The sequence below is a fragment of the Neoarius graeffei genome, chromosome 8, assembly GCF_027579695.1.
Source record: "Neoarius graeffei isolate fNeoGra1 chromosome 8, fNeoGra1.pri, whole genome shotgun sequence".
In the NCBI taxonomy this organism is placed as follows: Eukaryota; Metazoa; Chordata; class Actinopteri; order Siluriformes; family Ariidae; genus Neoarius; species Neoarius graeffei.
This window is the reverse complement of record NC_083576.1, coordinates 73,417,625-73,561,803: the sequence shown is the minus strand read 5'-3', so window position 1 is coordinate 73,561,803 and position 144,179 is coordinate 73,417,625. Positions and strand designations below refer to the sequence as shown.

General features: G+C 41.1%; 4 protein-coding genes across 5 annotated transcripts; 2 read left to right on the top strand and 2 right to left on the bottom strand.

Annotated features, from left to right (window-relative positions):
* Positions 1-2,102: 2,102 nt before the first annotated feature.
* Positions 2,103-34,246, top strand: tdg.1 (thymine DNA glycosylase, tandem duplicate 1). 2 transcript variants are annotated; one of them, XM_060928210.1, is made up of 11 exons: positions 2,103-2,423; positions 8,499-8,568; positions 10,460-10,629; positions 12,252-12,493; positions 12,613-12,682; positions 17,021-17,156; positions 24,912-24,994; positions 25,084-25,178; positions 25,819-25,990; positions 29,431-29,562; positions 33,073-34,246. In XM_060928210.1, exons 2-11 carry the CDS (start codon positions 8,510-8,512, stop codon positions 33,204-33,206), a joined length of 1,293 nt encoding a protein of 430 aa, XP_060784193.1. In that variant the 5' UTR covers positions 2,103-2,423; positions 8,499-8,509; the 3' UTR covers positions 33,207-34,246. The 2 variants fall into 2 exon arrangements, with proteins under 2 accessions (XP_060784193.1, XP_060784194.1); XM_060928211.1 differs by lacking the exon at positions 8,499-8,568 and having other exon boundaries at positions 2,104-2,423.
* Positions 34,247-36,201: 1,955 nt separating this feature from the next.
* On the bottom strand, positions 36,202-57,997 carry LOC132889933 (patatin-like phospholipase domain-containing protein 2). Its single transcript, XM_060926742.1, has 8 exons — positions 57,811-57,997; positions 49,769-50,001; positions 49,592-49,657; positions 49,220-49,429; positions 47,192-47,252; positions 41,362-41,514; positions 41,149-41,269; positions 36,202-36,250 (listed from the first exon to the last, which is right to left on the bottom strand). The coding sequence occupies exons 1-8, from the start codon at positions 57,995-57,997 to the stop codon at positions 36,202-36,204; spliced, it is 1,080 nt and encodes a 359-aa protein (XP_060782725.1).
* Positions 57,998-61,659: 3,662 nt separating this feature from the next.
* efcab6 (EF-hand calcium binding domain 6) lies at positions 61,660-89,095 on the bottom strand. The gene is made up of 30 exons (XM_060926741.1): positions 88,948-89,095; positions 88,488-88,708; positions 85,145-85,224; positions 84,979-85,066; positions 84,737-84,873; positions 81,012-81,130; positions 78,229-78,350; positions 77,983-78,131; positions 77,808-77,891; positions 76,961-77,081; positions 75,272-75,448; positions 73,991-74,083; positions 73,085-73,245; positions 72,866-72,988; positions 72,540-72,714; positions 72,276-72,390; positions 72,080-72,204; positions 71,679-71,908; positions 71,497-71,584; positions 69,117-69,235; positions 67,383-67,538; positions 67,082-67,237; positions 66,664-66,874; positions 66,349-66,543; positions 64,730-64,957; positions 64,431-64,628; positions 63,871-64,063; positions 63,338-63,519; positions 63,035-63,184; positions 61,660-61,782 (listed from the first exon to the last, which is right to left on the bottom strand). The coding sequence occupies exons 1-30, from the start codon at positions 89,093-89,095 to the stop codon at positions 61,660-61,662; spliced, it is 4,467 nt and encodes a 1,488-aa protein (XP_060782724.1).
* An 11,110-nt stretch (positions 89,096-100,205) lies between these two features.
* Positions 100,206-143,932, top strand: samm50 (SAMM50 sorting and assembly machinery component). Its single transcript, XM_060927032.1, has 15 exons — positions 100,206-100,375; positions 107,036-107,146; positions 107,233-107,334; positions 111,717-111,804; positions 111,888-111,994; positions 114,473-114,603; positions 124,432-124,519; positions 124,626-124,754; positions 124,867-124,938; positions 125,025-125,111; positions 125,205-125,275; positions 131,136-131,203; positions 136,686-136,832; positions 141,154-141,295; positions 143,570-143,932. Exons 1-15 carry the CDS (start codon positions 100,355-100,357, stop codon positions 143,613-143,615), a joined length of 1,410 nt encoding a protein of 469 aa, XP_060783015.1. The 5' UTR covers positions 100,206-100,354; the 3' UTR covers positions 143,616-143,932.
* The last annotated feature ends 247 nt before the right edge of the window (positions 143,933-144,179 follow it).

Sequence of the window (144,179 nt, the reverse complement as noted above, 5' to 3'; positions counted from 1 at the left end):
ATTTCCGTGTCAGATTCTTGCCTAAGGTCACCTGGCATTGGCTCCAGCTTCCTCTATGACCCAAATTCCACACAGAAGGGCCCCAGTCAGCAGTAAGGTTTGAACCCAGAACCTTCTTGCTGTGAGGCGACAGTGCTAACCACTGCACCACTCTCAACCTTAACTCGTATTCGAATGTCTTTTTCCCTCTTATTCCTTGGCTTCAACTGAACTCAGCTACACCCACTAGTTTTCACCATGATTTTTTTTTTTTTATTTGCACAATATGCAGTACCTACTTTTGCGATCTAGTCCCAGGATTGTTGGCCAGTCTTCACAAAATTGGTGTACTCAATAATTATCAAAAACATGTTGAGATTTGTAAACAGTATGGCTGCCATACACCCATGAAATTTAAGGACAGGGAACCTAATTTACTCCAATAGATGTAACTCATGACTGTTTTCATGAATTTACACAAAACTTTCTCTGAAACCATAAATCTGATGGAGCTGAAATTCTGTAAGCTGCACCTCTGTGCTAATCTATAAGTTGACATTTGATGATGAGCTAATTACTAAAAAAAAGAGAAAAAAAACAAGGCCACCATCAACATGGCAATCATCTTTCAGCAGACATTTGACGGGGTGAACATCGCACTCTCACAAAACTTGATAACTTGTTTTTAATTGGCAAGAACTGGATACAGCAAGAAGGTCCGGGTTCGAGCCCTATGGCCGGCGAGGGCCTTTCTGTGTAGAGTTTGCATGTTCTCCCCGTGTCCGTGTGGGTTTCCTCCGGGTGCTCCGGTTTCCCCCATAGTCCAAAGACATGCAGGTTAGGTTAACTGGTGACTCTAAATTGACCGTAGGTGTGAATGTGAGTGTGAATGGTTGTCTGTGTCTATGTGTCAGCCCTGTGATGACCTGGCGACTTGTCCAGGGTGTACCCCGCCTTTTGCCTGTATTCAGCTGGGATAGGCTCCAGCTTGCCTGCGACCCTGTAGAACAGGATAAAGCGGCTAGAGATAATGAGAATGAGATGAGAATAAGATCTTTCAGCAGACATTTGACAGGGTGAACATTGCACTCTCACAAAACTTGATAACTTCTTTGTTTGATTGTTTTTTTGTTTTTAGTTGGGAAGAACTGGATACTTTGAGGAGCGAATTGTGAAGTTTGTTGGTGCCCCAGAGATCACTGCTTGCAGCTATCTCATCTCATCTCATTATCTCTAGCCGCTTTATCCTTCTACAGGGTCGCAGGCAAGCTGGAGCCTATCCCAGCTGACTACGGGCAAAAGGCGGGGTACACCCTGGACAAGTCGCCAGGTCATCACAGGGCTGACACATAGACACAGACAACCATTCACACTCACGGTCAATTTAGAGTCACCAGTTAACCTAACCTGCATATGTTTGGACTGTGGGGGAAACCGGAGCACCCGGAGGAAACCCACACAGACACAGGGAGAACATGCAAACTCCGCACAGAAAGGCCCTCGCCGGCCCCGGGGCTCAAACCCAGGATCTTCTTGCTGTGAGGCGACAGCGCTAACCACTACACCACCGTGCCGCCCTGCTTGCAGCTATATTATTTTTTATTCATTATTATTATTATTATTATTAAAAAGAAAAAAAAACATGGCAATCATCTTTCAGCAGACATTTGACAGGGTTAACATTGCACTCTCACAAAACTTGATAACTTGTTTGTTTGCTTGTTTGTTTTTAATGGGCAAGAACTGGATATTTTGAGGAGTGAATTATGAAGTTTGTTGGTACCCCAGAAATCACTGCTTGCAGCTATATTCTTCTTTTTTATTCATTATTATTATTATTATTATTATTATTATTATTATTCAGGCTTGCAATTCTATATACATGGTATTTAACAGCAAACCAAAACAATATCTTGAACATCAAATATCTGGAAAAATACAAAGCAATACTGGGATATACATAAGACAAAATTAATAATTATAAAGCGTTTTTAATTATATCCATGTTTGTGATCGCCATTGTTTATTACACAGACCTTTATTATGGTGTGTGTAAAACAGGAAACGGCTTTTTTTTTTTTTTTTTTACAACCAATAGAGATCGAGCTCTGAAACATTTAAACAGGATAAAGGAAAAGGGGGAGTTAAGTAAAATCGGCCTAAAGAAAAAAAAGCGTATCAGTAAAAAAAATAAGGAAATACATTTATGAAATTACTAATATTAATATCATGTATATTATATAAGTAGTTTTAAATGAAGACGTATTGAAATCGACAGAAGGAAATCCCTCCCCTTTTATTCTTGAGTTGGTATATTCCAGTGCCTGACGAACTCATTACTGTAGGACGGCTGTGTTGGTCTTTGTTGCTTTTAGCTGGATTTGTTTTTCACAGTAATAAATAAATAAACGGATTATTATCATTCTCTGTCCATATTAATAACGGTATGTATGTTTTAATTTACGAATGGGTCGCATATTTTGATATTTAAGTGTATTGTTATACTTGAAGCGAGATAGCTCGCTAACCAGTGACATCCATTCATAAAGCTAGCATGCTAGCAGGCTAAGTGTCTGTCAGCAGAATTATCTAAAAATAAGGAATATGAATAGAATATCTCTAATATGTTTTTTGTTAGTTTGATATAGATATAAAAATATTGTATTTGTGACATTTGGTAAAGACTAGTTAGTTATCCTGAGTCAGTAGTGAGATATTTGGTTAAATGAAATTTACACGACAGAATGGAAGCCAAGCTGAACAGCAGGTTGGTCTGTTTGTTGTATTGTTTGTTTATTTGCTTAAATCTTAAATTTCTTTCTTTCTGGATGTTGGCTGGCTCTCTCACTTGTCGTGTACGAAACAAATGTAAATATCTTGTTGTAAATATGGAACTGTAAATATCTGAACATCAATTAATCTGTGCAATATACATGTCTAGGACAATTCTCTCTCTCTCATTCATATATATATATATATATATATATAATATACTTTCCACATGCACTGGATATGAGCAATCGTGTGCTCTGATTGGCTAGTCTACTACTAGGATATCAGCTCATAGATAGTTTTCACTGACGTCACGGCATTCCGGGGAACGCCCCCCAGCTGCCATCTTGGGGGGGCAAACAAAACGGACCATCGCCATTACCGGCTACGTTATCTCGGACGAATTTATGAAGTTGTATAGTCAGTTTTCTAAAATAAAGATCAATGTCGGCAAAATCAAGCAAACAGAAGTATATAGATACACATCTCACGGTATGCAGCCAAACTGGCCTTGATTGGGGGAATTGACCCCTACGAAGTGGACAAAGATGCATTTTCAAGTGACTATGCAGGGCTGCCAAAGCCTGAAACTGCCAAAGCCTGCTCCAAAGCCTGAAACTGACTTCATCAAACTTTAAAGGCTGTCTGATGTATACAACTTTATATATTCACAGCGCGCCTTTTGGCGGATGCCGCCTGAATCGCACAGATCCTTTTTTTTGGGGGGGCGTTGGAGTGTCTGATTATAATTTCAAAGTAAATTCTGTATTAAAATTACTAAATAAGCAAATCTGTTACAGTTCATGAAACAGGAAGTATAAGGATGAGAAAAAAACAGTTTAAATCGGAAAGCTGCGCACATGTGCGCAGCCCGAGCCGTGTGCAGGACTGCGCAAATGTGCGCAGCTTTCCGATTTAAACTGTCTTTTTCTCATCCTTATACTTCCTGTTTCATGGACTGTAACGGATTTCCTTACTTAGTAATTTTAATACAGAATTTACTTTGAAAATATAATCAGACAATCCAATGCCCCCCCTAAAAAAAAAAAACCCGGATCTGCGCGATTCAGGCGGCATCCGCCAAAAGGCGCGCTGTTTGCATCCCAAACACAAATCAAATCATACAGAATAGACCTAAAATGTTTTTCAAAAATGACCCTTGCGTGAGTGAAGTGACAAGTTTCAAATAGAAACGTGACAAACGAGTGATATTAAGTGTACATTACAATGTAAACGTACACTCAGCGGTTCCAGTTAGGCATCCTCCAGAGATTGTTCACATGATGTTTTGGTTTCCAAAAACAAACTTAAACGCAATTGATTGTTTATTTAAACAACTTACCATTTATAAAATGATCGGAGTAGACTTTGCTGTGTTTGGAAGGCTGATAATCCTTGCGGTTGATTTCTCGCAAGCCATAGATTTCTCCTTTGTATGCTGAGTTTCTTTGTTTGCTCGCCTTCGTGCTCCCGTACAGTGGGAATTCCATAAAAGCTCCGCTTGACTTCATCATCTGACCTATTACGACAGCCATGAATACAACAGGTGTGCACCATTGCTAGCTTTAAATAGCCTGCTTGGGTTCTTTTGAAGACTTTGTACTCGCGCGTTACAATGTGTGCTAAGTCACCCGTACGGTAAGCTTGACCCCCAAGATGGCCGCCACTAGGGAATCCCCGACTCTGTGACGTCATGTGAAAACTGTCTATACCGTGAGTAGAGAAAAACAAAATGGCAGAGCGTGTTGCAGTAAATAAAAACTCTACTCAAAAACAACCCCCCCCCCCCCCCCCCCCCAAGAGCAACAAAATATGGAATAAAAGTATTTGATGGTAAGAACGTATCTTTTTTTTATTTTCAAGAATTATTATAGCATTTTTCACAAATTACTCCTGTCATTTCACCGGTTTGTTTAGATTCTAAGCGGAAATGATTTTGTTGGACGTTTTGTTTTAAGATTTTTACTGAATTTACAAAAAATAGAAACGCTCTGTTTCTCAAAATCCAGTGAGTGTGGATAGAATAAAACAGTTATTCCGCTCAATTATGTCATTTCGCCAGTTTGTTTACATGATTGGCTACTCTTCTACTAGGATATCAGTTCATATACTGTGAGTAGAGAGAAATAAAATGGCGGAGCGTGTTGCAGAACCAACCGATGACGAAATAAAAACTTTATTTGAAAACAGACCCCCCCCCCCCCCCCCCAAAAAAAAAAAAAAAAAACCAACAAAATATGGAATAAAATTATTTGATGGTAAGAACGTATCTCTCTTAATTTTCAAGAATTATTTTTATAGCATTTTTCACAAATTGCTACTGTCATTTCGGCGGTTTGTTTACATTCTAAGCGGAAATTATTTTGTTGGATGCTTTAAGTTTTTTATTGAATTTGCAAAAAATAAAAATGCTCTGTTTCTCAAAATCCAGTGAATGTGGATAGAATAAAACAGTTATTCCACTCAATTTTGTCGTACATGGCTTCTAGCCGATTCGGTGCTACGCGCCTTGTCGCCTGTCAGCTCATGTACGACTTGATGTCGTGGAATAACTGTTTTTATATTATATAATATAATATTTGCTGGGTCATTCCGTGCCAACTCACCTAAATTTCAGGAACTCCCCCACATCACCGTCTCAGATTTTACTCAAAAAATTCTCTAATCAAGAATCATATGTTTGTACCACACATGCAAAATATTAGCCCCCAATTATGTTGTAGTTTTGGAACTACAGGCCTTTGAAATATTGATGTCAAAACACCACATGTCGAAATTGGCTCTTTCCCCAACTTCAGAGACCCATAACTTTTTATTGCAGCTATCTAGAAAGTTGTGTGTGCAGATTCTTACTGAATGATACCCACTCTTTTCAAATCTGTTGCCAGAAAGCCTCTGAAGGACATACTTTTTGCATAATAGGAAGCCAAAAATGGCATTTTGGCCAAAATTGCTTAAAATTCATTAAAACTCTAAGGGGCCTAGTAGAAATATGAAACTAGTTAGATTTTTTTCCTCATTACATAGTAATTGTAGGGTTGTTATCTGTTCACAGAAACATATTTTGCGATGAAAATTATATTCCTGAATTTTTAAATTTTTTTTTAACATCTTACGTCCTTTCCGAGGGGGCTAAAATAGGGCATTTTTGCCATCTTATTTGGTCATGTGGCTAGGGGTTTAGGATCTTCTAATTTTTTGTGAAGATGCTCTCATATAAGATGTAACTACTCCCTGATTTTTTTTAACAAACGCCCCTTGCTTCATATTTTAATAATTTGTTTTGTACATGGACAGTTTCATCATTTTTCACTTTTTTCCACATTCAGAACTCTGTAACTCTACATTGGAAAATTCCTACTAGCAGCTATTTCAGATTTACATACACTGACATACAAATTTTCATATTTTAGTAGTAGTATGCCCAAGAAATTCATATTTTTCTTTCTATTGGGACCTAAAAACAGCTATTTGGCCAAAAATGACAAAAATGTTGACTTGATATTTTTCAAGTTCTGGAGGGAATGGGCTATTTTCCTCATAAATTAAAGATGTGGTGACTTTTTCTATCCATATATATATATATATATATATATATATATATATATATATATATATATATATATATATAAGCAATGATATCCTTAGCCCAATTGCACCCACTCAGCTGGAGATGAGAAGGGTTTCTTCTGATGTGGTACCATCATCGGTAGTGGATGTAGGACCTGAAACCACACCAGTTTTACAGTCCCAGTTACAGGCCCCAAGCCAAATGTCCCAATCTGCACCAAATATGTACCAGCCGGGCAAATATATTGCCTGTGTTTATGACAGAAAATGGTACATTGGAAATATTGTCACCAGAAATGAAGAAGAAAATGATGTGTATGTCAATTTCATGAGACAAGGACGAGGCAACACATTCTCATGGCCACCACAAAGCAGGAAAGATGAATGTTGGGTGCCTTTGCTTCATGTCCTTTGTGTGGTAGAGGCCCCAAACATAAAAAGTGGGGGACGCCAATACCAACTAACAGAGGATGACTTCAAACTTGTGAAAGACTTAAGTTTTAACTTATGTACTACTAGATGACAGTTTGAGTGTCTTAGCACATCACATGAAACTGTACTGCCTGTGAATGAATTACCCATTATCACGGATGCCCATATTTGACTTTAAATTATGTACAAATCTTGTGATGTTTTTCAACATCATGATCATGGATCATTGAATGTGTTAATATGTAAATAAAACCTCATTGCTAAATGTTTTGTGCTTACACAACCTTGAAGTATATTAAAAATACTACTCCAGAATTTTGTTGTTATTTTTCTATATTTTCCAAGGATATTCAACAAAAATTGCAATTATACCTAAAATTTTCTAATTGCAAAAAATACTATACAATACAGTAAAAGTTGTTCAGGAAATGTGTATGCCTAGATTAGGTTCTTATAAGCCTTAATTTGTGTGCAAAACACCCCTTCATTATTCCCTTGTTTATTAAAAGCTGCCCAGCGTTTTTGTCATTTTTGGCCAAATAGCTGTTTTTAGGTCCCAATAGAAAGAAAAATATGAATTTCTTGGGCATACTACTACTAAAATATGAAAATTTGTGTGTCAGTGTATGTAAATCTGAAATAGCTGCTAGTAGGAATCTTCCAATTTAGAGTTACAGAGTTCTGAATGTGGAAGAAAGTGAAAAATGATGAAACTGTCCATGTACAAAACAAATTATTAAAATATGAAGCAAGGGGCGTTTGTTAAAAAAAATCAGGGAGTAGTTACATCTTATATGAGAGCATCTTCACAAAAAATTAGAAGATCCTAAACCCCTAGCCACATGACCAAATAAGATGGCAAAAATGCCCTATTTTAGCCCCCTCGGAAAGGACGTAAAATGTTAAAAAAAAATTTTTAAATTCAGGAATTGAAATTTCATGGCAAAATATGTTTCTGTGAACAGATAACAACCCTACAATTACTATGTAGTGAGGAAAAAAATCTAACTAGCTTCATATTTCTACTATGCCCCCTAGAGTTTTAATGAATTTTAAGTGATTTTGGCCAAAATGTCATTTTTGGCTTCCCATTATGCAAAACGTATGTCCTTCAGAGGCTTTGTGGCAACAGATTTGAAAAGAGTGGGTATCATTCAGTAAGAATCTGCAAACACAACTGTCTAGATAGCTGCAATAAAAAGTTATGGGTCTCTGAAGTTGGGGAAAGAGCCATTTCGTCATGTGGTATTTTGACATCAAAATTTCAAAGGCCTGTAGTTCCAAAACTACAATGAATTGGGAGCTAATATTTTGCATGTGTGGTACAAACATATGATTCTTGATTATAGAATTTTTTGAGCAAAATCTGAGACGGTGATGTGGGGACCCTTAGGTGAGTTGGCACGGAATGACCCTGCTGCTATTTTACTATTTGTTTTTAAACTTATTTTATTTATTATTACTTGTAATAAAAATCATTTTATATATTTATATAATTGCGTATAATTTCACAATAATCATTTATGTATTATTGATTATTATTATTTATAATGGGTGATTGTCTTTTAAATGTGTGTTGTTTTTTGCTAATCAGTAAGAGCACCTACAGTTTCGTTGTACATCTTATCATGTTGATAATTAAGAGACTAATAGACTGGTTAGAAACATTCTCCATGAACTAACTAACTACCACAAGTAATAACATTTTAAAGAGAAATAAATATGAATCTTGGTTTATCACTAAGTCCCCATAAAGATGGATGAAAGAAGTTACGGATCTTTGCCTCATGTGCCCTCGGATTATGTTCAGCACTGGTGAGTTTCCTCACTTTGTCATCAAATGGCACCAGGATTAAATTTTCATTTGTTGCCGTCTGCATGTCACAAGCATGCTGATGGAGCATTGTGCAGACCTGAATGTTACTAACCAGCCTATGAAAATGGCAAATATTAATTCACTTATCTGTAAAATTACTCATCTGAAACTAAACGGTTTTGCTGTTTAGTTTTCTTGACTAAAAAGTTCTGTCTTTGATCAAGCACTTGTATAATATAAACATTTAGTGTTGCCAACTTTTTTTTTTTTCTGAGGACAGTAGCTCAAAATTAGATGACGTCATAGACTGATTTACTCATTTGCATATTAATTTATTCATCATGCTCATTGGCATATCAGATGGCAGATAAGCATACACCAGGAGAATTTTCACTGAGTATCTTAAAGTGCCATTCCACCATTGGATGTATTCTTTGGCATAAAATACAGTATATTTTGACAACATATATAAATGGTATCACTAGATAGAGAAATCTTTTAGCTTCAAAATGATATATCAAGCATAATTTTTTGACAATGACAAGTATATTAATTTTGTGACCAAAGTCACCTACCCTTTTAATTTCCGCGCGTGATGTCATCGGCAGGTTCCCCTTCTTGTGTACCGTGTGACGTGGCACATATCAGCAATGGCGGATAGAACGCGATAAAAATAATACCAATAAATCTAGCTAATACCAGTAAATCTAGCTAACTGAAAGATTAACTCAAAATTTTTCGCAATTTTTTTGGCCCCCATATACGAGGAGAAATGACTCTCTCACTTTGGGGGTTTCCTGGTCTAAAAATAGACCGACATGTGGTACACAAGAAGGGGAACCTGCCGATGACATCACGTTTCACTACCGCGCGGAAATTAAAAGGGTAGGTGACTTTGGTCGCAAAATTAATATACTTGTCGTTGTCAAAAAATTATGTTTGATATATCATTTTGAAGCTAAAAGATTTCTCTGTCTAGTCATGTTGTCATAAAATATATTGTATTTTATGCCAAAGAATACATCCAATGGTGGAATGGCACTTTAAAACTAGAATAGAGTTGTTTTTTTTAAAGAATAGAAATAGAATTTGCTTTTTTTTTTTAAATAGAAAGATCATCTTTGGTCATGCATGTACATACAAATTGCTATACTTTCACAGACAAGAGTGAGTAGTCAGGAAGGGAACAGGTACTCACTTTTATTAGCTACCGTCTCTGTGAAGAGTGTTTTAAAACATTAGGAACAATGGTGGTCAGTGATTGGATTAAGTACTTCTTGAAGAGGTAGGTCTTTAGTCGTCATTCTGACATCTTGGGGAAATTTATTTCACCACCAAGGTGCCGGAACAGAGAAGAGCCTCGATGCATGCCTTACACACTAATGGTGAGATGAGTGAATCTGCTGTCTTGACTCGTTTATCAGCAGCTGTGGTGTGAGTTGGGGAGCTGTATTGAATTCAGGGCAATTACTAATGTGTTCTCAAAAAGTCGCTTGATTTGTTGCTTTTTTTTTTTTTTAATTAAAGTGGTCTTAAATGTCACCAGATCTAGTGTCAAGGTGACATTACATTAATGGAATTTAGCAAACACACTTCTCTAGAGCGATGTATAACGTACCCAGAGCAGCAGTTGGGGGTTAGGTGTCTTGCTCAAGAGCACTTCAGCCATTCATGCTGGTCCAGGGAATTGAACCGGCAACCTTTTGGTCCCAAAGCTACTTCTCTGACCATTAGGCCATGGTTTCCCCAAAGTCTTCAAGTTGGCAATACTGAACAGCAACTTGTGTTCTTACAATGCTCTAAATAAAGTTTAAGGATAACGGTGACATAAACTTTTATATGTTCAGTGCTGTATATAAACAACTTTTGATTTAATTTGCATTTGTCTAGGGTTCAGTCAGCACAGCAGCATCTCCAAGCCCTCCACGCTCAGTACTCTCATATGGCTAACGGTAATGTTGCCAGCTTCATGGAAGGACACGGAGAAGACCCTGGAATGACAGAAACGCATGTCCAGGAGCCACTTGCTGCACCGCTTGAACCCGGGGCTCCCAAGCAAGGTACGCTCTAAACGATTTCACCAATACACTGAGTGTTATATAAAATAATCTTAACTGCATTTACACCAGTGTGCTGTTGAATTCTTGATTCTGATTGGTCCGAACAAAAAGTGTTGATTAATTTTCTGTAACAGCAGTTCTGAGTTCTTCCTGAAATCCCAAACACAGGCTTATATTAATCCAGTTATTCAAATGAATTCTATAGGAACCAATTACACAGGGACTTATATGGTGGGCACTTAAATAATAAACATATTAACAAACGGTTATTTAACAAATAAAACAGGTTTTTTTTTCGCGGTCCGGTTTCCATCAAATCCTGCGCTCTGATTGGCTGGCGAGCGGATCCGTATCCTACGGTATGGGCCCCAGTTATGGACCTCTGGCGACTCGCTCGTTCACAACAGCAACAAACATGGTAGCAATTTTTGTCAACATTTATCTTTTTTATAAGATTTATTTATAAGATTTTTATCAAAAATCTTATAAATTTTTGCCAGCATTTCTCAGGAGAATAGGATTAATTTTACAGCATGGATAGCGATAACGACAGTGTCCACAGCGAAAGCGAGTTTTACTACCCTGAGGAAGAAGAAATAAAAGAAAACATTTCAGGAGAAAGCTAAAAACCTCTAAATGTTGCTAACGCCGAGCAAAAACATGGCTGAATCCTGAATGACTCAGTTTTGTATAAATAGGGGACTACATAGGTGGCAAAATGTATTTTTTCCTGCCATGGAAGTGCACTTGTATATCGAGGAGGAAGCCATTTGCATTACAGTCATGAATGAGGATTCAAAATGGCGGCTCGGCTCGGTTTTCCCTTTCGGGCGCTCTCGTTTTCTGTTAGAATTTGGTAAAGAAAAAAATAAATATATTATTTACCAGCTTAAGGTCGGTCCGTATGGTGAAATACCGTGACCTCGGCCTTGAATACGGGCCTCGGCCCAGAGGGCCTCGCTCAGTACTTTCAAGACCTCAGTCACGGCATTTCACGATATATAAAATAATTCTCGATATGGTGAAATGTTCTGTAAGGAGACGTATATTTAAGTTATTGAAGGAGTGTCCATTATCAGAACTTTGTAATAGGCAGAGGTAAAGCCATTTCTTTTAATTTTCCTTCACGGGAAATTATTGAGGACGAACGGTTTTGCGGTTTCTCAGCAACGTTGATAAGCCGCAATTTTTATTTATTTATTTTGTCTTCTTATCATGAAGTGAGACTGATGAGAGAACTATTGTTTATAGCTGCTGTAGTTAAATATAAAACGGGAACTTGTTTCATAGCATTACATCCAGCTCTGGAAAGAATGGCATGGTCTGTAATGAATAAATTGTCGTTATTTTGAAATTTTTGTGGTATAAGAGGAATAAAGCAGTGCAAAGAATGCTGTTATTTGGGAAAATAATGTCTGGGTGATGGTAGGACAATTGTGCTGACATGCAAAGGCAAACTGCATATTGTGTCAGTGGCAAAATAGCGAATAGGTCACACTGTTGGACCGTCTTTTGCCACTGAGACGATATGCAGATGCTGCAGTTTGCCTTTGCACGTCAGTGTATACATGGAGTTTTTTTTTTTTTTTTTTAAGTAAAACTTTCCTTGTTTGAACCCAAAGCTCCCACTAAAGGAAAGAGGGGCAGACCTGCAAGCAAAGAGCCTAAAGCTAAACCAGGCCCCAAGCCTAAGAAGGCCAAAGCAAACAAAGAGGGCCAACCAGCTGAAGGAACACAGGAGAAGATTGACGAGTCCTTCAAGAAAGTTAAAAGGAAAATCGATCGCTTCAAGGGCATGTCCGAGGAGGAGGTCATGAAAAAGACTCTTCCAGACATCCTTACATACAACCTGGACTATGTAATTGTAAGTGTGTGTGAGTGAAGGACATAAATGTCATGAAATCGTTTAAAGTAAACCAAGCTTTAACAGCACATTCAGCGTATTCTGATAGGTTTTGTCTGATTCTCTCTCTCTCTCTAAAGATTGGAATAAATCCAGGCTTGATGGCTGCCTACATTGGAAGATGGTTCCCTGGACCTGGGAACCATTTTTGTAAGTTTCATACATTTTTGTTTAAAAGTTCTGAGTGCAAAGCTGAATTCTGGGCAAAATCTTTTATTTCTGTTGCTGTTGGAGTTTCGAGATGTTTCGCTGCTGCGCACACACACACACTGTGTATCCTGTGTGTAAATGTTTTACCGAGATAAAACGCCCCATGTTTTATGATTCCGGAGATTGCCAAAGGAAGTGAGCACCGTGACCATCGTTTACTTTTAACCAGAACAAGTCGGCGTGGGCAAACATGGCAGACTCTGCTCTCCTGCCAGTTAAAAGCCAGTGGAAAAGAAAAGGAAAGCCTGCCTAGTGAGTGCAACCGCAAGATAGAGCAAGGCTAGATGACTGACATGCACGGCTCGACATTAAAGGGATAGTTCGGGATTTTTGACATGAATCTGTATGGCATCCCCATCAATAGTGTCGTGCAAACACACTGACTTACCCCTGACAGCATCCTGTGAGTCCAGTTCTTGTCCAGTTTTGGTCCAGACGAAAGTAGTCCGGCAAGTTTGTTGGGGTCACGAAAGTAAAACGTTTTTCGTCTCAAAACAGTGTGTGTTCAAAAGAGTGATACATTTGCATCACAAAACCGTTGTCAAATAAAAAGTCAGACCTCGAAATCGCTTGGCACTATTTTCTCTCCCTTCTTATCACTGCGCGCTGCCGCCAGGTGACAGCGAAACGCAGACCCACTAAGCTGGTGGGAGACCAAGGCTGCACTCTATCCACGGCTTACACACGTGATGGCACGGAGGATGTGTATAGTGGCAGCATCTGTCCCCCCAGAGAGGATCTTTTCAAAAGCAGGACAGATTATAACTGAGAGGAGAAATAGAATCAGAATTAACTAGTTAATTGCAGCAATTAAAGGAAGAGGTAGGAAAAGGAAGGCGCAAAGACACCGCGCAGCGCCTGAAAACGGGTTTTCAGGCGCTGCGCACCCGTTTTCAGGCGCTGCGCGGTGTCTTTGTGCCTGCAGCGGTGCTTTGCCTGTGCTGTGGCTGAAAATAGTTCCAGATATAAATTGGTCTAGTAAATCCCTTCGTGTTAATTTGCATTGATATGTGTACTCGATGTGAATGTACAAGTCATGAGAAATAATTATAAAAAATCTTCCGAAAGAGCCGGCTCCTTATAGTAAGAAGAGCCAAAAGAGCCGAAATTCCCATCACTAAAACAATGAATGAAACAGCCGTGGCTGTCACCTGGCGGCAGCGCGCAGTGATAAGAAGGGAGAGAAAATAGTGCCAAGCGATTTCGAGGTCTGACTTTTTATTTGACAACGGTTTTGTGATGCAAATGTATCACTCTTTTGAACATGTACTGTTTTGAGACGAAAAACGTTTTACTTTCGTGACCCCAACAAACTTGCCGGACTACTTTCGTCTGGACCAAAACTGGACAAGAACTGGACTCACAGGATGCTGTCAGGGGTAAGTCAGTGTGTTTGCACGACACTATTGATGGGGATGCCATACAGATTCATGTCAAAAATCCCGAACTATCCTTTTAACTTTTAAACCCGCTTGCCCCCCCCCCCCCCCCCATTTTATGAGCACTATTTATTTATTTATTTATTTATTCATTCATTCATTGGAAAACCATAGAATAGTTGTGAATTGCAACATAAAATGAAGATCAGACATTGAGTTGAAGTTTGGTTATTAGTTACTTTTTACTTGTAACGGACAATAACAGTTTTATCCAAAATAGTTTTTCCTGCCTTCGTTGATTTTATTTCCATTTCACATGCATGCAGCTGTTGTAAAGTTCAGTGTGTTTGTGTAGAACTCTCTCAGACTGTAGGTTCATTACTCGATAATGTAGAAATCTATAACGAAGTTTGTATGAAGAAAACAAAAGGGTGCCAAGACTTTTGAACAGTATTGTGTTTGAGAATATTTATATATCTTTTTTTTTTTTTTTGTTATATCATCCACCTCTAGGTTATTTAAAAAAAAAAAAAACAGTGCTGCGTCATGACAGACAGACAGGATAATGTTTGAGTTTTAAAAAAAAAACGATATATAAATATTTTGCACAGGACTGTGTTCCTCTGATAACAGAAACAAAGCTCCAGCTCTCTCTGCTCCTAATCTGTTCTGTTCTTTCAGGATTTATCGCGCATGTCACTCCTTGTTGAGTTTTTTTATGCCCGAGTTGTTTGAAACCAATCTGGGTTTTCTGTGTCGAATAAGGAAGCGGCTTCACCTGTAAGAAAATCAAACACGTTCATGAAGGAGCTGACTCGAATACGAGCAGGAAAGAAATAAAACGAGATTCTTAAGCAAACTCTTCCATCCTCACTTCCGACTTTGTGTTTTTGTAAAATACATTTTAAATACAATCGTGAATTTCTCTGGAGTTTTCAGGCTGAGCTCCTCTCATCGTATTCTTTAAGCACTCATTTCCTCGTTGTTCTTGAAGCATTTGCTTCTATTTGCTAACATTTTTCTTGATAGCGGGCAGACGGTAATGCCTTTTATCTATTTCTCGGTTTGAACAAGCAAAAACAGCACAAAAATTAACCATACTGAAGACAGATGAAGCCTTGCTTGCATGAAAGACGGTGTCTGTCTGACCCCAGCTGTAATTATCACGTGATGCGTAACGTCATGCACAAGGGGTCTATAAACAGTACGTGTACCGTACTACAACAGCGGGGGAATATAAAATAACTTGCAAAGCAGTAAATGAAATGGAGACAAAGAAAACAGCCAAGGCATAATGGCGGATACGTAGTGAGGGACGCTTTTAGGAACTGAAATAAAAGATCAAATAGCCTAATTTTTGTGGTGCTAGTTCGTAATAAACTCAACAAAAATAAAAACTTTACACTCGTTTCAAAGTCAATAATTTGAACATTTTGGAAAATAGGTTTGAAATAACGATTGTATTCAATTATCTTGTCATTAAAGATGCTATAGCATACAGATCATGTTTGTCATGGAATCGGTTCCACCGGAAATGCGACGACAATGTCCATGATCAAAAACTGTGAGTCACAACTTAATGAAATCATGTCAATATCGGGTGTGTCCTCCATGGGCGTTCACAACTGCGATACAACGTCTCCTCATGGATTGGATGATGCGTCTGAACACAGCTTGGGGAATGCGCCGCCATATTTGTACCAACATGGCACCAAGCTCCTGCAAGTTCTGTGGAGGGTTCCAGTGGTTCCTGTGGTGCCAGTTTGATGGAGACGTGTCTGGAGATTATGGATGGTCTGTCGACTGCATCCCATAACCCTCGCAACATCAGTGACGGATGTTCCCGTATTCAGCATGCCAATGGCACGTTCACGCTGAATGTTTGACAGTCGTGGCATTGCAAATTAACGAATAATTAACCATAAAACCTTGTTTTTCTGAGATGACACTCTACTCTGCTACCATGAGATCAATTGCAAGTGTATCAATAGGTCACGTCACTTGTGTCACATGGAAACGTGATTTTAGCGTGCAGTGCTCTCGCACGTGCTACGTAGGCCCGACCAGTAGAATGAATGTGTGACGTAATGCCCTTGACAATGCATTTAACCATAATCACAACAAGAACTCTTTCAAGAAAAGTTTCTAAACACTATTTGAAAAATAATGAGTGTCAAGTTTTTATTTTTGCTGAATATATATGCTCATTCCAACTTGCCCGGTCGGGCATGTCGGGGACATATCCCACTTGCCCGAATGCATGTTTCACTTGCCCCGGGCAATCGGGCAGTCCTTAATGTCGAGCCCTGACATGTAATTTTTCTAAACGAATAACTAAATCATTCTAGCTAGCGCTTAGCTATCTTAGCTTTAGAATGCATGAGCTCGAGTCCACGGTAGCGAGTATGGAGTTACACACCTAATGTTTTGATCTTACAGAGAAAGAAATGATAAAACAAAAGCAGTAACAGATAAAAGATATATTTGTCTTTTGTTTCATGGATCTATTCGTGAATGTCAACCACAAATTACATCCCTGCGATTCAAAACTCTTCGAGTCACGATGTTTTCCACGTCTTGCCATCTTGGAGTGACGCAGTTCCATAGTTATGCTAATTAGTTAAAGCTCCATGCGTTTGGCTGTTTTCGTAGGGCCACACTGTTTACCTCAAGAGGTTGGAAAACGATCCCAAAATGGAGAAAAGCGACCCACAGTACATCAAAATGATCACGTGTCGTCTGCATGATATTGTTCTTGTAAGACATAGGAAAAGGCCATGCACAAGTTAAAAAAAATTAAAAATTCAGATGACTTTGCAGCCAGCACCTTTTAATATTAAAGCTGTTCAGTCTTTTGAGATATATATATATATATATATATATATGATCTCTCCTCAAGGGAAATGCCTGTTCCTGTCTGGATTTACTGAGCAGCTGTTGAACCACATGGATGATCAGTCTCTCCCTGAGAAATACGGCATTGGCTTCACTAACATGGTGCAAAGAGCAACACCAGGAAGCAAAGATCTCACAAGGTAGGACTGCTGCTCGAGTGTCTTCACACGCACACGTGGAAATGTATAGCGAACACATTTTTGTATATAAATAAAAGAACATAATTGTTTCTGATAGATATTGCAAACAACCAAAGCTTATTGGGTTATCAATTATTATTAATAAAATGGTATAAAGGAATGCATTTCAGCATGAAATAATAAATTGTAAAGGACAGGACCCGAAAACAAGTTGCGTCTCAAGTTTTTTCTAGTTAGGTGACGCTATTAAATAGGGCTGAGTGATGTACTGATATAATATCGATATCTTGATAAATTGTCACAATAAGCTATGCTGAGACATTGATAGCTTTTTATTAAAATAATTACTCACTGATTGGACAAAGTTGATGTGATGTTAAAAATTTGTGCTTAAATTTACAGTGCTCAGCATAAATGAGTGCACCCCCTTTGAAAAGTAACATTTTAAACAATATCTTGAACACAAACAATTTCCAAAATGTTGACAAGACAAAGTTTAATATAACATCTGTTTAACTTATAACCACTGTTCGAACTACGGGGGTACTCGGGGGATCCGAGATCCCCTGAAACAGACATGAGATCCCTTGAAAACATGATTTGGGAAATGTTGGGGGGTCTCTAAAATATTGGCAAAATGATGTTTATTGACATAGCAATCGTGTGTAACGGGAAGCATTTGCATATCCGAAGTAGAGCCCTGCACTCCCGCGGGAGTCCCGCGGGACCCGCCGCAAAGCAGTGCGGCGCGGGACAAATTTTGAAAGCTCATTGCGGGCGGGACCGGAAGTGCACATATCAGCGCTCGAAACTAACGGTGTCCCGACGTCCCGGGGACCATAAAAAATGTCATCGGGACACAAAATTATCATATCTGGGACAATCCCGGGACAATGGAAAAAAATAGATCTAGAAAAAAAGTTCTACATTAATATTATTTACAAAGCCGTAACACATACGTAGACATTCACCTAATTTGTCAATTTTAATTTTAAAACGTTAACAGCGAAAAATACATAGTAGCTACACTTTCGATGCACCTGCATCAGTAGGCTACAGAGCAGCGCATTCTGTTCTAGAATCTTCGGCCGGAGTCCGCATTATATGGACTTGGAATGGAATTGCTACCGCACACGCTGCGCCGACTCTTGCCAGAACAAAAATGCTGAAGTGGTTGAAGCGGACCGACCGCGGGGAAGAAACTGAAAGCCCAGACATAACGTCTCCGGGACCTTCAGGATCCAAAGTGTCATCGCCTGGTCTGCAGGCAACGCTAGCAACTGAATGAACTGAATGAACACTGTTAGACACGTTATAAAATACAACAGGAATGATGTGGCTGATATTGACGGAAGATACCGTTCAACAGAATAAGTGAGTTTTCTTGGTGTCTTTCTAGTTCAGAAAGTTTAGTCAGTCAGCAGCACAACTAGGCTCGGACCTGCCACTATGTTGATGTTGCTAACATTTGCACCCGGCAGCGAAAGTTCATAAAATGGATAACGGTAATGGATAACAGAAAGTTCATAAAAATGGATAACGGTAATGGATAACGGAAAGTTCATAAAAATGGATAACGGTAATGGTGAAAATTATAAGTTGGCCTTATAAGTGCCAACAGATATTCAAGGTATAAGTAGATGAAATGAACATAAAAGGGGTCTTATTTTCAACTAAAGTGTACTGCAGATGTAGGGAGTTGAAACATTTTCTGAATGAGCTAGTTGGCCCCTTTAAATAAACGGGTATCTATTCATACAGTGAGATCGCCAAAGTTTAATAAACTGAAAATGCAATAACTGTAATTTTGAAGTAGATGATGTATAGGACATGTGTCGCTTGTGTCTTGTGACTTATTGTAAAAATGATATAAAGGGTTCAAAATCGCATAGTTACAAATATAATAGTAACTTCATATGATAATATTAACCACTGGTTATTTCAGAGAGGAAAAAGATGGGGACACTATTGCTTCCATTTGGGACAATACAACACAGAATTCGGGACCACTGGGGGACACAAAGAAAAAAAAGTTAATTTCGAGCCCTGGCACATATGCAGCGCGGGCGGGAGCGGTGATGAGCTGCAGTCCCGCTAACTAAAAACGTGTTTGAAATAAAATTTATAAATTATTAATTTATGTCTATCATATATAATTTGTGCTGGATATTTTATTTGGCATTAATAAAAACATTTTAAGATGCCTAAATTTGCAGAGAGAGGTGGGGCTTACATTAGACCGTATCAGCGGATCATCAGATTAATGTTTTTAAAACGATTAGCGTGCACACAGCAACGCCAATACACGATTCGCGTGCACACAGCAACACCAATACACGGATACGCTCGGCTCCGCAGGCATCCTGCGCTCCAAATCACTCCGCCCTGAACAGCGAGTGCCCTCTGGAGGGTGCGCACTCCGGCCCTGCGCAGCTCACAGAGCGCGCGAGTGAAGTGCACGAGCAGTGATTCGGGACTGAGCCGCTGTGTGTGTGATCTCGGTGCATATCGGGCATGCGCGTCACTTACCACTTGCAAGTGGAAGGATGGCAAGCCTAAAGACAATCATAACTACACAATGGGCAGTATTTGCATCAGTATTTGCAGTATTTTCATACTTTTATACTCTTTAATGAAAGGTGATACAAGGCGGAAGTCCGCGCCGTTTTTCAGCAGTCGCATCACATGACCAACGCCAGCGAATCAGGAAGGTGGATGTCACAGTGACGTTGTCCAATGACGACGCCAGCTAGAGCTCAGCACAGCGTATCTGCGTATCCACGTATTCTCAATGTTTACACAGCACCGGACCAGACACGATCTGGATTGAATACGTGGACCCTGACGGATTCCCGTTTCCCGGCGTTTCCAGGCGTTTTAATGTAAACGGACAGTGCATCCGTGAAGAAAACGAGACGGATACGGTCTAATGTAAACTTGGCCAGAGTCAGATTGCCAGATTGAGTGAGGAATGGCATCTTAAATTTGCCATTGATCACCCTAACAGGAAATCCTTTGATCACTCTAATGACTCGCAGTTCACACCCAGCTAGCAAAAGAACCATGAGTGAAGTGATTTACTGCTTGCGTTAGTCTACAACTTTAATCAGAGAGACAGGTTACACAGTGACGGTAGGCTTGACTCAATGCTATCCCAGAAATCCTTCCTGTAATATGCAAATTTGGCTGTCCAATCGGAGGCGGCCAAATGTGCATATTGCAGGAAGGATTTCTGGGATAGCATTGAGTCAAGCCTACCGTCACTGTGTAACCTGTCTCTCTGATTAGAGTTGTAGACTAACTCAAGCAGTAAATCAATTCACTTCTCTTACTAGCTCTGCTTTGCAATTAAAAAAAAAAAAACACCATTAGTACAAAGCAAGCCCATTCACTTATTTATGCTGATCAGAGAATTACAATGGTTTCTCATGTGATAAAAATGTGCGATTCGCGATTAAATATTTTAACCGCTTGACAGCACTTATTATTATTATTATTATTATTATTATTATTATTATAGACACTACATGCTGAATTCAGAAACAAGGTAAATAATAACAAACGTGAACGTGAGCTGTAGATATCTATGCTCAAATCCACTCAAAGTAGGGCGCGGGGCACCATCACGCTGTGTCAAGACAAGAACTTTCCTGAGAAATAACGCGAACGTCTACATCATGCGGGATTTGCGGGCGGGAGCGGGACAAAATATGGCAGGCGGGAGCGGGACTGAAAATCATAATTCTTTGCGGGCGCGGGCGGGAGCGTGACTGCACAATGCGGGCGGGAGCTGGACTGAAAAATCCGACCCGCGCAGACCTCTAATCCGAAGTGTTGTGTTTACATCAAAGATAAAATAAACCGATATGACAACGACTGCTGCTGCCAGGTTGGGGACACAAACTAGTAGAAAGGAAGTATGCCAACAGTGCCAACACCCTTCCTTTCTACTAGTTTGTGTCCCCAGAATTTTCCCATGACTTCTATCCATGTTTCTGTAGTTGCCCCTCTTTCCCACGGTTGTTTTGCTACAATGTTTGTAGTGGGTGTGGCAGTAGGTTGAGAAAGTGTTTATCATTCGGTGCACCTTCAGATCATGCGAGTGCTAGTCTTCAGCGTTAGCCATGTCGAAAAGAAAACAAAGTACTCTTTCGAGTTTTGGATTTGTTAAGAAAAGTAAAAATTCCGAGGAGCAGCAAGACGGTTCTTCAGCAGATGACAGTGGACAACCGTCCGCAACCACCATCGCTGCACCTGCTGGGAATCCCGGGCCCGCTGTCAGCATGCAGCAGGATGAGCAAGCAGGCAGCGTGGAGCTATCTGCCGGTGAGTCCACATCCACGGGCCTCTCTCACCCGAGCATCTGGAGCAGCCAGCAGTGGACAGAGTGGAAGTCCCGCAACCCCTGGCTGTTTTTTGAACATGCCAAATTCAATGCGGACACGATTTCCCCTGATGAGTTATGACTTCAGACGCGATGCGTGTGTGGAGGTGTGGAGTCTGCGTGATATGTGCATAAGATAGGCTTCTCATGTGTTTGGAGATCCGCGCTCTGAGACAAGCGCAAGCACGCACCCCCCCCCCCCCCCCCCCCCCCCCCCCCCCCAGGGGAAAAAAGGGACCCCCCGAAAATATCGGCATAGTTCGAACACTGCTTATAACGTGAAAGTAAGGTTAATAATATAACTTAGATTACACATTTTTCAGTTTTACTCAAATTAGGGTGGTGCAAAAATGAGTACACCCCACTGAAAGTCTCTGGAGCAAAGCTAAATTGTAGACTACAAATGTCTAATTTAACAAGAATACAATCATAGGTGAGACTAATTAGTCATTACACAGGTGTCCAGCAGACAGTTGACCTATAAAAGGGTGTTACTTTAAAAAAAAAAAAACCCTTCCCATTTCATGCTGTCAGCAATGGCACCACATGGAAGAGAAATGACACAAGACCTGAGAAAGAAAATAATTTCTTTCCACCACAAAGGTGAAGGCTACAAGAAGATCAGCAAAGCTTTACTTATCAATCAGAATACTGTAGCAAAAGTGGTACAAAAATTTAAGAAAGATGGAACTGCAACCATCTCACAGAGACGTCCAGGTCGTCCACGGAAGTTAACACCTCGACAGGAGCGTCTTCTGATGAGAAGAGTTGAAGAAAATCGGCATGCAAGTTCACTGCAGTTATCTAAAGAAGTAGAAAGCCAAACTGGGGTGACTATTTCCCGTGACACAATACGGCGTACACTGCAGAGGAATGGCACGCATGGATGCCCACCTAGAGTTTGCCAGGGCCCATGCTGACAAAGATGAAGACTACTGGGACTCTATACTCTGGAGTGATGAGACCAAGATAAATGATTTTGGAACTGATGGCTTCAAAACTGCAAAGATGAGGAATACAAAGAAAACTGCATGGTGCCTACAGTGAAACATGGTGGTGGCAGTGTCCTTCTGTGGAGCTGCTGGTGTCGGGGAGCTGCATTTCATTGATGGCATCATGAATTCACAGATGTATTGCTCTATACTGAAAGAGAAGATGCTACCATCACGCCGTGCCCTTGGTCGTCGTGCACTTTTCCAACATGACAATGATCCTAAACACACGTCTAAGGCCACTGTTGGATCTCTGAAGAAGAACAGGGTGAAAGTGATTCAGTGGCCAAGTATGTCTCCTGATCTGAACCCAATCGAACACCTATGGGGAATTCTGAAGAGACAAGTTGAGCATCACTCTCCATCCAGTATCCGGTCACTAAAACAGGTCATTGTTGAAGAATGGAAAAAGATTGATGTTGCAAAATGTCGCCAACTTGTTAATTCCCTGCCTAGAAGACTTGGTGCTGTCATTAAAAATCATGGAGGCCATACAAAGTACTAGATGGAATAGTTTTTGTCGTGGGGTGTACTCATTTTTGCACCACCCTAATTTGAGTAAAACTGAAAAATGTGTAATCCAAGTTTATATTATTAACCTTACTTTCCCGTTATAAGTTAAACAGATGTTATATTAAACTTTGTCTCGTCAACATTTTGGAAATTGTTTGTGTTCATTGAGATATTGTTTAAAATGTTACTTTTCAAACGGGGTGGACTCATTTACGCTGAGCGCTGTATAAATGTGTTATTTTCCAGTGTTTGTTAATTTTTTAAACATGTTTTTTATATTTAAAAATGAGTCTCACCACTAATTTTATTATTATTTATAATTTTTATCGCCCACTGGCTGAAAGGCCCGAAGAGGGATTAGGTCACGGGTTCTCACCTTCTAAAATCAACTCCTCTCACAATTTTTGGAGGAATTTCACGAAACTTGGCAAAAAGCTTTGTTATAGGACAATAATAGGCATATTGCAATTTCGTTTGCAGTATATTGTAGCAGGGGATATTGTGCTCTCTTGTTTCTTTAATGCATCACTACTATACTGCTGGCAATTTGTGAGCAAAAGTATATATCATGATTAGGGCTGTAACGATACACCCAACTCACGATTCGATTCGTATCGCGATTTTTGACCCACGATTCGATACGCCAACGATTTTTTTTTTAAATGTTTTTTTTAAGTAGTAAATTTGACTTATTAACATTTACTTACTTACATTAACTATTTAATAAAATGAACAAATGTATATCCAAAGATTGTTTTATTTCTCAAAATAATACTGTTGAGCCGGAAACTCTGTTTTTTTTTTCGGTTCTGAAAAAGTCATTTTTCCAAATCGTGTAAATCCGTTAAGATTTTTTTTTGGGGGGGTGGCTCTCTCACTGTGTCAGTCTCATAGGGCCAATGATTTTCTGTGATCGCGGAAAACAGATGGAAATTACGGAATTTTTATGGTGAAACATTGCTCGCGTGTCAAAATGTAACTGCCGCAGAAGGCTTCCGCCCAAGCAGACATGCCTTCAGTGTTGCCAGATCTTGCTAACGTTTTCCACCCCAAAATATGTTCAAAACCAGCCAAAAAGCACCTAAACCTGCCCAATCTGGCAACACTGCATGCCTTTCCGGTCAAGTGATTGTGATTGGCTTGTGGCACACCTAGCCAGCCAATGAGCTGCTTGTTTACAGATTCGCTCCCCGCGTCGCAACCAGAATGGCGACCGCTTAAAAGAAATGAATGCTCTGCCAGTGGCGAGTGTGGACGTTGCGTGACTCGCAGAAGATTGTCGCAGGTCGGCAAAAAAACGACTTACTAATAGATGATATAAAAAAAAAAAAAGTAATTTAAGTAAGTTTAAAATGTAATTTAAATAAAAAGTATTCATAAATTGAAGTTTGGAAGCGCCTCTGTTTTTGGGCTGAGGAGAAGTCTGAAAGGGTGTACCGCGATTCTGCCTTGTTGTATCGCGACACGGATCGTGGCTCTGCGTATCGCGATTTCGATTCGCATATTGTTACAGCCCTAATCATGATACATATTGTGTATTGTACAAATGCGTGAGAATAGTGACACGATATTTTTGACATATTGCAATCCCAAGGCGCACAGTTTAAATGTTTGCTTGGTCTTCTGAGGGTCCACTGGCAGACTCCAAGGAACTATAGAGGAGCAAATGTTTGGCAGTTCGAAAGAAATGCGTTTCCTGACTGACTCGTGTAGATGTGGCATTTTTCATGCACTTGAGTGTATGCAAGCGTTAAAAATTACTGCTTGTTATCGGATTACTTTGTACAGAGATTCTTTACTTTAATAATTTTAAAACCTGGTTTATCATGATCCCTCTTCAACTTTTGGCTTTCTTTTCCAATGCAGTAAAGAGCTTCGAGAAGGTGGCAAAATTTTAGTGGAGAAGATTAAAAAGTTCAAACCTCTCATAGCAGTTTTCAACGGGAAATGTAAGTATGTATGGAGTGAATATGTATTGCTTGACAGGTATGTCACATCGAGCAATTTCATTCGAACATCAACTTTCTTTTTCCTGAAGGTATATATGAAATGTTCTGTCGAGAGCTATTTGGGAAAAAGCCCAAAACTCTGGAATTTGGCTTGCAGCCACACAAGATTCCTGACTCGGACACGGTAGGACACCAGCAGCCATCTCTAACCTAGAAATTAATTTTCATTTGCTTAAAGGAACAGTCCACCGTATTTCCATAATGAAATATGCTCTTATCTGAATTGAGACGAGCTGCTCCGTACCTCTCCGAGCTTTGCGCGACCTCCCAGTCAGTCAGACGCGCCGTCACTCCTGTTAGCAATGTAGCTAGGCTCAGTATGGCCAATGGTATTTTTTGGGGCTGTAGTTAGATGCGACCAAACTCTTCCGCGTTTTTCCTGTTTACATAGGTTTATATGACCAGTGACATGAAACAAGTTCAGTTACACAAATTGAAACGTAGCGATTTTCTAACTGAACTTGTTTCATATCACTGGTCATATAAACCTATGTAAACAGGAAAAACGCGGAAGAGTTTGGTTGCATCTAACTACAGCCCCAAAAAATACCGTTGGCCATACTGAGCCTAGCTACATTGCTAACAGGAGTGACAGCGCGTCTGACTGCGTCTGACTGACTGGGAGGTCGCGCAAAGCTCGGAGAGGTACGGAGCAGCTCGTCTCAATTCAGATAAGAGCATATTTCATTATGGAAATACGGTGGACTGTTCCTTTAAGTTCATCAGTGGAAGAGTAACATCTGTACGCCTCTGTGGATCTTTAGGCGTTGTATCTGATGCCCTCATCAAGTGCCCGCTGTGCCCAGTTCCCTCGAGCTCAGGATAAAGTGCACTTCTACATCAAGCTCCGAGAACTCCGAGACCAACTGAAGGGTGTGGCCAGGCTCAAGGAAGTAGAGGAAGTCAATTATACCTTTGATCTTGGCATGGCTAAAGGTAAGGGTGCAGGTTTTGATGGTTCTTTACACTGGAATCTTTGGGCATGTCTTCCAAAATATGTCATATAAAGAGTGATGATGATGTTTAAATAATGTTCACTGGTGTTGAGTGGAATGTCCGATGTATTCCATTCAGCTAGCATGATCTTGAACTCGTCTTCGACTTGTTCAATATCATGCTAGCTGAATGGAATACATCTGACATGCCACTCAACACCAGTGAATATTATTATACATACGGGCCACTTTTCCCATGGAATAAAAACATGTATTCTGTTCCCTTCTAGCGGGTTTATTAACGGCATGCAATATTGTCATCACATCGCTTATCCTCCATGTATTACGCCACTCTCCCCAATGGAGAATGAGCATGCAATATTGTTGTTATATTGCACGTTGTATGGAATATATCTGATATATGATGAAAAAAAGCCATTATTATTATTATTATTATTATCAGGGATGTGATTTTTCCGCGAATTTGCGGAATTCCGCTTTTTTCACCTCAAAACTTGAAAAAAAAAATGCTTCCGATTTTTCCCTCAAATCCACATTTGTATCCTATTCGTTCCGACTTTGTTTGAAAGATGGCAGCCTCGGATTTGCATCTTTACGCCTCGATCACGGAGGCTGCCATCTTTCAATTCTTTGTTTGAAGCAAGCGCATTCATTGGTTGTTACAGAGCGATGGACCAATCATGTACCTCGTTTCATCTCATTGACGTAATTACGTCATTTACGCAATTCCGTCATTGAGATGAAACGAGGTACGTGATTGGCCCATCGCTCTGTAACAACCAATGAACGCGCTTGTTAGATAGCTGTACATAAGCTCGCTTCAAACAGAGTTGAAAAATGGCAGCCTCCGTGATCGAGCGTAAGGATGCAAATCGAGTGAGAGAGAGAGCGAGTGAGAGAGAGAGAGAGAGAGCGCGCGAGTGAGCGAGAGTGTGTGTGTCAGAGTTGCATGTTGACCATTAAATTGGCTTGAATTTGTTAATCATGACAAGTTTTTTCTTGTGCGTTTGCTTGCCATTTTAGTACAATTTTTAAGTCAGAAAACCCCAAAACCCAGGAGCTTCGGGGGGCTTCCCCCCTTGTCCCCCCACCAGGGTGCTGCCCTGGACCAGCTGGGGGCTTGCGGCCCCCAGACCCCCGGCTAAAATTTTCAGATAATTTCACCAGCCCCAAATCACATCCCTGTATTATTATTATTATTATTATTATTATCAAAATCTTCCTTTTTAATGAAGCAACCATGACGGCCATGTTTGTTTACAAATTGTCCCAGTTGCTCACTAGCACGGAAGTTTTACGTCTCCGACGTGACGTTATGTTGTCGTGACAACCATGCAATATCGTAAACCATATTCAACGCTCGTTCTGCAGTGACGTAATACACATACAGTGGTGCTTGAAAGTTTGTGAACCCTTTAGAATTGTGTGTGTGACCTAAAACAACATCAGATTTTCACACAAGTCCTAAAAGTAGATAAAGAGAACCCAGTTAAACAAATGAGACAAAAATATTATACTTGGTCATTTATTTATTGAGGAAAATGATCCAATATTACATATCTGTGAGTGGCAAAAGTATGTGAACCTCTAGGATTAGCAGTTAATTTGAAGGTGAAGTTAGTCAGGTGTTTTCAATCAATGGAATGACAATCAGGTGTGAGTGGGCACCCTGTTTTATTTAAAGAACAGGGATCTATCAAAGTCTGATCTTCACAACACATGTTTGTGGAAGTGTATCATGGCACGAACAAAGGAGGTTTCTGAGGACCTCAGAAAAAGCGTTGTTGATGCTCATCAGGCTGGAAAAGGTTACAAAACCATCTCTAAAGAGTTTGGACTCTACCAATCCACAGTCAGACAGATTGTGTACAAATGGAGGAAATTCAAGACCATTGTTACCCTCTCCAGGAGTGGTCGACCAACAAAGATCACTCCAAGAGCAAGGTGTGTAATAGTTGACGAGGTCACAAAGGACCCCAGGGTAACTTCTCAGCAACTGAAGGCCTCTCTCACACTGGCTAATGTTCATGAGTCCACCATCAGGAGAACACTGAACAACAATGGTGTGCATGGCAGGGTTGCAAGGAGAAAGTCACTGCTCTCCAAAAAGAACATTGCTGCTCGTCTGCAGTTTGCTAAAGATCATGTGGGCAAGCCAGAAGGCTATTGGAAAAATGTTTTGTGGACGGATGAGACCAAAATAGAACTTTTTGGTTTAAATGAGAAGCGTTATGTTTGGAGAAAGGAAAACACTGCATTCCAGCATAAGAACCTTATCCCATCTGTGAAACATGGTGGTGGTAGTATCATGCTTTGGGCCCGTTTTGCTGCATCTGGGCCAGGACGGCTTGCCATCATTGATGGAACAATGAATTCTGAATTATACCAGCAAATTCTAAAGGAAAATATCAGGACATCTGTCCATGAACTGAATCTCAAGAGAAGGTGGGTCATGCAGCAAGACAGCGACCCTAAGCACACAAGTCGTTCTACCAAAGAATGGTTAAAGAAGAATAAAGTTAATGTTTTGGAATGGCCAAGTCAAAGTCCTGACCTTAATCCAATGGAAATGTTGTGGAAGGACCTGAAGCGAGCAGTTCATGTGAGGAAACCCACCAACATCCCAGACTTGAAGCTGTTCTGTACGGAGGAATGGGCTAAAATTCCTCCAAGCCGGTGTGCAGGACTGATCAACAGTTACCGCAAACGTTTAGTTGCAGTTATTGCTGCACAAAGGGGGTCACACCAGATACTGAAAGCAAAGGTTCACATACTGTACTTTTGCCACTCACAGATATGTAATATCGGACCATTTTCCTCAATAAATAAATGACCAAGTATAATATTTTTGTCTCATTTGTTTAACTGGATTCTCTTTATCTACTTTTAGGACTTGTGTGAAAATCTGATGATGTTTTAGGTCATATTTATGCAGAAATATAGAAAATTCTAAAGAGTTCACAAACTTTCAAGCACCACTGTATTATTATTATTATTATTATTATTATTATTATTATTATTATTATACACGCATTCAGGTGTTCGACGCATCTTTCTCTTTCAAAATTCGCTCAAAATCTTCCGTATTTAATGAAGCAAACCTGGTGGCCATGTTTTGTTTACAAATTGTCCCAGTCGCTCACTAGCGCGTAAGTTTTATATCTCCAACGTGTGACGTTATGTTGTCATGACAACCCTGCAATATCATAAACCATATTCAACGCTCATTCTCCATTGGGTAGAGTGACGTAATACACATCGGATAAGCGATATGCTAACAGTATTGCATTCTATCAAACCAAATGAATGAAACCCGCTAGAAGGGAAGAGAACACGTGTTTTTATTCCATCGAAAAAGTGTCCTGTATGTATAATAATCCACAGTATTCTATAAACCCTGTTGTCTGTGTGTTTCTACAGAGGACGCGAAGAGAATGGCCATTAAGGAGGAGCAGTACGATCCTGGCTACGAGGTTGCGTATGGAGGGGCGTATGTGGAACCTGGATTTGAGGCAGGCAATGGCCACTGTGCCTTCACTTCTGGAGAAGCAGGTGAGATGGATGATTTATTCCTAATGAATCTCCTGAACCCGAAACTTCAATAAAGCATTCAATCTCGGTTACTAGAGTGATGTTAAATGACTGCCAGAGGTGCCAACATGTAAGGTTTAAGCACAGCATTTAGCATCATGACCCCTTGTGTTATAGGAGACACCTGAAAACTTTGAGCTTTTTCTGTCTTACTCTTGCTTTCTAATTTTTTTTTTTTTAAAATGTATTTCCTGGAGTTGAATATAAGGTGGCATGGGGGTGCAGCAGGTAGCAATACAACCTCCTGAGCTTTGGTTAGTGTTTGAGTTTCTCTTGTTCTCCCAGTGTTCTTGTGGGTATTTCAGGTATTTCCAGCCTCACACTCATTGTTCAAAATAAGCTCTGGATCCAGTTTCATGCGAAATGGGGTAAAACATATATATATATATATATATATATATATATATATATATATATATATATATATATATATATATATGGGGCGGCACGGTGGTGTAGTGGTTAGCGCTGTCGCCTCACAGCAAGAAGGTCCGGGTTCGAGTCCCATGGCCGGCGAGGGCCTTTCTGTGTGGAGTTTGCATGTTCTCCCCGTGTCCGCGTGGGTTTCCTCCGGGTGCTCCGGTTTCCCCCACAGTCCAAAGACATGCAGGTTAGGTTAACTGGTGACTCTAAATTGACCGTAGGTGTGAGTGTGAATGGTTGTCTGTGTCTATGTGTCAGCCCTGTGATGACCTGGCGACTTGTCCAGGGTGTACCCCGCCTTTCGCCCGTAGTCAGCTGGGATAGGCTCCAGATTGCCTGCGACCCTGTAGAACAGGATAAAGCGGCTACAGATATATATATATATATATATATATATATATATATATATATATATATATATATATATATAAAATGAATAAATATGGCGGAAGCCATGGCCTAATGGTTAGAGAAGCAGCTTTGGGACCAAAGGGTCGCTGGTTTGATTCCCTGGACCAGCAGGAGTAGCTAAAGTGCCCTTGAATAAGGCATCTAACCCCTAACTGCTCTCCAGGCTGCTCTGGGTATGTTGTACATCGCTCTGGACAAGAGCGTCTGCAAAATGCAATATGGGTTCAGCCGGTGTATATTTGGTTTTTGTTTTCTCTGCTTTTCTTGTGAGCAATCTTGGCACCTCTGGAATTCCAAAGACATACCCTGTGTCCGAAATCGCTCACTCGTTCCCTATATAGGGAATTACTATAGACCCTTTTCAGTCACGTGACCTTCGTAAACGCGACCACCATTTTGGACATGTAGCAGACTTCGGCTCGAATTGGTTTGAATGCGAGGAAGGCGACAAACGGAGAACATACAAGAAAAAGGAGCAAGATGCAGAAAACACCTTCGCTGTAAATGTAGGGCATTTACAGGGCGAGCAGAGGGAGAAATAACAACAGTAACGACACATTAGCAACGCCGTACAGAAATAACGGTTTATGGCACAGACCCTTTCGGTTCTCGCTCATCTAGCTGCTACAATGACTGCTTAGACTGCAACAATAATACCTAACACACATTTAAGTATCCGTCGTAAAGACGTGAAACTCGTCGAGTGACGAGTGTGTTCATTGATAAGCTAACACAATCTAAAAGTAGACATACCATCACACTGCCCTGGCGCTGTGTACAGTTTACCTTCTATGGCTTGTGCACTCACTATTTGCCATTACTTTCTCCAACCGTTGTGACAGATTACAGGGAACGGCCTGGATTTAAGAGACAAATACATGCTCCTATTGTTTTGAACACTTATTTGTAGGCAGTGCTTTTAATTTGTAAAGTGGGAGGTCCCGGAGCGCAGAGGATGAGCGGCTCCGGTGCGGAAAAAAAGGGGGCGGGGCGCTGCGCTGCGCTTCTGGGCATGTTTTGTAATAACACTGCAAATTAAGTTCATCTGCAGATATTTTGTGGATGTCGTTTCATGAGAGAAATCACCAACAAGACAGATATCAAAATCAGACATTAACACTAAATAAACTTGCATTTTTTTAATTTAATTATTATTATTTTTTATTTTTTTGTTACATAGTCAAAAGAGGTGTCGGATCACCGGATCCAGTGTAAATAGCTGCCGGAGCCAACGCCCGAGGTTCCGGAGCGCGCTCCGGCTTGCTCCCCCTCAAATTAAGCGCTGTTTGTAGGACACTGCCTCTGATCTGTCCTACAGTCTACCAACAGCAAAGGAACACAACGCTAGCTAATGTCGTTAGCTAATAGCTACTACAGAAGAACAAAGAGGTTACAATGGGTTATTTTAGCCTATTTGGTTACACACTCGCCGCCACAGAATGTTAACAGCAATGTAATGCCTTTTCTGGCTAATTTTATTCATCTTACCTCCAACAAAGTGGTCACTACACAAGCGCTGGTATGCCGAGGGCTGCCAATCTGTTAATTTTTTTTTAATGGCCGCTATCCATCTTCTCCGTCGGGATCCGATAAAATGATAACCCTTGCCTTGTTTGTTGATGGTTACTACATCCAGGTGCACAACAATATAGTGGCATGATGGAAGTCTTGCTGAAAATAAACACTTTTTGCTGCCGTTCCTCAATGCTGGCTGTGGTAAACTACTGGTAGTACATGTCCAAAATGGCGGCTGCGTTTGTCGTGACGTCACGTGAAAAGGGTCCATATAGAGGACTATATAGTGAGCTCGTTGGTAAAATGAAAAAATGCTTTCGGACACTAGTCTATCACGCTGGTATTTACGTCATTACGGTCACACAATTAAAACGTGCCAGATCAGTCGGCTGGTGGGTTTTCAAAATAATAAATACATGGATGTATTTTTGTGATAAATCCATATTATACTGAGCGCATTTCCCATATTAATCAATACAAAGTACCTGCATCTTTCATCCATCCATACATTATCTGTAACTCGCGATCCTGCACAGGATAAGCAGCAAGCTGGAGCCTATCCCAGCTGACTATGGGCGAGAGGGTGGGGACACTCTGGACAAGTCGCCAGGTCATCACAGGGCTGACACATAGACACAGACAACCATTCATACTCACATTCACACCTACGGTCAATTTAGAGTCACCAGTTAACCTAACCTGCATGTCTTTGGACTGTGGGGGAAACCGGAGCACCGGGAGGAAACCCATGCGGAGAATATACAAACTCCACACAGAAAGGCCCTCGCTGGCCGCTGGGCTCGAACCCAGGACCTTCTTGCTGTGAGGTAACAGTGCTAACCACGACACTACCGTGCTGCTCCCTGTATCCTTCAGATTATTTTTTTTAAAATCAAGGCTGAATACTTTTTCTTCTTTGCCGCTGCCTTTTTTTAAATCAAATTTGAGACTTTTAATTTGATTTATTTCAGCGTGACTGCAATTTATTTCGGACAGCACTACAAAATGGCGTCCACACTATATAGTGTCCTATATAATGAGTCGGGAGCGATTTCGGACACGGATAGCAATGTACAGCTTGTCATTGATTGATTTTTTGATTTTATCCATCTGCACTTCTAGAAGCAGTAGAGAAGGAGCCTAGGAATCCAAATGCAGTCGGCCAGCTTCCAGATGGCCAGTGGATGACCAACTCCTTCGCGGATCAGATTCCCGAGATCGGCAGCTCATCACAAGTTCAGGCAGAGGCTGTATGAACAAGACCATCATCTCAGTAAGGGATGTGACTCCTGTGTTCATCCGCAGCTCTCCTCTCGTGCAGTGCCTCTCAATACGTATTGGAGCAATCTCAATACGTGCACTGACTCTCTTCTGCTTGCTGATTTGTTTAAAATCTGTTACATTAGGTAATAAGGCCATTATGGTTGCTGTGTGTAAGTCACTCAGCAGAACAGGATGATGAGTTGATGATGATTCGAAGCAGAAACGGATACTTCAGCAACTCGCGTCACCTGCTGCTCTCAATAGCGATAAACTGTACCTCAGTTCTTCAACTGAAGACTCTTATCACGAAGCACTCAACTAAAAGGGATGCATTTGAATTTTTTTCAATTTTCTTTGCCATGAATTTGAAGTAGGATTTTAGGAAGTAGTATTTCTATAGAATTTTTTTTTTTAATATTCTGTGTCCAAAACATTTTTGTTTTTGCTTAGTATATAAGCACTGATGCATTTGTTTTATTTCATGTGATATCAGGGATTGATACTTGATTTTAAGACAGAACAGTAACAGTATGTAGTTTGAATTGGTTAAATTTTTTTCTTCTCGTGCAAAACGTGCACGATTCTCTGCCTGGAAGCCGTTTACATACAGTAGGTAAGCATGGAAATAGTAAAGATTATGAATCCCCTTTTTATATAAAAGATGGTGTTAGGGCAAGTAGCATAGGTGAAATTATTAAAACATTTGTAATCAAAGCAGACACCATGATTAATCGCTCAAGGTGCATTTTTAAATGATTATACTGATGCAATCATGTGACTGTGTGGTGTTGATTTGGTATTTGTGGAGTAGTTGTCTCCTGTGACATGAAATTATAAACGCGAGTGTCAAAGACAGTCACGCTACCTTCTCAAGTACTGTAAAACGGTGTTTTTATGACACATGGTACTGTGTGAATTTTAAAGCTTTGATTTACTGTGGTTTTACTGTTGATATAAAATGCTCTTGGTGCTAATTTGTTCTTATTGTAAACATGATTACGTTTTCCCTCTATTAAAATTTTATTGCATTCAACTTGCTCAGGCGTAATGTTAATCTTGAGTACAATTATTCCTTTATTTCTGATTACAAGTATCTTAATTATCTTAATATGGGGAAATAAAACTTTTTAGTAACAAGAAGCTGGGTGTATTTGCATTTTACTTAGTCACATATAATCCAAAGGAGTAGAAACATGTGGATGTGAGAGTGGACTGTTGATGTCTGGATCAAACTTACAACCCCGATTCCAAAAAAGTTGGGACAAAGTACAAATTGTAAATAAAAACGGAATGCAATAATTTACAAATCTCAAAAACTGATATTGTATTCACAATAGAACATAGACAACATATCAGATGTCAAAAGTGAGACATTTTGAAATTTCATGCCAAATATTGGCTCATTTGAAATTTCATGACAGCAACACATCTCAAAAAAGTTGGGACAGGGGCAATAAGAGGCTGGAAAAGTTAAAGGTACAAAAAAGGAACAGCTGGAGGACAAAATTGCAACTCATTAGGTCAATTGGCAATAGGTCATTAACATGACTGGGTATAAAAAGAGCATCTTGGAGTGGCAGCGGCTCTCAGAAGTAAAGATGGGAAGAGGATCACCAATCCCCCTAATTCTGCGCCGACAAATAGTGGAGCAATATCGGAAAGGAGTTCGACAGTGTAAAATTGCAAAGAGTTTGAACATATCATCATCTACAGTGCATAATATCATCAAAAGATTCAGAGAATCTGGAAGAATCTCTGTGCGTAAGGGTCAAGGCCGGAAAACCATACTGGGTGCCCGTGATCTTCGGGCCCTTAGACGGGACTGCATCACATACAGGCATGCTTCTGTATTAGAAATCACAAAATGGGCTCAGGAATATTTCCAGAGAACATTATCTGTGAACACAATTCACCGTGCCATCTGCCGTTGCCAGCTAAAACTCTATAGTTCAAAGAAGAAGCCGTATCTAAACATGATCCAGAAGCGCAGACGTCTTCTCTGGGCCAAGGCTCATTTAAAATGGACTGTGGCAAAGTGGAAAACTGTTCTGTGGTCAGACGAATCAAAATTTGAAGTTCTTTATGGAAATCAGGGACGCCGTGTCATTCGGACTAAAGAGGAGAAGGACGACCCAAGTTGTTGTTGGCGCTCAGTTCAGAAGCCTGCATCTCTGATGGTATGGGGTTGCATTAGTGTGTGTGGCATGGGCAGCTTACACATCTGGAAAGACACCATCAATGCTGAAAGGTATATCCAGGTTCTAGAGCAACATATGCTCCCATCCAGATGACGACTCTTTCAGGGAAGACCTTGCATTTTCCAACATGACAATGCCAAACCACATACTGCATCAATTACAGCATCATGGCTGCGTAGAAGAAGGGTCCGGGTACTGAACTGGCCAGCCTGCAGTCCAGATCTTTCACCCATAGAAAACATTTGGTGCATCATAAAACGGAAGATACGACAAAAAAGACCCAAGACAGTTGAGCAACTAGAATCCTACATTAGACAAGAATGGGTTAACATTCCTATCCCTAAACTTGAGCAACTTGTCTCCTCAGTCCCCAGACGTTTACAGACTGTTGTAAAGAGAAAAGGGGATGTCTCACAGTGGTAAACATGGCCTTGTCCCAACTTTTTTGAGATGTGTTGTTGTCATGAAATTTAAAATCACCTAATTTTTCTCTTTAAATGATACATTTTCTCAGTTTAAACATTTGATATGTCATCTATGCTCTATTCTGAATAAAATATGGAATTTTGAAACTTCCACATCATTGCATTCCGTTTTTATTTACAATTTGTACTTTGTCCCAACTTTTTTGGAATCGGGGTTGTAATTCAGAGCAGCCATTTTACAGACATTTGCCAAATAGATGCCCTTTTACTCTTCAGCATTTCTCCATTTGTGCAATTTCTCATTTTCGTCTAGAATGTGCAGTGTGAAAACCTTTTTCAGGACAGTTTCATCTGCGAGGTGACTCCTACAGGCACAGAAGATCAGACACCATCTCCAACATCCAGCCAACAAATCTGAGTTATTGTTGGAGGACAATTAGCATTTTAATAACACATTTATTAAGCATTTCTATAAAGATGATCAGCTCCGCTTGTCTTTATTTAATAGTTGATCATTGTTCTATAAGTTAACAGCAAATCTTACAGTTGTTCTGTTCCTTTTTGCTAGTTATTTTTATGTAGGTATTAAAAACAAAACAGCAACATGCACACTTGATCCATTTAATGTTGCATGAACGTCCATGAAATGAGTTAGTTCTTGTTATCACTTGTGTTATAACAGCACCAGGCTCTTTTTTCCCCCTTCTGAAGTTCATAAGAGAAAAAATGAGCTTGTCATGTCGCTGAGAAACCATGACATTTCATCCTCATGCAACTTCACCTTCATCCCTCCATCTCTTACATCCTCTTCATGTAATTCTATCTAACTATAAATATATACAGTACATTTCTATAGCGATTATACCTCTTTGTGCAACGTAATTACAGTGACATTTCAATATATTTGTTACAATGCAATATATTTCTTGTGTGCAATATATATATACATATTGTGTATATTGCAGAGGTACATACAGTGCCTTGCAAAAGTATTCATCCCCCTTCGTGTTTGTCCTATTTTGTCGCATGACAAGCTGGTATTAAAATGGATTTTTAGAGGGTTAGCACCATTTGATTTACACAACATGCCTACCACTTTAAAGGTGCACATTGTTGTTTCATTGTGACACAAACAGTAATTAAGATGAAAAAACAGAAATCTGGAGTGTGCCTGGGTATTCACCACCTTTCGTATGAAATCCCTAAATAAGAGCTGGTCCAACCAATTCACTTCATAAGTCACATAATTAGTGGATAAAGATCTACCTGTGTTCAATCAAAGTGTCACATGATCTGTCACATGATGTCTGTATAAATCAACCTGTTCTGGAAGGACCCTGACTCTGCAACACTACTAAGCAAGCAACATGAAAACCAAGGAGCCTCCAAACAGGTCAGAGACAAAGTTGTGGAGAAGTATAGATCAGGGTTGGGTTATAAAAAATATCCCAAACTTTGACTATCCCAGGGAGCACCATTAAATCCATTATAGCAAGATGGAAAGAATATGGCATCACTATAAACCTGACAAGAGAAGGCCGCCCACCAAAACTCACAGACCGAGCAAGGAGGGCATTAATCAGAGATGCAACAAAGACACCAAAGATAACACTGAAGGAGCTGCAAAGATCCACAGTGGAGATGGGAGTATCTGTTCATAGGACCACTTTAAGCCGTACACTCCACAGAGTGGGGCTTTATGGAAGAGTGACCAGAAAAAAGCCATTGCTGAAGAAAACACATTTGGAGTTTGCCGAACAGTATGTGGCAGACTCCCCAAACACATGGAAGAAGATTCTCTGGTCAAATGAGACAAAAATTGATCTTTTTGGCCATCATGGGAAATGTCATGTGTGGCCCAAACCCAACACCCTGAGAACACCATTCCTACAGTGAAGCATGGTGGTGGTGGCATCATGCTGTGGGGATATTTTTCATCTGCAGGGACAGGAAAGCTGGTCAGGACTGAAGGAAAGATGGATGGCACTAAATGCAGGGCAGTTTTGGAGGAAAACCTGTTTGAGTCGGCCAGAGGTTTGAGACTCGGATGAAGGTTCACGGTTCAGCAGGACAATGACCCTAAACATACTGCTGAAGCTACACTGGAGTGGTTTAAAGAGAAACATTTAAATGTCTTGGAATGGCCTAATCAAAGCCCAGACCTCAATTCAATTGAGAATCTGTGGCATAACTTCAAGATTGCTGTACACCAACACAACCCATCTAACTTGAAGGAGTTGGAGCAGTTTTGCCTTGAGGAATGGGCAAAAATCCCAGTGGCTAGATGTGCTAAGCTAATAGAGACATACCCCAAGAGACTTGCAGCTGTAATTGTAGCAAAAGGTGGTTCTACAAAGTATTGATTTTGAGGGGGGTGAATACCTATGCACACTCCAGATTTCTGTTTTTTCATCTTAATTATTGTTTGTGTCACAATAACAAACAATGTGCACCTTTAAAGTGGTAGGCATGTTGTGTAAATCAAATGGTGCTAACCCTCTAAAAATCCATTTTAATTCCAGCTTGTAATGCGACAAAACAGGACAAACACCAAGGGGGATGAATGCTCTTGCAAGGTACCGTATATATGTATTCTATACACATTCACTGGATATGAGCAATCATGTGCTCTGATTGGCTACTCTACTACTAGGATATCAGATCCTATACCATGAGTAGAGAAAAACAAAATGGCAGTGCCCGTTGCTGAACCAACCAAGGATGAAATAAAAACTCAAAAAAAGCAGAAAAATATGAAACAAAAGTATTTGATGGTAAGAACATATCTTTTTTTATTTTTCAAGAATTACTATTATAGCATTTTTCACAAATTTCTACTGTCATTTCACCGGTTTGTTTACATTCTAAGCGGAAATTTTGTCGGATATTTTGTATAAAGTTTTTATTTATCGAATTTGCAAAAAAATAAAAATAAAAACGCTCTGTTTCTCAAAATCCAGTGAATGTGGATATAATCCTTCGGTGCTACGCGCCTCGTCAGCTATCGGCTCATGTACGACTCGATTTCGTGGAATAACTCTTAATTATACGTATTCTGTATATTCTGCACAACACTCCATCATCACATTTTTATTTGTATTCTTATTTTTATTCTATTTATCACATTATATTTTACCCCCTTTCCCTTTTCCTACTCCCCCCTGCCCCAAACTGTCTTCATGACGTATAGAGCATTGCAATAAGCATTTCACTGCATGTCATACTCTGTTTGATTGTATATGTAACAAATGAATTTGAATTTAGTGTGAAATCCTCTGTCCTGATGATTTCCCATGGCACCCCCCCCCCCCCCCCCCCCAAAAAAAAACAAACAAACAAACAAAACACCATGTTACTGAGATTATAAGTGCTGACACTGGAGACTCCTTAATAAAATATTATATAGAACAAATACAACCCCGATTCCAAAAAAGTTGGGACAAAGTACAAATTGTAAATAAAAACGGAATGCAATGATGTGGAAGTTTCAAAATTCCATATTTTATTCAGAATAGAACATAGATGACATATCAAATGTTTAAACTGAGAAAATGCATCATTTAAAGAGAAAAATTAGGTGATTTTAAATTTCATGACAACAACACATCTCAAAAAAGTTGGGACAAGGCCATGTTTACCACTGTGAGACATCCCCTTTTCTCTTTACAACAGTCTGTAAACGTCTGGGGACTGAGGAGACAAGTTGCTCAAGTTTAGGGATAGGAATGTTAACCCATTCTTGTCTAATGTAGGATTCTAGTTGCTCAACTGTCTTAGGTCTTTTTTGTCGTATCTTCCGTTTTATGATGCACCAAATGTTTTCTATGGGTGAAAGATCTGGACTGCAGGCTGGCCAGTTCAGTACCCGGACCCTTCTTCTACACACCCATGATGCTGTAATTGATGCAGTATGTGGTTTGGCATTGTCATGTTGGAAAATGCAAGGTCTTCCCTGAAAGAGACGTCGTCTGGATGGGAGCATATGTTGCTCTAGAACCTGGATATACCTTTCAGCATTGATGGTGTCTTTCCAGATGTGTAAGCTGCCCATGCCACACGCACTAATGCAACCCCATACCATCAGAGATGCAGGCTTCTGAACTGAGTGCCGATAACAACTTGGGTCGTCCTTCTCCTCTTTAGTCCGAATGACACGGCGTCCCTGATTTCCATAAAGAACTTCAAATTTTGATTTGTCTGACCACAGAACAGTTTTCCACTTTGCCACAGTCCATTTTAAATGAGCCTTGGCCCAGAGAAGACGTCTGCGCTTCTGGATCATGTTTAGATACAGCTTCTTCTTTGAACTATAGAGTTTTAGCTGGCAACGGCGGATGGCACGGTGAATTGTGTTCACAGATAATGTTCTCTGGAAATATTCCTGAGCCCATTTTGTGATTTCCAATACAGAAGCATGCCTGCATGTGATGCAGTGCCGTCTAAGGGCCCAAAGAATATGGGCACCCAGTATGGTTTTCCGGCCTTGACCCTTACGCACAGAGATTCTTCCAGATTCTCTGAATCTTTTGATGATATTATGCACTGTAGATGATGATATGTTCAAACTCTTTGCAGTTTTACACTGTCGAACTCCTTTCTGATATTGCTCCACTATTTGTCGGTGCAGAATTAGGGGGATTGGTGATCCTCTTCCCATCTTTACTTCTGAGAGCCGCTGCCACTCCAAGATGCTCTTTTTATACCCAGTCATGTTAATGACCTATTGCCAATTGACCTAATGAGTTGCAATTTGGTCCTCCAGCTGTTCCTTTTTTGTACCTTTAACTTTTCCAGCCTCTTATTGCCCCTGTCCCAACTTTTTTGAGATGTGTTGCTGTCATGAAATTTCAAATGAGCCAATATTTGGCATGAAATTTCAAAATGTCTCACTTTCGACATTTGATATGTTGTCTATGTTCTATTGTGAATACAATATCAGTTTTTGAGATTTGTAAATTATTGCATTCCGTTTTTATTTACAATTTGTACTTTGTCCCAACTTTTTTGGAATCGGGGTTGTATAAAATAATTGCTAAATAAACATCTTCAGAAAGCTTAACATCAACAGTGACACTTCATGTTTATGTGGCGCGACTGCCATTTGAGTCTCTGTGTAAGTTGTTGCTATAGAAATGATACTGTATAAGAACGAGTGCATTAATATAAAGACGCGATTTACCTTGCAGTCAGAACTACTGTCAGAGCTGCTGTTAAAGAAAATGAATCAACACCTTCTAATAAATCAGATTTGAGAATTCAGCAGTACTGTGGTTTACAGAGTTATGTGTGTATTGATAGATTAGTCGTTTTACCTGAGAAACAGAAAGTAGACAATCTCTACAGGCAAAACGCACACCATCAGTACGGATGTGACCAACTTCACTGCAAATAGTTCACTCATCCATCTGTGTTTCTTTGTAGCCTCATAAAAGACTGAAGGACAGACACAAGCCATGTTTGTACTAACAGACTCTACAGATTATTTCTCGTTCTTGTCAGTAAACGCCTCTGGGATACTGAAATACCTTTCTGGATGGATGCAGGCAGCAGGTTATTATCCTGTTTATCCAGCACACAGGTCTGTCCACTGTGTGATCCAGATTGTCTGGGTTCACGGTGATCATCTTGCCATGTGTAGTTGTATGAATTGATCATAAAGGAGTCCTGGTTGAAGAGATCTGAAATCGGACAGGTTATTGTGTTCCACTAAGCACAAAACATACACGGAATAAAGCTCTGTTATATACAGTATTTAATAGTCATTCCACGAAATCGAGTCATACATGAGCTGATAGCCGACAAGGCGCGTAGTGCTGAGTTGGCTATAAAGCTAGTATCTCACTGGGCTGCGACAGCTTGCGACAAATTGTGAACGTCATTCGCAAGAGAGTTTCAAAAGTGTCTTGAAACATTTGCGGGGCTTCTCAATTTCCTCGTATGAGTCGCAAAGTGTCGCTCCTTCGTCGCTGAAATTTTGAACATGTTCAAAAAATTAGTGCGACAAAATTTCTCTCAAAATAGCCGCAAATGCGTCGCTGGTGTCACAAAGCTGTCGCGAACCCTTCTCAAGTCAGTTTCCGTGAGGCTTCCTCTACTTCTCTGCCTACCAAGGGAAAGCCGGGCTGCGACAGCCTGCGACTAGTTGGAGACGCAACAATTGCGGTAAAATATGTGAATATCAATTCAGTGTGATTCCAAGTGAAAATTGTCGCTAATTTGCATATTTTATCGCAATTGTTGTGTCTCCAACTAGTTGCGGGCTGTCGCAGCCCAGTGAGATACTACCCTAAGCCATGCACGATGAGATTGAGTGGAATAATTGTTTTATTCTATCCACATTCACTGGATTTTGAGAAACAGCATTTTTGTGGCTCCTACCTCATAGAGGCGAAGTGAGGCAGTAGCCACTGTCATTGTGTTGTAAGAATGAGTGTAACAATCGTGCACTACGCATACGCATAAGCGTTACAATCACCAGAACGGCGAATCGTGATCTCACGATACGAACAGTTGATCTCACGTTATCAAAGGTACACAAGAACGAGTGGAGAAGCCATTACATATGTCATCGTGTTGTAAGAATGAGTGTAACAATAGCAAAACTTCGTAACCAATCAGCACTTATCCTGATCAAGTACGATTACCCGTATTACTTCTTGATAAACTTCAGAACAAATCAGAACCAGAAACGAAATAAGAGAAACCTCGTTATAACTTCATAGTATCGGAAGATAATCAGCAGATAAAAAGATAAATGAAATTCACCTCGTGGTTCGCCGAGGCTACTGATTCGATATCAAGTGAGTGGTGTTAATTTTAAGAAAATTTACATTTTGATTAGGGCGGCACGGTGGTGTAGTGGTTAGTGCTGTCGCCTCACAGCAAGAAGGTCCTGGGTTCGAGCCCTGGGGCCGGCGAGGGCCTTTCTGTGTGGAGTTTGCATGTTCTCCCCGTGTCCGCGTGGGTTTCCTCCGGGTGCTCCGGTTTCCCCCACAGTCCAAAGACATGCAGGTTAGGTTAACTGGTGACTCTAAATTGACCGTAGGTGTGAATGTGAGTGTGAATGGTTGTCTGTGTCTATGTGTCAGCCCTGTGATGACCTGGTGACTTGTCCAGGGTGTACCCCGCCTTTCGCCCGTAGTCAGCTGGGATAGGCTCCAGCTTGCCTGCGACCCTGTAGAAGGATAAAGCGGCTAGAGATAATGAGATGAGATGACATTTTGATTATCACAGCTTTTGTTTGATCCTTCTGAAAGGTCAAATTAAAGGTTTTGTAAGTTTTTTTTTTTAGCTTTTTGGCAGATATATTGAGAAGCCAATACCAAACTTCTGCTATTCACTTTAATTTTTTATTACATTTTTTTTTTAATTTTAGAGTCTTTACACTACACTTGTGAAACAAAATGTGCTCATTAGTATTAAATAATGCTTCTTAGACAATTCATGAACATGTGCTTTCTTACTATTTTGAAAATAGATCTAGTTCACAGCGCTGCTGGGCTGCCAACTCTCATGCAATGAGCGTGAGACACATGCATTTGATTGTCTTCACATGCTCACACGCCATACCTCCGATTTCTCACACTAGATAAAAATCTAGTTTATCTATCTAATCTAGGCTACCCATTGCGTCACGCCAACCACTTGCGATCGATCAATTACGCCTTACGCACGGCTTAACAGGCAGAGAGGTATTCCCTTCTGTACACACTCCCCTATGGTAGGTGGCGCATCTAATGATGCTGCACTCGTCGGAAGTTGGATAATTGCCTACCGTCAATTTAGAGGAAGAGGAGGGAGAAGAAGGTATCCGAGTTGAAGACGGGTGTCTCAGACAGGTTTGTACATATGCACGCCAATGTGTGGTGTTACTGGCGTAATTATGAACTTATATAAAGTTTCTGAATCGTTTTAGCCTATAAGTGTTGTGAGAATATTTAATGCCATATCGACAGCTGTGTACTAGGCATGCCAAATCATTATAGGCCTCCTGCCGTGCCACAGCCTCTATCTTCCCCAACAAGCAGCACGGGAGAGCACCTCCTTAGCACACGTTTATTAAGGCGCATTTTTAGTTTGCTTACTGTATGTTATCATACTTTATGACTTTATTTGAAGCCATACTGGAAATGTTGTAAAATAAAGCAAGTAAGAGATAATATTACAAATGCAAGAACAGCCATTAGCCACCATACCCATTGTTTATTTACAGGGTATTTATTTTTAATTATTTATGATGTATGTAATTGCTCAGTTAAAGTAAATAAAGCATGGTCACCTGTAATATCAAAGAGCTTGAACTTATGAATAATTAAAAAAAAAGACAGAGAACAATATACTGAGGAGACAGAGTTTCAAAGAGGGCAAGACAGGTAGAGAATATTTGTCAGATAACAGGCCCTGACGAATGCTCTATTACTAATAAGAAACATAGATAAGAAATAAATTAATAAGAAATATATTAATATAGCTTATTTAAGTATGACCAAAATTTTGAAGCCCAACTTTGTGTGCACATTCCCACCTATGGCCAAGGTTCAGCTTTTTGTGTTTCAATACTGTTCAAACTTAATCATTTTAATGTTTCTTGTAGCACATGCACATTTTGCTTACTGTTTAAGCATTTTATTTGTTCTTTTGCTGTTGATATTTTTCCCCATGCCAATCTTCTGCTGAACCCAGTGGTGGGGAAAGCCCTTAAATGCATAATGAATAGTCAGTGAGGGACAATCTTATTTTTGCAACAGTTATTAAAAACTTAACATTTAGTTTCAATTCAGAAGGTGTTTAGGCTTAGCTGATGAAATATTTTCAAACATGAACTTGCCTTTAAATCTGAAACACAGGTCTATAGGGCTACAGGAACATTGGCAGTCATCTGTAGTTTTCTAGTGTGGGGGCTTTTAAGCCAAAACTTGGTGCTTTTGCTGGCCACAAGCTGAAGGCCTGGCAAGTCAGGGTGTGTAAGAATGTAGGTATGGCACAGCAGGCCACTCCAAAAATCCACCAGAATGCAGGAACATCTACTAAATCCAAAATCTCAACACCCCCCCCCCATTGTCCATCTCCAGCTGGATGACCCACAAACAAAACATCAGAATGCAGGGGGACAAGTGAATATCAAACTGAATACAAAATTCCCACTTACTGCATGGTGTGCGAAAAAAATTTTGCCGTCAACCCCCCCCCCCCCCCCCCCAAAAAAAAATCTCACTCCAAGGAATTCGAAAAGTTGGCAGCCCTGCGCTGTATTTTGAACAAAACACAGTAAATAAAATTGGTAACCAAAATACTCCGAGCCCTGATGCTGCTCACCAGGGGCGCAGATAGGATTTTTGAACTGGGGGGACTGAGCTGTCAGCAAATGATTCCATTTTGTGTATATATATACTACCGTTCAAAAGTTTGGGGTCACTTTGAAATGTCCTTATTTTTGAAAGAAAAGCACTGTTCTTTTCAATGAAGATCAACTTTAAACTAATCAGAAATCCACTCTATACATTGCTAATGTGGTAAATGACTATTCTAGCTGCAAATGTCTGGTTTTTGGTGCAATATCTCCATAGGTGTATAGAGGCCCATTTCCAGCAACTCTCACTCCAGTGTTCTAATGGTACAATGTGTTTGCTCATTGCCTCAGAAGGCTAATGGATGATTAGAAAACCCTTGTACATTCATGTTAGCACAGCTGAAAACAGTTTAGCTCTTTCGAGAAGCTATAAAACTGACCTTCCTTTTGAGCAGATTGAGTTTCTGGAGCATCACATTTGTGGGGTTGATTAAATGCTCAAAATGGCCAGAAAAATGTCTTGACTATATTTTCTATTCATTTTACAACTTATGGTGGTAAATAAAAGTGTGACTTTCATGGAAAACACAAAATTGTCTGGGTGACCCCAAACTTTTGAACGGTAGTGTGTATACATGTTATTTCACCTCCCTCACTGCCATCACCAGGAACTACCTGCAGGCCAGGACAATGATAACATTTTACATAGCCTATGGAAATCCAAAGTTTACACATTATCATCACGCACAGAAATTGCAAAACTGCAAAACTAGTTTTAAAACCGCTAAGTTCCAACTGTTAAACATAGCGAGAGGCTGGGCTACGTGTGTGTGTGTAAAGTGTAAACCAGTGCATCCTGACTTTCTAACTATGCCTGTGTGTTGCTGTGAGCGGCAGTCAGTCAACAACTCTTTGCAAAGTTTCCTTATGAAACAATATGCTCGCTGAAATTATGGCAGGGAATGCCAGATTAAACATTAAAACTGCCTTCTGAGCACTGTATCTACAGGCTACCACCAAAAGAAGGAGGCTACCAGAAAGGCATCTCTACTCCGTACGATTTTACTTTCACCACGACATTACTTTGAACAGACTATCAAAAAATTGCAAGGTGATATGATAAAGTTCGGCACAGTTTACTTACAGTCGGGTTTTTTTTGAAAAAACGATGCAATCATTTTCTGCCTTTTGGCACCCTTCATCATGCTGTGTTGGGGTCCTGAACTAGGAGGAGCTGTCCCCGATATGCCTGTCAAACTTGTTGTGGGTAACCATAGCAACCAAGCTGGAGCTCGCAACCTGTGCAGTCTGCGCAGTTGCAACTATGTATGTACTGCTGTGCACCTCAATAAACTGAATGGTAATTAGTCTTTTGATTTTTCTGTGAGGTTTGCCTTATGCAAAGAAGACAGCATAGACCTTTTTTCCTCCCTATAAGTGGGGGGGACCGAACGAGGTGAATTTAAATCTGTGTGGGACAAATCCCCCCCGTCCCCCCCTCTATCTGCGCCCGTGCTGCTCACAGCTTGGTGATGCTTGCAAGAGATGAGGCAAGTAGAATTGATAACATGTGTATATGCTATATTTACTGTATGGGCATGGGATCAGAAAACTATTTTATTTATAAGCAGTAGCCACATGTACCCAGAGGGTACCTATTTTTACCTTCATTTTTGCAAATTCCATAAATAAAAACTTTATACAAAAGATCTGACAAAATCATTTCCGCTTAGAATGTAAACAAACCGGCGAAATTACAGCAGCAATTTCTGAAAAATGCAATAATAATAATTCTTGAAAAATAAAAAAAGATTTATTTCATATTTTGTTGTGCTTTTTTTTGGGGGGGGGGGGGGGGGTTGTTTTTGAGTAGTTTTTATTTTGTCCTCGGTTGGTTCAGCAACACGCTCCGCCATTTTGTTTTTCTCTACTCACAGTATACAAATTGATATCCTAGCAGTAGAGTAGCCAATCAGAGTGTGCGACTGCTCCTATCCAGTGAATGTGGATGGAATAAATAAGAATATCTATTGTAGTATTTTGGCTTTGTGTGAAATCTTGCCCACCATTTTCCTTCAGAAACCTGAGCGCGTCCTTGTATCCGTTTTGACAAATCTCTGCCATAACCTGAGAACAGAACAAATCAGTCACTCAGTAAGATCCTGCCGCTAATTTGTTGGTTGATTCTGTGTTTTCTGTTGTTCTTGTGAGAACTTAGTGGTTGTCTGCTGAGCTGATGTCACAGGGTGATATATGCACAGGCTAGTGCAGTTACAACAGTGCTTCTCATCTCATCTCATTATCTCAAGCCGCTTTATCCTTCTACAGGGTTGCAGGCAAGCTGGAGCCTATCCCAGCTGACTACGGGCGAAAGGCGGGGTACACCCTGGACAAGTCGCCAGGTCATCACAGGGCTGACACATAGACACAGACAACCATTCACACTCACATTCACACCTACGGTCAATTTAGAGTCACCAGTTAACCTAACCTGCATGTCTTTGGACTGTGGGGGAAACCGGAGCACCCGGAGGAAACCCACGCGGACACGGGGAGAACATGCAAACTCCACACAGAAAGGCCCTCGCCGGCCCTAGAGCTTGAACCCAGGACCTTCTTGCTGTGAGGCGACAGCGCTAACCACTACATCACCGTGCCGCCCACAACAGTGCTTAACAGGAAGAAAAAAATATCAACCATCTCAACCATAGGAGTTACAGCAGAGACTCTGCTTAACTAGTTAGCCATCTAGGAGATAATAAGCATGATGGTGCTGATGGTGAGACAGCTGGAAATTTTGACGGATTAAAACACTGCTGCATTGCTCTCTTTTGATAGAGATAAAGCAAGAGCTAATTCCCATTAGCATCAGTATCCGCAGGAAGTTTAACAGCCTTGTGAATAGGAAACCATTAACCACTGAGCCCAACTCACCCTTCCCAGAATCCAGTTTGTTGTGTATGTGTTTTTTTTTTAATGAAATCATGTGACTGCTACGCTTTGTGCAGCAAAACCTCTGCAAATTTACTATTTGTGATCCATTTGAAATCCATCCTGAACTTATTTCGGGCGGCACGGTGGTGTAGTGGTTAGCGCTGTCGCCTCACAGCAAGAAGGTCCGGGTTCGAGCCCCATGGCCGGCGAGGGCCTTTCTGTGTGGAGTTTGCATGTTCTCCCCGTGTCCACGAGGGTTTCCTCCGGGTGCTCCGGTTTCCCACACAGTCCAAAGACATGCAGGTTAGGTTAACTGGTGACTCTAAATTGACCGTAGGTGTGAATGTGGGTGTGAATGGTTGTCTGTGTCTATGTGTCAGCCCTGTGATGACCTGGTGACTTGTCCAGGGTGTACCCCGCCTTTCGCCTGTAGTCAGCTGGGATAGGCTCCAGCTTGCCTGCGACCCTGTAGAACAGGATAAAGCGGCTAGAGATAATGAGATGAGATGAGACTTATTTCTTCATCTACGTGCCATATGTGAAAGGTTTGAGTTGAAAACGCCTTATATTTTCTTTCCTTCGTGGCTGCCTGCAAGATGGCCTAGACTGGTTCTGATCCATTACAATGGAATGACTATACCAAAAGGGTCGAAAGAATTTAAATCATAACCATTTCCCCCCCAATTTTCTCACTACTTTACTGTAGATATGGTCGATTCCCACCCACCAAATGGGTCCCCTATACTGTATCGCACGGCTACCAACCAGGGAGGACAAAGGTCATCACGTGATTCCTCCGAGGCATGTGACACGTACTGACCGCATCTTTTCGGACTGCTGCTGCTTATGCAACATTAGTGGGCTGCGTAAGACACTCGGAGGAAAGCGCTATCCGCCGACTACCGTATACATGAGCACACAGATGCCTATGGTTGGTTAACGGCCGTGGCGTCATCAAGATTCAAAATGGCAACTCGCTACTTGGCACAGAAGTTTCTGGGGAGGGTGAGCTGGTTGCTTTAAACAAAGTGAAAATAGAGCAATGGCACTGAAGAGCACGTTGATTATAAAGATTAATCCAGTATGCAAGCTGTTCAGGGAGATTTTTTTCCATCGAAAGGACTTTTTACACCACAAATGCAAATGAACCTGTAGTTTACCTCAGGTTCTGGTGGGAAAAATGCTTGGCTAACACGGTGCACATTAGCCAAGTTGACATTGATGCTCATGTTACAGTGTCTGACTTCTTGGCAGTAGACTGGGTTGTCATATGGACAGATGTCACTTTCACCAGAAAATGGTGACACAATGATGGTATTCTTCAGACTGGAATAAGGAGCACTATCACTCAAAGCACCATCTACATAGCGCTGAAAAGAGACAGCACATATCACTGATTGCAAGGTAGTTCGTAGTCTGGCATGTGAAAATGTTGATTAGAGTTTATTAGAATTATAGTAACAGCAATTATAGTGTATATCGCTATAGAAGTGAATTAGACTGGAATCAATTTTTACTTCTTGGGTACTTACAGTGCCATGATAACTAGGTGGCACTATGCCACAGTACAGGGGGAAAAAACAGCTACAAAATAAAGCCTGGAGAAAACACAGTTAAAAAATGTAAACAGTATTAAAGCTTAACAGTGCACTATGACATTTTGAGTTAATTCTGATTTAATTTCCATATCCCATGACAGTTATTTTCACCTGGATGAGATCATCCTTGCTGGTGAACTCTGACACCAGCACATTCTTCCTATCTGAAAGACGTGTTAGCGACACACACAGTTTCCCACTGGCAAGGAGGTGAGCGTTATCGGGCAGCTCTTGGACCATAAGCTGCCTGGTTAACTTCAACAGGTTAAAGGAGGGATGCATGGAGCTCAGCGTGCCTTTTCGAGCCTCTTTGGCTATTGCCATCAGATTTTCACAGCACCTTGCTTCAAAAAAAGAAAGAAAGAAAGAAAACAAGCCTATTTATAAACACATTTTAACATTCGTATGGTGATTTGGTGGTAATTGTTTAACATGACAGCCATTAAGGGCGGCACGGTGGTGTAGTGGTTAGCGCTGTCGCCTCACAGCAAGAAGTTCCGGGTTCGAGCCCCATGGCCGGCGAGGGTCTTTCTGTGTGGAGTTTGCATGTTCTCCCCGTGTCTGCGTGGGTTTCCTCCGGGTGCTCCGGTTTCCCCCACAGTCCAAAGACATGCAGGTTAGGTTAACTGGTGACTCTAAATTGACCGTAGGTGTGAATGTGAGTGTGAATGGTTGTCTGTGTCTATGTGTCAGCCCTGTGATGACCTGGCGACTTGTCCAGGGTGTACCCCGCCTTTCGCCCGTAGTCAGCTGGGATAGGCTCCAGCTTGCCTGCGACCCTGTAGAACAGGATAAAGTGGCTACAGATAATGAGATGAGATGAGACAGCCATTAAACCATTAAGTAACAGTGTCACCAGTGATGATGAAATGGGAAATACTACACATCAACAGTTACCTAGTGTTTGTCCTGGACTTAGTTGACTATGACATGCCCCCTTTTTTCTACCCTAAAAGACTTGTTCATGGTTCAAAGACCGTCTTATTAAAATAACACATTCTGTAAACAGCCATAGGCTTATCCATCATGGTCACAATCAATTCCAACTGACTTCGGGCAAGAGGTGGGGTACACCCAGGTTGCTAATCTATTACAAGGCTCCATGAGGTTCAAACCCAGAACCTTCTTATTGTGAGGTGACAGTTCTGATCACTGTACCACTAAACACCTGAAATATTATGTTAATCATTAGAAACTGGGTCTTCAAGAGTTCTTTAAAGGCTTATTAAATAATTAATGTTTTTTTTTCTTTAATGGAGCCATTTCTGACAGGGAAACATTCTCTTGTGGAGTTTTACAATGAACCTTAGGGGTTCCTGCAGAAGAACAACCAAAGAACCTTAAGTACTATGTGCAGAAGACATATCAATATATCAAAGCAAAACAGTTGTTTAACACATCCAGATGGAAAAGAAAGCTGAAATTCTGATCGACTGCTTCATATTCATCTTTAGATCTCGAAAGAAAAATTGGCTTTGCTTTTCCAATACTTTCAGAGGGAACTGTATATATGTACTTAAACATTACCTGTTTTTTTTCCAGTCTTTTGTTCCATCACCTAGAGGGTTTCTTTCTTTCTGTTTTTTTTGGGGGGAGGGGTCACCATTCTGTAAACTCTACTGACTATTGTGTTGATTCCAAGGAGATCAGTAGTTTGTGAAATAGTCAAGCCATTATACATCCATCTGGCACCAACAACCACGCCACGGTCAAATTCACTGAGATTTTTTTCTCCATTCTGATGTTGAATGAGAATATTAAGTAAACCAGTACCCGCATGATTTATGCATTGCACCACTGACACATGATTGGCTGATAATGGCATGAATGAGCAGGTGTACAGGTTTTCCTAATAAAGTGGTGTGTTTTGACTGGTATCCATTTGTAATGCCCTCGAATTTATTGTTTTTGCTGGTACATGTGCTCGATAGTTCACAAATAATTATATACTTGACCATGAAAAAGCAATTTAAGTCAAGTCAAGTTTATTTGTATAGAGCGTTTAACAATAAACATTGTCACAAAGCAGCTTTACAGAATTTCAACGACTTAAAACATGAGCTAATTTTATCCCTAATCTATCCCCAATGAGCAAGCCTGTGGCGACAGTGGTAAGGAAAAACTCCCTCAGACGACATGAGGAAGAAACCTCGAGAGGAACCAGACTCAAAAGGGAACCCGTCCTCATTTGGGCAACAACTGACAACATGACTATAACATTAATAGTTTTAACATGAAGTCAGTTTCGTTGATGTTATAACTCTTCATTGATGGAAACTTGAGTGCAAAACTGTTCATGACAACCGCAGTCCTAAAGTTAGCAAGTCAACTGTAGTCCTCAGCCAGAAAAGCATTACTGTAAGTGTCCAGAGCGTCCTCCAAGTGTGACCTTCAACTGTCCATATGGGGCCGTCCTCCACAGGAGCGACGCGACAAGACTCCAACCAGACACAGGGCACCAGGATGGATCAGGCAGGTCTGAGGAGCAGAAGAGGTCAGCATCTCGATCTCAGGATTGACATGTAACTCAGAGGAACAGATTGGGGGGGGAAGAGAGAGAGAACACAGGTTGTTAGGTATGCCCAATGTCACCTGAATAAGTAGGAACAGTATACATATTGCACTGAGTACAAGCAGGGATTCCGGCAAAACTAACTATGACAGCATAACTAAAAGGGGAGAGCCAGAAGGTAACATAGGCATGAGGGAGCCCCGGGACATAAAGCAGCAGCCACTACACCGTCAACAAACTCGAGTGAGCAAGCGAGTGGGGACTGACAGCATCCATACATCCCAGTTTACCAAAACACTCTATGTCTGAGGACCCTCCAGATCTACACCTTTACCTCATAAACACCATTAACAAAAGGCTTGACTAAACAGATATGTTTTCAGCCTAGGCTTAAACGCTGAGACTGTGTCCGATTCCTGAACATTGCTTGGAAGGCTGTTCCATAACTGTGGGGCTTTGTAAGAAAAGGCTCTGCCCCCTGATGTAGCCTTCACTATACGAGGTACCAGCAGATAGCCTGCACCTTTTGATCTAAGTAGGTGTGGCAGGTCATAGAGGACCAGAAGTTCACTCAGGTACTGTGGTGCGAGACCATTCAGTGCTTTAAAGGTCAATAGTAGTATTTTATAATCAATACAATGTTTGATTGGGAGCCAATGCAGTGTGGATAAGACAGGGGTGATGTGGTCATATTTAAGATCACGGATGCCACACTCTCCTATTCATATGTTTGTCATGACTGATATTGGGTGTATTATCTGTTTACAGTTGCATTTCTGACAGAGACTATATCAGTATTTATAATTTTCCATAGATCTTGTATACACCAGTATTTTCAAATACATGTATATAATTTATATCCCTTTTTATTTGATGATATTTCCTTTCTGTTTTCATCTAAATACACAAACAACAAATTCGAGGGCATTAAAAATGGATGATTTGGTATTGAAAAAAAAAGAATGATGCACAAATAACAACAAGATGATGCTTCACATGTTTGTAGTGATTGAATTAATGAAACTATTTACCAAGTTGCAGACCCGTGCTACCTGTTCTTCATTTCTATTCAGGGTCTTAAAGATCTCATCTCATCTCATTATCTCTAGCCGCTTTATCCTTCTACGGGGTCGCAGACAAGCTGGAGCCTATCCCAGCTGACTATGGGCGAAAGGTGGGGTACACCCTGGACAAGTCGCCAGGTCATCACAGGGCTAACACATAGACACAGACAACCATTCACACTCACATTCACACCTACGGTCAATTTAGAGTTACCAGTTAACCTAACCTGCATGTCTTTGGACTGTGGGGGAAACCGGAGCACCCGGAGGAAACCCACGCAGACACGGGGAGAACATGCAAACACCACACAGAAAGGCCCTCGCCGGCCCCGGGGCTCGAACCCAGGACCTTCTTGCTGTGAGGCGACAGCGCTAACCACTACACCACCGTGCCGCCGGTCTTAAAGATACTGTGTGATATTTTTTGTGGGGTATGTAATTGAATCTGCCATATTTCTGTAAATACTCTATCTAGACAGCTCCCATTATATAAGTGACCAGGCAATCTGGTTTATAATAAGACCAGGTCGCAATAGGAGATGAACACATTTGTTTTGTAGTATTTTTAGGACCCTAAACCCCACTCGTGAGTGTGTTTTTCTTAATTTCTAGCATTTTTAGGAAGTACACTTGTGTTCAAAATAATAGCAGTCCAACACGACTAACCAGATCAATCACTGTTTTTGGTGGAAATTATATTACTACATGGCAAATAATTTACCAGTAGGTGTAGTAGAGTCATAGAAAACCAACAGACCCAACATTCATGATAATGCATGCTCCTGAGTCTGTGTAATCGAATAATTAAGTGAAAGGGACGTGTTCAAAATAATAGCAGTGTGGAGTTTAATTAGTGAGATCATTCATTCTGTGAAAAAACAGATGTCAATCAGGTGGCCCTAATTTAAGGATGAAGCCAGCACATGTTGTACATCCATTTCTCTCTGAAAACCTGAGAAACATGGGTCGTTCCAGACATTGTTCAGAAGAACAGCGTGCTTTGATTTAAACGTTGATTGGAGAGGTAAAACGTATACTGTAAAGAAGTGCAGAAAATGATGGGTTGCTCAGCTAAAATGATCTCCAGTGCTTTAAAATGGACAGCAAAGCCAGAGAGACGTGGAAGAAAACAGAAGACTACCATTCGAATGGATCGAAGAATAGCCAGAATGGCAAAGACTCAGCCAATTATCAGCTCCAGGGTGATCAAAGACGGTCTGAAGTTACCTGTGAGTACTGTGACAATTAGAAGATGCCTGTGTGAAGCTAATCTATCGGCAAGAAGCTCCCGCAAAGTTCCACTGTTAAAAAAAAGACGTGCTGAAGAGGATACAATTTGCTAAAGAACACATCGACTGGCCTAAAGAGAAATGGAAAAACATTTTGTGGACTGATGAAAGTAAAATTGTTCTTTTTGGGTCCAAGGGCCGCAGACAGTTTTTCAGACGACCCCCAAACACTGAATTCAAGCCACAGTACACTCTGAAGACAGTGAAGCATGGTGGTGCAAGCATCATGATATGGGAATGTTTCTCTTACTATGATGTTGGGCCCATTTATTGCATACCAGGGATCATGGATCAGTTTGCATATATCAAAATACTTGAAGAGGTCATGTTGCCTTATGCTGAAGAGGAAATGCCCTTGAAATGGGTGTTTCAACAAGACAACGACCCCAAACACACCAGTAAGCGAGCAGCATCAGGGTTCAAGACCAACAAAATGAAAGTTATGGAGTGGCCAGCCCAATCCCCGGACCTTAATCCGATAGAAAACTTGTGGGGTGACATCAAAAATACTGTTTCTGAGGCAAAACCAAGAAATGCAGAGGAATTGTGGAATGTTGTCAAATCATCCTGGGCTGGAATACCTGTTCACCGGTGCCAGAAGTTCTCAGAAACCGTGGTTATACAACTAAATATTAGTTTAGTGATTCATAGGAATACTAAATCCTTAAGATTTTTTCAGTTTATACAGTAAATATTTGGAGTTTGTAATGAAAAATGCAGACACTACTATTTTTTTGAACAGCCCAATGCTCATTTTTCTTCATTTTCTGTAAAGTAATTAAAATATTCATACATTTTTCTTCATGTTTTGATGTAGAATATAATGTGCAGTGTTCCCAATGCATGGAAATAAAAACTATTATAAGGATTTTGAGCTTTACTCACATTTTTAAACACACTGCTATTATTTTGAACACAACTGTACCTGTGGCCAGGATTTTCTAGATAGAAGTCTCTATGTTTTCCTACCAGATTATCAAAATGTAGAGAGTTAATTTACCAAATTTCAAACTTCTGTGTAGCCTAAAAGCTGAGAAAAATGCATTTAAAATACCTGGCGAGGATTTAGGGGGTACATTCTGGTCTAATTTAGTCATTTTTCAAAATGGCATAAATAAAAAAACCTCTGGGTCCAGAAAGCTGAAATTTTGAAAACTAATTTAGATTTACATATATTGGGCGGCACGGTGGTGTAGTGGTTAGCGCTATCGCCTCACAGCAAGAAGGTCCGGGTTCGAGCCCCGTGGCCGGCGAGGGCCTTTCTGTGTGGAGTTTGCATGTTCTCCCCGTGTCCGCGTGGGTTTCCTCCGGGTGCTCCGGTTTCCCCCACAGTCCAAAGACATGCAGGTTAGGTTAACTGGTGACTCTAAATTGACCGTAGGTGTGAATGTGAGTGTGAATGGTTGTCTGTGTCTATGTGTCAGCCCTGTGATGACCTGGCGACTTGTCCAGGGTGTACCCCGCCTTTCGCCCGTAGTCAGCTGGGATAGGCTCCAGCTTGCCTGCGACCCTGTAGAACAGGATAAAGCGGCTAGAGATAATGAGATGAGATGAGAGATTTACATATATTTTCATCAGTAACTTCCACCATTAAAATAAAAATATTGCTGCAACCAATTTTCTATATATTGGGTCTTTTTGGCTTGGACTTACCCACATATGAATATACAGTGGGGCAAAAAAGTATTTAGTCAGCCACCAATTGTGCAAGTTCTCCCACTTAAAAAGATAAGAGAGGCCTGTAATTTTCATCATAGGTACACTTCAACTATGAGAGACAGAATGGGGGGAAAGAATCCAGGAAATCACATTGTAGGATTTTTAATGAATTAATTGGTAAATTCCTCAGTAAAATAAGTATTTGGTCACCTACAAACAAGCAAGATTTCTGGCTCTCACAGACCTGTAACTTCTTCTTTAAGAGGCTCCTCTGTCCTCCACTCGTTACCTGTATTAATGGCACCTGTTTGAACTCGTTATCAGTATAAAAGACACCTGTCCACAACCTCAAACAGTCACACTCCAAACTCCACTATGGCCAAGACCAAAGAGCTGTCAAAGGACACCAGAAACAAAATTGTAGACCTGCACCAGGCTGGGAAGACTGAATCTGCAATAGGTAAGCAGCTTGGTGTGAAGAAATCAACTGTGGGAGCAATTATTAGAAAATGGAAGACATACAAGACCACTGATAATCTCCCTCGATCTGGGGCTCCACGCAAGATCTCACCCCGTGGGGTCAAAATGATCACAAGAACGGTGAGCAAAAATCCCAGAACCACACGGGGGGACCTAGTGAATGACCTGCAGAGAGCGGGGACCAAAGTAACAAAGGCTACCATCAGTAACACACTACGCCGCCAGGGACTCAAATCCTGCAGTGCCAGACGTGTCCCCCTGCTTAAGCCAGTACATGTCCAGGCCCATCTGAAGTTTGCTAGAGAGCATTTGGATGATCCAGAAGAGGATTGGGAGAATGTCATATGGTCAGATGAAACCAAAATAGAACTTTTTGGTAAAAACTCAACTTGTTGTATTTGGAGGAGAAAGAATGCTGAGTTGCATCCAAAGAACACCATACCTACTGTGAAGCATGGGGGTGGAAACATCATGCTTTGGGGCTGTTTTTCTGCAAAGGGACCAGGACGACTGATCCGTGTAAAGGAAAGAATGAATGGGGCCATGTATCGTGAGATTTTGAGTGAAAACCTCCTTCCATCAGCAAGGGCATTGAAGATGAAACATGGCTGGGTCTTTCAGCATGACAATGATCCCAAACACACCGCCTGGGCAACGAAGGAGTGGCTTCGTAAGAAGCATTTCATGGTCCTGGAGTGGCCTAGCCAGTCTCCAGATCTCAACCCCATAGAAAATCTTTGGAGGGAGTTGAAAGTCCGTGTTGCCCAGCGACAGCCCCAAAACATCACTGCTCTAGAGGAGATCTGCATGGAGGAATGGGCCAAAATACCAGCAACAGTGTGTGAAAACCTTGTGAAGACTTACAGAAAACGTTTGACCTCTGTCATTGCCAACAAAGGGTATATAACAAAGTATTGAGATGAACTTTTCTTATTGACCAAATACTTATTTTCCACCATAATTTGCAAATAAATTCTTTAAAAATCAGACAATGTGATTTTCTGGATTTTTTTTTCTCATTTTGTCTCTCATAGTTGAAGTGTACCTATGATGAAAATTACAGGCCTCTCTCATCTTTTTAAGTGGGAGAACTTGCACAATTGGTGACTGACTAAATACTTTTTTGCCCCGCTGTATGTTATCACTTACCTGGTGACATTTGACACACTATCATAGCTGCTATCAGTGCTCCTGATGAAGCACCACAAATTTTACTGGTACTTTTAATTAGGTGGTGAGCCCGTTCCAACAGACAACTGTACACTCCAAAGTAATAAATTCCCAAAAATCCACAACCAACAAACGAAATATTCCACTCATTATCTGAGGTGGACATGTTTCTCCTGCATGTTTCTCTCAGCATGTAGCTCTGAATGAAGTGGAAGTTCACTTCAGTTCACATTACCTACAATAACACTTGTGCAACAGAGTCACAACATGACTGACTTTGAACGTAACGTAATATCGAATGATTGAAGTTTGCTTCTTCTTGTTTATGATGTTGGTATGATCCTTACACACTTCCTCGTGTAAATTGAAACCAGTCCACGGTTCCTTTAAACCGCTTTATGTAATCATTAGTACTGAACTCAGTGACCTGGCATGTTATTTTGTATTCCCCAGTCAGCCTGAGCCAAGCTGTACCTCAGACAGGGTTCCCTGTAAATACAAGCACTGTTTGTTTGTTTTTTAACTCTTTTATTACATGAAAAGTAACGGCACCTCAACAATCCTGAAAGTCAACTGAGCTTAAGAAACTGTGAAATTCATAAGTAGGAAATAAACTAATTTTCAACAAAAAGTTTTGGATGAAGAACAATAATAGTATAATTGCACAGTGATTTTTTTTTTTTTGTATTCATAAAAAAGCTAATAGAACACACCAAGGGTAGACAAATCATAAACCCTTTATCTAGCCCATTGCCTAAGTGTAAACTTCAATATGTTTGCCAAGTCACATGTTTTGATTTCCCAGCAACATAACCGGCCAGGCTAAAAATGGCAGCTAACATAATGGAATAACGTATGCTGACTTAACTCCGTAGTTACAGTATGTATTAATATAAAATATACTCCTATGTAGCGTATATCTTGGCCATTATCTTGGTAATTGTCCTTTCCTAAGGAAGTGTCTGTGGTATCACTGCTGATATTATCACACATAAAAGCTACAGCAGATATTATTCTATCCACATTCACTGGATATAAGCAATTGCACGCTCTGATTGGCTACTCTACTACTAGGATATCAGCTCATGTACCGTGAGTAGAGAAAAACAAAATAGCAGTGCGTTTTGCTGAACAAACCGAGGACGAAATGACAACTGTAGTCAGACCCCCCCCCCCCCCCAAAAAAAAGCAACAAAATATGGAATAAAAGTATTTGATGGTAAGAACGCTTCTTTTTTCTCATCTCATCTCATTATCTCTAGCCGCTTTATCCTTCTACAGGGTCGCAGGCAAGCTGGCGCCTATCCCAGCTGACTACGGGCGAAAGGCGGGGTACACCCTGGACAAGTCGCCAGGTCATCACAGGGCTGACACATAGACACAGACAACCATTCACACCTACGGTCAATTTAGAGTCACCAGTTAACCTAACCTGCATGTCTTTGGACTGTGGGGGAAACCGGAGCACCCGGAGGAAACCCACACGGACACGGGGAGAACATGCAAACTCCGCACAGAAAGGCCCTCGCCGGCCCCGGGGCTCGAACCCAGGACCTTCTTGCTGTGAGGCGACAGCGCTAACCACTACACCACCGTGCCGCCCGCTTCTTTTTTATTTTTAAGAATTATTATTATACATTTTTCACAAATTGCTACTGTCATTGCGCCGGTTTGTTTACATCCTAAGAGGAACTGATTTTGTCGAACGTTTTGCCTAAAGTTTTTATTTATCGAATTTGCAAAAAATCAAAATAAAAATGCTCTCTTTCTCAAAATCCAGTGAATATGGATAGAATAAAACAGTTATTCCATTCAATCTCATCATACTTGGCTTATAGCCAACTCGGCGCTACGCAACTTGTTGGCTGTCAGCTCATGAACGACTCGATTTAGTGGAATAACTGTTATTTGTATTGTATATGTGTAAGATACTGTGACCTCACTGCCATGAGCAAGTCCTAATATGCGTACTCTGGAGCCTCTACATTATCTCTAATGTTCGCAGTTTAATGTTACTATTCTGTTACATTAAGTGTTCCTTGTTAGCATACTGGAATGTTATCTTGTTGTTGTGTCCACCAGTTTTATGTTGCATAATGGTATTTGTAATCGCCAAGCCTGTGTTTGTGCTACAGTGGGTGGGGGAGTTTGCCAATTAAAGAGCTAGTTCATTATTTTAACATTGCTTCCTGGTCAAACCTCTTTCTTGCCGATGCCACAATATAAGTGACTGTGCATTGTGGTGGCACGGTGGTGTAGTGGTTAGCACTGTTGCCTCACAGCAAGAAGGTCCCGGGTTTGAGCCCAGCGGCCGGTGAGGGCCTTTCTGTGTGGAGTTTGTATGTTGTCCGCGTGGGTTTCCTCCGGGTGTTCTGGTTTCCCCTACAGTCCAAAGACATGCAGGTTAGGCTAATTGGTGGCTCTAAATTGACTGTAGGTGTGAATGGTTGTCTGTGTCTATGTGTCAGCCCTGTGATGACCTGGTGACTTGTCCAGGGTGTACCCCGCCTCTTGCCCGTAGTCAGCTGGGATAGGCTCCAGCTTGCCTGCGACCCTGTAGAACAGGATAAGCATGCAATGCTTACAGATAATGGATGGACTGTGTGTTGTACCAGGAGGAGTTACAGGACAGCTTTCCACTGATTTTTTTTCTTGCTTGGATTTGTCAATGTTTCCATATACCTGTGTGTTCCAGATTCAGAAAAGGTCATATGTCAAATAATATGAACAATAAAACCTGCGGGCGCCACGGTGGTTAGCGCTGTCGCCTCACAGCAAGAAGGTCTGGGTTTGAGCCCCGTGGCCGGCGAGGGCCTTTCTGTGCGGAGTTTGCATGTTCTCCCCGTGTCTGCGTGGGTTTCCTCCGGGTGCTCCGGTTTCCCCCACAGTCCAAAGACATGCAGGTTAGGTTAACTGGTGACTCTAAATTGACCGTAGGTGTGAATGTGAATGGTTGTCTGTGTCTATGTGTCAGCCCTGTGATGACCTGGCGACTTGTCCAGGGTGTACCCCGCCTTTCGCCCGTAGTCAGCTGGGATAGGCTCCAGCTTGCCTGCGACCCTGTAGAACAGGATAAAGCAGCTACAGATAATGAGATGAGATAAAACCTGCTGTGAGTAGTGCAGCAGGTGGTAGGATCAGAACGAATTGCGCTTACTAGAGGTAAAGCATTGCAGCATGATGTGCATTGTTTTTAAAAGATACAAACAAACAAACAAACAAACAAACAATTTGTTTATTTATTCGGGGACAGCCATGGCTTGAAGGTTAGAGAAGCAGCCTTGGGCCCAAAAGGTTGTTGGTTCGATTCCTGGGACCAGTGGGAAAAATGTGAGGGGAATTGAGTGAATGAACAGCACTTAACCCTTCCTCTGTTTCATAGTTGAAGTGTTGAGCGAGGCACCTAACCCTCAACTGCTTCCTGGGTGCTGTAGCATAGCTGCCCACTGCTCTGGGCATGTGTGTGTGCTCATTGCTCACTTGTGCGTGCATGTGTGTGTTCACTGCTTCAGATGGATTAAATGCAGAGGAGGAATTTCATTGTGCTTGAGTGTACATGTGACCAAATAATGGCTTCTTCTATAATTGTTTTCCAAAAGCCAACTGAAAGTAAGGATTTTTGTAATTTCAAAAAAAAAGTAAAGATTTTTTTTCTTTCTCTGGTTGAGAAGAAAAGAACGTTGGCGATTGCTAGCCTACTGAGCCTATTGTCCACATCCACTATAAATATATAAATAAAACACTAAAAACCCAGACGTTCTTATCTACTGATTTGTCCACCCTAAACACTATCATACTACTATACTACAAAACAGGATGACTCTACATTCATTTCTGTAAAATGCTCAGAAACTCATTGTATGAAATACGTCCTGAGATGTTCTTATCAAAGAAAGATGTAAGATGAAAGACATCTTCCTCTGAGAGACTGATGTTGTACTGCCTCAAAACCTGTTGAGATGACAAACATTTAAATTAGTGCAGCTTATTAAGAAGGATTAAGGAGGTAAAATAAGAGCATTTCATGTTATAAGCTATTCAGATATCCATACATCACTTCTCTTTGCATTTCTAATGTACTAGACAGTCTGGTGCTTATGCCATCAAAATCTAAAAATATAATGAAATCCATTTGATACCATTTCCATGATGGCATTACAAATGAGGCACTTTGTAAGAAAAAAAAGCACTATCACTTATATTACATAATATACAGCATCTTATATAATATAGTGTATTATTATACATACTGGACACTTTTTCGATGGAATAAAAATGTGTATTCTATTCCCTTCTAGCAGGTTTTGTTAATTTGGTTTGATAGCATGCAATATTGTTAGCATACGTATCCTACGTGTATTACATCACTCTACCCAATGGAGAATGAGCGTTGAATATGGTTTATGATATTGCATGGTTGTCAAGACAACATGATGTCACACGTCGGAGCTGATGCGAATATCCAATGAGAGTTTTCTGCTGCGCATGCGCACAATCGTTCCTTTGTTCGCCGGGAAAGACAAAGACGTACTGAATACCTGAAAGGCTACCAAAACTTCATTAAATATTCTTCACGCTTATTTACAAGAGAAAAACATACCAACGGATATCGAAAAACTGTAAAAGAGACACATTGGAGATGTAAAACTTCAGGGCTAGCGAGTGACTGTGACAATGTATAAACAAACATGGCCACCAGGTTTGTTTCGTTAAATATGGAAGATTTTGAGAGAATTTTGAAAGAAAAAGACACGTTGAACACCCAAAAGGAATGTGTATGCATAATAATAATAATAATAATAATAATAATAATAATAGTGAATGTGAGTGTGAATGGTTGTCTGTGTCTATGTGTCAGCCCTGTGATGACCTGGCGACTTGTCCAGGGTGTACCCCGCCTTTCACCCGTAGTCAGCTGGGATAGGCTCCAGCTTGCCTGCGACCCTGTAGAACAGGATAAAGCGGCTAGAGATAATGAGATGAGATAATAATAATAATAATAATAATAATAATAATGGCTAGCTTTTTTCTGTGGTATATCATATATTCCATTCAGCTCCTTGCCTTTGACTCGTTCAATATCATGCTAGCTGAATAGAATATATCTGATATACCACTCAACGCCAGCCAATATTATTTAAATATAGGATGATAATAATAATAATGACTCTGAGTTAATTAAAGGCAGGTCAATACAAACTACTTTTCTGAAATCCTGAAGAGAAATCTTTCCTGTGCGGTCCTTGTCACAGGAGATAAATGCCTGCTTCATGGTCCTCCAGTAAAGCTGGACAGAAGGACACAGCCTGAGCAAGGTATACATGCACTGCTTACTCATCGGTCCTGAACTCATCTGTAGAGCGTATAAATATACGAGATTATATTTAAAAAAGCTGTCAACCTGTCACATACACTATTCCATCCCTGATAATACAGTGTTTACTTTTAGTATAGTGCTAAAACTCTCAGAAGGTGATCAGATCAGTAGCGAGTAACATGGCCTTACCGTTGATGGCATGTGCAGTTTGCGTCTACGGCTGAAAGTGTTGGCTTGAGGTTTGAGCGTGAGCACAAAGTGCTGCAGGAATTCTGGGTAGGAAAGACGCTCCTTGCTTTTGATGTTATACTTCTCAGACAGCTGCTCAAACTGAGACTGTGTAAGGCTAATACGGAAATCCTCCAGTATGCCTGTGAACATTTGCACAACAGTGAATAATTCTGTAGTCAGCATAACCAGACTCTGACTGTACACTGAAACTCCACTTGCGTAGGTGAAATAGAGCATTAGTTACAGAAGAAACCAAGAGGCCAAGGTAAATTGTAAATTTCCCCTTGTGGGATAATAAAAGGCTATCTTATCTTAAATCTCAACATGATACTACCAACACCATGCTTCACTGTGGGGATGGTGTTCTCAGGATGATGAGCACTGTTGGGTTTCTGCCAAACGTAGCATGTTGTGATAAAAAGTTACTTTTTGTCTCATTAGACCAGAGACCATTTTCCTACATTTGATCAACAGTATTGTTTTACTCATACCTAAGAAAGTCTCGACATTGATCTCCCCATTGCTCCTCGTGTCGGTCTCCCTGCACCGCCTCTGGACCTCTCGCCAGCAGGATCGGATCTGGGAGCGCAACCTCTTCTCCACAGCTTCAGAGTTCGACAGTGTGCTCACTGCAGAGTGTCCACAGACTGCAGAGGAAGCCCTGAGCTGCTCTGGGCCTAATGACTGGATGAGAAAAAGGGTCAGTTCAATGAACCTTTTTAATATCATGTTGCTGTACACAGATCTGTTCAGAACAAAGCACTTGAGCCCAACATATATTTTCTCAAAACAGTGAGTGGTATGATATTAAGGCATTTAGCAGACGCTCTTATCCAGAGCAACATATATCATACCCAGAGCAGCCTGGGGAGCAGTTAGGGGTTGGGTACCTTGCTCAAGGGCACTTCAGCTATTTCTGCTGGTCCAGGGAACTGAACTGGTGACCTTTTGGTCCCAAAGCTGCATCTCTAACCATTAGGCCATGGCTTCCCCAAGGCATTAGGCTCAGGCAGATATGTACAAAGAGATACTGTATATAATACTATACTACCTTACTTCTCCCAAGGTTGCAGGGTGCTGTTTTCGGGCACTGTGGGACAGCAACAGCTGATCTCTGTGATGGATTTGGAGAAGGTGATCCTCTAGCACTTCCCTGAGCTACTGGTTCTCGACTGAACTTCTTCAGGAACTCACGGTAATCCAGGTTTCCAAAGAGATTGATGGGCAACATTTTCCACAAAGCTTCAAACTGAAAGGTCACATTTACAGCCTACTTGCTTGGGAAAGGAAATCAAGAGCTATTTGTAGAGTAATATTTTGCATTTAAGATTTATTGTCATTCAGATTCACCTGTTCATCAGTGAGTCTCATGAAGTGGTGGTCACAAATGGTCCTGAAGCCCTCTTTTGCAATCGTTTGTACACCAGCATAATCTATATCCACCATTTCCTTGGTGATCGTATAAATGCGAGCAGAAACAACCTCCTGGATCCGTCCTAGTATATCACTCATTGGCAGAAGACATGTCTGGTTAGGGAAGTGTACCTTGTTGATTTTCTCCAGCCATTCCTCAGATGTCTGTAAAGGAGTAAGTAAACACTTGATGTAAAGGACGATAGATCTATTAGTTAACTGTTTCATCATCCATAAGTACTTTATCTAGGGTGGCACGGTGGTGTAGTGGTTAGCACTGTCGCCTCACAACAAGAAGGTCCTGGATTCGAGCCCAGTGGCCAATGAGGGCCTTTCTGTGTGGAGTTTGCATTTTCTCCCCATGTCTGCATGGGTTTCCTCTGGGTGCTCCAGTTTCCCCCACAGTCCAAAGACATGCAGGTTAGGCTAATTGGTGGCTCTAAATTGACCGTAGGTGTGAATGGTTGTTTGTCTCTAAGTGTTAGTCCTGCGATGACCTGGCAACTTGTCCAGGGTGTACCCTACCTCTTGCCCATAGTCAGCTGGGATAGGCTCCAGCTTGCCTGTGACTCTGTAGAGGATAAGAAGCTACAAATAATGGATGGTTGGATGGAAGTACTTTATCTTGGTCAGGGAGGCAGTGGGTCTGTTAGGGTTTTGCTGGGATTCGAACCTGGTTCACTGGTGTGATAATCCAGCAAACCCCCACTAGGCCACCAGGGGGATGACTCAAATGCAGAGGCATGAGGCAGAAGTAGAAAAAGTATCAAAAGGTTTATTTACAATATATACAAAAAAATCCAAAAAGTATAAATCCAAAACGCTCAGAAGATCTTAAGGGAAAAAATAAAAAATCCAAAAGTTCAAAGTCAATACAAAAGCCAAAAAAACTAGAAAAGAAAAGGCAAAAATACCAAACGCTCAGAAGATTCACAAAGTCAAAAAACAAAATCCACAAAGTCCAAAAGAAAGCAAAAATACAAAGAACACAAGGACATGGACGAGGAAATCGGAACAGAGGTAACTGGAGCTTAAACATAACAGCACAAAGACTTCGTGACAAGAGGACTGAACTCAGGGGGTATAAATACACAAAATAAATTGGAAACAGGTGACACTAATGAAAACAGGCAATCAACACCAACCCAAAACACAGGACACAGTGGCGACCTCTAGAGGCCAAAACAAACAGACAAAAAACAGGAAATAACAGCAGCCTCTAGAGGCCAAAACAGTCCCAGTCCTAACAGGGTCTGGAACTTATCCTAGGAACACTGGGTATAAGGCAGGGATACACCCTGGATGGGTCCATAGCAAGGCACCATTCACACAGAGGCAACTAGGAGCAAGTTAGTGTAGCAAATTCCCCTATTGGCATGTTTTGGAAGTTGGAAGGAAACTGGAGAACCCAGAGGAAACCCATCAAAACATGTGGAGAACATGAGTAAGAGAGAGTAACCCGAGTTCAGGATTGAACATGAGGCTACCCACAGGAACCACCATGCCACACTATTAGCTCTATTAAATTTGTCATTAAATTATTCCATATTTTTTACTTCTTGATTGTGAAGATTGAAGATGTGTAGAAACTGCTTCCAGTCCACCTTGCTTTCCTCTTCTTTGATCGACAGCTTAGCTAGCAGGTGTCTGTATTGCATGTTGGAGAGCTTGATGCAAAAATGATCCAGCACTCGCCGAAATTCTGCTTGAGCTATCTTGCCACTTCGGGTTTTATCAAATGCTGTGAATGCCTGGGATTATGAAAGCACCAGAAAAATGAATCTAATTGCTACATTGATTGAGCAAAAAGTAGCTAACCATTTCTCTACAAAACCATTCTGTCCAAGATTAGTGCAATCAGTAGACCCTACCTTGGATAGAGTATCCGAGGAGTTTGTGACAAGTTCTTTGACCTTCTGTAAGGCTCTCTCAGGGCTGAGATTTTCTACCCTATCTCCTGTTACAGAAGACATCATGGATGGACTGACTGGAGACGCCATAACAGACCTGTTACTGACTCTTGGCCCAGCAATACAGTCTAGAAAATCACGGTATGACAGCTTGCATACATCAAGTCCAAGACTGCAGACATGAGAAAGTAATGATCCAGACAGAGGTTATAAAAATGGCACTTATGCAGGGAGCATGTTTTTATTTGGCTTTTATGATTTCACTCATATCCTACTGAATGCTTATTCTACTTCACAATATCCTTAGAACATCTAGCGCTGATGCACAACTATATAATATACAGCTTGTCGGAGATATTGTTGTGTAACATTGGAATACTTGTTGATTAGACCCAATAATTGATGATCCTCGATCTGGAATCCATGTGTCCGTAACAGAGCTAACAGGTCCATAACTGTCACATGACCATCTCCCCTCTTATCCAGTTCCACCAGACTCTGGCGCACATCCTCAAAGCAGAGCTTTAAACACTGCCTATAAAGTGGCACAATTGTTATTCTAGTCTCTGTTAAATGACAGTTATGATAATCTCGTAAATAATGCTCAAATCACTAAAACTGGTGACATTTACAGAAGTGCCATTAAGCATGCCTAAAATATTCCTTGACAGGTTACTCACTTTAGATTGTGCAGTTCTGTCTCAGTTAGAAGGTTTTGTGAGGCTGCTCTGTAGATGGTTTTTCCTGCTGGAGACTGTGTAGACTCATGTGGAGTGATATTCAACTTGTTCAGGAACTCTGTCTGAGTGACGTATCCTTTCCCATCATCATCATACCTAGATACAATGTACCTGACATCAGCTTATCTGTCCTGAAGCTATATTTATTATACCTCAGGGCTGTTGAACTCTCTGAACTTATTGGTTAGAAGGTGTTGATTATGGAGGTGATGATAGAAAATCGCGTGCACTGATTGGTTGAGAAATTCAGACTATTTCTCGATAATCACCTCAAGCAACTTGGCAAAATGGTCGCTTTCTCAATGTAAGTGAGGAACAATTACAAATTATGAAAGAAAATGCTGTTCCTAAAAGCACTAAAGATGCTACGAAGTTTGGTCTAAAACTATTCAAAGGTAAGGTGGAATTGTGATTTATTTTATCCATTTCAAAACAAAATTTTATGTGAGTCGGCATAGATAAGTGACAAGTCTGCACCGTGCCTTTATTATATTTGCATGCCGCTTTTGAAGTTTGAAATAAATAATTTTTTATATGATTTAAATTTTTTTAAATAATCACTTGTGTATTTATACTAAAACAATTATCCACCTCAGGCTCAGTGAATATCGGTGAACAATAACCTTGACTTCACCAATATTCACTTTGCCTTCAGTGAACAATTGTTAATTATTCTATCCACATTCACTGGATACAAGCAACCGCATGCTCTGACTGGCTACTCTACTACTAGGCTATCAGCTCATATACTGTGAGTAGAGAAAAATAAAATGGCAGAGTGTTTTTCTGAACCAACCGAGGACGAAATAAAAACTGTACTCGAAAACAAAATGCCAAAAAATAGCGCAACAAAATATCGAATGAAAGTATTTGATGGTAAGAACATATCTTTTTTTTTTTTTTCAAGAATTACCAAATTTTTCACAAATTGCTACTGTCATTTCGCCAGTTTGTTTACATTCTAAGTGGAAATGATTTTGTCGGATATTTTGTATAAAGTTTTTATTTATTGTATTTGCAAAAAATAAAATAAATATGCTCCGTTTCTCAAAATCCAGCGAATGTGGATAGAATAAAACAGTTATTCCACTCAAATTCATCATATATGGCTTATAGCCAACTCGGTGCTATGCGCCTCATCGGCTATCAACTCATGTACGACTCAATTTTGTGGAATAACTGTTAAATAACAGTAGCTCTGAAAAAAAATGGTACTTAGTATTAGTCAAAAGTAAGGCTGTTTGTTTAAGTTTTTCAACAAAGAAAACTTCTTCAGGACAAAGTCCTTTGTGGATTCTCAGTAACATGATCAGCTGTATTTTTTTTTGGTCTTAACATAATTAAGTTCAAGAAAAAGATGACAAAGTGATGAGGGTGTGACTTTATAGCTCCGATAAGTGATAAAGTGATAAAACTTTGGTGGACATTCCACAACATGGTGTAACTATAAATGGATAAAAAGGACATTAAATGTAACAAAAACTACAATGTGTTATTCTTTAATAAGTACATTGCTGTGGTATAAGAGGTCTAAAACACTTAGGGGTTATTTGAAAATAATCAACTTCAGGGCATCACTCTACACCACACCATCATTGATTACTTTCAAACAGCACACCCCATCATGTTGGTATCACTTACATATAATTAAAACTAAAGTACAGTATTCCTTACCTCGCCCATATTTTCTCAAATTCTCTTGGAGAAATGGGCAAGTAGTACTTGTAAAGTACATGCCTCAGATCTTTCTTGGTGATCTTGCTTTCACCATCTTCACCATATAGTGTAAAAGCCTTTCAAGACACAAATTTGTGAAACCATTTATTGTAAAAATAATTGTTAATGCCAGTCTCAATTAATGCAGATACAGTAAGTCGGAATAAAAAACAAATGCTCATAAAACATAGTACAACCCCGATTCCAGAAAAGTTGGGACAAAGTACAAATTGTAAATAAAAACGGAATGCAATGATGTGGAAGTTTCAAAATTCCATATTTTATTCAGAATAGAGCATAGATGACATATCAAAGGTTTAAACTGAGAAAATGTATCATTTAAAGAGAAAAATTAGGTGATTTTAAATTTCATGACAACAACACATCTCAAAAAAGTTGGGACAAGGCCATGTTTACCACTGTGAGACATCCCCTTTTCTCTTTACAACAGTCTGTAAACGTCTGGGGACTGAGGAGACAAGTTGCTCAAGTTTAGGGATAGGAATGTTAACCCATTCTTGTCTAATGTAGGATTCTAGTTGTTCAACTGTCTTAGGTCTTTTTTGTCGTATCTTCTGTTTTATGATGCGCCAAATGTTTTCTATGGGTGAAGGATCTGGACTGCAGGCTGGCCAGTTCAGTACCCGGACCCTTCTTCTACACAGCCATGATGCTGTAATTGATGCAGTATGTGGTTTGGCATTGTCATGTTGGAAAATGCAAGGTCTTCCCTGAAAGTGATGTCATCTGGATGGGAGCATATGTTGCTCTAGAACCTGGATATACCTTTCAGCATTGATGGTGTCTTTCCAGATGTGTAAGCTGCCCATGCCACACGCACTAATGCAACCCCATACCATCAGAAATGCAGGCTTCTGAACTGAGCGCTGATAACAACTTGGGTCGTCCTTCTCCTCTTTAGTCCGAATGACACGGCGTCCCTGATTTCCATAAAGAACTTCAAATTTTGATTCATCTGACCACAGAACAGTTTTCCACTTTGCCACAGTCCATTTTAAATGAGCCTTGGCCCAGAGAAGACGTCTGCGCTTCTGGATCATGTTTAGATACGGCTTCTTCTTTGAACTATAGAGTTTTAGCTGGCAACGGCGGATGGCACGGTGAATTGTGTTCACAGATAATGTTCTCTGGAAATATTCCTGAGCCCATTTTGCGATTTCCAATACAGAAGCATGCCTGTATGTGATGCAGTGCCGTCTGAGGGCCCGAAGATCACGGGCACCCAGTATGGTTTTCTGGCCTTGACCCTTACGCACAGAGATTCTTCCAGATTCTCTGAATCTTTTGATGATATTATGCACTGTAGATGATGATATGTTCAAACTCTTTGCAATTTTACACTGTCGAACTCCTCTGATATTGCTCCACTCTTTGTCAGTGCAGAATTAGGGGGATTGGTGATCCGCTTCCCATCTTTATTTCTGAGAGCCGCTGCCACTCCAAGATGCTCTTTTTATACCCAGTCATGTTAATGACCTATTGCCAATTGACCTAATGAGTTGCAATTTGGTCCTCCAGCTGTTCCTTTTTTGTACCTTTAACTTTTCCAGCCTCTTATTGCCCCTGTCCCAACTTTTTTGAGATGTGTTGCTGTCATGAAATTTCAAATGAGCCAATATTTGGCATAAAATTTCAAAATGTCTCACTTTCAACATTTGATATGTTGCCTATGTTCTATTGTGAATACAATATCAGTTTTTGAGACTTGTAAATTATTGCATTCCGTTTTTATTTACAATTTGTACTTTGTCCCAACTTTTTGGAATCGGGGTTGTATAAAGTAGAAATAATTTGAATTATGACATAGTAATCTGGGCGGCACAGTGGTGTAGTGGTTAGCACTGTCGCCTCACAGCAAGAAGGTCCGGGTTCGAGCCCCATGGCCAGCAAGGGCCTTTCTGTGCGGAGTTTGCATGTTCTCCCCGTGTCCGCGTGGGTTTCCTCCGGGTGCTCCGGTTTCCCCCACAGTCCAAAGACATGCAGGTTAGGTTAACTGGTGACTCTAAATTGACCGTAGGTGTGAATGTGAGTGTGAATGGTTGTCTGTGTCTATGTGTCAGCCCTGTGATGACCTGGCGACTTGTCCAGGGTGTACCCCACCTTTCGCCCGTAGTCAGCTGGGATAGGCTCCAGCTTGCCTGCGACCCTGTAGAGCAGGATAAAGCGGCTAGAGATAATGAGATGAGAAATACATCTCCTGTTATTTTTTAAACCTTTCATCTTCAATTTTCAATCAGGCAGCAACTCCTATAACCTTCACAGAAATACAAAAAAAAATTAATGAGTAGGAAGAGCTTAGGAAGAATGCATTATTCACCTTTGAGAGCTCGGACCCTCTTGTGTGTGCAGTGGCCACGAGATAGGCATGAACCTGTTCACAAGCTCGATCGAGTAACTGATCAGCTCTGGACCAAAAGATACATAAAAGAAAGATATGAAGGATGTTGCTTGACATAGTAACGCAGTTATTTCCCAGTGTGTAAAGTTTGAAGTGCTCACGTCATACTATTGATGAGATTAGCTCCGGTTTTCCTGTCAGAACGAATCTTGGTGTGGAACTCAGCGTAGTTAAGAGTCGAGCCAGATTTAAAGCCCAGCAGCTCGAGCAGTTTCTGATACTCTTTTTCTTTAACCACGAATCTCAGGCTGTCAAACAGCACTCTGAAGTCACTGTAGTTCACCAGCCCGTCTCTGTTTCTGTCCATCAGTCGGAAAGCTGTTAAAACATCCTAAGAGAAAACGATATGACAGTTATTTTGGTTTTTCAACTGATTCATTTTGTATATAATGAGAACAGGAGTGTGAACTGTGTTAAATAAGTCCTCTTTGATTTAGAGGGAGATTAAATTTAGGCAACCACACAAACAAACTGGTTAAATATCTCATAGGAAATGTATTACCCTGTGGCATTCTTTGATGCGTTCCTCGAGCTGATTTAAACAGTCCTCTGCAGACATAAAAGTCTCAGCCTTAACATTATTTAAGATTGTTTGATGCCCTTCGTTGTTTTCTTTTGCTATGGCATCTGTGTGGAAAAAGGCAAAACAATTTTTTTGCACTTCCTGGTCAAAAAGACATACGATTTATAACTCATACCTTCATATTTGTCTATTAAGTCTGAAAAGGAGATCTGTCCATTGATGAAACCAAGAGTTTGGATGAGAGCCTGGAATTGTTGTACTTGCATGGAAATTCTACAATCATCCAGAATCTGAGATAAAAATCAGCAATGCAATATGTGAACAATACAGAGATCAGTGTGGTCTTTCCTAAGCACAATTATCACAAGGACTTTAGCTGAAATTTTAAAGACTATCTAAATGACGATTACACATGCACAGTTTGACATGATCGTCATACCTTCTGGAAGTCTCTCAGGTCAAGTACTGATGCAGAGCTTCTGTTGGTGTCCATCAGACACTGATGAAGTGTGAGCCCACGCATCTGCAACCTGTCTCTGAGCTTCTTCAGAACAACGTCCACCACAGCTTGCTTTTTAACACTCTCCATATTAGCTTGATAAGCACTCTGTTTTCTAGAACCAACACAGATGAATTGAGAGTACAGCATCAATGCTACACGGCAAACGCTCCAGCAAGTACTGCAAGACAGACTAAAGATGTACGTTTTCCCTGGGTGTGTTATTCTTCCTTTCCTTCTCTTCCTAAATAAGTCTCGAAACCAACCTCTCAATCAAGCAAAGACCCTTGTGTACGCTCTTTGTCTTGCCGTTCCTCAAGGACATGCCAAGGCTCATTAATAACAACTTATAGTTCACTGCTCCAGACTCCATGAAAGGTTCACAGAGCCTAGAGAAGGAAAGCAGAAAGAAATGTGGCCATGGTAAGAGAATCAGTTCATGCTGATGTAGTGTTGGCACCAGTGTAATGTAATGGGTCTCTCACTTGTTAAAGTGGCTATCAGACAGTGGCAGTCCATACTGCTGGAGGAGCTTTCTCAGGTCTTCAGGAGGAACGGTGCAGCTCTGAGTTGGGTCTGTCTCGCTTAGAGATGACATCAGTGAAGAGTAATGCTCAGATAGCTGCTCCTTAAGAACCCCTTCCACCTACAAATTGCATGAAATGGGTTAAGTGTTTTCAGGAAAAACTTGAAGAACCTAAAATATCAAACATATCTTCTTTAACACTTTATACCATATATTTCCATATACAGTATTATGCAAAAGTCTTAGGCATATGTAAAGAAATGCTGTAGACCAAAAATGGCTTAAAAGTAATGAAATGAAATGTTTCAACATCCATCCATTACCTGTAGCTGCTTATCCTGTTCTACAGGGTTGCAGGCAAGCTGGAGCCTATCCCAGCTGACAATGGGCAAAGAGGCAGGGTACACCCTGGACAAGTCGCCAGGTCATCGCAGGGCTGACACATAGACACAAACAACTATTCACACTCATGGTCAATTTAGAGCCACCAATTAGCCTAACCTGCATGCCTTTGGACTGTGGGGGAAACCGGAGCACCCGGAGGAAACCCACGCAGACACAGGGAGAACATGCAAACTCCACACAGAAAGGCCCTCGTCGGCCGCTGGGCTCAAACCCAGGACCTTCTTACTGTGAGGCGACAGTGCTAACCACTACACCACCGTGCCGCCCGATAAATCTTATTGTTTTTTGAAAAATATATGCTCATTTTGAATTTGAGGCCAGCAAAACATTTAAAAAAAGTTGGGACAGGGGCTTGTTTACCATTGTGAACTCACCACATTCACATTATATTTTCCATATAAACAATATTTTATGGTCCTCAAACAAGTTTTAAGTGATAATTAACTGAAAATGTACTTACTACAGTCCACGTTGCTGTGACTGAAGGAGAATCAGCAGTAGGTTGGGTCTGAGCCTCTGGCTTCTCTGTAGATTCACCGATCTGTTCCTGAACCTGTTATAGACACAGACCGATGCTACAGCAAGTTTCACTCTCACAGACAACACTTCGAATGATTCTACTGTTACAAGAGCTATCACTACAATCCAAGCTAATATATGTTCATCGTGATCTGTGGCTGACAGACATAAAATTCAACCTTTAAAGACAAGAAATAGTTCAACTATTCATTTTGCATTTCTGTTGACTCAAATTAATTGTACAAGTTTAGTCATAGATTGAGTCAGACATGCATATTCATAATAAATGGCAGAATAAATAGCAGAAAGGGGCGGCACGGTGGTGTAGTGGTTAGCACTGTTGCCTCACAGTAAGAAGGTTCTGGGTTCAAGCCCAGTGGCCGACGAAGGCCTTTCTGTGTGGAGTTTGCATGTTCTCCCCGTGTCTGCGTGGGTTTCCCCTACAGTCCAAAGACATGCAGGTTAGACTAATTCTCATTTCATTATCTCTAGCTGCTTTATCCTGTTCTACAGGGTCGCAGGCAAGCTGGAGCCTATCCCAGCTGACTATGGGCGAAAGGCAGGGTACACCCTGGACAAGTCGCCAGGTCATCACAGGACTGGTTAGACTAATTGGTGACTCTAAATTGACCATAGGTGTGAATGTGAATGGTTGTTTGTCTCGATGTACCAGCCCTGCGATGATCTGGTGACTTGTCCAGGGTGTACCCCACCTCTCGCCCATAGTCAGCTGGGATAGGCTCCAGCTTGCCTGCAACTCTGCACAGGATAAACGGTTATGAATAATGGATGGATGGATCTCATCTCATTATCTCTAGCTGCTTTATCCTTCTACAGGGTTGCAGGCAAGCTGGAGCCTATCCCAGCTGACTACGGGCGAAAGGCGGGGTACACCCTGGACAAGTCGCCAGGTCATCACAGGGCTGACACAGACAACCATTCACACTCACATTCACACCTACGGTCAATTTAGAGTCACCAGTTAACCTAACCTGCATGTCTTTGGACTGTGGGGGAAACCGGAGCACCCGGAGGAAACCCACGCGGACACGGGGAGAACATGCAAACTCCGCATAGAAAGGCCCTCACTGGCCACGGGGCTCGAACCCGGACCTTCTTGCTGTGAGGCGACAGCGCTAACCACTACACCACCGTGCCGCCCTGGATGGATGGATAAACAGCAAAAAAATATATATATATAAAAAAAGAAATGTTATGATACCACTACTGCTGGCCTTTCCTTTTGAAAAAAGTCCAGGATGCGTTGATAGCTGATGGAGCCCGAATGTGGCACATGGAGGAGTTCTGTCAGTCCTCTGAACTGCTCATCTGTCAGGGTGAAAGTCAGACTCTCCAGCAGCCTCCGCAGATCACCTCGGCTGACCAGCCCAGTTCTGTTCTGGAAAAAAAGAAACACACAGTGTTGAAAAAACAAACAAGAAACAAATAAAGACCTGCTAGAGAGATTATATCTCCCAGCTGACTTGGGAACATCTAAGGAACCTCCAGGAGGAGCTGCAAATCACTTCAGGCTTGCTCATTAGGGATAGATTTATAAATTCATATGTTTTTAAATTTCCATCTGGAATGTACAATACCAGTCAAAAGTTTGTACACACCTACTGATTCATAGTTTTTTTTAACTGTATTTTGTCTATTTTCTACATTGTAGAGCAATACTGATGAATCAAAACATGATTGTGAAATAACATAGTACAGACAGTACTGTGCAAAAGTCTTAGGCACCCTATTTTTTTTTCCCATACAAACTTTGTTATTGATTTCCATTTGATTTCCATTATCGAGTCCGTACAAAAACATTTTAGAATTCCATTTCACGTTTGTTTTCCAGCACAAAATTAAATGTTACAGAAAAAAAAAACCTACTGGGTTTTGGTGCAAAATGAAGTGAGTGTGACAGTCAAAGTGTCCAGAAGAACTGTGGCTGGTTCTGTAAGATGCTCAGTAAAACCTACAGCTCATTTCCTTATCAAACTGCACTCATTGTACCTGAGACTACTATTTTTTCCTTTTAAAAGCAAAGGGTCGTCTCATATCAAATATTGACTTTGTTTCATTTATTATGGCTTACTTATTATGGCTTGAAACATTTAATTTAATTAATTTTAAGCCATTTTTGGTCTCCAGCATTTCTTTACACGTGCCTAAGACTTTTGCACAGAACTGTATATGGAAATATATGGTAAACGAAAAAGTGTTAAACAAAATATGTTTGATATTTTAGATTCTTCAAAGTAGCCAGCGTTTACCTTGATGACGTTTTGCACACTACTGGCATTATCTTAACCAGCTTCATGAGGTAGTCACCTGGAATACTTTTCAATTAACAAGTGTGTCTCGTCAAAAGTTAATTAGCGGATGAGTTTCTTGCCTTCGTAATGTGTTTGATAAACAGTAAGTAGTGAATAATAAAATACAGTAAATAGCCCTATTCCACAACTGTATTAATCCATTTTATGTAAAGAACCGCTCAACTAAGTAAAGAGAAACGACATCCATCATTACTTTAAGATATGAAGTGTTTTTTAATTCATAAAAATAAAGAAAAAAAACATTGAATTAGAAGGTGTGTTCAAACTTTTGACTGGTACTGTATATATTTCTGTAAAGCTGCTTTGTGACAATGCCTTGTTAAAAACACTAAGAAAAAAAAATAAAATAAAATCCGTGGCTTGGGATAGAGAAATCAGTAAAATCAGACGACAGACAGACAGACAGACAGACAGACAGACAAACAAACCTGTTTAATTAACCACAAAATACAAAAGCACTGTCTGTATACTTTAACAACTATGAAGGAGTTTGATGGAGCTTTATTATGTGGTTAGTCTTGTATCTTGCACTGTAGAAGTTTAAAAGATGCTGCTACAGTTAAAAGCCCTTAACGAACATCATCAAACACCAGAAAGGCCCTCTTCAGATGAGGAAACACCTCAAGTATCTGTTCACGTAATTTTGGCAAGACTTCTTCAATACTGGACAGCTTACAGGCAGCAGGACCTGCATCTTTCCTAATGGAGATGGAGAAAAAAAGGCACTTTAACAAAAATTATTTCAGCTTGATTATTAAAGTAAATGATTTTAGCTTCTAAGTTATTAGCTCATCCAGCCGACAGGTGATGAGTTTATCCCATCATTTGTTGTCCATCGTCTGTCTGGCGTTGTCCACATTTCATGAAAATCACTTCTCTCTCAATTCTTCACAGATTTTTATTCTTTTTGGCAGGAAGGTAGGTCTGCCTGGGGTGTATATAGCTTCTACCCAAATTTGCATAACTGCAAATAATAATGAAGATATGGAGTAATCAATCTCTAACGAGCAGTTTCCACACAAATCGCTTCTTCTCCCTCAATTCTTCACCGATTTTGATTATTCCTGGCATGAAGGTAGGGCTACCTAGGGTGCATAGACCTTCTACGCAAATTTACTGAATTACAATTATTAAAGAAGTTATGGACTAATTAAGCCTTAATGAGCAGTTCAACAAAAATCGCTTCTTCTCGGTCAATTCTTCGCCGTTTTGGATTCCTTCTGGCAAATAGTCAGTATTCCTAGGGTGTATATAGTTTGTATATATATATTGTATATAGCTTGCAACATGGCCCACTTTAGATCGTTCATTCTGGACTAGATGGGGCCAGAGTGAGCTATGCCGTCATTGACAGTCTCGTTCAATATAAATTGCTGTTATCTGAGTCTGACTTTCGGGAGCAGAAATGTTCTGACTTTGACTCACACAGCAGGTAACATCTGTTCCTCTTCCCTGAAGAGAGCAATGAATTTTCTCCACTGTACAGGCTCTGCAAGGTTCACTCCAAATCTATATGTGGACAAAATGACATGCATTGAAGCAAGATACAATGCAGAATGTATTAATATTCCACAACTAAACAAAAATAATCTTCTCGTACCTATTTAACAGGCCCAAAAATGAATTGTGATTGATTGGAAATAGGAAACTGTTCAGAACTGACTTCAGGTCATCATAGGAGACAATACCGCTGTCTGTGATATCTAATGCTTGAAGTGCTTTCTGCACAACATGATAATTTAAACTCATCTGCAACACAAAATACACAATGTTTATTCCAATATTCTAATCGTTATGAAGAGACTTGATTTTAATTTGAGTGAATGGTAATGTATTAGGTTCTTACTTTCTTAAGAAACATGGTGTGAAGTTCATCTAAACTATACTGGGTCACAGATGAAGTCTCCCAAGCTGATGTTCTGCTCTTGGGTCTTGCTTTAGACCGGCTAACTGCATCCCAGTTCAAAGCTTAAACAGTTTTTTTTAAATAGTAATCAAAAAAGGATTCTCATACCATAACATAAACCATAATAATAAACATTAGTATAAATACACAGGTGATTATAGGAACTTGCACGCGCTGATTGGTTGAGAAATTCAGACTATTTCTCAATAATCACCTCAAGCAACTCGGCAAAATGGCGGCCAATTGCGTCGTCACTGTAAGTGAGGAAGAATTACAAATGATGAAAGAAGATGCTGTTCGTAAAAGCACTAAAGATGCTACAAAGTTTGGTCTAAAACTATTCAAAGGTAACGTGGGATTGTGATTTATTTTATTGATTTCAAAACAAAGTATTTTATGTGAGTCGGCACAGATAAGTGACACAAGTCTGCGCGCATTACATTCGCATGCCGCATTTGAAGATTGAAATAAATGAAGTTTTGAATATCTCATTATCTCTAGCCGCTTTATCCTGTTCTACAGGGTCGCAGGCAAGCTGGAGCCTATCCCAGCTGACTACGGGCGAAAGGCGGGGTTCACCCTGGACAAGTCGCCAGGTCATCACAGGGCTGACACATAGACACAGACAACCATTCACACCTATGGTCAATTTAGAGTCACCAGTTAACCTAACCTGCATGTCTTTGGACTGTGGGGGAAACCGGAGCACCCGGAGGAAACCCACGCGGACACAGGGAGAACATGCAAACTCCGCACAGAAAGGCCCTCACCGGCCCCGGGGCTTGAACCCAGGACCTTCTTGCTGTGAGGCGACAGCGCTAACCACTACACCACCGTGCCGCCCAGTTTTGAATATGATTTTTTTAAAAAAATAATCATCTGTGTATTTATACGAAAACAATTATCCGCCTCAGGCTCAGATAATTCATTTTGATTATTATTCACCGATATTCAGATCAAATACTTCAGCGAATAATTGTTAATTATTTAAGAGAGCAAATCTTGCAATACCTTAAAGAAAAATGTCATGTGAAATGAGATTTCATATAATCTACCTACAGTGGTGCTTGAAAGTTTGTGAACCCTTTAGAATTTTCTATATTTCTGCATAAATATGACCTAAAACATCAACAGATTTTCACACGAGTCCTAAAAGTAGATAAAGAGAACCCAGTTAAACAAATGAGACAAAAATATTATACTTGGTCATTTATTTATTGAGGAAAATGATCCAATATTACATATCTGTGAGTGGCAAAAGTATGTGAACCTTTGCTTTCAGTATCTGGTGTGACCCCCTTGTGCAGCAATAACTGCAACTAAACGTTTCCACTAACTGTTGATCAGTCCTGCACACCGGCTTGGAGGAATTTTAGCCCATTCCTCCATACAGAACAGCTTCAACTCCGGGATGTTGGTGGGTTCCCTCACATGAACTGCTCACTTCAGGTCCTTCCACAACATTGCCATTGGATTAAGGTCAGGACTTTGACTTGGCCATTCCAAAACATTAACTTTATTCTTCTTTAACCATTCTTTGGTAGAACGACTTGTGTGCTTAGGGTCGTTGTCTTGCTGCATGACCCACCTTCTCTTGAGATTCAGTTCATGGACAGATGTCCTGACATTTTCCTTTAGAATTCGCTGGTATAATTCAGAATTCACTGTTCCATCAATGGCAAGTCATCCTGGCCCAGATGCAGCAAAACAGGCCCAAACCATGATACTACCACCACCATGTTTCACAGATGGAATAAGGGTCTTATGCTGGAATGCAGTATTTTCCTTTCTCCAAACACAACGCTTCTCATTTAAACCAAAAAGTTCTATTTTGGTCTCATCCGTCCACAAAACATTTTTCCAATAGACTTCTGGCTTGCCCATGTGATCTTTAGCAAACTGCAGAAGAGCAGCAATGTTCTTTTTGGAGAGTAGTGGCTTTCTCCTTGCAACCCTGCCATGCACACCATTGTTGTTCAGTGTTCTCCTGATGGTGGACTCATGAACATTAACATTAGCCAATGTGAGAGAGGCCTTCAGTTGCTTAGAAGTTACCCTGGGGTCCTTTGTGACCTCACCGACTATTACATGCCTTGCTCTTGGAGTGATCTTTGTTGGTCGACCACTCCTAGGGAGGGTAACAATGGTCTTGAATTTCCTCCATTTGTACACAATCTGTCTGGCTGTGGATTGGTGGAGTCCAAACTCTTTAGAGATGGTTTTGGAACCTTTTCCAGCCTGATGAGCATCAACAACACTTTTTCTGAGGTCCTCAGAAATCTCCTTTGTTTGTGCCATGATACACTTCCACAAACGTGTTGTGAAGATCAGACTTTGATAGATCCCTGTTCTTTAAATAAAACAGGGTGCCCACTCACACCTGATTGTCATCCCATTGATTGAAAACACCTGACTCTAATTTCACCTTCACATTAACTGCTAATCCTAGAGGTTCACATACTTTTGCCACTCACAGATATGTAATATTGGATCATTTTCCTCAATAAATAAATGAGCAAGTATAATATTTTTATCTCATTTGTTTAACTGGGTTCTCTTTATCTACTTTTAGGACTTGTGTGAAAATCTGATGTTTTAGGTCATATTTATGCAGAAATATAGAAAATTCTAAAGGGTTCACAAACTTTCAAGCACCACTGTATAAAAGCAAAATCAACAGTATCTTAAGAAGTCTTGACACAAGTCATTATATTAAACTTTACCAAGCTTTGCAGAGTCCGGTGCAATTTTCCGGTAGTTCTCACAATCAACACCAAGCCTCTCAAGAAACTCTTTGTAGGATATCGTCTGTGAGTTATTTGGGCTGTAATGTACCCATAGCCTGCAATCATCAACATTAAAGGAATAGAAAATGTAAAGTAAATACATGCAAGGGTTGGTAGCTTGTAATATTGAGAGCCCATAAGAAAAGTTTCAGGCTTGTTTGACCATTTATAAGAAAGTTGTGAGTGTTTTTGTATCACTGCTCTAATGCCACCAGGAGGCTGCCATGTTGCCTGTTGGAAGGGCAATGCGTGACGTCATTTGGGCGCAAGGCTGAGTGTATACTTCAGTACTGAAGGGGCAAAGGGAAAGGTCTACTAAAGTGACAATGTCGATTTTTTTCATTATACATCTGAAATAGTGTATTACTGAGCTGCAACCCTGACTTATGGACAAACCTGAACTCTTTACCTGTAAAACGAGGCTGAAACTATGCGTTATACTACTCGTTAGCATGCTTAGCATGCTCACGACTCATCTCATTATCTCTAGCCGCTTTATCCTGTTCTACAGGGTTGCAGGCAAGCTGGAGCCTATCCCAGCTGACTACGGGCGAAAGGCGGGGTACACCCTGGACAAGTCGCCAGGTCATCACAGGGCTGACACATAGACACAGACAACCATTCACACTCACTTTAGAGTCACCAGTTAACCTAACCTGCATGTCTTTGGACTGTGGGGGAAACCGGAGCACCCGGAGGAAACCCACGCGGACACGGGGAGAACATGCAAACTCCGCACAGAAAGGCCCTCGCTGGTCACGGGGCTCGAACCCAGACCTTCTTGCTGTGAGGCGACAGCGCTAACCACTACACCACTGTGCCACCCTGCTTGCGACTCATTCATGAAAAACTTTCTCATCCAGACGTCCCCAGGCTAGCCTACCGTAATTACCATAGTAGACAGTCCAACCCCCACGGCAATGCAGAAAGAGGGTAAACAAACACTGCTTTACTATACTGCTTTGGGACCAAAAGGTCACCGGTTTGATTCCCTGGAGCAGCAGGAATGGGTGAAGTGCCCTTGAGCAAGGTACCTAACCTCCAACTGCTCCCCAGATTGCTCTGGGTATGTTGTACGTCACTCTTGAGAAGAGCTTCTGCTAAATGCCATTAATGTAATGTAAAGTGGTTCCAACTACAGATTTACTGTACATTAATGCACTTATTCTAATACACTATTGTTTCTATAGCAACAGCTAACTTACAAAATATGGCAGATGTTCCACATAATCTAATAATATACAGATGAAAAAAAATTGTGCTGCTATTATTAGGTACAACTGTTGATATGGTGAAGCTTTCTGTAAGAAAGCATTTTTTGAAAGGAGTCTCCAGTGAAAGCACTTTGGTGAAGCTGAATTTAAGAACGTGACGATGATAGTTGCTATAATGTAAGCAATAACAGGAAATAACCTGTTTCGTACAGATTCCACAATATTAAATGTACAGTGAGGTCTGAGAAACACCTGAGACCACACTGAAACTCCGGGATCTTTTTTCCATTTAAAATGGGAAATAAACAGAACGGTTTAGAATTTTGAAACATTTCAAACAAAGAAAGTTAACGTTCAGTATCTTGAATGTTTAATATTTAAGCTTCTGCACTATTTCTAGGTCCCTGTTTAAATCTAAGCAAATGTGTGATACTGACCATGTTAACTGCTTTGCACAACAGATCAGATTTTCCTCATCTCTAATCTCTTCTATTGAAGCATGTGTTCAGACAACACTCTGATGAATTTGTAAAATGGATCATAAGGTTGGGCGGCACGGTGGTGTAGTGGTTAGCGCTGTCGCCTCACAGCAAGAAGGTCCGGGTTCGAGCCCCGTGGCCGGCGAGGGCCTTTCTGTGCGGAGTTTGCATGTTCTCCTCGTGTCCGTGTGAGTTTCCTCCGGGTGCTCCGGTTTCCCCCACAGTCCAAAGACATGCAGATTAGGTTAACTGGTGGCTCTAAATTGACCGTAGGTGTGAATGTGAGTGTGAATGGTTGTCTGTGTCTGTGTGTCAGCCCTGTGATGACCTGGCGACTTGTCCAGGGTGTACCCCGCCTTTCGCCCGTAGTCAGCTGGGATAGGCTCCAGCTTGCCTGCGACCCTGTAGAACAGGATAAAGCGGCTACAGATAATGAGATGAGATGAGATGAGATGAGATCATAAGGTTTTCAAAAAACGTGTGGAGTCCGTGCTAGCTCGAGTGCACATTTAAAGTAAAAAAGAGGATGAACCAAATACTAAGAAACACTGTATAGTAATTCATGTTCATATTCCAAAAATTCTACTTGTCACTTAAAGCGAGACGGCCTTTCGATTTCATAAAATCGGTGAAATTTAGTTCTCTGATATACGTTTATTTTGGTAATATCTCACAAAATATCAGGCCATTCTGTAGCTGGGAAGTTATTTAATTTGAGTGGATTCTAGAGCAAATAATGTGCATGAAATCAATCGCTTCGCGCAGTCAAGCAGACAGAGGAAGTCTGTGTGTGCATGCGCAGGTTTACCTTTGACCGTGCACTGACAGTTCCACCATTGTCACTAAACGAACAGCTGATCACACCAAGGTGCTCGCTGAGCGCCAATATTTATTAGTTTAGTCCTACGTTTCCTTTCCTTCGTATATCACATAACGTCTTTTCTTCTTGCGTTCTGTTACTGTAGTCGGTCTTTCACGATTCATTTGCACACTCATGTCCTCCAATTTTCTCTCCTGTTTCAAATTTGTATCCCACAATGCCTTGCACAAACAGGGAAAGCCCACCACATCATGCATGACATCTCATCTCATCTCATTAGCTCTAGCTGCTTTATCCTGTTCTACAGGGTCACAGGCAAGCTGGAGCCTATCCCAGCTGACTACGGGCGAAAGGCGGGGTACACCCTGGACAAGTCGCCAGGTCATCACAGGGCTGACACATAGACACAGACAACCATTCACACTCACATTCACACCTACGGTCAATTTAGAGTCACCAGTTAACCTAACCTGCATGTCTTTGGACTGTGGGGGAAACCGGAGCACCTGGAGGAAACCCATGCGGACACGGAGAGAACATGCAAACTCCGCACAGAAAGGCCCTCGCCGGCCACGGGGCTCGAACCCAGGACCTTCTTGCTGTGAGGCGACAGCGCTAACCACTACACCACCGTGCCGCCCATGCATGACATAGTATCTTGAATTGGGCCATGGTGAAGCAGGAAAAAATAGTGGAGAATTTCTGGCCACGTGGCTCTAAATTCATTAATTGTTATATTTTAAAAAAACTAACAAAATTGGAAGTCTGTGATTCGAATTCATAGCTTTTGGTCCACTAAACAAAAATAATTGAGTGTCAGGGAAAATTCTTTTAACAACCTACACTTGAAAAATCTGAAAGGTAGTCTACCTTTAAGTCATTGTCGATAATATCACTTGTCATGAAAATTGTTGTTAAATCAGAAAACAAGGCAAAATAGAAGCATTTTCACTCGTGGCTTGAAGCTTTTGAACCCCGATGTAACTGTAAATTCAAAAAAAGTATGGCATATTGTTCTTCTCAACACAGAAAATGTTTACTGTTTGGCAAATTGCTGTGATCAAGAAGAATTCAACACTGTGATAAGAAACTTCACACCATTACACTGATTTAAGTTCATAATTTGAGTTTATGAGCATAGATGAGCACCTGTGAAACTCCTGCTGGCTCAGAGGAAAGCAGTAACTCTCCAGAACTCTCCGCAGTTCATGCTGCTGGATTTGTCCATCCCGGTTATAATCAAACAGGCGAAAAGCCCTTGTAATCTTTTTCAAATTGCCTCCAATCTTTTAAAAGCAACATTTGAAAAGCAGTTCAATTATGTGCTTTTAAAATATCCAGAGTTACAAACAAATGCAAGGAGGCAAAACTGTCCAACCAAAATCTCACACCTTGTCCTTCAAGCGGCACTGCAGCTCTCCAAGCGGCCAACTGCGCTGACTTCCACTACCAGATGGAACTCTGTAGCATGACATGCTCCTGTGTAGCGAAAGAGGTTCCTATGAACATTTATACTTATAAACATGATGGAAAGCCTACTGTAATTACACAAGATACCTATTTGGTGCTGATGAGACCTTGCAGTATTGTTGTAGGAATTCCATATAGGGTATAGTTCCATTCCTTCTTTTTGGGACCTAATATAAAATTCACTGTTAGGGTGCTTTTTTAAGAGAGAAAGTACTGACCATATTACAGAGCGTATTTTGTGCTGATATGAAAAAAAAGTCTATGCGATGCACATACTCTAAACATAACTGTGGCAGCGGGGGCGTGGTCAAGCACCGGTCTGTGACAGGAGGGCGGAGTTGGGGAAGGTAAGTGGCAGAATCGCTTCACCTGAGGGGACCACCTCTCCCCGACCCAACTCACGGAGGTCGCCCAGTTGCAGGCCGAGTTTTCGGATGTGTTCTCGCCCCGGCCCGGACGCACCAACCTCATAGAACACCACATAGAGACGCCCCCGGGGGTGGTAGTGCGTAGCCGACCTTATAGATTACCCGAACACAAAAAAAAGGTGGTTCGGGAAGAACTTCAGGCCATGCTCGAAATGGGCATCGTCGAGGAGTCCCACAGTGACTGGAGCAGCCCGGTGGTCTTGGTTCCCAAGGCCGACGGCTCGGTCCGGTTCTGCGTGGACTATAGAAAAGTCAATGCGGTGTCTAAATTCGACGCGTACCCAATGCCTCGTATTGATGAGCTGCTTGATCGACTAGGCACGGCTCGCTTTTACTCGACACTGGATTTGACGAAGGGATATTGGCAGATCCCCTTGACTCCATTATCCCGGGAAAAAACGGCCTTTTCCACACCGTTCGGCTTACACCAGTTCGTCACACTTCCGTTTGGGCTGTTTGGGGCGCCCGCTACGTTTCAGCGGCTGATGGACCGGATCCTCCGGCCCCACGCTACCTATGCGGCCGCTTATTTGGACGACATAATCATTTATAGTAATGACTGGCAGCGGCACCTGCAACACCTGAGGGCCGTCCTTAGGTCGCTGAGGCGGGCGGGGCTCACTGCCAACCCGAAGAAGTGTGCGATTGGGCGGGTGGAAGTACGGTATCTGGGCTTCCACTTGGGTAACGGGCAGGTGCGTCCCCAAATTAATAAGACAGCAGCGATTGCGGCCTGCCCGAGACCCAAGACCAAAAAGGGGGTGAGACAGTTCCTGGGGCTGGCTGGCTATTATCGTAGGTTCATACCTAATTATTCGGACGTCACCAGCCCGCTGACTGACCTCACTAAAAAGGGGGCGCCAGACCCGGTCCAGTGGACGGAGCAGTGCCAGCGGGCTTTCTCTGAGGTAAAGGCTGCACTGTGTGGGGGGCCACTTTTGCACTCCCCTGACTTCTCTCTCCCCTTTTTGTTACAGACGGATGCGTCGGACAGAGGGCTGGGGGCCGTTTTGTCCCAGCAGGTGGGGGGAGAGGACCGCCCAGTGTTGTACATCAGCCGGAAGCTGTCAGTGCGTGAGGGGCGCTACAGCACTATCGAGAAGGAGTGCCTGGCCATCAAGTGGGCGGTCCTCGCCCTCCGGTACTACCTGCTGGGGCGCTCTTTCACCCTCTGTTCGGACCACGCGCCCCTCCAGTGGCTCCACCGCATGAAGGATGCCAACGCGCGGATCACCCGTTGGTATCTGGCGCTCCAACCTTTCAACTTCAAGGTGGTCCACAGGCCGGGGGCGCAGATGGTCGTGGCGGACTTCCTCTCCCGTCAAGGGGGGGGGGAGTCGGCTGCAGGCCGGACGGGCGCCCGGCCTGAGTCGGGCGGTGGGGGTATGTGGCAGCGGGGGCGTGGTCAAGCACCGGTCTGTGACAGGAGGGCGGAGTTGGGGAAGGTAAGTGGCAGAATCGCTTCACCTGAGTGTCATTAACCTGTGTTTTGTGTGTTCTCCCCAGTAAACCGCCCTATTTAAGGAGGGAGAGCGAGAGCAGAGGGAGAACCGGACGAGACGCTGTGTGTGTGTGTGTCTCTCTCACGCTAGTAAAGACTATTTGCAACTCTGAAAAGTGTGGCAATAAAACCGGTTCACAAACCTGATCTCTGTCCTGCCGTCCTCTGTGCTCCACCCACACGCGATTCGCGCTACAATAACATAATCTAACATACCCTTACCAGGCTAATTAACTAGCCTACTTTGCTATCTAGATTATTATTATTATCAGTAATAAAGATTAGCGTAACTCTGGTGACGAGGAAGTTGTTTGTCTTCGTTGTAGCTTTGGAGGCAGAAAATCAAGAAAATTTGAGCTGCTTGTGTGACTTGACTGAATGCAACCACAGTTAAAGCGGAACGTCATATCAAGTACCAGTGAAAGTCCCAAAAATACACTACATGGCCAAGTATACAGTACTGTTCAAAAGTCTTGGGCACGTGTAAAGAAGTACTGGAGACAAAAAATGACTTAAAAATAATGAAATGAAACGTTTCAACATTTAAAAAATACTATAAACAATAAGCAGTAAGTCATAATAAATGAAACAAAGTCAATATTTGGTATGAGACGACCCTTTGCTTTAAAAAAAAAATAGTAGCCGCTTTATCCTGTTCTACAGGGTCGCAGGCAAGCTGGAGCCTATCCCAGCTGACTACGGGTGAAAGGCGGGGTACACCCTGGACAAGTCGCCAGGTCGTCGCAGGGCTGACACATAGACACAGACAACCATTCACACTCACATTCACACCTACGGTCAATTTAGCGTCACCAGTTAACCTAACCTGCATGTCTTTGGACTGTGGGGGAAACCGGAGCACCCGGAGGAAACCCATGCGGACCCGGGGGTTGCAAACTCCGCACAGAAAGGCCCTCGTCGGCCACGGGGCTTGAGCCCGGACCTTCTTGCTGTGAGGCGACAGCGCTAACCACTACATCACTGTGCCGCCCCTGATTTTTCACATTACGGTAGAAGAAACCTTTGTCACATGCACACTTCAAGCACAGTGAAATTCATCCTGTGCATTTAACCCATCTGAAGCAGTGAACACACACACACACACACACACACACACACACACAGAACAGTGGGCAGCCACACTAGAGTGCCCGGGGAGCAGTCAGGGGTTAGGTACCTTGCTCAAGGGCACTTCAGCCCAATGCCACCCCACTTTAACCTAACCTAACCTGCATGTCTTTGGACTGTGGGGGAAACTGGAGCACCTGGAGGAAACCCACGCAGACACGGGGAGAACATGTAAACTCCACACAGAAAGGCCCCCGCCGGCTGCTGGCCTTGAACCCAGAACCTTCTTGCTGTGAGGCGACAGTGCTAACCACTACACCACCGTGCCGCCCAATTCCAATGTTGAACATTATTCCAGATCTGATGAAGAGTTCAATGTGCATGTAACAGTGTGCATTTCTAAAAGTAAACAAAAATACTTTAACTTTCTCACCTTTACAAACAGGCCATCAAACTGAGACTGAGTGAGTGGCACAAGAAAGCCCTCAATAACTCGGCGAAACTCCCCTTTAGTAATAGTGGCACTGCCCTCCTGGTCAAAGGCACGGAAAGCTGCCTTCAAGTCATCTTTTCGGTCCTTCACTTTGTGTAAGAGCATGCTCTCAATGTCCACTAAAGACAGACTCTCGTCAGCCACCGACTGCACAGAGGAGGCTAGACAGGAGGAATAAACATGCTAAATTCTGCAAAATTTATTTCCCTTTATTTTAAACAGTTTGCCAAGACGTTTTTTTTTTTTGGTTGTTGCATTGGTCCGAACTGTGCTAAACTGCTTTCAAACTTGGAAATTGTGATGGACCAGAAAAACATCTAGCTCACTGAATCTCTGATCAGAATTGAAAAAGAAAAGTCACAATACATAAAGGCTCAATAATCTGATCAAGGCTTATTACCGGAGTCACACTTGAGGGTATTCCTCCTCTGAGTATCTCGGCTGGATGTCTGAGAAGCAGTCTTGCTTCTGGGAATGATGTTGATTCCTCGTGACATGGGCCTCAGGTCCTCCAGTCCCAGGTTAGAAGGTGTGGCTGATGAGGTCATCATTGCTTGGAGTATCAGCGCCTGAGAGTTACATTAGAAATATAGTCATGTATCTGGATTTTGAGTTTGTTTATCAAGAATGTATTAATATAAATGTAAGTGTTTTTTTTTATTTACATTGATAGATTTGATAAATGAACATGTTTCCTTTGGAATACCTGAACATTCAAGACAATATTGTACAGTCCTAAGATATACAAATAAAAAACACCTTTTTACTCACACGTCTTTATTCATACAATGATGCTCTCGCAGGACATCCCAGATGTTTGTCAAGCTGTTTAGATATACTTTATATTTCTCTCACTCAAACTTTTTCGATATGATTTTATTCCAGAGCAGTTCAACTGGGGCGGCACGGTGGTGTAGTGGTTAGCGCTGTCGCCTCACAGCAAGAAGGTCCTGGGTTCGAGCCCCGGGGCCGGCGAGGACCTTTCTGTGTGGAGTTTGCATGTTCTCCCCGTGTCCGCGTGGGTTTCCTCCTGGTACTCCGGTTTCCCCCACAGTCCAAAGACATGCAGGTTAGGTTAACTGGTGACTCTAAATTGACCGTAGGTGTGAATGTGAATGGTTGTCTGTGTCTATGTGTCAGCCCTGTGATGACCTGGCGACTTGTCCAGGGTGTACCCCGCCTCTCGCCCGTAGTCAGCTGGGATAGGCTCCAGCTTGCCTGCGACCCTGTAGAAGGATAAAGCGGCTAGAGATAATGAGATGAGATGAGATGAGCAGTTCAACTGAGTTATTCCAGGTGAATGAGCCTTTCTACTAAACAGCACTTCCTGCTTCCCCTCCAAAGATCTATCACAACTCTGCATGCAAATCAAACACCAAGTATTACAAACTGAAAAAAAGGTACTTGACATTTTAAATGTTAAAAGTACAGTATAAAGCCACATCTTGTGAAAAATATTCCGATATATTAAACTGCCTGCTTTTTGGACTAAAATGGTTTGTTTACTGCATCAGTGATTCATCCATCCATCCATTATCTCTAGCCGCTTTATCCTGTTCTACAGGGTCGCAGGCAAGCTGGAGCCTATCCCAGCTGACTACGGGTGAAAGGCGGGGTACACCCTGGACAAGTCGCCAGGTCATCACAGGGCTGACACATAGACACAGACAACCATTCACACTCACATTCACACCTACGCTCAATTTAGAGTCATCAATTATTCTAACCTAGGGTGACCAGATTTCCCTAGTCTGAAACCGGGACACTTTTGCGCGCGACCATGCTCGTGCTCGCACACCTTTTTTTTACGTAAACTTGACACTCAGAGAGTTGCTCTTATCATTTTGTTGAAGCTCACATTTATCAACATCTCACATGAAATAAAACAAACAGGCATTTTGTTATCTAGTAGCATAGTGGTATACAGATCAGTTAAATTATGGTCAGACAACAGATTTTGTAATGGCTGAGAATAGGCCAGGCTATGTCCATAGGCCAAATTTAAACTGATTTATTTCCCCTGTTTGTGAGAACACCAAGAAGAATGCATATGCACATGTAGGCTATATCTCTAAAATTGTATGCACTATACATGAACTTAATAAAGTAGATATGTGACCTCAACATAGCCTAGGTCAGAATCAACCTTACTAACCATTCCCCACAACTGAATGAACAAAGCAAGAAGATGTGTACAAAAGTGAACACTTTAATGGAAGGTGCAACAAGCTGTTCAATATGGCCAAACTGTCAGAATGGTATGTAAAACAGAAACAAAAAAGAGACAAGTGATTTAAGAATATATACCTACGGAAGCTGAGAGAGGCCCTTCATATAATCCTTTTTTTAAATTCACCTTGTTATCCCGAGATAACGACATAATTAATTCAGGATCTCGAGAAAACAACACAACTAATTCGAGATCTCGAGAAAACAAAACCGTTATTCCGAGATCTCGAGAAAACCGCTGAGAAATGGTTCATTCAGGTGCGCCAAGAGACTTGTGATATGCTGACTTTGGGGCTATTTCTCATTCTGTATAGACGCAACTTTGGTCATTAGAATGTCTGGAATAATCGATCACCTAATAAGGCAATATTTTGATCAGGGGTTGACACAGGGAGAGATTGCATTAAGTCTTTTAATAAGGGATAATTTCAAAATTAGTCCGCGGCACCTCAGCAGAAGACTGGCCCGGCTTCGTCTCTACCGACGGAGATACAGTGATCCAGCTGAGATCATGAAATAATTGTTTTGTTTTCTCGAGATCACGGAATAATTGTTTTGTTTTCTCGAGATCTCGAAATAACGGTTTTATTTTCTCGAGATCTCGAATTAGTTGTGTTGTTTCCTCGAGATCCTGAATTAATTAGGTCGTTATCTCAGAATAATGGTTTTGTTTTCTCGAGATCTCGAATTAGTTGTGTTGTTTTCTCGAGATCCTGAATTAATTATGTCGTTATCTCGGGATAACAAGGTGAATAAAAAAAGATTATATGAAGGGCCTCTCTCAGCAATAAAGGAGGAGAGGGGCGACAGCCCGAGGAAAGCCCCCACAGGAGCGCACAGCATTTGCAACATAGGCTACCCAACTCAGTACAAGAACAAAGCACTTACAGTGTGTGCAGTCGGCTTCATGTGCATTGTTCTGCACCTCTCGGAGGAAGGGGTAGGTGCCCTGTAAATCTTTGGAAAAGGTACATTTTCTTTTCGGCATAATTGCTGCGGCATTACTGCTGCTAGCTGCTAGACAAAGAACATTCGCACCAGTTAATGTTTATTTTATTGTTGCATGGCAACACGTTCTGTTGTCTGGAATAATGTGGCTAAATAAACACCCATGCCACAGGGCCAGGGGGCAGTAACCAGGAAAGTTTGCAATTCCTGTCAATTCATCAAAATAGTAAATGCAGACATTTCTCCGCTAATGATTCCCACGCTGCTCAGTCGCAAACGTCGCGAGTGGCGAAAACCAGGACATATCCGTGTCCCGACAGACTTTTGTCGGGACTCGGGACACACAACCCCAAATTGGGACTGTCCCGGTAAAACCGGGACGTCTGGTCACCCTACCCTAACCTGAATGTCTTTGGACTGTGGGGGAAACCAGAGCACCCGGAGGAAACCCACGCGGACAGCATGCAAACTCCACACAGAAAGGCCCCCATCAGCCACTGGGCTCAAACCCAGGACCTTCTTGCTGTGAGGCAACAGTGCTAACCACTACACCACCGTGCCGCCCAGTGATTCATCAAATCTTAATAAAACAAGCAGTATCAATATTGCAAAGGTCAATACCAAAAATGATTGAGAAACAGAGCTCTGGCATATGGGGTTTATATGAACATATGTAATTTAGCCTTTATAAAAGTTCTCTTTCAGTTCAGGCAATCCTTAACAAGAAACTTTTCTGTAAATGCATTACCCTTGAATGTGGTTTCACAGTGAAATAGATATTTAGATTCTTAACATCAAAAGACTTGGTTTTTGGTTTTAGTAATATGCAAATGTGTGTAACTATAATTGAGAACACTTCATTTACGAAACTAAATGTACATTTTGAACCAAACTCCAATACAAATAAATACTTGTTAGAATATCAGCAACAATACAAAACATTAATTACGATATCTGTATTTTAAGTTATTTATTAAAAGTGTCCTCCCTTAAAGGCTGTATCATGTATCTTTCCCAAAGGAGAATCATGAGAATTTTTAATTAATTAATCAATTAATCAATCAATTATTTAATTCATTTTGTTGACAAAACTGACAAACATGCAACACTGAAAACAGTCTGGCTAGGTTTGTAGTTAAAATGAGACTAATTCACAATTTAGCTCCTAAATATAAATCAATTTATATTTATGGCTTATAGCCGACTCGGTGCTACGTGTCCACATTCACTGGATATGAGCAATCACATGCTCTGATTGGTTACTCTACTACTAGGATATCAGTTAATATACCATGAGTCGAGAAAAACAAAATGGCGGAGCGTGTTGCTGAACCAACCGAGGACGAAATATAAACTCTACTCGAAAACAAAACCCCAAAAATACAAAAAAAAAAATGGAATAAAAGTATTTGATGGGAAGAACATATCTTTAAAAAAAATCAAGAATTATTATTATAGCAAGGCGGCACGGTGGTGTAGTGGTTAGCACTGTTGCCTCACAGCAAGAAGGTCTGGGTTCGAGCCCCGTGGCCGGCGAGGGCCTTTCTGTGCGGAGTTTGCATGTTCTCCCCGTGTCCGCGTGGGTTTCCTCCGGGTGCTCCGGTTTCCCCCACAGTCCAAAGACATGCAGGTTAGGTTAACTGGTGACTCTAAATTGACCGTAGGTGTGAATGTGAGTGTGAATGGTTGTCTGTGTCTATGTGTCAGCCCTGTGATGACCTGGCGACTTGTCCAGGGTGTACCCCGCCTTTCCCCCGTAGTCAGCTGGGATAGGCTCCAGCTTGCCTGCGACCCTGTAGAACAGGATAAAGCGGCTAGAGATAATGAGATGAGATTATTATAGCATTTTTCACAAATTGCTACTGTCATTTTGCCGGTTTGTTTACATTCAGTGAATGTGGATAGAATTTCTCAAAATCCAGTGTTTCTCAAAATCTGTTTCTCAAAATCCAGTGAATGTGGATATAATAAAACAGTTATTCCACTCAGTCTCATCGTATGTGGCTTATAGCCGACTCGGTGCTACGCACCTCGTCAGCTATCAGCTCATGAACGACTTGATTTTGTGGAATAACTGTTTTACATACACACACATACATACACACACATACACATACATATATATATATATATATACACATATTATATATATATATATATATATATATATATATATATATATATATATATATACACATATTTTATATATATATATATATATATATATATATATATATATATATATACACAGTTAGGTCCATATATATTTGGACACTGACACAAATTTTGTTTTTTTACCTGTTTACTGAAACATATTCAAGTTATTGTTATATAATGGACATAAAGTCCAGACTTTCAGCTTTCATTTGAGGGTATCCACATTAAAATTGGATGAAGGGTTTAGGAGTTTCAGCTCCTTAACATGTGCCACCCTGTTTTTAAAGGGACCAAAAGTAATTGGACAGTTGACTCAAAGGCTATTTCATGGGCAGGTGTGGGCAATTCCTTTGTTATGTCATTCTCAATTAAGCAGATAAAAGGCCTGGAGTTGATTTGAGGTGTGGTGCTTGCATTTGGAAGATTTTGCTGTGAAGAAAACATGAGGTCAAAGGAGCTCTCCATGCAGGTGAAACAAGCCATCCTTAAGCTGCGAAAACAGAAAAAACCCATCCGAGAAATTGCTACAATATTAGGAGTGGCAAAATCTACAGTTTGGTACATCCTGAGAAAGAAAGAAAGCACTGGTGAACTCATCAATGCAAAAAGACCTGGACACTCACAGAAGACAACAGTAGTGGATGATCGCAGAATAATTTCCATGGTGAAGAGAAACCCCTTCACAACAGCCAACCAAGTGAACAACACTCTCCAGGAGGTAGGCGTATCAATATCCAAATCTACCATAAAGAGAAGACTGCATGAAAGTAAATACAGAGGGTTCACTGCACGGTGCAAGCCACTCATAAGCCTCAAGAATAAAAAGGCTAGATTGGACTTTGCTAAAAAACATCTAAAAAAGCCAGCACAGTTCTGGAAGAACATTCTTTGGACAGATGAAACCAAGATCAACCTCTACCAGAATGATGGAAAGAAAAAAGTATGTCAAAGGCGTGGTACAGCTCATGATCCAAAGCATACCACATCATCTGTAAAACACGGTGGAGGCAGTGTGATGGCTTGGGCATGCATGGCTGCCAGTGGCACTGGGTCACTAGTGTTTATTGATGATGTGACACAGGACAGAAGCAGCCGGATGAATTCTGAGGTATTCAGAGACGTACTGTGTGCTCAAATCCAGCCAAACTGATTGGTCGGCGTTTCATAATACAGATGGACAATGACCCAAAACATAAAGCCAAAGCAGCCCAGGAGTTTATTAAAGCAAAGAAGTGGAATATTCTTGAATGGCCAAGTCAGTCACCTGATCTCAACCCAACTGAGCATGCATTTCACTTGTTAAAGACTAAACTTCGGACAGAAAGGCCCACAAACAAACAGCAACTGAAAACCACTGCAGTAAAGGCCTGGCAGAGCATTAAAAAGGAGGAAACACAGCGTCTGGTGATGTCCATGAGTTCAAGACTTCAGGCAGTCATTGCCAACAAAGGATTTTCAACCAAGTATTAGAAATGAACATTTTATTTACAATTATTTAATTTGTCCAATTACTTTTGAGCCCCTGAAATGAAGGGATTGTGTTTAAAAAATGCTTTAGTTCCTCACATTTTTATGCAATCGTTTTGTTCAACCTATTGAATTAAAGCTGAAAGTCTGAACTTCAACTGCATCTGAATTGTTTTGTTCACAATTCATTGTGGTAATGTATAGAACCAAAATTAGAAAAATGTTGCCTCTGTCCAAATATTTATATATATATATATATATATATATATATATATATATATATATATATATATATATATATATATATATATATATATATATATGTGTATATATGTGTGTGTGTGTGTGTGTGTGTGTGTGTGCGCGCACTGAGAGGCACTGGTAATTATATATTCTCTTATCCTGGGGTCCTTTGTGACCTTGCCGACTATTACACGCCTTGCTCTTGGAGTAATCTTTGTTGATCGACCACTCCTGGGGAGGGTAACAATGGTCTTGAATTTCCTCCATTTGTACACAATCTGTCTGACTGTGGATTGGTGGAGTCCAAACTCTTTAGAGATGGTTTTGTAACCTTTTCCAGCCTGATGAGCCTCAACAACGCTTTTTCTGAGGTCCTCAGAAATCTCCTTTGTTCGTGCCATGATACACTTCCACAAACACATGTTGTGAAGATCAGACTTTGATAGATCCCTGTTCTTTAAATAAAACAGGGTGCCCACTCACACCTGATTGTCATCCCATTGATTGAAAACACCTGACTCTAATTTCACCTTCAAATTAACTGCTAATCCTAGAGGTTCACATACTTTTGCCACTCACAGATATGTAATATTGGATCATTTTCCTCAATAAATAAATGACCAAGTATAATATTTTTGTCTCATTTGTTTAACTGGGTTCTCTTTATCTACTTTTAGGACTCGTGTGAAAATCTGATGTTGTTTTAGGTCATATTTATGCAGAAATATAGAAAATTCTAAAGGGTTCACAAACTTTCAAGCACAACTGTACATGGAATAAAAGTTTTCTATTTAAAATAATTATTGAACCAGAGTGAATCTGGAAGTGTTCTCCTTAAAAACAGAAAGACAGAAAACTCACCCAAAACACAGCTCTACTGAATTCTGCTCCTCACCTACTGTTTTAGTAGAAACACAAACCTTACAGCTCCAGCTCAGTGCATAGCTACACTGTTACACAAAACAAGGACGCGTTGTGCTGCCATGGAGACGTGCTGTCAGTCAAAGCTTTGATCCCGCCCACTGCGGTCTCAGGGGAGGGTTTTAAGCTATTAATTGATTTATAAACGCGCATCAGCTTATGTGTCATTAGTTTGGTTAACTCTAATGAGAAATGCCTCTTAATATGCTGACATATCACACTGAGCTCTTCTGAAATCCGTATGTAGTGTTTTATATATATATATATATATATATATATATATATATATATATATATATATATATATATATATATATAGTGGTGCTTGAAAGTTTGTGAACCCTTTAGAATTTTCTATATTTCTGCATAAATATGATTTAAAACATCATCAGATTTTCACACAAGTCCTAAAAGTAGATAAAGAGAACCCAGTTAAACAAATGAGACAAAAATATTACACTTGTTCTTTTATTTATTGAGGAAAATGATCCAATATTACATTTCTGTGAGTGGCAAAAGTATGTGAACCTTTGCTTTCAGTATCTGGTGTGACCCCCTTGTGCAGCAATAACTGCAACTAGACGTTTCCGGTAACTGTTGATCAGTCCTGCACACCGGCTTGGAGGAATTTTAGCCCGTTCCTCCGTACAGAACAGCTTCAACTCTGGGATGTTGGTGGGTTTCCTCACATGAACTGCTCGCTTCAGGTCCTTCCACAACATTTCCATTGGATTAAGGTCAGGACTTTGACTTGGCCATTCCAAAACATTAACTTTATTCTTCTTTAACCATTCTTTGGTAGAACGACTTGTGTGCTTAGGGTTGTTGTCTTGCTGCATGACCCACCTTCTCTTGAGATTCAGTTCATGGACAGATGTCCTGACATTTTCCTTTAGAATTCACTGGTATAATTCAGAATTCATTGTTCCATCAATGATGGCAAGCTGTCCTGGCCCAGATGCAGCAAAACAGGCTCAAAGCATGATACTACCACCACCATGTTTCACAGATAAGATAAGGTTCTTATGCTGGAATGTAGTGTTTTCCTTTTTCCAAGCATAACACTTCTCATTGAAACCAAAAAGTTCTATTTTGGTCTCATCCGTCCACAAAACTTTTTTCCAATAGCCTTCTGGCTTGTCCACGTGATCTTTAGCAAACTGCAGATGAGCAGCAATGTTCTTTTTGGAGATCAGTGGCTTTCTCCTTGCAACCCTGCCATGCACACCATTGTTGTTCAGTGTTCTCCTGATGGTGGACTCATGAACATTAACATTAGCCAATGTGAGAGAGGCCTTCAGTTGCTTAGAAGTTACCCTGGGGTCCTTTGTGACCTCACAGACTGTTATACGCCTTGCTCTTGGAGTGATCTTTGTTGGTCGACCACTCCTGAGGAGGGTAACATTATTCTTGAATTTCCTCCATTTGTACACAGTCTGTCTGACTGTGGATTGGTAGAGTCCAAACTCTTTAGAGATGGTTTTGGAACCTTTTCCAGCCTGATGAGCATCAACAACGCTTTTTCTGAGGTCCTCAGAAATCTCCTTTGTTCGTGCCACGATACACTTCCACAAACATGTGTTGTGAAGCTCAGACTTTGATAGATCCCTGTTCTTTAAATAAAACAGGGTACCCACTCACACCTGATTGTCATCCCATTGATTGAAAACACCTGACTCTAATTTCACCTTCAAATTAACTGCTAATCCTAGAGGTTCACATACTTTTGCCACTGACAGATATGTAATATTGGATCATTTTTCTCAATAAATAAATGACCAAGTATAATATTTTTGTCTCATTTGTTTAACTGGGTTCTCTTTGTCTACTTTTAGGACTTGTGTAAAAATCTGATGACGTTTTAGGCCATATTTATGCAGAAATGCAGAAAATTCTAAAGGTTCACAAACTTTCAAGCACCACTGTATATATATATATATATATATATATATATATATATATATATATATATATATATATATATATATTAATTAAAACAAAAGGTGGTCTCCTCACACCAAATATTGACTTTGTTTCATTTATTATGGCTTACTGCTGGTTACAGTATTTTTTTTAATGTTGAAATATTTAATTTCATTATTTTTTTAAGCCACTTTTGGTCTACAGCATTTCTTTATATGTGCCTAAGACTTTTGCACAGGACTGTGTGTATGTTCGTGTATATGGTATGCTATTGGACTTGCCTGATCCATCCTGGTGCCCTGTGTCTGGTTGGAGTCTCATTACATTGCTCCTGTAGAGCACGGCCTCATATGGACAGTTGAAAGTCACACTTGGAAGACGGTCTGGACTCTTACAGTAATGCTTTTATGACTGAGGACTACAGTTGACTTGCTAACTTTAGGACTGCAGTTATCATGAACAGTTTTGCACTCGAGCTTCCATCAATGAAGAGTTATAACATCAACGAAACTGACTTCATGTTAAAACTGTTAAAATGTTATCACGTTGTCTGTTATCACCCAAATGAGGATGGGTTCCCTTTTGAATCTGGTTCCTCTCAAGGTTTCTTCCTTGCGTCGTCTGAGGGAGTTTTTCCTTGCCACCGTCGCCACAGGCTTGCTCATTGGAGATAGATTAGGGATAAAATTAGCTCATGTTTAACATCATTAACATTCTGTAAAGCTGCTTTGCGACAATGTCTATTGTTAAAAGCGCTATACAAATAAACTTGACTTGACTATCAGGCTTGTCTGTTTCATATGATTTAATGTGATGAAGGATTATTGTCTTGTGTTTGTCATAATGTTAAGAAGTTAATCCCCTCTGTACTTGAGGGGGTTTGTGGAATTTATTCTTATAGTTAAAGGCTAGAAGAAATACCTTTCAGCCCTTATTTATTGTCATTTTATTATATCCATCCATCCATCCATTATCTGTAGCCGCTTATCCTGCGCAAGGTCGCAGGCAAGCTGGAGCCTATCCCAGCTGACTACGGGCAAAAGGCGGGGTACACCCTGGACAAGTCGCCAGGTCATCACAGGGCTGACACATAGACACAGACAACCATTCGCATTCACATTCACACCTACGGTCAATTTAGAGTCACCAGTTAACCTAACCTGCATGTCTTTGGGGGAAACCGGAGCACCCAGAGGAAACCCACGCGGATACGGGAAGAACATGCAAACTCCATACAGAAAGGCCCCTGTCGGTCGCTGGGCTCGAACCCGGACCTTCTTGCTGTGAGGCGACAGTGCTAACTACTACACCACTATTATATATCTTGTGATAATTTAATTTTTAGAAATATAGATGAGCAGAGCCAGGGGTATTAACACATTTTTCTGAGCCACCATTCAATGTTTGTTTGTTTGTTTGTTTGTATATTTACAGGGGAGAAAAATTGGAAAACATAAAATAATTTTCCTCAAATGGTGTGTTGAAATTATAACAATTATTTTTTATTATTATTTAAAACATATTTTAATTTATTTTTACTTATGACTTTTCCACAAGAAACTACGTCATTTGATTTTTTTTTAGGATAAAGCTTACAATTTTACAAATATCGAAAGAAAATAATGGGCCGAGTTCCAAATTACTCTGCATATGTAGTGCTGTAGTGCACTAGCATATAATATTTACTGCTCCTACCGCGAGCCTAGTGCACTTCTATTGAGACTGAGTAGCGAATTGTATGTCAGCCTCACGATATGACGCGCGTAGAGGGGCGTGGTTAACAAGTGTCATGGCGCCTTACCGGTGAAAAGCTAGTTGTGTTAGCAAGACGCTTTTGGAAATTGACACACAGCGGGTTTTAAAGGTCGTCGTATTTTTAGGATTATTTGAATGTAAAGGATAAAAACAAACAAACAAACATGGGGACTGTACACGCAAGAGTAAGTTTATTTCCCCACAGTTTTTAATTGAGGAACCAAAGTAATGACCTCTGGACAGTGACTCCAACACTTTTATTGAGTTCTGAATGACAGAGAGGGAAAAAAACAACACAGTCACGGTGTGAGAGTTTAAAAAGGAAAACTCTGAAAATATTCCACATAAATATCAGCCGGAGAGAATGAACTGTGCTGCATTTTACTGTATAACCACATGAGCTGATGATAATTTGGATAAGGAAAGAGTTTCCGTCTGGTGTTTGTTTATATTTTAGGATAAAACAGTGACACTGAACTTAAATGGAATTACAGACTTATTATTACAGAGTTATTATTACGTTATTACAGAGTTGGAGATATAATAATAATAATAATACAATGTGAATAATATACACTACCGTTCAAAAGTTTGGGGTCACTTTGAAATGTCCTTATTTTTGAAAGAAAAGCACTGTTCTTTTCAATGAAGATCACTTTAAACTAATCAGAAATCCACTCTATACATTGCTAATGTGGTAAATGACTATTCTAGCTGCAAATGTCTGGTTTTTGGTGCAATAGGTGTATAGAGGCCCATTTCCAGCAACTCTCACTCCAGTGTTCTAATGGTACAATGTGTTTGCTCATTGCCTCAGAAGGCTAATGGATGATTAGAAAACCCTTGTACAATCATGTTAGCACAGCTGAAAACAGTTGAGCTCTTTAGAGAAGCTATAAAACTGACCTTCCTTTGAGCAGATTGAGTTTCTGGAGCATCACATTTGTGGGGTCGATTAAATGCTCAAAATGGCCAGAAAAATGTCTCGACTATATTTTCTATTCATTTTACAACTTATGGTGGTAAATAAAAGTGTGACTTTTCATGGAAAACACAAAATTGTCTGGGTGACCCCAAACTTTTGAACGGTGTTGTAAATGTTTTCAAAATGCTAGTCGATTGCTGATATTCTTACTGGGTCATTCCACGTCAATTCAACCGGGGCCCGGTCTCAAAAAATTCTGAAAAAATCACCAGATGTACCCATGTTACCTAGGAGAAACACTGTAAATGTATTTGAATGTAAGATGTATACTTTCCATGTTACAGCCGGTTTTACTGGGGGAGAGGGTGTCAATTTTGTTCAGACTCTTCTTTTTGTCAAAGTTCACAAGCCCATAGCTCAAGAACTAAACCATGTAGGAGGCTCAAATTGTGCATGCTGGTACATAAATAGGAATAGTATGTAGCAAAACTGTCATTTTGGGTCTGGATGATCCTGCATGGTCATAGCACTCCATCAAAGATGATCAAAATTTTATTGGAGTTTTTGGCTGTGCTCTGTTTAGGCCTTCAGGAGACATATTTTTACCCAACATAGGCTCTTGATTTTTTTTTCCCTTATTGAGATAAGTAGAAACGCTCTCAAAAAAAGCAATAAACAGAAAGGAAACTCTATCAGTGTTTGAACAGAAGACCTCACAAGTCAGACAAATCATTTTGGATGTCATTTTCAGAGCACCGTAACACCTTGTGGGAATGTGCGCAGATTTTTTAAATATTTTTTTCTTTATTCTCCATGATCCCTTCTTTTTAAAAACACCAATTTGGCTTGTCTTACTCGAATCTTTCTTTTTTATTTTCCACCCTGAACATGGGCAAAATGCACCATTGAGAGCAATAAGGGTTGTTTTAAAATCAGGGTACGGTACGCAAGCTAAAAATCACATTTAACACTTATTATCTTCAATATCAAAAGGCTTGACTAAATAAACTTGGTTGTTTATTGTAGCCCTGTGATAGCTCTATTTACCATGCAAAAAAAAAAAAATTGGTGATAACGTTATGTTTGGTGAATGTATGGCAATATATGTCATATTTAGCAAAATTACTCGTGTCATTTAGAAAAAGTGCTTTTTTGACCACAGGTAGCTCCAAAAGGGATGCACTTACATCATTCTTTATACCATAAAACACATATTTGGTTCCATATCATTGGAAACATAGTTAAGTTTTAATGTTGAATGCCAGTAAGTTTTCAGACTATTTTGATCAAATTAGTATGTAATTGTGTCAAAAAAATGTCCTCTCCGAGACAGCTAATTTTTCAATATAAAATAACATATCTAAAATGATTATTTTCATCCTTAAATGTGGTCAAAATATTGGGACATAAATATTAGAGACAACTAACACAAAGCTTACAGCCTTATATTTAAAAGCACTATGGAAGTAGTGGATTCTGAATTGTCAAAAAAAAAAAAGTCCTCTCCAAGAATCACTTCATTTGTTTCTCCCATCTTATAGCAGATTACACAAAACTACCATACACATATGTCAAAAAATTACCTGAAATCTGTTCTTTAACTTGTCCTTCACTTAAAAACTGGTACAAGAACCAGTTTGAATCAATTTGAATTTTGGACCCCTGTGACACAAACTTTGTACCCTGATTGTAAAACAACCCTTATGTTTTCTATAACATTAATGTAAAGAGTAAATAACCAAAGGCCAATTTTGCCCTGACATGATCACCTGAGAGTGCCTGTGCAGGGGCGGAGGGATCCTTTTCAATTTCAATGATTCAGTGATTTTAGGGGCACCTGTGGTTATTCTCAATATTGAGAGTATATTTTGCCCATGTTCAGGGTGGAAAATAAAAAAGAAAGATTCGAGTAAGACAAGCCAAATTGGTGTTTTTAAAAAGAAGGGATCATGGAGAATAAAGAAAAAAATATTTAAAAAATCTGCGCACATTCCCACAAGATGTTACGGTGCTCTGAAAATGACATCCAAAATGATTTGTCTGACTTGTGCGGTCTTCTGTTCAAACACTGATAGAGTTTCCTTTCTGTTTATTGCTTTTTTTGAGAGCGTTTCTACTTATCTCAATAAGGGAAAAAAAATCAAGAGCCTATGTTGGGTAAAAATGTGTCTTCTGAAGGCCTAAACAGAGCACAGCCAAAAACTCCAATAAAATTTTGATCATCTTTGATGGAGTGCTATGACCATGCAGGATCATCCAGACCCAAAATGACAGTTTTGCTACATACTATTCCTATTTATGTACCAGCATGCAAAATTTGAGCCTCCTACAAGGTTTAGTTCTTGAGCTATGGGCTTGTGAACTTTGACAAAAAAAAAAAAGAGTCTGAACAAAATTGACACCCCGCTCCCCCAGTAAAACTGGCTGTAACATGGAAAGTATACATCTTACATTCAAATACATTTACAGTGTTTCTCCTAGGTAACATGGGTACATCTGGTGATTTTTTTTCAGAATTTTTTGAGACCTAAGTGCACAGGCCCCGGTTGAATTGACGTGGAATGACCCTACTTGTTTATTCAAATTAAGCTTGTCTAATAACATTTGCATAGCTAATAAAAAAACAAACCAAATCTTTTGACGTCAGACTTAAAATTTATTTCACGCTCGTGACACTTTCAGGAGATTGTTGGAAAAGCAGTTATTTATTGTTTAATCAAGAAAATACCATGCACTGTTTTTTTAAATACCATTTTCAGGATAAAATTTAATGTAAATCCAACAATAATCAACATTATTTTATCCATATTCACTGGATATGAGCAATCGCACGCTCTGATTGGTTACTCTACTACTAGGCTATCAGCTTATATACCCTGAGTAGAGAAAAACAAAATGGCGGAGCTTGTTGCTGAACCGACCGAGGATTAAATAAAAACTTGACTCAAAAACAAACCCCCCCCCCCCCCCCCCCCCAAAAAAAAAAAAAAAAAAAATAAATAAATAAATAAATAAAAAAGCAACAGGATATGGAATATATGGAATAAAAGTATTTGATGGTAAGAACATATCTTTTTTATTTTTAACAATTATTATTATTATTATTATTATTATTATTATTATTATAGCATTTTTCACAAATTGCTACCGTCATTTCACCGGTCTGTTTACATTCTAAGCGGAAATTATTTTGTCAGCTGTTTTGTATAAAGTTTTTATTTAGCGACTTTGCAAAAAAATAAAAATGCTCTGTTTCTCAAAATCCAGTGAATGTGGATAGAATAAAACAGTTATTCCACTCAATCTCGTCGTACATGGCTTATAGACAACTCGGTGCTGCGCTCATGTACAACTCAATTTCGTGGAATAACTGTTAATTATTCCTCTCTAATAACCTTCTTAAAGATAGAAATAAACACGTACGTAGGAATCTCATCTCATGAATTCAGCTAATAGAAATAGAGGTTTTTGTTTTGTTTTTTTTGTTCTGAGTATAGAAAAAAAACTTTTTGATTGATATTTTGTTGTGGTTTAAAATGTTTAAAGACTCATAAAGAAAATTATATGTACAATGCATCTTAGTGGCACGTACACAGACATTGACATTTAAGCGTTTCATGGATATGTAACATGAAGTGATTGTGAAATGGCAGCGATTATGCCTTTGTCAGAGAATGTGGTGGAGAAAAATAATCAAAAACATGATATTATTGCTGTCTGAGACATGCTATAGATGCAGTTTATCCACAAATCTGAAACGTGACTAAAATGTTTGTTTCTATGTGTACTTGTTTGCCTTAAAGTTATTTTTATGCTGCCTGTAACAATATAAGTTCCACATTAAAGACTCAATAACTCTTAATCACTGTAAAAGAACATTTTGGTATAAAACAATGTTTTGTCTGATCAGTTGTGAGGAAGAAGGGATTTTGTTATAAATGTATTGCTTATACCTGCAAATTAGGGCTGTGCTCGTTTGCCATCAGTTGCTCACAATATCGTACCATATATATCGCGATATATCGAGTTAAACGATGTCTTTAATGTATTGTAAGCAGAGGGCGCGAATATGTTTGGCGCCAAAATTATTCAATCAATGAGTCTCGAGACGAGGCCATGGAGACATGGGGGATGTAATTAGCGGCTTGCAGCGTCTGTAGCAGAGCGCATTGAAGCAGAGCGCCTAATTTCCAATGCGCATGCCCTGAGTAACTGGAAGCGCCATTTGTAAATAAAAACGTTTTTGGTTGGAACAGGTTGCAAGCATGAATTTCCGTCGATTTCTGGCATGAAACATGCTTTGAATTACGTGAAAATTGATGACAACCTGCTACAGAACCGGGAGATATGCAGGAAATATGTCATATATGGGATTTTCGATTTTCAAGTGAGTAAACGATATCGTATCGTACCCCCGAAAATCGTGAATGATCGAGTATCGCGAGCTGTGAGCACAGCCGTACTGCAAATAGTATAATAATTTATGTTAATATTGTTACTGTATTTCCATAACACTAATGCTTTCTGCATATAGACAAAATACTGCTGCATAATAAATATTGTGTAACCTAAACCAGGGCTTTGAACCAGAATTTTTTTCCTATTGGTTCGTTCCGAACAGAAACGGAATTTTAACGTTTCCGGTTTTGGGTTCCACCATTAAATAGACGTTCCTGAACCGGTTAGAACAAAAAATTTCGTTCCCGGAACGGTTAATTACGTTCCCTGTCAGCTGTTTAACAAATGGCTATAAAATTATGTCTCTGTCTCATCCAGCTTAAGCCAAATGTAGGCTAATTCTATTACAACCTTCATTAAATAAGACAAGAAATAATTCAAAACAATTATTATTTCAAATGTTGGCGATTTGGATTCTCAGTATGTCTTCCCATCTACACAAACAGAAAAAGTGCCAAAAATGAAAGATAATTCGTTTAGTGTGTTACCAAAGGCTAGTCAGGCCCTATAGAGGGCTACCGCATGACGTCACCGCGCCGCGAGATTTCGTTAGGCGCCATATTGGAAGACCAAGTACACATCTATGCAAGTACATACATACATAAAACAAACTACACCTGAAATGTAGCCAGGGCCGGTTCTGCCCTAATCTGGACCCGGGTGCAACATCGCACAACCCCCCCAAAAAAAACAGTCTAAATCAGGACAACCATCACATAACTATAACTATAAACATTTTATATCAACTATTTTAACTAAATGGGCTATAATAAATAAGCCTGCAGGCAGCCACGGCGGGCTGCCTCAGAAAAGTAACCATTCAATGACAACTGAAAGCCTGCAGCCACGGCGGGCTGCCTTAAAAAGTAACCATTTGTCCTACCTTAAAACTCATTTTGCATTTTCTGCCTCCTTTTTTGTATTTTCAACCCTCCGTTTATTTTCTTTCCTTTTCTGAAAACCTGATTTGTGTCCAGACATTTTGTTCTGCTACCAACGAACTAACTCGTCAGGTCTCGTCTCTCGAGCCCGCGATGATTCCCGTGGGAAGAGCAACAACTGATACATTTTTACAAACAGCCAATAGGGAGGTTGCAACGTTCAGGCTCTTCTTTGCTCAGACACTCATGGCTTTTTTATTTGTAGGCTACGGAAACTTTGAGGAACAAAATAAAAACCGGTATTAACTGGTTACCATTATTTTTAATAAGCGTTTCTGTTCCGGAACATAAAAAATAATAAAGTTTCTGGTTTCGTTTCTGTTCCATGTGAAATAGAAAAAGTTCCCGGTTTTCGTTTTCATTCCTTGAACCGGTTCAAAGCCCTGACCTAAACAGAGATGTTCAAGTTTCTCTCTAACCAACACCATTCAATATTTATTAACATTTTCAAATTACCAACATAAGCATCCAGTTTTACTGCATCTCGTTCTTATAAAGTGATCTGCTTTTTCTTTTCCTAGAGTTTGGATCCTCTCCCAATGCAGGGGCCTGAGCTGGGGGTTCAAGCTGATGACCTGGATGTTGGAGAAGCAGACTACGAACCTCAGCAGGAAATTTTAGAAAACAAAGATGTATGACTTGCTTTATTTTTTCCCGAAAACAGAAATATCTTGATTTCTTGTAGGACAACCATTTAAGATGTTGTCTAATTGTTTAGGTTGTAGTTCAGCGTGTACATATAGATGGGCTTGGAAGGACTAAGGAGGATATCCTAACATACGAAATCGCAGATGTTTTCAGAGCTAGGAACCTGATTGACGTGAGTATGTCTATTCATCATGGCAATGCCAGTCCTGAGGATCTTCGGAACTGCACTTAGAGCTGAGTGCAGAAGTTTGCATCCCCCATGGTTTCTAGGTGAGAAAAGGAAAGTTTGGCTCTATTTTGCAGTGAGATGTGAGTGGATCACGACACTCATGCAGGGCTCAACATTAAGCACTGCCCGATTGCCCGGGGCAAGTGAAATATGCATTCGGGCAAGTGGGATATGTCCCCGACATGCCTGACCGGGCAAGTTGGAATGAGCATATATTATGAACTAGCACCACAAAAATTAGGCTTTTTGATCTTTTATTTCAGTTCCTAAAAGCGTCCCTCACTACTGTACGTATCTGCCATTATGGCTTGGCTGTTTTCTTCGTCTCGGTTTCATTTACTGCTTTGCAGGTTATTTTATATTCCCCCGCTGTTGTAGTATGGTACGCGTACTGTTTATAGACCCCGTGTGCATGAATTCATTCATCACATGATAATTACAGCTGGGTCAGACAGACACCGTCTTTCATGCAAGCAAGGCTTCATCTGTCTTCAATATGGTTAACTTTTGCACTGTTTTTGCTTGTTCAAACAGAGAAATAGATAAAAGGCATTACCGTCTGCCCGCTATCAAGAAAAATGTTAACAAATAGAAGCAAATGCTTCAAGAACAACGAGGAAATGAGTGATTAAAGAATAAGATGAGAGGAGCTCAGCCTGAAAACTCCAGAGAAATTCACGATTGTATTTAAAATGTATTTTACAAAACCAGAACATCGGAAGTGAGGATGGAAGAGTTTGCTTAAGAATCTTGGTTTTTTTTTCTGCTCATATTCGAGTCAGCTCCTTCATAAACGTGTTTGACTTTCTTACAGGTGAAGCCGCTTCCTTATTCGACACAGAAAACCCAGATTGGTTTCAAACAATTCGGACATAAAAAAATCAACAAGGAGCGACATGTGCGATAAATCCTGAAAGAACAGAACAGATTAGGAGCAGAGAGAGCCGGAGCTTTGTTTCTGTTATCAGAGGAACACAGTCCTGTGCAAAATATTTATATATCTTTTTTTTTTTTTTTTGTTATATCATGCACCTCTAGGTTAATAAAAAAAAAAAAACATGCTGCGTCATGACAGACAGGCTGCACTGATTCAGTTGCAGGTTGCCAGGTCTGTATAAAACACCCACAACCTACACCCTAAACAATAATTTTAAACTCAAATATTATCCTGTCTGTCATGACGCAGCATGTTTTGTTTTTTTTTTAAACCTAGAGGTGGATGATATAAAAAACAAACTAACTAAATATATAAGAGATATAAATATTCTCAAACACAGTACTGTTCAAAAGTCTTGGCACCCTATTGTTTTCTTCATACAAACTTTGTTATAGATTTCTACATTATCGAGTAATGAACCTACAGTCAGAGTTCTACACAAACACACTGAACTTTACAACAGCTGCATGCATGTGAAATGGAAATAAATCGACAAAGGCAGGAAAAACTATTTTGGATAAAATTGTTATTGTCCGTGTGAAGGAAATTTAGTGAATGAACATTCCTATTCTCTGTGTTTCTGTGTGTTGAGCTCAAGTGGCCTAGTGTACTGAGAAAAATTGTTTTCCCACAGGCTGTAATTGCTTTTCTGTGTCCTTGGCTCAAAGCCTGCTTATGTTATGCCTAATCACACATCCGCTGCACATCTCAGAGCACACCAGGTGCATGCTCTAACAAAGAACCGATGTTTAGCTTCAAGGGAAAGCTTCGAGCCAATCACGTGCAGACGCGAGCAGTAAGTGAATGCCTTTAGAGTATAATAGATAACAGCCACTAAGACACAAGTCAGAGTGCGCACTCTCGGCATCACCTGAGGTGGTGTCTTCTTCTTCTTCTTCTTCTTCTTCTTCTTCTTCTTTCCTTTTCCTGTTTTATATCTCTTTTTTATAAGATCTACTATAATAAATAACTGAAAAGACAACTGCTAAGCGTTCTGAAGTGTTTATTAGAAGTTTCCATTACATCCGTTACAAGAAAAAAGTAACCAATAACCAAACTTAATAATAAACTTAATCAATAACCAAATTTCAACTCAGTGTGTGATCTTCATTTTATGTTGCAATTCACAACTATTCTGTGGCTTTCCTAAAAAAAAAGTAGTACTCGCAAAATAGGGGGCAAGTGATAATATTGGGGGGCAAGTGGAAATTAATCCCCACTTGCCCCCCAGGGCAAGTGGGTTTAAAAGTTAATGTCGAGCTATGTCATGATGATAAAACACAAGGCCAGATTAGTGAAGGAAAAAAAAGAGCAAATAAACCCAGACTTGTTTTGAAAAAAGCAGTATAAAACATCTGACAGTGGTATAACAGATATGCCAGGATGAATGGGAGGATGTTTGCCCAATTTGGCAGAAATAGAAGAGAGATCTAAATAAATGTATGTTATAGAGGAATGAAATACTTGTGGTGGTGTGCTGTGATAGAAAAATAATCAACAACTGGATGTTCTGATGCAAGAAGTTACCTAAAGGTAAGTAATTTCATCGAACAGCATGCCTCAAAGTCTTTACACGTTAAATGATATACAACCCCGATTCCAAAAAAAGTTGGGACAAAGTACAAATTGTAAATAAAAACGGAATGCAATAATTTACAAATCTCAAAAACTGATATTGTATTCACAATAGAACATAGACAACATATCAGATGTCGAAAGTGAGACATTTTGAAATTTCATGCCAAATATTGGCTCATTTGAAATTTCATGACAGCAACACATCTCAAAACAGTTGGGACAGGGGCAATAAGAGGCTGGAAAAGTTAAAGGTACAAAAAAGGAACAGCTGGAGGACCAAATTGCAACTCATTAGGTCAATTGGCAATAGGTCATTAACATGACTGGGTATAAAAAGAGCATCTTGGAGTGGCAGCGGCTCTCAGAAGTAAAGATGGGAAGAGGATCACCAATCCCCCTAATTCTGCGCCGACAAATAGTGGAGCAATATCAGAAAGGAGTTCGACAGTGTAAAATTGCAAAGAGTTTGAACATATCATCATCTACAGTGCATAATATCATCAAAAGATTCAGAGAATCTGGAAGAATCTCTGTGCGTAAGGGTCAAGGCCGGAAAGCCATACTGGATGCCCGTGATCTTCGGGCCCTTAGACGGCACTGCATCACATACAGGCATGCTTCTGTATTGGAAATCACAAAATGGGCTCAGGAATATTTCCAGAGAACATTATCTGTGAACACAATTCACCGTGCCATCCGCCGTTGCCAGCTAAAACTCTATAGTTCAAAGAAGAAGCTGTATCTAAACATGATCCAGAAGCGCAGACGTCTTCTCTGGGCCAAGGCTCATTTAAAACGGACTGTGGCAAAGTGGAAAACTGTTCTGTGGTCAGATGAATCAAAATTTGAATTTCTTTATGGAAATCAGGGACGCCGTGTCATTCGGACTAAAGAGGAGAAGGACGACCCAAGTTGTTATCAGCGCTCAGTTCAGAAGCCTGCATCTCTGATGGTATGGGGTTGCGTTAGTGCGTGTAGCGTGGGCAGCTTACACATCTGGAAAGACACCATCAATGCTGAAAGGTATATCCAGGTTCTAGAGCAACATATGCTCCCGTCCAGACGACGTCTCTTTCAGGGAAGACCTTGCATTTTCCAACATGACAATGTCAAACCACATACTGCATCAATTACAGCATCATGGCTGTGTAGAAGAAGGGTCCGGGTACTGAACTGGCCAGCCTGCAGTCCAGATCTTTCACCCATAGAAAACATTTGGCGCATCATAAAATGGAAGATACGACAAAAAAGACCTAAGACAGCAACTAGAATCCTACATTAGACAAGAATGGGTTAACATTCCTATCCCCAAACTTGAGCAACTTGTCTCCTCAGTCCCCAGACGTTTACAGACTGTTGTAAAGAGAAAAGGGGATGTCTCACAGTGGTAAACATGGCCTTGTCCCAACTTTTTTGAGATGTATTGTTGTCATGAAATTTAAAATCACCTAATTTTTCTCTTTAAATGATACATTTTCTCAGTTTAAACATTTGATATGTCATCTATGTTCTATTCTGAATATAATATGGAATTTTGAAACTTCCACATCATTGCATTCTGTTTTTATTTACAATTTGTCCTTTGTCCCAACTTTTTTGGAATTGGGGTTGTAAACGTTCTTTAGTTTGTTATAAGGGGATGCAAACTTTTGCACTCAATTGTAGTTCTGTTTTTTGAGTTTGATTCTTCAGGTGTGTTAAAGCATCATGTTCTTCAGGTTTTGTTAAAACATTTACTGCATCATAAGGACACCAGGGCTGAAAACAAATTCCATAGTGGTGTAATGACTGTATCGTACCTGTGCCACAGGTGATGAAGAAGAGCCATGATGCCAGACAGAGACTGCTGCGTCTAGGTATATTCAGACATGTAGAGGTCGTCATCGATACCTCACAGGGTATGTACTAAGTATTGACTAGTAGTAGCAATCACTGAAACCATCATTTCATTGACACTGACTGAAAGTGCTGTGTGATACAGGCAAGGACGCACTGCCGAATGGACTGGACGTCACATTCGAGGTGAAGGAACTCAAGAGACTGACTGGAAGCTATAACACCATGGTTGGAAACAATGAGGGAAGCATGGTGAGTTAATAATACTTGTTAATATCAACGCAGTGTTGTAGTCGAGTCACTAAACCTCGAGTCTGAGTCCAGTCTCGAGTCCCCAGTGTTCAAGTCCCAGTCATTAAAGAAAATTCCGAGTCAAGTCTGAGAACAAGACTCCAACTGCACCATTTGACGGTGGCTGTTTTAGCGCCATTAACATTAGTTTGTTTCTGAACATGACATATGAACAGGTGAGTGTGCTTCTCTTTATCAGGGAGTGTGAAGTATTCTGTCAGAGATGGTTGGGAGACGGATGTAAGTGCAGAAGGTGTGTTTATTAATACAAGTGAAGACAGAAACGATCCAGAACGGCAGGCAAAACCATAAAACGGTGAAACAGGCAATAGGTCGAGCGAGGCACAAACAGGCTATCGTAGACTCGGCAGAATCAAAGATGAGAAACAGGAAATCAGGGATCAGGAAACCAAACAAGTAAATAAGGCTCGGTAATGTGTCAGCAAGGCAACTCAATACTTCGCAAAGTAAGTGTGTTTTCACGGTTTTTATATAAGGGATGTCCAGCATGTTTGCCATGTTGACCCAGAGACGCCTGCGCTGGCTAGGCCACGTCAGCCGCATGGAGGACGGCCGCATCCCAAAGGACGTGCTGTGTGGTGAGCTGGCCACAGGCTCCAGACCCACAGGACAACCTGCACTATGCTACAAGGACGTGTGCAAGCGCGACCTGAGGGCAGGCGGCTTCAACCCTGCAGACCTGGAGACGGCGGCCTCAGACCGCGCCAGCTGGTGGTCCACCACCAAGGTCGTTGTTGGGGAAGCCGAGGAAAGGAGAGAGACCCGGTGGGGGGAGAGGAGGCTCCAACGACAGCGGAGACTGCAGACGGCATCAACAGACACCCGACCAAGCAACTTCACCTGCAGCAACTGTAGCAGACCGTGTGGCTCACGCATCGGCCTATACAGTCATACTAGGTGCTGCAACTCGACAACTGATGGATGACCCCTGGCGCAGATCACCACGATCTTTTGAGATTGAAGGAGCCAACAACAACAATATAGGCGCACTGATTGCGCCTTAAAGGGGAACTGAGGTCATTTTTAAACTTGCTTTACTTCTTAATTAACGTGTTATTCAATTACATTTTCGGTTTTATTAACCTTATATCGTGACTCGTATTGGCATTTTATATTATGCTTATCGGCCTTTTCGGTTTTTAGCCATGTTGAATGTAGTTCGTATGGTCCACGACAGGCGTCGCTTATCCGCGTGATCTTCACGAGACTTGTGCGAGACTTCAAACGTGAAGTGTCAGCGCTGCCATTTTGAAAACTGTTTACACAGTGGCCGGATCGCCATATCATTCCAATTTAGATTAATTTCGAGATTTGCCAGCTTCATCAGCGATAGAGATTATTCCATACGACTTCAAACCAACGTGGAGTAGAGAAGAGTTGGAAAGACGACAGGATAAGGGCGAGTCCGTCACGCTGGTATTTACATCATTACTGTCGCACAATTAAAACGTGCCAGATCAGGCGGCTGGTGGGTTTTCAAAATAATAAATACATGCATGTATTTTTTTGATAAATACATATTATCCTGAGTGCATCTCCCACATAATCCTCACTAAGGTTTTGGACAGCACTACAAAATGGCGTCCCCACTATATAGTGCCCTATATAGTGAGTAGGGAACGATTTCGGACACTTCCGGCTTGATTACATCAACATTCGGAAGAGGGCGCACGCGTCTTTTGACAACGTTGGCAGATGTTGGTCACTTTGATTTCTGCTGTACATTTTACTTCCGTCCTACGATGTCTCGTACAGGTCTCAGTGGATCTTGTTTATGGCCGTCGCTTTGACATATGGACTGATATATTACAGAGCATATTTCAAACACTCAGAATTTGCTATAGCAGTGACAAAATAGCGATCAAAAATGCATTCTTATATTTAATAAAATGAGAGAAACAGAATTTTGATAATAAAAAATTAGCCTTCAGTTCTCCTTTAATCCTGTGCAGGCGCGAGTTGCAGCGCGCACACGAGAGTCCGCTTGGTGCACGCACTGTCCGGAGTGCGCCCGAGAGTCTATCTGATGCACGCGCCAAGGCGCGCAGGTGTGACACTCTTGCATGAAATTAGTCTAAAAATTAATGCAGATATAAATATCTTATGCCAAATTATTTTGGCATGTTACAAAAAATAAACAAAAAATCCAAGTCCTTGTCTCCAATTTACGAGTCCGAATGCAGTTAATGCACAAGTCCGAGCCATCAGTGCTCAAGTCCGAGTCCTTAAAATTAGGGCACGAGTTGGACTCGAGCACTACAAGCCTGTATGAAGCACAACCTTTTTATTGCACAGAGATGTTTTGTTATTCATGGTGTCCTATCTTTCCTTCATCTATAGAGAATATTCAGTGTTGAATGAACAACTTTATTCCAGGAAGTGAAGCATCCATCACCGTTTTTGCTGATCTGATTTCAGGTGTTAGGTTTGAAACTGCCCAACGTTTTTGGCCGTGCTGAGAAGCTCACTTTTCAGTTCTCCTACGGCACTAAGGAAACGTCTTATGGCCTGTCTTTCTTCAAGCCTCAAGCTGGACACTTTGAACGCAAGTATGTTTATCAGCCTTGGTGCTTGGTCAGTAACTGGTTTATCATTAATAATTATACCACAGGTGGTAACATTAACTCTGCTTTATGGCGGGATACGTCACACCAGAAATACAACCCTGATTCCAAAAAAGTTGGGACAAAGTACAAATTGTAAATAAAAACGGAATGCAATGATGCAGAAGTTTCAAAATTCCATATTTTATTCAGAATAGAACATAGATGACATATCAAATGTTTAAACTGAGAAAATTTATCATTTAAAGAGAAAAATTAGGTGATTTTAAATTTCATGACAACAACACATCTCAAAAAAGTTGGGACAAGGCCATGTTTCCCACTGTGAGACATCCCCTTTTCTCTTTACAACAGTCTGTAAACGTCTGGGGACTGAGGAGACAAGTTGCTCAAGTTTAGGGATAGGAATGTTAACCCATTCTTGTCTAATGTAGGATTCTAGTTGCTCAACTATCTTAGGTCTTTTTTGTCGTATCTTCCGTTTTATGATGCGCCAAATGTTTTCTATGGGTGAAAGATCTGGACTGCAGGCTGGCCAGTTCAGTACCCGGACCCTTCTTCTACGCAGCCATGATGCTGTAATTGATGCAGTATGTGGTTTGACATTGTCATGTTGGAAAATGCAAGGTCTTCCCTGAAAGAGACGTCGTCTGGATGGGAGCATATGTTGCTCTAGAACCTGGATATACCTTTCAGCATTGATGGTGTCTTTCCAGATGTGTAAGCTGCCCATGCCACACGCACTAATGCAACCCCATACCATCAGAGATGTAGGCTTCTGAACTGAGCGCTGATAACAACTTGGGTCGTCCTTCTCCTCTTTAGTCCGAATGACACGGCGTCCCTGATTTCCATAAAGAACTTCAAATTTTGATTCGTCTGACCACAGAACAGTTTTCCACTTTGCCACAGTCCATTTTAAATGAGCCTTGGCCCAGAGAAGACGTCTGTGCTTCTGGATCATGTTTAGATACGGCTTCTTCTTTGAACTATAGAGTTTTAGCTGGCAACGGCGGATGGCACGGTGAATTGTGTTCACAGATAATGTTCTCTGGAAATATTCCTGAGCCCATTTTGTGATTTCCAATACAGAAGCATGCCTGTATGTGATGCAGTGCCATCTAAGGGCCCGAAGATCACGGGCACCCAGTATGGTTTTCCGGCCTTGACCCTTACGCACAGAGATTCTTCCAGATTCTCTGAATCTTTTGATGATATTATGCACTGTAGATGATGATATGTTCAAACTCTTTGCAATTTTACACTGTCGAACTCCTTTCTGATATTGCTCCACTATTTGTCAGTGCAGAATTAGGGGGATTGGTGATCCTCTTCCCATCTTTACTTCTGAGAGCCGCTGCCACTCCAAGATGCTCTTTTTATACCCAGTCATGTTAATGACCTATTGCCAATTGACCTAATGAGTTGCAATTTGGTCCTCCAGCTGTTCCTTTTTTGTACCTTTAACTTTCCCAGCCTCTTATTGCCCCTGTCCCAACTTTTTTGAGATGTGTTGCTGTCATGAAATTTCAAATGAGCCAATATTTGGCATGAAATTTCAAAATGTCTCACTTTCGACATTTGATATGTTGTCTATGTTCTATTGTGAATACAATATCAGTTTTTGAGATTTGTAAATTATTGCATTCCGTTTTTATTTACAATTTGTACTTTGTCCCAACTTTTTTGGAATCAGGGTTGTAATTTTTCTATAATAGTATACCCCATCATGTTTTATTTCTTACTTTATTTATTTTGGGTTTCAAGGAATACACCAACGTTTTGTTTTGTTTTGTTTTTCTTTTGCATTTTCACTTGCTTACTTAACTTACTTGAGCATTTACAGTACTTAATCCCGACATCATCTATAGTTTGTTTATATATACCGTATATATATATATATATATATATATATATATATATATATATATATATACACACACACACTCACACAGCGCCCTCCACAATTATTGGCACCCGTCGTTAAGATGTGTTCTTAGGCTTCTAATAAATTCATTTTTTTTTAAAATAATATCGGACAACAATGCAAAAAAAGAGAAAAATCCAACCTTTAATTCAAGTGCATTTATTCAGTGGGAAAAAAATCCCACATTAAGAAATAATTCTTTTACATGAAATCATGTGTGCCACAATTATTGGCACCCCTGATGTTAATACTTTGTACAACTCCCTTTTGCCAACAAGACAGCACTTAAAGTGCATATTCTGGACCAATTTAGTGTTTTTTTTTTATTTGAAAGTATGTCCCTTTACACACTCATCCAGAAGAGTAATTTTGCACAAGGCCATCTGTCTACAGCAGAGAAAAATAAAATAGCAAAACGCGTCTGGAAAAATCCCAAGGGAGTCTGGAGCCAGATTCGTGACGTTACGTGCGGAAGCGCCAGCAGGCTGCGCGAGCTTTACACGGTTTCAGTGCACAGCCTGTGTAGACCAAGCGCTCCCATTTCTCTCTCATTGTCCAGTCTTTTGGGAAACGATGAGTACTAATCCCATCACGATTGGTGTTGCTAAACCCTCCTACAATACATCTGTTAACCATTTTAATAATTACGTGATAACGCTGAAGAAATTTGCAGAAAACCACCAGGTCGTTTTCTCATAAACAAACCAGCGCTGATGTAGGATTCAGAGGGAGGCATCAGGCTGAAGGACATCACGTCTGACACTGTGATTAGCAGCACCGGAGCACCCCAGGGCACGGTGTTGGCCCCTCTTCTTTTCACCCTGTACACCGCGGACTTCTGCTACAACTTGGAGCTGTGTCACATTCAGAAATTTGCCGATGACGCAGCCATCGTTGTGTGTATCAGTGACGACAGAGAGGAGGAGTATAGGAGCCTGGTGAGGGACTTTGCTGTGTGGCGCAACAGGAACCATCTTCAGCTCAACACCTCGAAGACCAAGGAGCTGGTCATTGACTTTGGGAGGTCCAGACCAAGGTCACGACCAGTTCTGATCAAGGGTGTCGAGGTGGAGGCTGTGGATTCCTACAAGTACCTCGGGCTGTGGCTGGACAGCAAGCTGGACTGGACTTGCAACACCAAACACTTATACAGGAAGGGACAGAGCAGGCTGTACTTCCTTAGGAGGCTGCGGTCCTTTAACATCTGCAGGAAACTCCTGTGGATGTTCTATCAGTCTGTGGTCGCCAGTGTCCTGTTTTACACCGTGGTGTGCTGGGGGGGCAGCACATCCAAGAAGGACACATCCAGGCTGGACAAACTGATCAGGTGGGCCGGCTCTGTGGTCGGCATGAAGCTGGACTCTCTGGTGACGGTGGCAGAGAAGAGGTCTATGGACAAACTATTGAACATCATGGACGATGCCAGTCACCCTCTGCACACCGTCATCAGCAACCAGAGGAGCCTGTTCAGTGACAGAATGCTCCTTCCCAAGTGCAGGACGAACAGACTCAAAAACTCCTTTGTCCCTCACGCCATCAGACTGTACAACTCCTCTCTGGGGGGGGGGGAGGAGGAGTAACAGGAGGACAGAGGACGGGAGGAGCAGTAGCCTAGTCTAACAATAAGCAATACCGGACAATGTGCAATATAATGTGCAATATCTCTCCTACCACCGCCCCCCCCCTCTACCCCCTTTCCCCCTTTCCTCCCTCCCCCCTTCATCTCTTCCCCATATCTTATTCTATTTATATATTTGTATATGTAAATACTTAATTTATTTTAATTTATCTAGAAGTTTTCTCGGGCGGCACGGTGGTGTAGTGGTTAGCGCTGTCGCCTCACAGCAAGAAGGTCCGGGTTCGAGCCCCGTGGCCGGCGAGGGCCTTTCTGTGTGGCGTTTGCATGTTCTCCCCGTGTCCGCGTGGGTTTCCTCCGGGTGCTCCGGTTTCCCCCACAGTCCAAAGACATGCAGGTTAGGTTAACTGGTGACTCTAAATTGAGCGTAGGTGTGAATGGTTGTCTGTGTCTATGTGTCAGCCCTGTGATGACCTGGCGACTTGTCCAGGGTGTACCCCGCCTTTCGCCCGTAGTCAGCTGGGATAGGCTCCAGCTTGCCTGCAACCCTGTAGAACAGGATAAAGCGGCTAGAGATAATGAGATGAGATGAGATGAGAAGTTTTCCTCTATTTCTTTTCTCTGTTTATCTGTAATGATGCTGCTGGAATCTTAATTTCCCTGAGGGAACCCGCCCAAAGGGATCAATAAAGTTTTATCTAATCTAATCTAATCTCTAATCCCGCAGATGACGAAAATCAATGTTTGCTGGGAAATCCAAATGGCAAGTTTTTTCAGAGGTGGACGAATTCACCTCAAATGGCTTGATTTCAACTGAATTTTTCTGGTATTGCGCAAGGTAAAAAAAACTGCAGAGAATGCAGAATGTTACAGATATTTGACCAAAGTTTAATATAAAATAGGAGAATTACATTGATCTTGCTCCTGAATTTACCTGTGATATGCACTTTAATATTCTCCTATAACATTTCACAAGGTGGGAGAATACAGAGAGAGGGATATTCGACCATTCCGCTTTGCACAATCTCTCTAAATCATCCAGAGTCCTGGGTCCTCTCCTATGCACTCTCCTCTTCAGCTCACCCCACAGGTTTTCAATTGGGTTGAGGTCTGGGGACTGAGATGGCCATGGGAGGAGCTTGATTTTGTGTCTGGTGAACCATTTTTGTGTAGATTTGGCCACATGTTTAGGGTCATTATCTTGCTGAAAGACCCAGTGACGACCCATCTTCAGCTTTCGGGCAGAGGCCACCAGATTTTGATTTAAAATGTCCTGGTATTTCAAAGAATTCGTGATGCCATGCACCCTAACAAGGTTCCCGGGGCCTTTGGAAGAGAAACAGGCCCACAGCATCACCGATCCTCCCCCATACTTCACAGTGGGCATGAGGTGCTTTTCCGCATACTCATCTTTTGTGATGTATTAGAGTGTTTGTTGCCAAAAAGCTCTATCTTGGTCTCATCTGACCAAAGCACACGGTCCCAGTTGAAGTCCCAGTACCGCTTAGCGAACTCCGGACGTTTACGTTTATGCTTGTAAGTGAGAAAAGGCTTTTTCCGTGCATGCCTCCCAAACAGCTTGTTGGCGTGTAGATAGCGCCTGATGGTTGTTATGGAGACTTTGTGACCCCAAGATGCTACTCTTTGATGCAATTCTCTAACAGTGAGCTTTGGAGAACTTTTTACTTCTCTTACCATCCTCCTCACTGTGCAAGATAAACTTGCATCCTCGTCCAGGCTTGTTTGCCACTGTTCCAGTTGTTTTAAACTTCTTGATGATTCCTCTGACTGTAGATATGGGCAGGTGTAGGCAAGCAGCTATTTTCTTGTAGCCGTTGCCTGACTTATGAAGGTCGACACACATCTGCCTTACTTGAATGGTGTGTTCTCTTGTCTTTCCCATGTTGAAGAGTGGATAAGAGAAATAGGCCTCTGTGTCACATCATATTTATACCCCAGGGAAACAGGATGTGATGAATTACTAATTAAAGGTTCCTAGATACTCTGATCAACTTTATAAACTACAGTAGAAATGACAGAAATGCTTCAATTACATTTATTTTCGAGGAATTGTTATGGGTGCCAATAATTGTGGAACAGGTGATTTTATGAAAAATTATTTCTTAGTCAGGGATTTATTATTATTTTTTTTAAATTCACTTGAGTTAAAGGTTACATTTTTCTACAATTTTCAGTGTGAGATTATGCTTCTGCAATAAAAATTGAATTTATTTTAAGGCTAACCAGGGGTGCCAATAATTGTGGAGGGCGCTGTGTGTGTGTGTGTGTGTATATATATATATATATATATATATATATATATATATATATATATATAGGCACTGCCTAAAATTGGAGCTCCTGCTGAGTGTAAAATGTGTTTGTAAGTCGCGGTCAGAGCTGTCACTCATTATTCATGTTCTGGGCGGAGCTGTCAGCTGTATTTTTTTTAGCAGCAAGTGGCTGTAACATGTGTTTATATTCACAGTGTGCCTCTGTTAGAGGTTTCGCATGGTGTGTTATAAAGCTATTGCTGTCTGTCATCCTGATATGTCATTCCTGCACAGTGTAAAGTTTGTGTGTTAATTATTGAGTGTGTTTTGTTTGTGTTCGGTGTATTGGTTGAACTGCAGTTTAGCACGAGACTTTGAGCTCAGAGGCTAATGCTGCATGTTTGGCTAACTTGTTGAGGTTTGCGCCCTTGGTTGAGCAGAGCAAGGTGTGTAATGTTCAGAGCATAATCTGTAAACTTTACTCTGCACAATTGTGTATTTGTTTAGAACCCTGTTATGTTAATTATTTTTGCTTTCTATAGTTTTCACGATGCTCGGTATACGGCGTATGGTGTTTGATGTCCAGTGTTCGATGCTATACTCGTGTTCAAGAGGAATAAAACCCATATGCGCCTGTCAGAGACTCTCTGCTGTTGTTCTAAATGTCAAGGGCTGCTCCAGTATTAGTAAATAAGCCCACGTTACTTTTTAAAAAGCATATTAAAAATAAGTGCTGGATAAAAACTATCTATTTTATGTAAACATAGATACAAATTTTGTTGTGCGGTGGTCAGCTCTTTATGAGATACGTTGGCTTGCACTTACGTTCGGGTTCCCTCTGATGGTACACATACGTCGTCGTTCGTATGTGCGGTCGCAAAAACCATCAAAAATCAGGTCAATACATATATGTTATTTACCAGCTGGGAGGTCCATATCGTGAAATACCGTGACCGAGGTCTTGAAAGTACTGAGCGAGGCCCTCTGGGCTGAGGTCAGTATTTAAAGCCGAGGTCACGATATTTCACCATACGGACCGACCTTAAGCTGGTAAATAATATATTTATTTTTTTCTTTACCAAATTCTAACAGAAAACAAGAGCGCCCGAAAGGGAAAACCGAGCCGAGGCGCCATTTTGAATCCTCATTCACGGCTGTAATGCAAATGGCTTCCTCCTCGGTATACAAGTGCACTTCCATGACAGGAAAAAAAAACTGCATTTTGCCACCTATGTCGTCCCCTATTTATACAAAATTGAGTCATTCAGGATTCAGCCATGTTTTTGCTCGGCGTTAGCAACAGCTAGAGGTTTTTAGCTTTCTCCTGAAATGTTTTATTCTATTTTGTCTTCCTCAGGGTAGTAAAACTCGCTTTCGCTGTGAAGACTGTCGTTATCACTATCCATGCTGTAAAATTAATACTGTTTTGAATCCTCATTCACGGCTGTAATACAAATGGCTTCCTCCTCGGTATACAAGTGCACTTCCATGTCAGGAAAAAAACTACATTTTGCCGCCTATGTAGTCCCCTATTTATACAAAATTGAGTCATTCAGGATTCAGCCATGTTTTTGCTCGGCGTTAGCAACAGCTAGAGGTTTTTAGCTTTCTCCTGAAATGTTTTCTTTTATTTTGTCTTCCTCAGGGTAGTAAAACTCGCTTTCGCTGTGAACACTGTCGTTATCGCTATCCATGCTGTAAAATTAATACTATTCTCCTGAGAAATGCAAAAATAAATGTTGACAAAAATTGCTACTATGTTTGTTGTTGTGAACGAGTGAGTCGCCAGAGGTCCGTAACTGGGGTCCGTACCGTAGGATATGGACCCGCTCGCCAGCCAATCAGAGTGCAGGATTTGATGGAAACCAGACGGCGAAAAAAATAAATTACCATATTCTCTTAAGTATGGAGCTTCACTCTGCTATGAGTCGTTTAATCTTTGAAAGGACAAATTATTTAGAGTTAGACCTTAATTTTCAAATGTTGAAGAATTTATGACAGCATTTTATTATTATTATTATTATTATCATCTCAGGGGCGGCACGGTGGTGTAGTGGTTAGCACTGTCGCCTCACAGCAAGAAGGTCCTGGGTTCGGGGCCGGCGAGGGCCTTTCTGTGCGGAGTTTGCATGTTGTCCCCGTGTCCGCGTGGGTTTCCTCCAGGTGCTCCGGTTTCCCCCACAGTCCAAAGACATGCAGGTTAGGTTAACTGGTGACTCTAAATTGAGCGTAGGTGTGAATGTGAGTGTGAATGGTTGTCTGTGTCTATGTGTCAGCCCTGTGATGACCTGGCGACTTGTCCAGGGTGTACCCCGCCTTTCGCCCGTAGTCAGCTGGGATAGGCTCCAGCTTGCCTGCGACCCTGTAGAAGGATAAAGCGGCTAGAGATAATGAGATGAGATGAGATTTTATTATTATTATTATTATTATTATCTCAGGGGCGGCACGGTGGCGTAGTGGTTAGCACTGTCGCCTCACAGCAAGAAGGTCCTGGGTTCGAGCCCCGGGGCCGGCGAGGGCCTTTCTGTGCGGAGTTTGCATGTTCTCCCCGTGTCCGCGTGGGTTTCCTCCGGGTGCTCCGGTTTCCCCCACAGTCCAAAGACATGCAGGTTAGGTTAACTGGTGACTCTAAATTGACCGTAGGTGTGAGTGTGAATGGTTGTCTGTGTCTATGTGTCAGCCCTGTGATGACCTGGCAACTTGTCCAGGGTGTACCCCGCTTTTCGCCCATAGTCAGCTGGGATAGGCTCCAGCTTGCCTGCGACCCTGTAGAAGGATAAAGCGGCTAGAGATAATGAGATGAGATTATTATCTCACCAGCCGTAGGGCGATGAGCTATTGCCATCACATGGCGTCCATCTGTCCACAATTCACAAAAATTGCTACTCCTCCCTGAGTTTTCAGTGGATTTTGATTCTGATTGTTTTGTTTGGAAGAGCTAATCAGTCTGCACAAAAGTTACTCCCTGGTTTTGTGATTTCTCATTAACAAGTCGCTAATTAGGCCAGTTAACGAACTTTCAGGAAAATCGCTACTCCTCCCTGAGTTTTCAATAGATTTTGATTCTGATTGTTTTGTTTGGAAGGTCAAATTGTTCTAATTGTTCTCATGAAGAACGACTTAGCTGATTATAAACGAGTCTGGTTTCTCATGGTACGGCCGTGTGAGCTACTGCGTCGCTGACACTCTGATGATGATGATGATGATGATGATGATGATGATGATTATTGGTGGCACGGTGGTGTAGTGGTTAGCACTGTTGCCTCACAGCAAGAAGGTCCTGGGTTCGAGCCCAGCGGCCGACGAAGGCTTTTCTGTGCCGAGTTTGCATGGTGTCCGCGTGGGTTTCCTCCGGGTGCTCCGGTTTCCCCGACAGTCCAAAGACATGCAGGTTAGGTTAACTGGTGACTCTAAATTGAGCGTAGGTGTGAATGTGAGTGTGAATGGTTGTCTGTGTCTATGTGTCAGCCTTGTGATGACCTGGCGACTTGTCCAGGGTGTACCCCGCCTTTCGCCCGTAGTCAGCTGGGATAGGCTCCAGCTTGCCTGCGACCCATAAAGCGGATAGAGATAATGAGATGAGATAATAATAATGCTTCTTTTTGGCGGGTGGGACAAAGTTCAGTGGAAAACTGTAAAAATTTCTTTGGCTTGTCCCTCAGGACCTTTTAAATAGTCATTGTATAACTTTACAACCAATGCATCTCTTTTGAAATGGGTTCCAAATAGAAGATAATAACTTCAGGAACCCATTGTTTCGTATAAAGGTTTACTCACAGTACTCAACAACAAACTTTCCACAATAAGTGAGTTTCTAATCAAAAAGTTTTTCTCTTCATTTCTCAGCCCAGGACATTTTGCCAAAGTGTTATTTTAGTCCTTGCGTGTGTGACGCAGATGCGGTACTGTAAATAAAGATTAGGTTGAAAAATCCCAGAGTAATTCTGTAAGTCATTGTGACTTGGCTTGGATTTTTTCATCTTGCCTGAAGCTCTGTCAAAAATATACCTTGCTGACACTGAGATTTGCTTTTGTAGTTTTTCCGTCAACATCTACAAAGTGACAGGGCAGTTCCCATGGAGTTCACTGAGAGAGACCGATCGAGGAATCTCCACAGAGTTCAGTGTAAGGCTTTTGCTCTAATTTTCGTTCCTGCAATGACAGGTTTTGTGGTTTTCATCGCATCATGTCATTGTGCTCAGTTTTGACGGTGTTCTGTTTGGTTTGTTAGTTTCCTATCTGGAAGACGAACCACATGCTGAAGTGGGAGGGAGTGTGGCGGGAGCTCGGCTGTCTGGCACGCACAGCCTCGTTTGCTGTCAGAGAGGAAAGCGGTCACTCGCTCAAGTCCTCCCTTTCCGTATGTGTGCACTACAATATAGACGTGATCTGATTAAAAATGCACAGTCTTATGTTCAATAAAGATTCTTGCATTCTGACTGAGTGAATATTTATTCCGTTTCCCTTCCCAGCATGCAATGGTTATTGACACACGCACCTCTCCTATCTTACCTAAGAAAGGTGCCTTATTAAAGATCAACCAGGTCTGTACTTTACTTTATATGAACAGAACATTGAAAAAAAAACACTTAAGACTTGCATTAATTCAGATCGTTTTTTATCACTGCAGGAGTTGGCAGGTTATACAGGTGGAGATGCCAGATTCCTGAAAGAGGACTTCGAAATTCAGCTCAATAAGCGACTCTTCTGGGATTCGGTGAGGAGCAAAAGTACAGCTAGTAAATACAGTCTTGTCTGTACACTGTTCAGGTTTGAGGTGTTTAAATGCTGGCTGATCTCGTCCCTGTAGGTCCTCTCTGCCTCTCTATGGGGGGGTCTGCTGCTCCCTTTTGGAGACAAACCCACATCAATTGCTGACAGGTTAGTGAAAATTATTCCGCTAGGTGTAGGTTTCTCAAGGAGACGCACAATCAGCATTTAGTTAAGAAGCACTGTAACTTCATCTCATCTCATCTCATTATCTCTAGCCGCTTTATCCTGTTCTACAGGGTCGCAGGCAAGCTGGAGCCTATCCCAGCTGACTACGGGCGAAAGGCGGGGTACACCCTGGACAAGTCGCCAGGTCATCACAGGGCTGACACATAGACACAGACAACCATTCACACTCACATTCACACCTACGCTCAATTTAGAGTCACCAGTTAACCTAACCTGCATGTCTTTGGACTGTGGGGGAAACCGGAGCACCCGGAGGAAACCCACGCGGACACGGGGAGAACATGCAAACTCCACACAGAAAGGCCCTCGCCGGCCACAGGGCTCGAACCCGGACCTTCTTGCTGTGAGGCGACAGCGCTAACCACTACACCACCGTGCCGCCCCGCACTGTAACTTATTAAATTAAAGTGAAAACGGATGACAATCTACATCTAGACATGTACAACACAGCGCTGCTTAATTCTCAATTCTACAGAGACCCGGAAGGTACATGAAGGAAAAAAAAAGATGTACTTTATATTAGTGCTGTCAAGCGATTAAAATATTTAATCGCGATTAATGTCGCGACTGTTATAGTTAACTTGTGATTAATCGCAATTTAATCGCACATTTTTGTCACATGAAAAACCATTGTAATTCTCTTATCAGCATAAAAAAGTGAATGGGCTTGCTTTGTACCAATGTTTTTTTTTTTTTTATTGCAGAGCATAACACGTCTTGTCACAGCCACTGACATCCATAACTTCCATATTAGATGAGAAAACCAAGGGATGAAAAATAAAGTGCATATCACTGTGAAAATAAAAAAATGTTTTATTTTACTCTTCATTAGTTTCTTTTGAAGAGAAGTATTTGCCATAAAAAAGAAAAAAACAGATAACAAAAATAAAAACATTCATCATACGTCCAAAAACGTTCATCATAGTGTGGCACCGTATTATCTAATTCTCACTGCTTATAACTCTACACCTACCCGGTGGAGATGAGCTGGGAAACTGCAGACTGAAGGAACTGTATTGAAAAGTATTTTTCCAGTCTCACCTGTGAAAGGTAATCCCATGTGATCTCGTTTGGACGGTAAACCTGTTGGTACAGTTAAACGCAGCACATGAATGAGGCATCTTTATTCTCCACTTTGCCCCATCCAATATGGCGGCGAGGATGTTTATATGTCTATGCCTTTCTCCGTCACTCACACGTACTCTTATTGAAGCAGCGCGCGACAAGCCTCAACAGGAACTACGGGTGACTCGCAGGGCCAAATTAGAATTTGCGTTAACGGCACTATTTTTTTTAATCGCGTTAAATTGAGATCGCGTTAACGCGTTATTATCGCGTTAACTTTGACAGCACTACTTTATATACTTAAAACATTATAGCAGAGCTCCTTAGCTTCACACGTGCTGAGCAGACCCCCATATTTAAAGGAGATACGCAGAGCCGTGGCCTCACTTTTTGTTTATAAATGCCTTGAGACCTCAAGAATGGCACAGGAATAGTTTTAAGTATTAACAATAAATCTCATCTCATTCTCATTATCTCTAGCCACTTTATCCTGTTCTACAGGGTCGCAGGCAAGCTGGAGCCTATCCCAGCTGACTACGGGCGAAAGGCGGGGTACACCCTGGACAAGTCGCCAGGTCATCACAGGGCTGACACATAGACACAGACAACCATTCACACTCACATTCACACCTACGGTCAATTTAGAGTCACCAGTTAACCTAACCTGCATGTCTTTGGACTGTGGGGGAAACCGGAGCACCCGGAGGAAACCCACGCGGACACGGGGAGAACATGCAAACTCCGCACAGAAAGGCCCTCGCCGGCCACAGGGCTCGAACCCAGGACCTTCTTGCTGTGAGGCGACAGCGCTAACCACTACACCACCGTGCCGCCTAACAATAAATCTAATATAGTAATTTTTAAGATTAAAGTGATTCATATAGGTAGCGGTCCGAGTGAATGACCTTGACATCTGTGACGTCACAGCAGGAAGGCTATCGGTCTCATCGCCATTTCCACTATACTAAAACACAGAGCTGACTGCAACTCCGATCCTCCATTTTGAGCCAATTTATCACTATGCCACGTAGATGTGTTGCTGGCGGGTGCAGCAACACGACAGAAGGTGGATTTATGTTGCATTCACGGCCCAAGAATGTTCAAACTGCAAAGATTTTGACGCATTTTGCGAGAAGTTCACGGGCACATTTTACCGATGGCTCGTACGAGACCTCTGATCTGTTGAGGAGCGTTGGCTATAAGCCCGTATTGAAAGAGGGTGCAGTACCAACAATTAAAGGAAAAGAAAACTGCAAGAAAAGGAAAGTAAGTTCAGTTGCACCAGTTCTCCCGGAGCGTGAGCCGAGCAGTAATGGTGGAGTACTCAGTATAGAGAAAATGGAGAATGAGTGGACCAGCCGTCTGATTTCTCCACTGGATATGCTTTTTTTTTTTTTTTCCGCTGGATATACTTGCCTCAGCAGCAATATCTCGCCCTTACATGGAAGAAGCGAATGAACGAAGAACTGAAAGTCAGATTATTTCAAAACAGTCGGCCACAAGATCGGCCTTCAAGAAGCGAGAACACAGATGGGTGAGATGCGACTCTCATTTAGTGACATAACAACAACACTTGTTGTTTACCTGCATTTAGATTAATACATGTAACTTGTATTGTGTGTTTAAGTTACCGGTATAAGATTATTTAATTTGCTTCAGAATGTGATTGTCTCAGTTCATCTGATTATTTAATTAGCCTTTTACGTTTTATCAGTGAAAATGCATGCATGGATATGCATGATGCACAAGTTATAACACCTATCCTGTTTTAATGAGAGTCACATGAGACTGTCAGTTCAGTTCCATCCAATTCTATAGATGGCTTTATTCTCTGGCTTTATCTCGTAAGGTGGGGGCCTCCGTGGCCGACATGTTACTATATGATTCACTTTCTGATGGTTCAAACTGATACGGTTCTACGTGTATAGCAGTAGCATGTACACACACTCCAATTTCAGGACTATCACAGTCACATGTATTACTATCGGAGGAATCCGAAGAATGTCCAATAAATCCAAACGAAAATGCCATTGCAATCGCTCTCGCCTGCCGAGTCTGGCTTTGGTCTATAGCTGTCAAAGGCCTCGGCCTTAAAACCGATTACCGCAGTGACGCCATGCACTCAGGGCTGGCTGGCTGGCTCAGCGGGCAGCTCGAATGCCAACTTTGCAGTTGATTTTAACTTTCAAAAATTTTTTTATTCCCATTTATGCAGCATACAAGAGTCAAGGATGGAGATACTATCCACTCAGAAATGTCTTTAAAAATAAAGTTTCTGCGTATCTCCTTTAAGAGAATATAGTAATGCATCGACCTGATTTTTGATGGCTTGACCGTATGACGTCTGTCCGTATGTGACCGTAAGTGCAAGGCGACGTATCTCATAAACACTTGACCGCCGGACAACAACCTTTTTATTATCTTTATTTTCATAAGATAGATGGATTTTTATCCAGCGCTTATTTTTAATTTGCTTTTGAAAAAATAACATGGGATTATTTACTCACGCGCTTTACGGAAAATATTCATGACAGTTTCATATAAAATGAGTTAAAAGAGTTTTATTAGTCCACTAGCTTGTTGGACAGTTAACAGTTTCTGTCATGTAAACACGGTAGATGGGTGCAATCGCAGGAAGAGTTTTATTGAAAGCATGCTAACAAACAGATCCAAAATGTAGACCAAGGCCGAGTCGAATGACAGGCAGTGGTTGATTGAATCACAGACAGGATATCAGAGGTAATACAATACTCACAGTCCAAAAACACAAACAGGGTCAAAACCAGAAAAGCAATACAAAAGACAAGGCTTTCGCAAAGTCTGTGTGTTACTGAGAGTCCTTATATGTATGCGCTGTGATTGAGCAGTAATCAGGAACAGCTGCATGGTAATTAGTCCTAATGGTGTGCGCATGCTTTGCAGTCTGGCTGCGCTCCGAGCTCCAATGCATGTGGACGTGACATATCAAGTTTGATGTTCGATCGTAAATATATATAGTAATGATGTAAAGTAGGCGGCACGGTGGTGTAGTGGTTCGTGCTGTCGCCTCACAGCAAGAAGGTCCGGGTTCGAGCCCCGTGGCCGACGAGGGCCTTTCTGTGCGGAGTTTGCATGTTCTCCCCGTGTCTGCGTGGGTTTCCTCCGGGTGCTCTGGTTTTCCCCACAGTCCAAAGACATGCAGGTTAGGTTAACTGGTGACTCTAAATTGACCGTAGGTGTGAATGTGAGTGTGAATGGTTGTCTGTGTCTATGTGTCAGCCCTGTGATGACCTGGCGACTTGTCCAGGGTGTACCCCGCCTTTCGCCCGTAGTCAGCTGGGATAGGCTCCAGCTTGCCTGCGACCCTGTAGAACAGGATAAAGCGGCTAGAGATGATGAGATGAGATGAGATGATGTAAAGTGAAGGCGCTGGCTCACTGCTGTCCACCAGGTGTCACACAGAGTCACATAAATGTCGTGGTGTTGTTTCTGGCGCTTGGCATGCGGTGTCAAATAAAGGAATAAATATGTATTCGTAACTGCGATGCGTATCTCATTATCGGTGTCACTGTTACAAGACAATGCAGCAATTTATTGACGTGAAATACACGACACTACACAATTCGATGGTTCATATGCTATAATATTATTATTCTGTTCAGGTTGATTTTGTGCCCTTTTTTATTTTGCTCATGCACTCATCAGGAGCTCCACTTTTAGGAAGTGGCTAGATATCTATATTATACTTAAAATATTCAAAATTGCACTGCATTACCAGCATTTACGGTATCTGTATGATCAATGATCAATCACATCGTCTCTCTGCATACACCTTTCATATGTGGAAGTCACTGCAGTTACACCCACTGAGCGGCCGCGTTAGCCTTAGCGTTAGTATTCAGCTCGAATTTGACGAAACCACAAAAAAAATCTACAAAATGAATTTAACGTCTTTGTTTGAAGCCAATCTCAAAATTCTATGAACCGCTCCCATTGGGATGTGCACTCCATTATTGTGGTTTCCTTCATGGTTTCCGTGTAGGAAAAAAAAACTTTCAAAAAAAAAAAAGGGATTTGAAAGATCTTCCAAAAGTACGTCTTTTTTTTCCCCTTCCATGTCCCTTCCAGGGCTCCGTACAATTCTGATAGGTCAAAAGGTGTAGATTATTTTTCTATCACATCGCCTCTGAAAATCATTTCAGCTGCAAGGCAAATAACGTGTTTATATTCATGCACTTGTTCTTGTACAGTATAATTTCTTAAGTAACAGGTATACCACATATAGTTGTTATAATGAAGCTATCTGTAAGGAGATGTTTATTTAGCATTTACGGAAGGAGTCTCCAGCGTCTGTGCTTTATTTATTTATTTATTTATTTATTTATTTTTAAACAGTCAGAGGTAAAGCTGTAACATAAAGTTGTAAAGTCTTCCATTATGGGAAAGGTTTCAGAACTGAGGGATTTATGGTTTCTTAGTAACATAATAATGTGCTTTTTTAAATGTTTTATTATTAATGTAACTACAAATATAAGTCATATGTTATGTGTCTTCTTTAATTAATAGTAAATGTCATCTTTGGAGAATTGCTGTCGTATGAGAGGAATAAAACACAATGGACATGCTGTTATAGGAAGATGATCAACTTTTCAGATAATAGCATGTTCAGAAGTGATTTGTTTACTCATTATGTATTGCTGTGGAATGGATGGTTCTGACATGTGAATGTAAACATCAGGTTTTATCTGGGAGGCCCCACCAGTGTGCGAGGTTTCAGCATGTACAGCATCGGACCACAGAGCGAAGGTAAGAAATCCAGCATGCTTGGTTTGGATTTTCACTGACGGTATATTAGCATAGGAAATGATGATAGTGTTGAGAGAAATTCATATGCATGTTATCCCGACTAGAGCCCTGCACTCCCACGGGAGTCCCGCGGGACCCGACGCAAAGCAATGCCGTGCGGGACAAATTTTGAAAGCTCATTGCGGGCGCGGGCGGGAGGGGGAGTGCACAATGCGGGAGCGGGCGGTAGAGGTGATAAGCTGCAGTCCTGCTAACTAAAAACGTGTTTAAAATAAAATTTATAAATTATTAATTTATGTCTATCATATATAATTTGTGCTGGATATTTTATTTGGCATTAATAAAAACATTTTAAGATGCCTAAATTTGCGGATGTGGTCTAATCTCGCGTACGTTTCCGATTCCTTTCCGCTCTTCCATGCTTGAGATCTCCGATCATGGCAGAAGAGCAGAGCTCCTCTAGTGAAGCTCACAGTGCTTCAGAAGTAAATGCTGCTTTAAAAAGAGGTACATTTACCGTTAAAAAGTCAAAAGTCCTGAAATCAGACATTTGGAAGTCGTTCTCACTCGTGTACTCGTGTGAGGGAAATAACCCTCTGCATCATGCGGGATTTGCGGGCGGGAGCAGGACAAAATATGGCAGGCGCAGGCGGGAGTGGGACTGAAAATCATAATTCTTTGCGGGAGCGGGCGGGAGCGGGACTGCACAATGCGGGAGCAGGCGGGAACGGGACTGAAAATTCTGTCCCACGCAGATCTCTAATCCCGACCATTATACTGGCCCACCTGAAAGTCCCTACACACACACACACACACACACACTTTAAGATCTGGGGGGGGGGAGTGCTCAGGCACTAGGACCATGCGGAAAACGCTCCTGCTCACAAACAGGAGAGGGTGCAAGCACTAGGACCATGCAGAAACATCCCCCGCTCAAGCTGCCTGTTCCCAGGAAGATCCATTGTAGTAACAAAAGTTGCACACTTTGTGCGTAGATTGATGAAAGTGCTCAAAACAGCCTGTCCTAAGCGAACCTTTTTTAATAGACATGCGTTTATATGTTAAAGTTATATTGTAATAAAAATGTTATTGTAAATACTTGTTATCCCTCGCCCAAACGAAGTTTGGTGGGGGATATAGAAACGGGTTCCGTCCGGTCACGTTTTCGTTTCCAAGCCATATCTTTAAAACTACTGAAGATATCTTCATAAAAAAAAAAAAGTATTTTTCAAATTTTTACATGAAAAATAGATTTTGACTCGTAGTTTCTAAGAGCAGTGTTCGTTTCCGGAGCATATATCCAAAACTACTCATGATACGGATTTGAAACTCGGTATACATGTTAACAAGGTGATGTCGATGTGCCTTTTCATACTAAGAAATTTGAGAAATGTTAATTTTTCATGTTTCCATGGAAACAATTTCAGACTTAGTCTCTCAGGTTAATCTTCGGGGTAGAACTTGAAAACTGTGAGTGGTATGGTCTTGAAAGTTGGTAGATGTGTTGATTAAGTAATGTATATGTGCCTTTTGATACTAAGAAATGTGAGAAATTTAAATTTTTAGCTCGCCTGGACCAAAGGTCCGGTGGGCTGCTGAGGTCGGTGTAAAGAGGTAGGGTTGGTTTCCTGCAGCAGAACTTGAAAAATGTGACCAACAATATCTTGAAACTTGGTATATAGTTGGTATATAGGGCGGGGGATATAGATGACTCTGTCTTCTTGTTAAAAAAGTTTTGTCAAACAAATGTTCTACTGTAAAGCAAATTTCTGTAAAAGTTTTATCGTAAAAATTGTTCTAATTATTGTTCTAAAATAAAAGTGAAGGCTTAAATATGAATCCTTTAACTGTTTGTTCAGGTCCAAATGCTCTGTAATAGGAGACGCAGGGAGGGGTCCTGCAGGTGACCGTCCTCATCCAGCACCCCCCCCCCCCCCCCCCCCCAATAAATAAATAAGCAAACAAACAAACTTTGGGGAAATGCTGCATATGTAGTTAATTTGTAACTTGATTTGCTTCTGCAGTCCAACTGTTTAACAGTTATTCCACGAAATCGAGTCGTACATGAGCTGATAGCCGAGTCGGCTATAAGCCATGTACGACAAGTTTGAGTGGAATAACTGTCTTTATTCTACCCACATTCACTGGATTTTGGGAAACAGAGCATTTTTATTTTTGTTTTTTGCAAATCCGAAAAATAAAACCTTTATTAAAAACGTTCGACAAAGTAATTTCCGCTTAGAATGTAAACAAGCCAGCGAAATGACAGTAGCAATTTGTGAAAAATGCGATGATAATAATAAGAATAATAATCATTCTTGAAAAATAAAAAAAAAGATACGTTCTTCCCATCAAATAATTTTATTCCATATTTTGTTGCTTGTTTTTAAAAATATTTTTTAGGGTTTTGTTTTCGAGTAGAGTTTTTATTTCATCCTCAGTTGGTTCAGCAACACGCTGCACCATTTTGTTTGTCTCTACTCACAGTATATGAGCTGATAGCCTAGTAGTAGAGTAGCAAGTCAGAGCATGTGATTGCTCATATCCAGTGAAGGTGAATATAATAAAATGTGTTAGCAGTGTTAATATTCCCTGCATGGATTTCAGAACAAGAAAGAACCAATCAAATGTCCAGTTAGACACAGGGTTTCCGCGGAGTCTTAAAAAGTCTAAAATTTCATCTCATCTCATTATCTCTAGCCGCTTTATCCTGTTCTACAGTGTCGCAGGCAAGCTGGAGCCTATCCCAGCTGACTACGGGCGAAAGGCGGGGTACACCCTGGACAAGTCGCCAGGTCATCACAGGGCCGACACATAGACACAGACAACCATTCACACTCACATTCACACCTACGGTCAATTTAGAGTCACCAGTTAACCTAACCTGCATGTCTTTGGACTGTGGGGGAAACCGGAGCACCCGGAGGAAACCCATGCGGACACGGCGAGAACATGCAAACTCCGCACAGAAGGGCCCTCGCCGGCCACGGGGCTCGAACCCGGACCTTCTTGCTGTGAGGCGACAGCGCTAACCACTACACCACCGTGCCGCCCAAGTCTAAAATTTGATAATCCTAATTTAAGGCCTTAAAAAGTCTAAAATACGAGCATATTTTGCATTGTAGGTCTTAAATGTAATTTTGTGAAGTCTTAAATCCTTACGTCCATTTACCCCATTCGCTTTTTTTTGTTAAATGCATTGGTGATATTCATAATTAGTCATATAGGCTAGGCCTACTTAGTATCAGTAGGCTACGCTGCAAACTACAAATGAGACATAGTGGAATCCGGCATCTAGCCCGGTTGGCATGGTGATGCACAGGGCATGGTACGCGCGCATTTAGACAGTAGAGCCTAAAAGAAGTGAGGGAGATTGTCACGGTTTGTAGCAAAATGGGCAAATGCAAGTTTAACGACTGCTGGCTTGAACGCAATGATTTCGTAGACTGGTTAAAACGTGTACCAAACAATCCGTTTGAGGCGTACTGCACATTGTGCAAAAGAACACTCAAACTCGGCACCCTGGGTGTAAAGGCACCGGAATCGCACGCGAAAGCGGAGAAGCACCAGGCTGCCCATAAAAGTCTGCAACAATCGCATGCCATCACTCAATTTTGTTCACCGTTGTCAGGTCCAAGCACATCTCAAGACGGTGTATCAGCTAACTCCGTGCGAACTGTCACGTTACAACACACAAACCGTACGGAATCGAATGCCTCATCCTCAAGTGATTTGCGGGATGTCTTTGGCTCCACTGCAACTTAGTTCCTCATTAATGCAAGAGCGCACCCTAGGGATGTAATGAGTTCATTGGTGAACGATAATCAATTTTGTTATTTTGAAAGTAATTCAGGCTCTCCCAATTTTCTTTATTTTTTTGTGCGGCATACCGTAAGTCTTAAATTTAACCTGTTATGGTCTTAAAAAGTCTTAAATTGAACTTGTTCAAGCCTGCAGAAACCCTGTAAGACAGAACACAGTTATAGACCAGACTTTATATGAGTCTACAGTATAACCCTGAAATATTCTGCAGCTGTATGGTATATACTGTACGTACAGTCAGATCCATAAGTATTTGTAAACATTTTTGGCTGTAATTCCTAAAAGGTTGATGCAATATTTTTGTTAAAGTTGAAAGTGTACACTTCAGTCACATCTTAATTGCTTCATTTCAAATCCATTGCGGTGCTGTACCACAAATACTTATAGACCTGACTGTGTATGTGTGTTTACAGTACCAGTCAAATGTTTGGACTCACCTTCTAATTTCCTGATTTTTCTTTATTTTTATTATTTAAACAACGCTTCATGTCTTAAAGTGATGATGGATGTCGTTTCTCTTTACTAAGTTGAGCGGTTCATGACATAATATGGATTACTACAGTTGTGGAATAGGGCTATTTACTGTATTTTTATTATTTACTGTTCAATCTTAAATGCATTAAGGAGGCAAGAAATTGCAGTAATTAACTTTTGACGAGGCACAGCTGTTAAATGAAAAGCATTCCAGGTAACTACCTCATGAAGCTGGTTAAAGGAGAACTGAAGGCAACTTTTTTATTATCAAAATTCTATTTCTCTCATTTTATTAAATACAGGAATGCATTTTTGATCGCTATTTTGTCACTGCTATAGCAAGTTATGAGTGTTTGAAATATGCTATGTAATACAGTATATTAGTCCATATGTCAAAGCAACGGCCGTAAACGAGATTCGCTGAGACCTGTACGAGACATCGTACTGTAGGACGGAATTAAAACGTACAGCGGAAATCAAAGTGACCAACATCTGCCAACGCTGTCAAAAGACGCGCGTGCGCGCCCTCTTTCGAATGCTGACGTAATCAAGCCGGAAGTTTTGTTTGTTTTGATAGCAATCAGGAAAGTTTGAAAAAAGTAGGCAGTAATCGTCATTTACACTCGTTTTTGTACAATATTTCGTTTGGAAAACAGTTTTCAAAATGGCGGCACTGACACCTGGCTGACACTTCACGTTTCGAAGTCTCACACAAGTCTCGTGAAGATCGCGCGGATAAGCGACGCCTGCCGTGGACCAAACGAACTAAATTCAACATGGCTAAAAACCGAATAGGACGATAAGTATAATATTTAATTGCAATTAGTTGCCAATACGAGTCACGATATAAGGTTACTAAAACCGAAAACGTAATTGAATAACACGTTAATTAAGAAATAAAGCAAGTTTAAATGCCAATAGTGTGCAAAGAGTCATCAAAGTGGCTACTTTGAAGAATCTAAAATATGAAACGTTTTTTTTTTTACAATTCTTTTGTTTACCACATAATTCCAGATATATTCCAGATGTTATTTCATAGTTTTGATACCTTCAGTATTGTTCTACAATGTGGAAAATACAAAATGCAGAAAAAAAAAAACTATGAATGAGTAGGGGTGTACAAACTTTTGACTGGTACTGCAAGCTAAGTGAATGAAACTGACTCACTGTTAATGGTTAATGGCAGGTGATTATCTGGGTGGAGAGGCGTTCTGGGCCGGTGGGCTCCATCTGTATACTCCTCTACCATTCAGGCCAGGTCGTGGGGGCTTTGGGGACCTTTTCCGAACACACTTCTTTCTCAATGCTGGAAACTTGTGCAACCTCAATTATGGTGAGTTGTGAATCTGAACACAAGAACCATTTTATAAACTTTGACATGTTTTCTTTTATTCTCTAATTATCAGAACCGGGCATGTGTGAGCTCATGTATGTGGCAGAGGACAGTCAGCCCTGTGACACAGCATGGGTAGTAGTAGTTCATTAAAATGTGGTGACTTCAGGTGTCTCAAAGTACGGAAGCCGCGAGAGGCCCTTCATATAATCTTTTTTTATTCACCTTGTTATCCCGAGATAACGACATAATTAATTCAGGATCTTGAGAAAACAAAACAACTAATTCGAGATCTCGAGAAAACAAAACCGTTATTCCGAGATCTCGAGAAAACAAAACCATTATTCCGAGATCTCGAGAAAACAAAACAATTATTTCATGATCTCGAGTAAACAGCTGAGAAATGGTTCATTCAGGTGCGCCAAGAGACTTGTGATATGCTGACTTTGGGGCTATTTCTCATTCTGTATAGACGCAACTTTGGTCATTAGAATGTCTGGAATAATTGATCACCTACAGCTGTGTTCAAAATTATTCAACCCCCAATGCTGTAAAGGGTTTTAGGGAATTCAGTGTACATTTGTAATTGTGTTCATAATGACATCTTACAAGGACTTGTTAAAGAACCAAATGCAACTAAAATGACATCAATTGCTTTTGTAATAAAGTATTAAAATGGCCTTTTTGTGATTTCTTCATTGACACAATTATTCAACCCCTTTAAGGCCAAGTTTACATTAGACCGTATCTGTCTCGTTTTCTTCGCGGATGCACTGTCCGTTTACATTAAAACGCCTGGAAACGCCGGGAAACGGGAATCCGCCAGGGTCCACGTATTCAATCCAGATCGTGTCAGCTCCGGTGCTGTGTAAACATTGAGAATACGCGGATACGCTGTGCTGAGCTCTAGCTGGCGTCGTCATTGGACAACGTCACTGTGACATCCACCTTCCTGATTCGCTGGCGTTGGTCATGTGACGCGACTGCTGAAAAATGGCGCGGACTTCCGCCTTGTATCACCTTTCATTAAAGAGTATAAAAGTATGAAAATACTGCAAATACTGATGCAAATACTGCCCATTGTGTAGTTATGATTGTCTTTAGGCTTGCCATCCTTCCACTTGCAAGTGGTAAGTGACGCGCATGCCCGATATGCACTGAGATCACACACACAGCGGCTCAGTCCCGAATCACTGCTCGTGCGCTATACTCGCGCGCTCTGTGAGCTGCGCAGGGCCGGAGTGCGCACCCTCCAGAGGGCACTCGCTGTTCAGGGCGGAGTGATTTGGAGCGCAGGATGCCTGCGGAGCCGAGCGTATCCGTGTATTGGCGTTGCTGTGTGCACGTGAATCGTGTATTGGCGTTGCTGTGTGCACACTAATCATTTTAAAAACGTTAATCTGATGATCCGCTGATACGGTCTAATGTAAACCCCACCTAAGACTACCACTCTTAAGAACAGAGGTTCATTCAAGTGTTTTCAATCAGGTATTGAAAACACCTGTGGATGTCAACGAGCATCAATCAAGCATAAGCAGCACCAATTAGGCAGATTTAAAAGGCCTGTGATACTCAGCTCCTTCTAGACATTTACTGGTGTGTTGACAAACATGGTGAAGGCAAGAGAATGGTCCCAGAAGACAAGAGAAGAGGTTATTTCTCTTCACAAGAATGGCAATGGATATAAGAAGATTTCCAAAATGTTAAACATTCCAAGAGATACTATCGGAAGCATCATCTGTAAATTCAAGGCAAAGGGCACAGTGGAAACGCTACCTGGTCGTGGCAGAAAGAAGATCCTGACGGCGACTGCTGTGCGCTACCTGAAGCGCCAGGTGGATAAAAATCCCCGTGTGACTGGTGAGGAACTGAAAAAAGATCTGTCAGATGTGGGCATTGAGGTTTCAGCACAGACAATAAGGCGCACACTGCGTAATGACGGCCTCTATGCCAGAACTCCCAGGCGGACCCCCTTGCTGACTCCAAAGAATAAGAAAAGTCGACTGCAGTATGCCAAAAGTCATGTGGACAAGCCACAAAAGTTTTGGGAAAGTGTTCTGTGGACTGATGAAACTAAATTAGAACTGTTTGGGCCCATGGACCAGCGCTATGTTTGGAGGAGGAAGAACCAGGCCTATGAAGAAAAGAACACCTTGCCTACTGTGAAGCATGGCGGGGGGGTCAATTATGCTTTGGGGCTGTTTTGCTTCTAATGGTACAGGGAGGCTTCATCGTGTGCAGGGTACCATGAATTCTCTTCAGGACCAGGAAATCTTGGAAGAAAATGTGATGGAGTCTGTCACAAACCTGCGGCTTGGGAGACGTTGGACCTTTCAACAGGACAGTGATCCTAAGCACACATCCAAGTCCACTAGAGCATGGTTGAAGATGAAGGGCTGGAACATTCTGGAGTGGCCATCGCAGTCACCAGACTTAAATCCGATTGAGAACCTCTGGTGGGACCTAAAGAAGGCAGTTGCAGCACGCAAGCCTAAGAATGTGACTGAACTGGAGGCTTTTGCCCATGAAGAATGGGCTAAGATACCCGTTGGTCGCTGCAAGACACTTGTGTCAAGCTATGGTTCATGCTTGAAAGATGTTATAACTGGAAAAGGATGTTGTACTAAGTACTAAGAATGAATGTCACTTGGGGGTTGAATAAAACTGATAATGATGTGAGCACAGAATTGACAGCGAGCTAAACTTCGACATTGACAGCAAGCTAAACTTTGACAGTCACATGAAAGCAATCACTAAAACGGCATTTTATCACCTAAAAAACATTTCCAAACTAAGAGGACTTATGTCAAAAAATGATCTGGAAAAACTGATACATGCCTTCATCTCTAGTAGGGTTGATTACTGCAATGGCCTTTTCACAGGCCTGCCAAAAAAGACCATCAAACGACTTCAGCTGGTTCAAAATGCAGCAGCGAGGGTTCTCACACGAACAAAAAGAACAGAGCACATTACTCCAATTCTAAGGTCCCTTCACTGGCTTCCAGTAAGCTACAGAATTGACTTTAAAGCATTGCTGCTGGTGTATAAATCTCTAAATGGTACAGGGCCCAATTACCTCTCTGATATGTTGCAGCGGCCTAACCCAATCAGATCTACCAGATCGCAGCAGAAAAATGTACTATTAAAACCTGTTGTTAAAACAAAGTGTGGTGAAGCAGCTTTTAGCTACTATGCAGTACAGCTATGGAACCAACTGCCAGAGGACATTAAAAATGCTCCTGCTGTTGGCAGCTTCAAATCTAGGTTAAAGACCAAGCTGTTTTCAGATGCTTTCTGTTAAATAATTAATATTTTTACATTTTTTATAATCTTTACTTTCTCTGCATGTTTTAAATTTACTTTAATTTTATTCTATTTTATTCTGCTGGTTTCTTTTTCTTTTTCTCCTTTTTTCTTTTTGGCATTTTATTATTTTAGTTCTACTGTTGTTTAACTCTTATTATTTTCTTTTAATTCTTTTAATTAATTGTTTTAGATTAAAAATAAAATTATTTTATGTAATTTTATTTCTCTATTGTTTACTGTTTTTGTTTTTGCTTCTGTAAAGCACATTGAACTGCCATTGTGTATGAAATGTGCTATATAAATAAACTTGCCTTGCCACAGAAAAGACATTTGTGGTCATTTTATTACAAATGTTATGTTATATTTGTCTAATTTACAAGTGCCTCTTTGATTTAATTGTAAATAAGATGACTGAAATGATCAAAATCAATGTCAAACTGGCCAAAACACTTAATTTCAGTGGGGGTTGAATAATTGTGAACACAACTGTAATAAGGCAATATTTTGATCAGGGGTTGACACAGGGAGAGATTGCATTAAGTCTTTTAATAAGGGATCATTTCAAAATTAGTCCGCGGCACCTCCGCAGAAGACTGGCCCGCCAATTTCTAAGTGTCCGTTGTCTGACCCACAGGGGGCGCAGCTCTGCTAGAAATCTCAGCTGTTTTCTCGAGATTATGAAATAATTTTGTTTTTTCGAGATCATGGAATAATTGTCTTGTTTTCTCGAGATCACAGAATAATTGTTTTGTTTTCTTGAGATCTCGAATTAGTTGTGTTGTTTTCTCGAGATCCTGAATTAATTATGTCGTTATCTCGGGATAACAAGGTGAATAAAAAAAGATTATATGAAGGGCCTCTCGCGGCTTCCGTATCAAAGGAACCAAATTGAAGGGAAAATGTGGAAGAATCTAAAAATATAAGATGACATGATCCTGAGTGCGTCGTTTCTTCTGCAGTCTGCTTTGTTTACCAGGTTTCTGATTCTAGCCGGTGTGTGTGTTTATATTTGTAGGTGAAGGGCCTCGAGCACACCTGAGCCGACTGGCTGAATGTATCCGCTGGTCGTACGGCGCAGGCATCGTGCTGCGTCTGGGGAACATCGCGCGACTTGAGCTTAATTACTGCATTCCCATGGGCGTCCAGAGTGGAGACAGGTACATCGTCAACCATTTAGGGACCAAACCTAAAACACGATTTCTCAAACCATCCATTCATAATCAGGTTTAAAATTAATGAAGAAATTTCTCCTCCAGCACAAACTCCACTTGTACCAGGCACTCAGTTCTCGATTATTTGGTTTAGGTGTTTTGTGCGCTGTTGTAATGCGACTCAGCAAGTTTGACTTAAAAGATTCTTAGGTGGCCACATTATTATCCCATTTCCACTTCAATTTTTTGATCTCCATATAATCATTTTATGATGTCATAAAATGTTCAGGAATGGTTATGAATGGGACCGCCTGGTACAGTACCAGGACAAGCTACACAAAATTCTTCCATGCCATCTTCCATGGCCCTTATACCTTAATACTCTTTTGCACTTATTTGACCTCTGACCTTGACCCTTTGCCAGAATTACAGTAAGTCACAGGTCACTTATGCGTTACATCGCTACATTTTTTCATGAATTTTCACCAAATGAGATACGGAGAACCTATTTGGGGGCTTCAGAATAGTTCACATCGGTTAAGGGATTTGACCTCTTTTCGCTGAGTTACGTGACCTTGAACTTGTCCATTAGGTGACTCAGAGTTTTGTCTATTTTTCATGGTCTTTGAGCTAGCCTTGCTCCTTTGCCATAGAAAAACATGTTGTAATGAATATTTATAGTTTTGACCTTTGACCTAGGTCACACATTTTCAGTGGCCTATATCTCAAAAACGGAGCAAGATAAGGCCATAGTTACTATTAACCACGAATAGGAAGTCATATATGGACTTTCATTTGGGAACATTGGTTTTGCCCTGGAGTGACCTTGACAGATCAGATAATCTCATCTCATTATCTCTAGCCGCTTTATCCTGTTCTACAGGGTCGCAGGCAAGCTGGAGCCTATCCCAGCTGACTACGGGCGAAAGGCGGGGTACACCCTGGACAAGTCGCCAGGTCATCACAGGGCTGACACATAGACACCGACAACCATTCACACTCACATTCACACCTACGCTCAATTTAGGCCAAGTTTACATTAGACCGTATCTGTCTCGTTTTCTTCGCGGATGCACTGTCCGTTTACATTAAAACGCCTGGAAACACCGGGAAACGGGAATCCACCAGCGTCCACGTATTCAATCCAGATCGTGTCTGGTCCGGTGCTGTGTAAACATTGAGAATACGCGGATACGCTGTGCTGAGCTCTAGCTGGCGTCGTCATTGGACAACGTCACTGTGACATCCACCTTCCTGATTCGCTGGCGTTGGTCATGTGACGCGACTGCTGAAAAACGGCGCGGACTTCCGCCTTGTATCACCTTTCATTAAAGAGTATAAAAGTATGAAAATACTGCAAATACTGATGCAAATACTGCCCATTGTGTAGTTATGATGGTCTTTAGGCTTGCCATCCTTCCACTTGCAAGTGGTAAGTGACTTGCGCACAGCGGCTCAGTCCCGAATCATTGCTCGTGTGCTTCACTCGCGCGCTTTGTGAGCTGCGCAGGGCCGGAGTGCGCACCCTCCAGAGGGCACTCGCTGTTCAGGGCGGAGTGATTTGGAGCGCAGCCGCTGAGGAGGAAGCGATGAGCCGCACTGACACATTTCAACTTACGTGCCGAATTAGTCATGTGATTAGCGTATCCGTGTATTGGCGTTGCTATGTGCACGCGAATCGTGTATTGGCGTTGCTGTGTGCACGCTAATCGTTTTTAAAAACGTTAATCTGATGATCCGCTGATACGGTCTAATGTAAACCCCACCTTAGAGTCACCAGTTAACCTAACCTGCATGTCTTTGGACTGTGGGGGAAACCGGAGCACCCGGAAGAAACCCACGCGGACACGGGGAGAACATGCAAACTCCGCACAGAAAGGCCCTCGCCGGCCACAAGGCTCGAACCCGGACCTTCTTGCTGTGAGGCAACAGCGCTAACCACTACACCACCGTGCCACAGATAAGAACGTAGTTAATATTATTACCCATGGAAGTATTATATCCTTTTCCCTTTGTCAGCAGATTCCAGACAAGTGGCCTCATTTCTCTCAGTTCTCTGACCTTGACCTTTGTCCCAAGGCCTCAGGTGTGGAAATGGGATACCACAGTACTTCTAGTTTTATGTGATGTTTTGATAACTGTAAGAAACTGAGCAGTAGTGAAATTCCAAACCTGCCTCAGCACCACTCAGAATCTGTTCAAACACATGAGCATGTCTAATATTAGCGTATCTGGTATTTATACTTATGAGTTTTCTTCATATTCTTCATCTTTATTTAGGATATGTGATGGAGTGCAGTTTGGAGCAGGCATTCGGTTCCTGTAACACCATGAAGCCATTAACATATCTCCTTGGAATGAAAAGAAGAGGATTTTATATGCAGATGAAATCTGTTTGAAACGTCTGTGTGGAATGAGAATCTTTGTGGTTCAGTAGTTGGGTTTTTTTTTGTTTGTTTTTTTGGACACCGCCCAAATGCATTATTAGAACAGAAGTCTAAAACCAAAAATAATGCAAAGAAGTATCTACGAACCCTCATCTGTAGGGAAAATGACCGGGCAGTGCAGTTCTGACTTGTCATATTTATTTGTCTGATCAGCAAAAAAAAGTTCAAATAAAAAAGCTTTCCTTACATTATAAAAGCATTCTGTAATCTTTATCTTCACTTGAGGAGTCTCCAATCGAGTGTTAAGAGGAAGAAAAAATGCTGACTGTCTGCTCAAAATCTCCAGTCTCATAGCTTACACTGTAAGCTACTTAGTTTAACTAAGTAATTCATCTGTACCGGAGATCCATCATGCAGGAATTTTCATTTCAACATGAGCAGATGTTCAGTAGGCCATCAGTTCTCAGTTATAGTACTGTATAGTATCAGTTATAGTACTAAGA

Bases quoted from the DNA above. Each gene is read 5' to 3' on its own strand.
- tdg.1 (XM_060928210.1), top strand. From the start codon at position 8,510: ATGGATGAAAGAAGTTACGGATCTTTGCCTCATGTGCCCTCGGATTAT. The intron at 8,569-10,459 runs GTGAGTTTCCTC...GCATTTGTCTAG, and splicing joins TCGGATTATGTTCAGCACTG to GGTTCAGTCAGCACAGCAGC. The intron at 17,157-24,911 runs GTAGGACTGCTG...TTTCCAATGCAG, and splicing joins GGAAGCAAAGATCTCACAAG to TAAAGAGCTTCGAGAAGGTG.
- LOC132889933 (XM_060926742.1), bottom strand. From the start codon at position 57,997: ATGTCCACCTCAGATAATGAGTGGAATATTTCGTTTGTTGGTTGTGGA. The intron at 50,002-57,810 runs GTAAGTGATAAC...CTTTTTTTGAAG, and splicing joins AGTGTGTCAAATGTCACCAG to CAAGGTGCTGTGAAAATCTG. The intron at 36,251-41,148 runs GTAAAACGACTA...ACAATAACTCAG, and splicing joins GTCTACTTTCTGTTTCTCAG to ATTTGTTGGCTGGATGTTGG.
- efcab6 (XM_060926741.1), bottom strand. From the start codon at position 89,095: ATGACCTCATCAGCCACACCTTCTAACCTGGGACTGGAGGACCTGAGG. The intron at 88,709-88,947 runs GTAATAAGCCTT...CCTCCTGTCTAG, and splicing joins TACCCTCAAGTGTGACTCCG to CCTCCTCTGTGCAGTCGGTG. The intron at 67,238-67,382 runs GTGAGTAACCTG...GCCACTTTATAG, and splicing joins ACAGAACTGCACAATCTAAA to GCAGTGTTTAAAGCTCTGCT.
- samm50 (XM_060927032.1), top strand. From the start codon at position 100,355: ATGGGGACTGTACACGCAAGA. The intron at 100,376-107,035 runs GTAAGTTTATTT...TTCTTTTCCTAG, and splicing joins TGGGGACTGTACACGCAAGA to AGTTTGGATCCTCTCCCAAT. The intron at 141,296-143,569 runs GTACATCGTCAA...ATCTTTATTTAG, and splicing joins GGCGTCCAGAGTGGAGACAG to GATATGTGATGGAGTGCAGT.